Source organism: Streptopelia decaocto (assembly GCF_964273445.1).
Source record: "Streptopelia decaocto genome assembly, chromosome: 4".
Lineage (NCBI taxonomy): Eukaryota > Metazoa > Chordata > Aves > Columbiformes > Columbidae > Streptopelia > Streptopelia decaocto.
The window spans coordinates 58,664,717-58,805,151 of NC_138658.1; the positions used below are offsets into that span (position 1 = coordinate 58,664,717).

The 140,435-nt window shown below is 40.9% G+C and overlaps 3 protein-coding genes across 7 annotated transcripts; 1 reads left to right on the forward strand and 2 right to left on the reverse strand.

Moving 5' to 3' along the window:
• Positions 1-39,512: 39,512 nt before the first annotated feature.
• On the reverse strand, positions 39,513-44,859 carry SMIM20 (small integral membrane protein 20). Of its 2 annotated transcripts, none has more exons than XM_082051741.1 (3): positions 44,157-44,859; positions 41,336-41,419; positions 39,513-40,027 (listed from the first exon to the last, which is right to left on the reverse strand). In XM_082051741.1, exons 1-3 carry the CDS (start codon positions 44,263-44,265, stop codon positions 39,990-39,992), a joined length of 231 nt encoding a protein of 76 aa, XP_081907867.1. In that variant the 5' UTR covers positions 44,266-44,859; the 3' UTR covers positions 39,513-39,989. The 2 variants fall into 2 exon arrangements, with proteins under 2 accessions (XP_081907867.1, XP_081907868.1); XM_082051742.1 differs by having other exon boundaries at positions 41,336-41,392; positions 44,157-44,854.
• A 13-nt stretch (positions 44,860-44,872) lies between these two features.
• SEL1L3 (SEL1L family member 3) lies at positions 44,873-81,601 on the forward strand. Of its 4 annotated transcripts, none has more exons than XM_082051736.1 (24): positions 44,873-45,047; positions 49,531-50,098; positions 51,687-51,813; positions 54,638-54,759; positions 56,111-56,226; positions 58,911-58,966; positions 59,936-60,068; positions 60,664-60,796; positions 61,407-61,553; positions 61,969-62,180; positions 63,746-63,925; positions 65,040-65,159; positions 65,797-65,937; positions 67,025-67,087; positions 68,908-69,084; positions 70,694-70,821; positions 71,448-71,531; positions 73,273-73,363; positions 73,470-73,554; positions 75,632-75,741; positions 76,974-77,101; positions 78,751-78,853; positions 78,949-79,021; positions 80,330-81,601. In XM_082051736.1, the coding sequence occupies exons 1-24, from the start codon at positions 44,979-44,981 to the stop codon at positions 80,494-80,496; spliced, it is 3,333 nt and encodes a 1,110-aa protein (XP_081907862.1). In that variant the 5' UTR covers positions 44,873-44,978; the 3' UTR covers positions 80,497-81,601. The 4 variants fall into 4 exon arrangements, with proteins under 4 accessions (XP_081907862.1, XP_081907865.1, XP_081907863.1 ...); XM_082051737.1 differs by lacking the exon at positions 44,873-45,047 and adding an exon at positions 48,768-48,898; XM_082051738.1 differs by lacking the exon at positions 44,873-45,047 and adding an exon at positions 49,391-49,420.
• Positions 81,602-99,953: 18,352 nt separating this feature from the next.
• SLC34A2 (solute carrier family 34 member 2) lies at positions 99,954-114,329 on the reverse strand (the record flags this gene model as incomplete). The annotated part of the gene is made up of 12 exons (XM_082051388.1): positions 114,215-114,329; positions 113,975-114,112; positions 112,962-113,090; positions 111,909-112,052; positions 111,172-111,283; positions 109,454-109,649; positions 108,665-108,760; positions 106,215-106,335; positions 105,347-105,514; positions 102,923-103,039; positions 102,712-102,836; positions 99,954-100,529 (listed from the first exon to the last, which is right to left on the reverse strand). Exons 1-12 carry the CDS (start codon positions 114,318-114,320, stop codon positions 99,954-99,956), a joined length of 2,028 nt encoding a protein of 675 aa, XP_081907514.1. The 5' UTR covers positions 114,321-114,329.
• Between the last annotated feature and the right edge of the window lie 26,106 nt (positions 114,330-140,435).

Sequence of the window (140,435 nt, forward strand, 5' to 3'; positions counted from 1 at the left end):
CTCTCCTCTCCTCTCCTCTCCTTCTCTTCCCTTTCAAAACCCCCTTTGCCATCTTGCAGATCTGTTTATTCGCCCTACAGATCCCTAGGTTCTGATGGGTTTTCCTGAAATAAGGAAATAAAACCCAACTTACCAGTGGGAGGACTTAGAAGTCCTATTGAGATCCAGGTTCTGTATGAACATACCAGTCTCCAATATGAGCTTACCATTAATTTTGCTTCACAGTGTGCTGTCCCTGAGGACATTTTAGAAGTATTAGATTGCTCTGTGGGAAGAATTTTTACCTTGTGTACATGGAAAACAGAAGTGTTAGGGAAAGAAGTAAGGAAAGAGTTTAATTTTCAGATAAAACTTGGTACTTAAGTGACCCTTATGAAACATAGAGACATCCGTGCAAACTTGAGAGTTGTATATTTCCCTGATAGGGAAACTGCCTCATCTGCAGATGCAGCAGTGTATTTTATGCACACCTGTTTGACTGCATGACAGCTTAGATTCTTGGTCTTGCAATGAACTCTTTGTAAGCAGGTCCCTCTGCAAAGGTGATTATTTTTTGATAACGCAGACTCTAAGTCTCTCTTCAGAATAGTTTTAAGGTTTCCATGAACTTTGCTCAAAAATGTGCCAAAAGACTTCCAAGTAACAAACATGCTTTTGCAATTTACTGAAACTTTCCCCTGGTGTTCCAGAGAAGCAAACTCCCCATTACTCACCAGAGAGACACATGAGCCAAGGAGGAAGGAAAGGGAATCAGCTAGTAAAAACAGGCAATTCCCTTCTTTAGTGTCTACACTTAGTCATTAAATAAAAAATAGAAGTTAAATCCAAACTTTTTTTTTTTTTTCCAAATGGGTCATTGCCCCAGTGAAGATTGAATAGATGAGGACTATTTGCATCTTGGTTTTGTTCAGAACTTTTTGTAATCAGTTCCTTTTTCAAAATAATACTGCTGCGCTTCATACTGTAGCAGGGCTGTTGTGCATTTGAGGTACTCCGCATCCTTCCAAAGGAATGCAGTCTCCCAAGTATATCTTTTTACACTTCTTTGAATGACTAGTGAACTATATTACCCAATAAGCAAGGCGGTTGGGGTATTTTTGCCAGATACTAATTTTACTTGGAAAAAATTGAGTCAAGGCCAAGGCACAAAGTTCAGATCTAAATCAAATTCACTTCCCTCTAAAGTTAAAGCATTTTGCAGCCTGAGGTTTCCAACTGACTGTTTTTAAAAATGGACTTTCATAAACTTGCAGTGCAGCCTTTCCTTGGGTTCTAGGCTTGGTTCAATTGGGAATTGTAAAGTTAGTTTCACGAGCTGTCACATGGAAGGACAAGCATAGGAGATCATCATGTCCCTTCTAGCCTTAAGAATATGGCAATCAAGTAGAAGGTGAATTTTCAAAGGAAAATGTCAGTTGATACATGATGAAATGGTAATACCTGTTCATTTCACTGCCATGTATTCAAGGCCTGAGAGTGATATTCAAACCTTACTTCCTGCAAGACAGTTCTGTACTTAGTAACACACTGTGTAGTATGAGCTGTACACTTGTAACTCATAAATCCCCCCTGCAAATTTTCCAAGAGTGGTCAGTGGTAGGTAGCAAAAAACAAGCACATGACTCCTTGTTCTTGAGTTATTCTTTGAAACCTTTCTCCACTAGGTCACCAAAAAGATTTGGGGGGGCTACCTCCTGTATGCTTGCTACATCGAAGTGTAGAAATCCATAAAATAATCAGTATTACATTGTCAGTGAAGCGTTCTTTCCACACACCCTGGCCAGAGCAAATCCGAAAGGCTTTCTGGTGCCAAAGCAGTTGAATTAAATTTATAAATGGTTATATTTAGCCGTCCCTCCAGATTTCAGTTTCTGAGTATCATTTGGCTGCAGATGAAGTTGCAGAAGGACTCACAATCATGGGTCAAGTTATAGTATATCAGCTGAGCCTCAGGCAATACCTGGCTGTACACTTTTAATTTGGCCAAACACAGGGTGGTATGGCTTAGTTTAGCCATCTTTCCCTGCAGGCAAAGCTACGTCAAATTGCCTTACATTCTCTGTGGGCTAAAAGCATTCACACGGGATTTACCACATCTCAGCTGACAGATGGTAACTTATTAAACATCAGTATGCTGATGAAGATTTTGAGCCCACATGATTTCTGAGGCTTTGAAAAGAAATAATTTCTAAAGAATGCTACACAGCTTCCACCTACACTGCTAGCTATACATTTGCAAATGCTTTGTGGGCATAAGGTGCCATATTTACAAAGCCAAGCAGACATGGCACTTCAGGCCCTCTCTCTCCTCCCTCCCACTCTCACAAATTGTCATCCTATTGAAACAAGCAGGCTATTTGGCATACTGGTAAATGTGGTTACATAACGAAGCCAAAAAAAGCAGCTCCCACAAATTCAAAACACAGATTAAGTCCAGTTTTAGAAGATATAATAATATGTACAGTAGTGACAATGAGAATTATGCCATAAGAAGGAACAACTCTCTGACTCCATTGCTCATGATAATTATGTTTAAAGGCTCATATGCAAATATTCCAAAATACAATAAAAATTGAGTATAATAGTCAGGATGGCATTTTCCCTTCATATCATTTTCCCACACCTACAAGCCCACACTGGAGGTAAGCAAACTAGTTTGTACTGGGCATTCCTTCACTAACATAAGAGCTGTCTCTGGAAGCAGTGCAAACAGCATTCTGTGCTCATATACACAAAAAGGTGACGGAAGAAGGAAAAGGAAGAAAGGATGTAGGCTACAGAACTAGTGTGTCTTGCACTTCTTCTGGAAGAGTCAAAAAAGTGCACCTGCAGAGTCTTAAGAAGTCTTTGCTGGCCCAGAATCCCATTTGACTCCTGCCTGCAGCACACATCTTCTAGAGGCAGACGTGCAGCCACGTTCCGCTGCTTGCGGGTGTTGAGTAACAAGCGCTTGGAGATTTTTGGTAGGTGAAACATTCTTTTTCTCACGTCATTTGGGAATGTTTCTCATTATTACCTTTTCCAGCAGTTTGAAATGAGTCATAAAAGAACCGGTTGATTCTCAGATAAGCTGCCTACGCAGGGCTCCCAAAGTATGTATCCTCCAGTGGAACCTGACAATCAGCTAGAGGCTCTTCACTGTTTATATTTGTTTTGTAACTTTGCATTATCGTCATTAATGAGGCCAAGAATGAAAATGAAAATGAAAATGAAAATGAAAATGAAAATGAAAATGAAAATGAAAATGAAAATGAAAATCTGTGTGCTTGGTTAATGGGAACTAGAATAAGAACAACATGGTTTTGGCTAAACTTGAATAGAACAGTAGTTGAGAACACAACTGGTGAAAAGAAAAAGAACTTTCAGATGCTATAAACTGTGATATTCACAGGCTTAACAAAGTATCACACGTCTTGATGTTCTGGCCCTATTATGTGTATTTTTTTTGTCCCAATGGTTGTTGTAGAAAAAAATGTGCAGCTACCATTTTATAAAATAATTGATAGAACTAGAATTGATTATGAATGACAAGAAACAGAAACGAGTTTCAAACGTTCTAGAAATAGTCACAGCTTTTATAAAAAAAACAACCAAACAAAAACACAACAACAACAAATAAAGCAACCTGCTCCCCCAACCCTAAAGCTAAGCTGTAGCATATGAAGCACAAGAACTAATTCCTTATTATTACACTAACAGTTGTCTTAGATATGTTGGCAGGTTGAGTGTTGGGTAAGGACTAGCCAGCCTTGCTCAGGACACAACTTCTGATGTTTCTTGAGTCTACAGAACTATTTGTCTGTGTGAACAATTCACAGAATGAACAAATAGAAAATAGAGGGTGCCTGCATAGCCATTTCAGACCAGAATCTTCTCCTGGACAGGAGACTAATAGGAAAGTAATACCTGTACAGTTTTCACTGAAAGTGATCAAACAGAGAAAGCACACTGGCAGAACGAAGGTACACACCCTGCAGATCTCATGCATCGGATTGAACAATTAGGAGTGGCTGTCGGAATGAAACCAACATACCACTTTTCTGGTTTGATCAGGACATTATTGAGCCCAAGCTTCTCCTTTCACCACTGCTCTCTCAGTGCTATGAAGCTTTCTCACCAAACAGGTCTGTCTCCAAAAAGAACCTCCTCTCTGGAAAGTTCACTCGCTCTAGGAGAACGGAAATACTCATTCATTGATGCCTTAATCAGCAGCCCACTACCTGATGCTAATTGTCATCAACATGTAAATTCCAAACTGCCCACACTGATAGGAAGTTCATCATGATTCAGAGATGGCTTAAGACCAATGAATCAGACAGAAATAACTCTTTAAAAAGTGTAGCACAATTACAACCAGAATAGTTAGTTCACTGTGTAAAACAGCTCATCGAGCCAGGCAGTTTAATTAAGATGTTAGACTGAAGCCCTGAAATCTGTGAAGAATCATCAATATACAGGACTGGTAAGATCAAGTAAACCCACACTGGAAAAAATGCTCAATCTTTCAACAGATACCATTACCTGTTTCATCAGTTCTCGATGATCTCATCCCATATACATATGGCAAAGCTCAAGAGAAGTGGTAAAAAATTAGAGCCATAAACTAATTCTGTGGCTTTCTGTATTGGTAACACTGCAGAAGTTTGCCTGCCAAAGATGGAAACAGCCAGTGCCCCAGTCGGAGAGATTCACCTATCAAACTCCTTGAAAAGTAAGTAGTTTTTCCACTCCTCGGGAAGAAAACACTATCCCCTGAAGACTTCTGCAATTGCCATCTCATTTCTGGGCAAAACTTTCAAAAACACAGTAACCAGAAAGTGCCAACAGCATACAACTGCCAGTGTTGTGGAGACCTCACAGCCAGGGTTCACATCAGGACACAGAATTGAGACTGTCTTTGCTGCCACTCAGGTTACCACTGACACAGAGAACAGCTTGATGCTCCCCTATAGAGCCATATGCAGGGGTGCAATAAGTCACAAAGTGATGGATACAGGAAGAGGTGGCCCTGCACTGTGGCACCTGCAATATCTTGTTTGAAGCAGAGCTCAGGGTAGTAGGTAATTGTATCTTCTGTGCAGGCCTTCACCTGCAGGGTCACACGTGTTATCCTTTTCCTTTAATAGCTACACAAGATGGCTGGTGGATACTCCAAGGTGGCAGAGGAACAGCTGATAACACTGCAAGGAGACTTACTCTCAACAGCTACAGCTATTGCTGTTATTGAAAAGCCAGAACACGTACAGGAATTCAGCTCTTTGATAAAGCACGGCTGTCTGGCTCAAGCTGAACTTAGGCAAGACTGAATAAGTGTTGGTCACACTGAGAAAAATGCTTTGAGCTGCCTGGAAATAATCCCAAAACCTTCCAAGTTGAGCTTGCACAGTCACGTGGTGAAGCAGGACACTGACTATTGCCCTGCTAGGTGTGGATGGCCAGAGAGCATCTCATCTCTCCTTTGCTTTGCTGGAAAACTTGCCCCTTACTCAAGATCAAACCATGCCTTGGTCAGATCCAAATTTAGGCAACTCCATTCGCTGTAGCTAAACAACTTTTAAGCATTAACAGACTTCCTTTGTCTTCTTTCTTATGGACTCAGACCACTGTGTCAAGATGCCCTTCCAGAAGCTTTGGAAGCTGGTTTGAAAACTTGCTCCTAGTTTCTAAAGCAGTTGATGGGCTAAACCCTAGAAACTAAAATGAATTCTGATCAACAAGCCTCTGCAGCTGCTTTGTCCTCTGGGACAATCCATTCATGCTGCAGCAAAGCCTCCTACCACATCATGGCCCTTGTCTCAAATAAAACCCAAACAACTTTCCTGTCCTGCAAAGAACTCTACCCTAAGCACTTTTTTCTTTTTTTAAATGAGTATGGGCAATGTACCAGAAGGAACATGACATCTACTTGGTGTTTCGTGGTGATAAACAGTGATAGCAATCCCATAAATAGGTAAGTTCAATATTGAGGAAGAATAAAAACAGAAACATAGGTGGTCAGATAAAAGACTGATGGTAACCAGAACAGGAAGATAAACAAGGGAGAAGTTGAAGGAAAATGGCAGCTTTTTTTAATCTTTTGGGAAGAAGAAGGTTTCTCAGCCGAGTACCCTAAATACTGCTCGATTTTGTGGTGGATATAATGAAATTTAACATTTCCTAGTTTTGGATAGTACCCTATCGCTTTTAACATGGATCATCCTAAGAATGAAAATACAATAGTAACAGCCTGTGTATCTGCTCCAGGGTGAATGGGACATTTTTTTGCCATTCTGGTGATACACAACAGGAATGGACCTTAAATGTGTCTCCCTGATTTGACAACCTGGAATCTGAACTGATTTCTCCCCTTTTCCTTCTATTTTATTTTAAACAGACTCCCAGCAGTTTTGAAGAGATATTACTCTTGCATACTTTACACTAATCTCCATTTGTGTGCTGCTCAGAATTAAGTACTGACTTCATTGCACGGAAAGTCTTTAAAAAATGTGGAGGTGTGTGTGGGGGAAGTCATTTCCAAGTGACATTCCAAGCCCCTCCTTCTCCCTGGCTCCGAGGAGTAATTACTCAGCTGGAAAATGAAACAACACTGCTATTTTAGCGTGTCTTAGGACCTTGGGCCTGGTTTCATGTTTCAGATTAATGCTTTCTGTGCCGTTTGGAAATTCAGAAGAGTAGAAAAGCCACCCTTCAGAGCGAGCTGCATCCCTTAGATGCAAGGCATTCTCAAGACACATATGACTTGCTGCCCCTTTCCTATTTTGCTGTGTCCCATTGAGACACATCGCTATTTTCCCTCCCACTTGAATGAACTTCTAACCTGCATCTACAAAGCCACATCTGTTCTCCTGACCCTCTGTCCCTGGTTTCTGGTTGCTCTGCAATGAACACTTAGTATATTAATACTTGTTGCAACACACTAATAAAGCAAAACAGACTAAACCAAACTGTTTAAAAATGAAGTACCAACACAAGCCACTTCAAGTCAACTGAAAAATCTATTCAGTGTCTTATGATCCTACCTGATTCTAGCGCTAGTAGGACATGGCTGGCTAGAATCCCAGATCCTTCAAAAAGGAGCTGAAATGCTTTCTTTAGCATATTCTTTAGTATTTCGAAAAGCAACGTGTAAGTGCTTATGGTTCTGCCAGTTCTTATATTCCAGGGTGGTGGTCACTCCAAGAATATGGACACACCAGGGCAGTGGTGAGATGCCACACAAGGGGCACTTCAGTGTAACCTATCGGTCTGAGGAACAAATCAAAGCAAGGTACCACTTTACAGAAACAAGACGGTCTGAGACCAAAGTTTGGAAACAGAGAACGATTTCCAGATTGTGAGAATAAAGTAAAGAACAAAAGCTTCCAAAAGCAACATGATCAAGGAATTATCAGCAGCTAAGGAAAAAATGATTAGAACACTGACTCAAAAGCTTGCCTTCCCAATATAATAACAAAACAGAATGAAATAAACTGTGAACTCTGTGAATATCTGTTTCCTCATTTCCATGGCCTTAAAGGATTATGGAAAGAAATGGATATAATTTTAATAGCCTTCTATAATCTATCTACTCCTTTATTTGTATATTCTAGAAATGGTTTAACATTTAACATTGCCAGATCCACTCCAACACAAGGTCCATTTTGACCAGAATATTTCCATTTCAGTGTCCAGCAGGAAATGTTTCAGCAAAGGGCACCAGAAGTCTCACAAAACAAAAAGAAGCCAGATGTGGTATATTTTGTAGCCTGACTTTCCATCCAAGCTCTCCATACACTTCCTTCTTCATCACTTACTAAAAGATGAGGATCCCTTTCAACAGTCTGCATGCTCTTCAATGTACCAACAATAATGATCCATACCGCTATAAATTCTTTCAGGAAAAGTAAGACAGTTTATTAATAAAGCATGAGAAGAATTAATTCCCAAAGCTGTGGGTAGGACGTTCACCTATATATCCCACATACATGGTTGCCAGCAGTAACAGTTCATAGCAACCAGACTGTGCCCTCTGCTGAGAATATTATTGAGCAGGTGATTGCCTCTGTTTGTGAAGTCTGGAAATGTTTTCAATAGTGCAAAAGCAGACACACAGACACACCTCAGGTCTACCATATGTGTAGAACAAATTCCTAGTTGTTTCTGTAAAGTTCAGAGCTCTTAAAAATTCTGGCAACATGCACTTCACTTCTGCTTTACTAAGGTAAGCATATATTTTACAAGGAAAGTACAAAAGTGACATCTCACTACTTGAAATAATTCCTTCATACTTCAAATAATTCCTCCATACTTCAAGAATTCTAATAATTTAAAATTATTCATTGATGTCTAACAGGCTGCCTAGAGAAGATCACAGAGACTCCTACAAAGCTTTACATACTGTCACATTCTTCCTCCTAGTGACAAGATACCCAGAGGTGGAAATTGCCACCCCATAGCATTGCACAGAAATCAACCTCCACAAAACAAATTATCACTCATTTTCTTATGAAGAGCCATGAAAACTCACTCTGGCACAGCAATAATAGGCCTAGTTCACCATGCAAGTACATAAACACCTCCCTGTTCTTTTTGATATCTTGCATCCAAGTTACTCTTTCAAATCCTCAAAACAAAACAGCCCTATCTGGTAGCAGTCATAAGAGAAAGTGAGCTTTCATTTTCTCCTCCCACAGGCGCCACAAGGGTCTCCTTGTTCTTTGTACAGCATAGGACACCATTGCCACCAAAGTGGTGCCATCACTCCCTCCTGTTTGTTGCTGAGTCTCCCCAGGTACTACATAAAAACTTCTTTCAATCACAGCTGTCTTGCAAGAACTTCAGCAGAAACTTCTTCCATCAACACTGAACTTGAGGCTTAGCCTTTCTTTAGGGGAAAAAAACCACAGGAGATATTATTACACTCTCTACCTTCAGAACATGATGGGATTTTGAACTTCATTATGTTTCCCGAAGTCTTCTGGGACCTACAATAAATTGCTGCTTCGGAGAGTTGTTCTGAGAACTATGAACTGGGTTTCTAGAGAATAATGCAATATAGTGGCAAAGTGACTGCTGCAGGGACATAAAGTACCGGGACAGCTGAATAAAGATAGCTCTTGTTCACTGTTGTTCCTTGTACTAGTAGGATGAGTTCATTTCTTTAGCCAAAGCCTCAACAGTTAATAGGTTTCTTTTTCAACACAAATATGTTCGCTTGGGGAGAAAATATATAAATATTTTCTATCAGGCATGGAAATTTATTCCAGAAAAAAAAATTACTTCCTTCCTTGAAGCGATGAGAGATTTAATGAGATTTTCCAATCCCATGCCCTTGACTAGCAAGATAAGAAACACACAAATCCGTAGAACAAATAAAAGAAGAGGCATCAAGTTACATAATTATTTAATAAAACAAATAAAGGTTGAGAGTATTGTGGACAATTTCATAATAACTTGGTCAGTTAACTACAGCTTTTGACTCAACACCTCTTTTTTCATCTTTTCTGTTTTCCACATTGTGCCAAAAAAATTATTTTTATTCAAGATTACCATAATTGAAGACAATTTCTGCTGCAGCTTGTGAAAAGGGAGGAAAAAAATAATGATCTTCAGCTTCTGAATGATAGGACAACACTTTAGATGTGTCCTGTTTGGCCCCTGCATGCCCAGCATGTCAGCATTTTGGCTGACACAGGCGAATTAAACAGTCTGAGAAATCGAACCTAACAGCAACCAAACATTACAGCCAGTAGAAAGTCTAGATCCTAAAAAGTCAGCTTCACACAAAACAAGGTTAGAGATTGGTAAAAAAAAAAAAAAGCAAAACAACAAACACAAAACATCTATTGAGTCTTTTCACAGAAAGTTTTAAAACAAAATCCCATAAAAGATTTCAAATTGAATTTTGTTTGGGTTTTTTTGCTCACTTCATCCTGCTATGGAAATGCAACAAGTTTAGTAGAGCTCCGGGGATGTTCCTTCCTTTACTATTTTCATATCTATTGTTTCACTTACTCAACAGACTTCCTTCTAATTGAGAAACTTCAGGAGCAACAAAGCATCGTGACTGTGATGCTCTTAAGAGTCATGAATTTACAGAGCAGGAAATAAGTTATTTTATGTAAAGATAGCTGGACATTATAAAACGTTGTGGTACTCTTTCTTAAAGGATGAAAATATTAAGAATATAAATCCAACTGTTTTTAAATGAAAATTCATTTCATGTCAAGCCCTATAATGGAATTGCAACAGCATTCTAATATTTAGTTTTAATTTGCTTTCTATTTTTTCACCTGCTCTATCAGAGCTGATGTGCATGAGTTTTTCTTGCACAGCACTTGGAAGACCTTGGATATAGTGGCTGAAGACACTTGAGGATCAGAGCAGATTTTACCATTTAAAAGTGAAGTGGTAGAAGTTAGGACAGTGTTATCTACCAGCGCAGGGCCCATTCACATGTGGAACTGACAGATTTCCAGTGAAATGGGGCTATCCCCTGACTGATTTCCTAATAATTGCTTTGTGTGCTTTCTCCCATATTTGTGCCACTTCCTTCTTCTGTCACCTTTATGATCTTCCCCTTTTTGCTGACTTTTCTTTATCTTCACCAACTCTTTGGTCTCAGATGGGTATTCCTCATTCTTTATCAGCACACTTCCTTGAATACAAGGCACTTTGTTGATGCCAGCATTAGTTATTGGTATTTAAAACATCTACAGAAAACAAATATTTAATAGAGTTTCTCCCTTTATGTTGACTGTGAAATGCAAAATGTTCCTCCTGAACAACACAGCCCAAGGTCTCAGTACTACTGTTTTTTCATATCCATCTCGATTCCTTACTGCAGGAATTCTACCTAAAAATTTATTAATCCCTTGCTTGTGTCTTCTTATTTCTCCCCAAAAAAGGAAATAACCTATTTAAAGAGACCAAAGATTCCTCACTGCCCTGAAGTCATGACAAATTCAGCCCTGGGGAGGAGCGGTGGCTCCACATTAGCCAAAGTATACACTGAAATGCTGTTCTGGTGATTATGGTTTCCAAAGAAGTGTCATGTGGCAAAGATGTCACTTGGTACTTGATAGTTTAATCAAACCCTTGGGGGTAGTAGACATTAATTATCCTGTAGTCCAAAAACATTATTCCCTTCCCAAAGTGACATCATTTCAGTATGATAAATGCATGTCCTTTCACTTTTCTGACTGGAAAGCTAACACCAAATAACTCATCAATGGTATCGTTTCTTCTTTAATAGCATCATTGCTCGGGTGGAAAACATTGCACAAATGAAGAATATTGCCACAAGCATGGAGGCAAAAGTCAGGCTTCTGAAGTAGATTGAAGCCTCTACCATTGTGCCATCTTTTCCTTAGTGGTTACTAAGCAACAAATATTCTCAGTTTCTAGTTATGTCTTGGAAACTAACTTTGGCACCAGGATCCTTTTACCTGTTTCTAGATGTTTATTTCTCTGTGAGGTGACTTTTCAGATGCTGAGTGCTTGACGTTCTCCTTGGGTTTCCATTTAAAAGTGCTCTGTTGATGTGCAAACTTACTCCAGTTTGCAGGGAGACTTTAACTCAAATGGGCATCAACAGTTTGATCATAGTCAGAAGGCCAGACTGGTGCTGAGGTTTTGCACTCGCCATTAACAAATGGTTTTGTTTACTGTCTGGCCAGGTGATAATTTTGTCTGGCTACACCCAAGAGACGTCAGCATTTCTAAAGCATCTCTAGCTATCCAGAAAAAAGCCAGACTCCCGATCCCCACAGCCCTGCCCAGCTGTGTCCCCACGCCCTGGCCCGGCTGTCACCCGTCCCCATGAAGGTGCCTGATGCCCAGAGCTGGGGCTGCCCCTGTGCCCCTCCAGCTGCTCCCGGCTGGGGCGGTGGGACAGACCCTGACTGCCAGACCCCAGCAGTGAGCAGCACCACAACCAGCAGTATCCAAAAGGGATGACTCTTGCCAGCAGCCCATCAGGCAACAAAAGCACCCTGGCACCATTTTAGCTGAGGAAAACAGAAAGAGCTCTTGGAGCTGCTGTGAAGCAGTGACAGCTACCAGCATGGCTTTCATTTATTTCTGTGGATGTCCTTACACGTGGGAATTGCTATGCAAATGGTACATTTCATTGCAGACAGCCCAGTTTTTGCTTTTAGCTGGAAATTCGTTGGATAGCAAGAGTGTTTTCAGAGCAGCTGGTGAACTGGGGACTGCTGGAAATGGCCATTTCAGCAGTCATGGTCCGCTGCACCTGGGCCAGCACACCTGGACAAGATCAACAGGTCTCATCCCAGTGGAGATCCTGCAGTAAAGGGTCAATTTTGGAATAGCACCTCTTGGGATGACCGCCCCTCCTATATATAGCAAAACTGGGAGAGAATGTGATTCCCAAAAGCAAGGCAAAGCTGTCACACAGGCTCCTCTGGAAAGCTGGGCCCTCAGCAAGCGCACAGGCATTTAACAGGGGTTAGATGGTACTTACAGATGGTATTTACTGGTGGCTGTGTGTAGAGCAGGCAGGCAAGAGAGACCCAGCACCCGCCCCCAAGGAGTACTGCAGCTTCTGGCAGGGCTGCACAGACTCACACGGTTCCTCAGTGGGAAGATGCTTGGGAAGAAGAAACGAAGCGTCATACAGAGGAAATAGGAGACACAGCAGAGAGAGAGACTCTTAATCATAAAGGTAGCAAGAGGTGAATGAAGGCAGGGTAGTCCTGACATATGAGCACAGGGATTTCCCCCTTTCACGAGAAAGTGAGAGCTTGGCCATGTGTGGCCAGATATTGGCATAGAGTTTCATATCCCCAAGATTCACCCCCTCATAGGAGCATGTTTTGTACCACAGACCTGTATTGGTCTCCAGTGTGTTGGCTTCTCTCCACACAGCTGGCAGATATTGTAATACCATGGGTGCTACTTTCACACTGTTTTAGTCCCCCACTCCCACCTTTTGGGGTGATGGTATAGAGTCATGGAGAGAAGAAAGGGCAAATACCATGAATCAAAGCCTTCTCCAGCAATTCTGCTCTGCCTGTCAGCTTGGAGGGGTCGGGAGAGTATTTCCTCTCCTGCATGGTGCCATTTTCTCCTCATCTGTATCCAAAGGTTTGTCTCAAGTTGCAACCTTATCATCTCACAACCTGCAGTTTTACCTTCACTTGTGCCTTATTGTTCAATATTGTAAACACAATCTTGTTCACTTGACCTGGATACATGACTTCATTTAGCTCTACTGGACTTCCAACTCCAGCCTGTGCCATCTGTGTGCTGCTCTCTAGGAAGCCACTGCACTGACTCACTCAGGGTTTATTTACAAGGTACACTGCAGACAGATGTTTCGGCACCCAGGGCCGACTGGGAGCTGTGTAGCCATGTTAGAGAAGTGCTAAGCCACAGCTGCAAGTTTATGAGTTGGGCTCTGCACCCTGCTAACTACGGTCACAGCTGAGAGCACAAGCAGAGGGAGCTTGTATCTGCTGGTGAGTGACCACATAGCTCTAGATATAGGTATAAGGAAGTGAATAGTAATAATAAAAAAGCCACATACAAAAATTTGCTGCAATGAAGACATCTGATATGTTTTACTTCGTTGAAGAGCATAAAGTTCAAAGACAGCAACTTTATGAAATCCAGTAATGAGGAAGTAAACGTATCACCGTAATAAGGTTATTAATCATAGATGGATCGAAGGTCCTATTTAAAGTTAATAGGATATGGTAATAAAGATTATCTGTGGAAAGAGAAACATCACAAAGAAGCAATCAAATGGGTTGTCAAAATAATTGATTTTTGGATGACAGCTTGATCTGCATTAGTGGGGGGGAAAAGTGGGTTTTGACAGTGGCACTTGTAGGTTACAACAGTCTGAAGTTCATCCTGTGTTTTATGAGGCTGAGTCAAATTATGTGCAACAAGCCTCAGATACGGTGAAAAATCCAGTGTCAGAGGCTACTAAGGCAAGGTATCCTCTGAGCCCTCAGAGTTTTCCTGGTGGCTGCCATGCTCAGTCCCCAAGAGCATCACTGGTGGTTTCTTTCCCCACCCTTCTTCCCCTGATGCTCCCCAGCATTTGGTGCTGTCATTACTGATTACAGTATGTTTAATATTCAGGTGACCTAAGTTGTTCCTTCACAGCTGGAAGCCACCTCCTGCCCACCCTCCGCTAAGATGTAATTCTTAACAACATAGGAAAATGTGCATGTATCACCTGGACTATAAGATACACCACTCCAGAGATGTTTCAAGGTGAGCTACTGTACTTTACCCTGAGGTCAAACAGGAACATGCATTTAGAGACGTCTTACTTCCTTCCATCTTAGGGAAAAGGACAGATAAATAGGGTAACAGAAGACTAATGTGTGCACCATCTTACCTGTGCTTGATCCTGCCGTAATATTTACCTAGTCCTAAAATACTCAGCTCCCTAGCACCTAGAAGAGGAAATGCAATCTGCCTTTCTTCCATGTCCCAATGGCCTTGTAGCTTCAAGGCTGATGCTTTTAAATCTTAAAGAACTTTTCTCCTAATTTTCTCCCCCAGGGTCTGCTTCCCCTTGCAGGCTTACCTGCAATGCACATCAGGAAGTGGTGGTAAGCCCACAAGTCGCAATACTTGAATTACTAGCCAGGCATCAGCGAGTATCGGCCTACACACAACTACACATCTGCAGGAAGGAAGGGGTAAAACCATCTTAGACTGAAATCACCACCTGCCCAGCTGTAGCTCACACAGTGGTATAAGTGAAAAGGCAAAAGGTACAAATAATGTGCCAAAAAAGTCTCTGTCTTACCACTTAGTTGTACATGGAAACTAAGGGAGCCCATACACAGTAAAAATTAGTTTAACATAGGAAGTCTCTTATGTGACAAGGGAGCTATAACATAGCAGACTGTCTTTACATTTTTCTATGTACTCGGAGCATATGCATCTGGAATGGTTCCACATTTTCAGTGTATAAAATCTGATTTTATTTTTACTATTCAACAGAAGCTAAATTAGTTAAGTGTCCTGCACCAACATACTTGGTAATCAAATTATGTATTTAATACTAGCCTGTAGAAAACGAGCTCTGACAGGTCCTGATCCAGCCTCCTCTCCCAGCCCCCAGGGAAGTCCACAGCCTCATTCGGTCTTGGATTAGACTTGAAGAACTGCACATAGCAAAATGGTGCATGCAGAGAGGGCAGGAGAGCTGCAGCCTGCACACTAGACTGCGTTGTGAGAGTAGCTGAGGACTTTACAAGCACAACGTAGAAACACCCTGAGTGCCTTACAAAGCGATACCATGTTAAGTAAGGCCACTAAATAGGTTTCATCCATTTGGCAGCCTCAGCTCTCCACAGCTAGAGGGAAGGAAACAAAGCATCATAGGCATGGAACAGATATCTAAGCACCATCCAATCTATTTGCCCACCTTCTTACTTCTAGTTTTTAACACAGGCTTGAAAATTTACATTATTTATCTGATCTTTACTGTATTTGGAGATTTACCTCCCTCCTCAATTGAGTAATTTGTCAAAGGTATATTTTGGGTACCTAACCTCTTAAAAGTAAAATAAAATGACAAATCACATATCCTAAGCATTGTTCAATCCCTCTTAGGGTCAAGCAGTCTCGCAGAGCAAGCTATTGCAGAGGGAGGACTACGTGATGTGTGGACTCCATGTGCTCCTCAAGTGTGTGTGCAGCACCGGGCCAGCAGCGTGCTGAGCCGCGGCTCTGTTCCACGGACACACTTTCCACGTTTATTGTTCTTGATTAGAAAAACATTCCAAATTTTAGAATTGACATTTAAGACTGAATAAAGTTCCAGTTTGGTTTTATCAGGGCAAACTTTAAAATAGATTGTCTATTAGCCTTTGTTTCTATATTTCTTTTATGAGTGTGAGTGGGAAGAGCATTAAAGAAGGCCATAAATCAGATGCATACTTCTGGTGAGTGTGGAAAATCCTTTAACTTTTATGTTTCATAGAAACAGAAATAAATGCCGATTTATTCATATTGCCTGCATTTTCTGAAACATCACCCGAGGAGGCATTTCTAGAAGGAAAACAATCAGAAGAAAACAAAAACAGCAACAAAAAATTCCCCCAAAACACAGGGGTGCCTAAAGCAGCAATTAAAAGCCATTTCATCCTACTTACATAAGACAGAAGAAGAGACCAAAAAAACTCTGCATTTTTAGTCTTTTGGTTTGGTTTGGGGTTTTTTTTTCTTTTGTGGGGGGGTGAGGGAAGAAGGAAAAAATAAAGAAAAAGAAAAAAACCCCACCATGGTACTGAGACTTGAGACAATTCTCTTAACACTGATAGCGTGCAAGCATGTCCATTGGAAAATAATCTGCCCTTGGTGACTAACTCCCAACAGAAAACCTGGCTACTTGCCAGAATGTAAATATCCCTTCATGTATGCAGGAAATCATTTTCAGCAAACCCAGAGCTGGTCTAGCAGGATGGGAGATCCTGAGCAGTGCACCATCCATACATTCTTATTGGAATGGGTTAAAAGGCACTCAAAGCAGCAAGTTATGGATTACACCAGCGAGAATTTAAGCATGTAGCATAATGGTAAAGCAATTAATAAGAGCAGTTGCTAACAGTTGCACAACGGAGGAGTGTTTTAAAATTCCTGTGCTCTTTAACAATAATGTGGAGAGACGCTGTGAAAGGGGGAAAAAAAAAGCCTGGCATTGAAGGGACATTCCTTCAGTTCCTCTCAAAAGTTTGAAAAACCTCTGGATAGGAAAATAGCATTGAGCAGCCAATTCTTTCCACATTTGGCTAAGCCTAATGCCCAAAATACACAGAACACTACTTCACTTTGAAAGGATTGCAATACTCCTATCTGAGTCATCTGAAAACAAATAAAATGAGACCTAAACAAATAAACCTAATTGTGCATGGAAACAAATCCAGATCTCCAGCTTGGCCGCGGCTTTGTTTTTGTTAGTTTAAAGCCTGCATATGCAGTTTTAGTGGCATCAGGAGTTATACAAATATTGACAACAAATTGCCAAATGTTGTTTTTTTCCCCTCAGTGCACAGTGTGAAGAAGCTGGGGGAATGCTTCTAGGAACCGTCCCCAGTGCACTGAACCAAATCACAGCGTGATGGGATCCGCTCCAGCCTTTTCTCTGAAGGGTAGACACTAAAGAGATTGAGCTTGTTGATTGTTATCGCCAAAGTCTTTTATTTTTCACTCATGAACTTTGCTGAACACAAACCCAGGCTTTCGAAACATAGCTCAAGTGTTTGCACCATGGCCAGGACATTGTCACATGCTCTGTCCTCCACCCCGTGATTTGTTGCTAGTTTGTGTCATCCTTAACCTGCTTCTGGTGGTTCGGCCAGGAGAGAAACAAATAACGATGACAAGTGAGAAAACCAAGCTGCTGCTCTCTGACATCCTTCCTTTAAAATGCTATTGCCCCTTGCTGGTTGCGGAGAGGGGGCAGTCGTCTTGAGACAGAAATCGGTCATGAAATCCTCCTGTCTTCTGCCAAAGGCAGATATCGATCAAGTTGGTCTGAATCCTTAGCAGCTCACAAGGAGAAATGAGAACATGTCAAATCTTGATCTGTCGCAAGCCAAAGTTAGCAAAAATATATTTACATTTGACTTTTAAATGAAGCCCAGACTTTCCTCTCATACAGAGCCAATGAAACAACACATTTTCTTCTTTGCCTCGTTCACAAGACACCTACAACTTTTATTATTCTAGCTGGCTGGATAACAAGGTTTCCATGTTTTTCAAAAACATAAACTTTTAATCCCAGGTTTCAAAAAAAAAAAAAAAAAGGAATAATTTTAGAATTGAACTTTAGAATTGAACATTGAATGAAGATCCTAAGAGTTTTTCAGTTTTCACACAAACCGCAGACATCGGACTCATGCCCCTTCCTTAAAAGCCCAACAGTTGAGGCACTTATCTATAATACCCAAGATAAGAATTCATATTCTTATTGTTTCTAATTCATCCTGAGAACTTAGAACTTGGTCTTCTACATCTCAAAGATCACCCAGCTACCAGGCTATTGAAGAGTCTGCAATGAACTTCTCTGTCTTTCTTTTTTATCAGAAATTGCATGCTACACCTAAGAAACTCCCCCAAGAGTTTCATCACAAGTACTGAATTTCCAGGAAAAGTTTTAAGTTTTTGTTTTAACATCTCCAGCATAAGAGTTCTTGACTAATTGTGCATCTCTTAGCTTTCACCATTATAACATCCACTCTTCGGTTATTATACCATTATACACTCAATATATTAAGACACTAATGCAGAAGCATCTACATAGACATTAATGCAGAAGCATCTACATAGGCTTTCTGTATTGCATTTCTTACTATGGTGCAAGTGCCCCTGAGCACTTGCACAGTAAAGGATGAATTGTTAAATCAGTGGAAGGAAGGCATAGCGGAAAGGCATGTCAACTTGTGGGTTTGTGAGAAAGTGGTGGAAAAAAAAAAAAGATCCTCTCTATTTCACTAACTCTTGGACCTTCATAAAAAAAAAAAAAAAAACAAAACACAAAAACACAATGCTTGGGACTGTTCATACTGTGAACAAACACTGAAATATGACAAGGCATCAAGGCATGGTGCGTTACATGATATGCAGGCAGCTGCTGTGATGGCAGTTTCAATCCACCAATTGGTGCAACGAAACAAATCTGAAATGTAAAAGCTAGATTTCCACCAAAATATTTCATTAATATTACATTCATGTAAGTCAGGGAACTCAGACTACTAATCCCCACAGCTACCCTAAGTCAGCCCTGGAGGACAAAGCAACAACACAGCTGCACAGACAGGGTCTCCAAAGATATTCTAGGTTTCAGTTTGCTGACTGGAGCATGCAAAATTTCTCTAACAATGTTTTGGTACTGTATTTTCTTTGAAAATTGTTGAAGGGGGAAAATACCCTCTGCTTTTCTGTGGAATGCAAGTATGAAATGACTGCACACCAGCACATGAAGATAGCCAGATATAGCCAACTTTGTATGAACACCTACTACTGGAAAGTCCCACCCTGTGCAACAGACCTCAGCAACATGCTTTAAGTCAGAGGAGAAGAGACCTGAACCTTCTTCTGTCCTTGATTGCAATTTGGACACCAACAAACTTCATAATATATGTCTCCCTTGAAACCTGGTCTGTGCTAAATACAGTCCCATCCCTCCCTGAGGCCCCACCAGCCAGTCCGTCAGCACAGGGGTGCGTTGCCATAAGCCGTCACAAGAGGTGCGGACCCGTTGCGCACATCACCAGAGCTTTGTTTGCCCCACCTCAGCTGAAATGACCTGTCACCAAAAACCACCACCAAAGCAGAAGAATGACACACTTCCTAGCAAAATAAGTGAGCAAGCAGGAGGGCAGGTTTTGTCTGATTTAGCAAGGCACCTTCTCTCCGTGGAAAGAACCATTCAAACCACACTGAAATTTCTAGAGATTAAAACAACAAGGAATGAGGACAAGTAAGAAGAAAATCAGCATCTGAAGCTGTCTGTAAGACAGGGCAATATATGTATGGATAACAGATTACCAGACATAAAGGGCACCTCACCAGCCTGCTCTCTCCCCACCCCTTCTGTCTCTTTCTCAGCCACCCACCCCACTCTTCCTTGGGCTGGGCACCTTCTTGAGCACTGAGGCAAGTCAATTAAAACCAAATAAAAACTATAAATATCACACATAGGAAGGAGCCTGCCCTCCCAATGCTGACAGCTGCTGCTGCCAACCTGAACCACCCAGGGGCACCAAGTGTCGTCCCTCCAGACCCTCCCTCACCCAACAGCTCCCCAGATGTGGGGATGTCAGTTTCCCACCACAGCACACAAAGTCTCCCTGAGCACAACACACTGTCATTTTCCACCCTGGCTGCCATTGTGGGTGGTCACGTTGGTCTCTGCTCACATCTCCGTGGTACTGGATGCTGCGGAGCATACAAACTGTTCCATATGGCACGCGGAGGGAAATGTCCCATGCAGAGAGAGCCATGCTAGCAACACGTTACAAAGCTGCATTCAGCAGTCATGTTAACATATAGAGCCCATGGTCCCTATTCGACTTGGCAAGTCTGAATTATTATAAGGATAAATGAGAAAAATTAACTTCCCAGTTCACGAAAATGCAGGAAAGGTGGCTGCTAGCAAATCTGCGTGCTCTGACTCGGGGTTTTACCTGTTGCCCTTCTTCTTGATATTTACCACATATTTAACTGTTTCTTACAATCTTCATCGTTCTGTTTAAATAACTTTTACTGCTTCCTCTTAACTTCCTAGGCCACCTACTTGTTTAATATCTGGTCTTGTCATGCTAATTATTTGACTGCTATTTCTGAGAGACGTTGTCAAGTTATTTACCTTGCTGAAGTGACATAAGTTCTCCACCTCCTGCTCCCCACCCGCCCCCGGTCTGTCTGGTTTCCCCCCTCTAGTCTGGCTGAAGTGACAAACTCTCTCCCCTAGCCAAACATTTGTTTTTACAAGGTATTTTTATACCGTCACCTCTTCCCTGCATCTCCCCCGCCTACTCACCACAAACATGTGCTGTGGTGGGAGGACATTCTGGTTTCACATCATTTGCAATGTTAAGGTGAAAATTTTCCCCTCCTTCAAGTCTTTTTTTTTTTCAAGATTTGGTTTGTAAAATGCAAATGGCAAAAGGCTAGTTTCTCTTTGCCTTTTTTACCCTGTGCACAGAGGTGTCCTTTGCTTAGAAGGAATCAGTGGAGAAAAGGCAAAAACTGCTTAATTTATGTTATTTGAAACCTATTTATGCTACAAAAAGATTCAAAAACATACAGGAAGAATATTGTCTGGGTTGATAGACTATAGGAATGATGAAGTTTTCCAAGAAAATAGGCAAATGTAACCACCCTACTGACTTCCTTAGTCTATCACAGTCTGTTTTTGCCTGTATTAAAATGCACATGCAGTCACATTCACACAGTAAAAACAACCTCAAATACTCTAAGCATCAGGCTTGGAACCATGAAAAACATGACTGTGGCCTTCATCATACTCAATTAGGGGTACGTGTACACAGCAGCGATTCTGGTGTGGTGAAGAAATGCCTAAGCCAGCTTTAAATTAGGCAGAAACAATCTAGTTAAAACAGCACAGAGCCCAAATTGGGCTCAGCCACTCTAAATATTTACCCTGCTCCGAGCTAGAGGTTGCAGGGATATGCATTCTACCACGACTGGAGAACTTCCAGTACCTACATTCACCACTGCACAGCTAGGTCTGATGTGCTAAACATCCTGGTCATTCTAGCAGCATCCACACACAGAATGGGCCAAATTAAGACTGTTTATAGAAAGACTGAGTTTACATGGCAGGATGGCTAAAAAATACTTTTATATGGAGACTGTACCTATTCAGCACACACCATTAGACTTCTTGAAGTGGGTTAAAATCTTATTCCTTGTCCCAGGCCCAAACTGAATATTGTTTCACGATGTCAGCTGCATTTAATTCTCATTTTATGCAGAACTTTTAGGGCAACACACGACAACCAAAAAGTATGCACCAATAATGCATCCTTGTTATTTAATCTTGTGATTTTGTCTCATATAAGAAGGGCAAAGAAAGATAAATTTGAAAAACAAAACAGGGTGGGTCAACTCACTGCCAGCAGCAGGGGGGAACAAAAAGGGAAAGTACTAAACAGTAAGATTTATTTATACTGTGCAGCAGCAGGCTCCAGAGAACAAATTATTAGCAGAAGGAGCCAGTCACAGCACATGCAAAGCTTCCCTCAAATCAAACAGATACAGCTGTCACTGTGGGCAGCCAGAGAACACGAAAGAGAGAGGAAAAAACCCGCTCCACAGATTGAAAATATTTTGTAGTCAAGGGACTCACAGCAGAATGGGGGTAAGGCCTTTTGTTTCAGTTTGGTTCTAGCAAGGTCATTTGGGGGAAATGTCTGTAGAAAACCACCAGGAGTGAGCTGAGCAAAGGAGGGGAAGGGAACAATGCTTGGTTAAAAAGCATGCAGGTTGGAAGGACGTGAGCTGTTTGTCCATCCCGAGAATGTTTGGAGATTGCCCCCTTTTTCATGCTGTGGAACAGTGAGTAGAGGACCACCAGACCATTGCAGAGGAGCCACCCAGCATTGATCTGATCTGGAAACTGTTCAGGGCAGTGCAGTTCTGCTGGCTCCTGACTCATGGTCTGACCCCTGTCACATACCCAGAACCAGGTGATATTAATTTGGCAGCACATTACTAGAAAAACAATATGAAATCCCTGCATTAACACCCTTTTATTGACTAAAGATGAAGTCCTCTTCTCTGTGTCACTGAAGACTAACAAGTGATCTCAAAATAAGCATCCGAAGAGGTGTCTGTTGGTCCATGAGGAAAATATGCACACACATGAAGAGACTACTCTCCCTTCTGGGACAGTGAACATTTCCCTGCCAGACATTACCTGAACATTCACTCGACAGCTAGACATGGCACAACCTAGCCTGAATGTATTTTCACTAATGATAATCTACGCAGTACTTAATTTTTTCCATTTCCCCACCCCTTAGAATCAGCAGTAGAAAAGAGAGATGTATCTTTGCAACTTGTCTTTTGTCTTCAGTCCAGGTCTCAGATTTCTTTTTCCTTCTAAAAAAGTGACAAATGTACCTTTACACTAAAGTGGCGGCACACATGTACCTACCTGAGCTAGCCATGCAGTGGCCAGCTCAGGTCCTGTTACCAATGTAGCTGTGTCCGCATGAGCTCAGCACCAGCTGCAGAAACCATCTATGCAGCTAAGGGAGAACTTGGCCGAGTAGCCACAACAGTACCAAACTCAGTGTAATCTATATGGATGGCAGTAAAAAGCTGGCTCCAATATGTCTGCAAACACTGTCATTACCCTACCTTTGATAAGGCTTTGAAAACGTCCAGAGATTTTGGGTGAAATGTGCTGCATCAGCACAAAAGCATTCCCACAGCAGTAAACACACTTGGCTGGACCACTGCTTTTTCTTGAGCTCTGATTTGCTTCAAGTAAATACAGTCATTTATTGCATGTTTCACCTTCTCATGGAACATCTGCTGCCTGTGAGGAGCCAAATAGCAGACAGACTCTCAATCCTCCTGAGATACCTCTGGCTAGCAGCACACATAGCTTTCCTCAGAGGCCAGCATGTCACTGAGCAGTTGGCTTACTATAAACCACCGCGTGCTGTAGGTGTTTCCAACTGCCTCACGCTGCATTAGTGTCACAACCCGCGTTCCTGAGGAGCTTGTGCAGTCTGAGCCATGCTTTATACCTACCCCGGGAGCAGTACATTTCTTATAAAGCAGTTCTTTCCATCCACAAAGCAGAAAATTAAGAGAAAATTCACCGGCTCTTGAGGGAAGGCCAGGAGTAGAGTGTGAAAGTAGGGTGATTGAGTGCTAGTAACACTGCTCAGCTTATTAGGAGAACATCTCTTCAGGAACAGGGAAGGACATGAAGAAAATAAATAGAGAAAAACCACAAGGACAAGGGTAAAGTCAGAGGATGCTGGATGGTCAAGATGCACACAATGAACAAAATGCAAATGCTGGCTGAAAACACACTGAGGAATTTAAATTTCATGCAAAACGTAGCGAGCCAATGAAAACATTCAAAGGCAAATGTAGATATGACAGAAGCCAAAGGAATTTTTGCTGTAGGGCTGTCAGTAGATTGAATGGAAAGCAAAGCAAGCAGGACTGCAGCAGGCTGTCGCAATTTGTCTGCAAGAAGCCCAATCTGAGTCAGGCTGCTGACCATGGAGGAGGCAGTGCTAGAGATGAGGTCTGAGAGCATCACAAGGTTGTGAAAAAGGGAGAAGCTGGAGCAACCTTTGAGTGACATGAGGAAGATGTAGCACAAATTGCCCTCCAAAATATGGAATAGGTGAAGGCAATGGCCAGATTCTGTACAACATACTTTAGGAAAAGGTGAGCCAGACTCTTACCAATTTAGAGGTCTGTAGAGTCTAGTTACTTTCACTGTTTGCAAAGGAGCTGCTCCCAGTTTACACCAGCTTAAACCCTGTCCCCCTCTGTACTCAGTGTTACTCATCTCAGTTGTAATGGCTTCGACCAAGAGGATAAAGTCATGCTAATACAGCCAAGAATTCCTCAGTGCTCCCTCCACCCTGAGGAAAGATTTGGATATCACAAATGGATAATGACAGATGGTGGCACAGAGACCCATGTTCAACTAGTCAATGCCCAGCAGCTGAGGCTTTCCCTACATATCTGAGAAGGCAGGCTCACGTCTGCTCCCCCTGGTTCAGTTTTTGAAAGTTTGAGGAAAAAGACTTGATTTGGGTTGTTTGGTTGCTTGGTTTTGTGTTTTGTTGTTGTGTTTTGTTTGCTGTTGTTTTAAATCTTTAGCCAAGCAATTTTGTTTTATATTAACATGTTGTGTTTTTCTGGCCTATCCAGTTTAATATAGATACAGATTTCTTCACCCCTCCACCCAACTATGTCAGGAAGCTTGCGCTGCTGTAAAATAGAACAGGGTACACTGTTTGAGGCTGAACAGTGGGAGCTGCTTTCAGAAGGGCAAGATACACCCCACTAGCCAAACAACGATATCTCATCTATGGGACAAGCATAAGCTCCCCACCATCACTGGGCTACACACCTGTGGAGGCTCCTACCTCACATAAGGCCAGCTTCACTGGTGATGTTTGCCCCACATAAGGCAGCAAATGGTTCTTGCACCTGTACCTCATTGCCTGCAAAAACACAACCAGATCCAGAACTTGCACTACCAAGATAAGCTCCAAGCAGAGCACACTTACAGAATCACAGAATGTCAGGGATTGGAAGGAACCTCGAAAGATCATCTAGTCCAATCCCCCTACCGGAGCAGGAACACCCAGATGAGGCTACACGGGAATGTGTCCAGGCAGGTTTTTAATGTCTCCAGAGGAGGAGAATCCACAACCCCCCTGGGCAGCCTGTTCCAGTGTTCTGTCACCCCCATTGAGAAGAAGTTTCTTCTCCTATTTAAGTGAAACCTCTTGTGTTCCAGTTTGCACCCATTGCCCCTTGTCAAACCATTGGTTGTCACTGAGAAGAGCCTGGCTCCATCCTCGTGACACTCACCCTTTATATATCTGTAAACATTAATGAGGTCACCCCTCAGTCTCCTCTTCTCCAAGCTAAAGAGACCCAGCTCCCTCAGCCTTTCCTCATAAGGGAGATGCTCCACTCCCTTAATCATTTCCGCTGCTCTGCACTGGACTCTCTCCAGCAGCTCTCTGTCCTTCTGGAACTGAGGGGCCCAGAACTGGACACAATATTCCAGATGTGGTCTCACCAGGGCAGAGTAGAGGGGAAGAAGAACCTCTCTGGACCTACTAACCACCCTGCTTCTAATACACCCCAGGATGCCGTTGGCCTTCCTGGCCACAAGGGCACAGTGCTGGCTCATGGTCATGCTGCTGTCCACCAGGACCCCAGGTCCCTTTCCCGTACACTGCTCTCTAATAGGTCCTTCCCCAACTTATACTGGAACCTGGGGTTGTTCCTGCCCAGATGCAAGACTCTACACTTGCCCTTGTTATATTTCATTAAACTTTTCCCTGCCCAACTCTCCAACCTGTCCAGGTCTCACTGGATGGCAGCACAGCCTTCTGACATGTCAGCCACTCCTCTCAGCTTGGTGTCATCAGCAAACTTGCTGATAGTACACTCTATTCCCTCGTCCAAATCACTGATGAATATATTGAATAATACCGGCCCCAGTACTGACCCTTGAGGCACTCCACTAGATACAGGCCTCACACTAGACTCTGACCCATTGACCATGACTCTCTGGGTTCTTTCCTTCAGCCAGTTCACAGTCCACCTCACTACCCGATTGTCCAGACCATACTTCCTCAGTTTAGCTGTGAGGATGCTGTGGGAGACTGTCAAATGCTTTACTGAAATCAAGATAGACCACATCCACCGCTCTGCCACCATCCATCCACCTCATTATGTCCTCATAAAAGGCTATGAGGTTGGTCAAGCACGACTTCCCCTTGGTGAAGCCATGTTGACTGCCCCTAATGACCCTCCTATCCTTGATATGCCTTGAGATGACACCAAGGATAAGATGTTCCATCACTTTCCCAGGGATGGAGGTGAGGCTGACCCATCTATAGTTACCCGGGTCCTCCTTCTTGCCCTTTTTGAAGACTAGTGACATTTGCTTTCCTCCAGTCCTCAGGCACCTCTCCCATTTCCCAAGACTTGGCAAAGGTGATGGATAGTGGCCTAGCAATGACCTCAGCCAGCTCCCTCAGCACCCACGGGTGCATCCCATCTGGACCCATGGATTTATGGATGTCCAGATTGCTTAATTGTTCCCTAATGTGTGGAAGGACGTGCAGAAGTGTGATTGTGGTTACAGAGAAACTAAAGACTTTATATTCCCACAGGTTCAAGACAAAGCATTTATTCCTTATAACAAGCAGTATTCAGGGACTGACTTATTTTGAGAGTCACCATCTCTTTGGATAAGCACATCACATGAAGTGTGAACAGGAAGCCAGAAGTGTGGGCAGAAAGCAACTGTGGCCAGCAACTGTGGTCACTCATGTAGTCTGTACATGTCTGGTGCATCGATAAATGTATAAAAGTGACAACAGCTTTTGGAGGAGAGAATTGGAGAAGATGGCCCAAAGGCAGGTAAGGTGATCTTGCCATTGGTACACTCTACAGGCACATGGGAGACTACCAGGGACTAAAACTTGGATCCTTTGCATCCCTGTTAGTGCTGTAAACAGCTAACTATTGGCTAGCTTTGGGGAGGGAACACTCATTCACCTATCTTCGCACAACAAAACCTTCAAAAGGTTTGTTTCCATCCCTGTGTAAAGAAAGGAACATCATTTTAAATCTCAGAATTTCAAGGAACTGAACAATTGTTTACGACACATGTTTGTAAAGAAAATAGTCCAGTTGCGTCAAAGTACATAATTTACCCTTGCAGTACAAAGGTAAAGAGCCTTCAAACTAGACTGTTGACCTAAGGGCCAACGAGGGCTACACTTTAACCTTGCATTCAGAAAAATCTTGACCATAACTATAAGGAGGCCCACTTGCCCCATCTACTGGTCAATAGGAAGACTCGATTTACACTACAATTAAAAGCATCACTACTAAAGGGCCCAACTCAGCTGAATTCTCAAGTTCTCATTTCTAACTTTAAACAGATGTGTAGAAGACATTGACAGTAGCATTTCAGTAAGCACATAAGTGCTTTACAAAACTGGAGCCTAAGGCTGATTGTTTACCATGGCAGGAATAGGGTAATGACTTCTTTCACTCTGAAAGTGCATTCATTTCAAAGAAAATACTAGAACAGCCTGCTCAGTAACATTGGCTTGTTAACCATGAAAAATTAAATAAATATGCCTTCTTTTGTTCTGAAGTGGTTTAAGGTCATTTAATACTATAAAATAGCAGCCTACAGAACCCTTGTCACATATGCATTGCAGTTCGGTAAGGTCATTGCAATGTTACCATGGCTTCTCAGAGCTTTTTTTAGAAGTACTTCTTTACTAAATAGCAAGTCAAATTCCCTAAAGGCCTGTTGACCTTGTATTTTCCATCACTGTATGCAATGCATCCATCTCTCTGAAGCGGCTCTGTTCCTTCAGGGAGCAGGCTTGAATCTGGACTGAAAATGTGAAGTCTGGGTTGACTTGAAGAGGCCTCTCACCCTATCCCACAGAGAAAGACTTGTCGATGTCTCACTTTGAGCACATCCCTCACTCTCATCCACGTTCTTTGAGGGCAGCACCTCTGTTCATACTGTAACATCCCTCTGCTGCATGACTTCCACGCTGGTTGCAGGTCTGATCAGATGTGCCTAGGGAGAAGCTGCAGCCAACAGAAAGGCCACCAAAAAGCCCAGCAGCAAGCTGCCCTCCAGATAACCCAACATATCTGCAAGCTGGTTTACCATGAGATCTTACACACAGCCATGCTCTCCCCACCTGAGTCCAGCCTATGACACTTTGCTTAGGCAAACTGGCATATTCGGTATGCAAGTAACTACACTTAATGCGTGACATCCAAGTCAGTTTGGGGGTTGAACTAGATGACCTTTGAAGATCCCTTCCAACCCAAATTATTCAGTGATTCTAAGTTTCCTGCTCAAAGGACTGATGTGTCTTGAAAAGCCTAAGCGGAGATGGGAATAAACTATCAGCATGTCTATCCAGGCCCAAGCATGAAAGTTCACAGAGGAATTATTGTCACAGCCACATCAGAGAATGATGAACCTTCATACTCAGCAAACAGAGCCCAACTTCAGGCAGTGAGGCACAAGTGTGACCTTCTGTCTTAAGAAGTTACCTGGCAAACTCTGTGAGAATAAACCAGAAGAGTTGGAGGAGGAGGAACAGCAAACCCACTGAGGCTCATTCATCTCAGGTGATAAACCTGAGAAGCAATTATGACTACTTTAAAAATATATCATTTCTATAACAGGCACAGAAAGAAATCATTGGCAGCAGATTTAGAACTCCTGGTATACAAAGTGACGTGTAGTCCATGAGAGTTCATAAAGCACATGCACTACTCCAAAGATCATCTTAAAAGGTTTGCTTATCCTTCTCACAGAAATATATTTTGGGCTGAGTTATTTGTCTTAAGGATATGGTCAAATGTTTCTGAAATTGCTAGAGTCCAAGATTCTATAACAGAAAAAGCAATGGATGATTGTGTCTTGGAGCAAATGCTAGCACAGCCTCACAACTGTGGTGAAAGCTGAGATCCAGCATTTCTAGCTGACGTCCCTAGAGCGATCACAAAAATGGCCAAGAGATTTCTCAGATGAAGCACATAACAGTCAACACCTCAGTTACCCAGGGACCGGGGTAGAAGAAACACTGTCAGTGTCCAGAAGTGTCTGCAAGGAAAGTCCACTGAAGACAGGCTGTGAGGGCTCCCTCTCCGAGTCCTCTGAGCATCACAAGCCTGCCAGGACATCCTCTGCAGGCACACAACCTGCTCCAATACTTGCACTAGGCAGCGGGGGAAGCCAACAGGTGCCACCCAGGACGGTGCAGAGAGGTGAACCACAGGCAGTGTGAGCTGTTTCCTCACAGGCCGGTGCTTTGGGAGCCCTGTACCTCAGCACGTCTGGCTCCCTCAGTAATTCCTCAGCTGTGTGGGACCAGTAGCACAACTTAAGAGAGTTCCAAGTTAGGGAAAAGGGGCCAGAATTTACACCTGAGGAAACATGTGCCAACTGTGCCTGGGCTCGTGAATTCACGCACAATTCCTGCACATGAAGACCCACCCAGAGAAACGTATGTGCCAGCAGATCAGGCTTCCTCCCTCCTGTGAGGAAGCACAGCACTGAGCTCCCCAAGCAGCCACCCCTGAGCAAAAGCTTCAACCCTGTTGCACTTTGGGGACCCACTGAGCCCAGCCAGTTGGGTGGAAGCTGCTGGAAGAGGAGCCATAACAGGTAGTTGTGAAGGAGGCAACCCTGCTGAAGAAAGACACTGAAAGGATGCCGGCATAGTTTTACTAGCTACAGAATAGTATCGGTCTCAAAAGCAGCCTCCACAGAAAAGGGTCAGACTTCATCAATTCTCTAGTCCCTCACAGCAGACACCTTTAACAGGCCAAGTTAGGCTGGGAAAACCCATTCTGTTCCCTATATGAGGCCAGATTTAGACATCTGACTTATATCATGGGCCCAAAGCTTACTATGTCAATCTGAACTGATAAATAATCCAGAAACTGGCAAAAGCAAATGTTTGGAGAAAGCTTTGAATATAAACCAGACTTGAACTGAAAGCTACAACCACGACTGCAGATAAATCATTCAGTCTTTCTGTTGCCATCAATGTACATGAGACAATCCTCACTGCATAAGTCCCCAACCTCTGCCCTGTTACCCATGTTCAGAAACAATCTTCAAATGCAATTTGCATGGCACTCAACAGATTGAGGACTTTTTTTTTAAACAAGGTGAATCAAACATTCTTGTTCCTAGTTATGAATAATTCTATAATTAATTATTATAGTCACAATACCTTTGAGGGGCAAAATCTAGCACTATTCTTCTCTGAAATAATTTATTTTCTTGGTTACATAACAGAATTGAATGCAATTTTTCTTCTCTTTTACCTTTTTCCTGGGAAAAAAAAGTTTGCATTCTTCATCTGTGATTACTCAGGCTACTGGTTAGTGGGGTTTTTTTAAATAATAATGCACAAGAAGAATAGAAACACAGGGTTCCCTAGAGGCTGAACCATGGATTTTATATCAAATGGCAATGTGCTTTCACTGGAAAATAAACAGTACAGAAAATACTAAACCAGAAGTTTCATTTTGCATTCGGACACTTAGGAGTAGGCAATTATCCAGCTGATTAGTCTATGTTTTGGGGGTTCTTCTGGGATCCAGGAATAACAATATTTTTAGTCACAGATATTGTAAAATTCAGAACAAAAGAACAGGCAAAGCAACTGGAATATCACTTCTTGCTAGCACCACAAGCATTAAGAATATTCTTAAACATGCCACTCACCAAGAAACAAACATCAGAAGGAGCTGGAAATCACAGCTTTGCCACCACTCGGCTTTGATACTGTCGCTTTCCACCTCCTTGCAGAAGTCCGGCAGCACCTTTCCGAGCACCACCTGTGTCAGGGCACACTGTAACGTCCCACGGGATCAGCCAGCTCGCTCTGACATAAAACTAGGCTCAGGTGCTGGAATCAGCCCAGGGGCAGAGGCCCAGCTGGCAAATCTAAAATGACTTCCAGCCCAAGGGAAATGTGAGAGGAGTGTTCGGAAAGAGCTTGTGTAGAGGGCTTCCAAATGGTAGTACCCCTCCTCCAGAGAAACAGAAGTACCGCCCAGGCTGAAGATCAATAGACAGTTTGGACTGTTTGAGGTGTGCTGCAGGGATGGTTCTCTTCTTGTCCTGGACTGGGCTGAGCAGCCACCATCCGTTTGCTTATGAGTAAAAGGAGTTTGCACAAGTGTGACTACAGCTCTTGCTTTGCTGCATGGAGAGAGATGTGATTACCACTTGTGCCCCACTGCACGGCTGCCTTCCAGCCGCCAAAGACGTCCTGCCAGCAAGGCTTCAAAAGGGAGCACAGCTGGCCATTTTTCCCAGAAGTAGCTCCCTCACCCGTCCTGGCAGTGCAAAGCCCGTTCCAGCCATACTCACACCAAGCAGTAACTGCTGGGTACCATCCCCTCACCTGGCGTGGGAAAAGCAAATACAGAGCTCTAGCTCTTCTGTGCACTATGGACACATAATGAGTGTCTTCACTGGCCAGGCCTCTACTCAGATAAAGACTGAGACTTCACCATGACCCTCCACATCCCTAAAAACACTTGCAGGCTGAATGGAGCCTCCTGGCAAGACAGGCTAAATCCAGTCAACAGCAAATGTTCCTGCCCAAGGAATGTCTTGGGTCCTTTCCTACACATAATTTCTCTCCAGAAACTCCTGTCACTTCCTGCAACAGCCAACATATGGAGCAACAGTAATTCCCCAGATACCCAGCCTCTGCAAATTTAAGTGGATGTGGCCCTTCCTTGGATACATTATATGAAGTATCACTGTGATGTTTTCTGTGATGATACAAGATGGCAAATCCATTAGAATTATGAGGAAGCCTTTCAACATAACAGCAGGCATTCAACTCAGACATACTCATATGAAGCTGACCATAAAAAAAATAGACACAGATAGTTTTAATATACAGATAGTTTCAAGGGTTCTCTTCTGCCATGTTTCTGAGAAAGAAGTTTAATGGTAACAGGATATTCAACACATTAATTAACACAAGAGAACAGAGGGTACAACTTCTGTTCCCACCCAGGTAATATGAGCCAAGCAGACACAAATATTACCATAGTGCTTGTATGCAGTAGAGGTAATATTTCATAAGCTGTTTCATACACAAAGAAGGCTATACACCCAGAACATGGTCTTGAAAATACCAGAAGATATTTCACATAGTTGGAATCTGAGAATCCCACTAGGGATCTGTTTCAGGACAGACAGACCATAGGTGAAGAAGGTACCTATACCATAAGTAGGAACTACAATATTTCCCTTGATTTATCTCCAAACCTGGAAGAGACACAAAATTACTGAATCCTGAAATAATTAAATTGTAAGGATCCTCATACCTGTTATAGATGTTTGCCCCAAGAGCCAGGTTCCTGGCTACCAGAACACCTAGCATGGACACTTCAACTATTGGAGCTGTCTGCAAACGTATATAGGAAAAATAATCTAGAGGATGAGGAATATTCCACGGATTTAGGGCTAGAATTAGAACCTGGGCTTGAAGATTCATAATAGTCTCAACAGGGAGTAGCATGCAAACTTATTTTATCTTGGAACACAGAAAATAACAGGAACAAAGTGCCTTTCACTCTTCTGTGACTTAGAGATGATCAGAACTACGCCTAGAACATGCCACCATGGGAAGATTCCTCAAAAAGGGTGGGATGAAGTGACTGACTGTAAATAGCGCTGGAAATTAGATAAAGCCATCTTTAGAACTTCTAGGATCCAACAGAGCATATAGATCATATTCCAGATAGCTCCCAAAAAGATGTGACAGTTCACAAATGAATCACGAGGAGCCATCAGTATCATTCCACTAAAACCATTAGCAAAATTGAAATATTACATTTTTACCTTTATCTGTGTCTCTTTCGTGATTCCAAAGAACTGAAGCAAAGGGAAAATCCTTATCTTCTTGGAAGCAGTCATTATCTGGATGTCATGCCTGCCTTGTCTGGAGCCTCAGTGTTATGCACCCAATGACCTGTAGAAACAAGAACCAGGTATAAATTCCTTTGCACCCCCTGAATAATTTTGTTAATGAATGTAGATATGACAATTCACTTAATAACATTTTGTAAATAAGCTTGCTAACTGTCCTTACTCTTCTGCAAGTTTGATGAGTAATGGTTTTCCTGACTAAATAAAGCCAGCCTTGTGTTCCTGCAGTATGTTTACAGCAATTTCCTATTAGCCAGGGCTGGTTCTTAGGAGCCAATTATCGGTGACACAGAAACAGGATGAATATAAACTTCTGAGCTTTTGAAAAGAACCAACAGCAGCAAACACCTCTCCTTTCTGTCTGGGCTGGAGATGCATGTTGCTCTCATGATGTTTAGGTACAGACCTGGTTTAGACCCAGTTGTTCATTTTATATGCATTATGATGCATCTAGACAGAAAGAGTACGAGGATGTCTGGGTACTTCTGGGACTTCTTTTGGAAAACATCAATCTAGCTGTTATTCTTTCCAGAAGAGCACACAAAAATCATGGCAAACTCTGAAGTAATGAAAAGTGGGGACACAAATGGAAATCCCCAAAGTAGAACATCAGAGTATTCATCTTCCTACTTAAGCAGGTAACCAGCTTGTCAACATGACAAAAACTCAGAGATAGGTTCCATCTGGATGTTAGCAAAGCATTTGGAATGATATCACGTGGGAAACAATTAGTAGCTGCAAGATTTGTAAAGCAAGTATGGAAGTCACTACAGAGGAAATGACCAACAGGAAATCATTGGCCTGAAGAGATTTTACTGGTGGTGTTGCTCAAAGAACTGTCCTGGGACACATTTAACGTAATTGCCTGGCACAAAATAGCAGTATACTGAATAAATGTTTTGTTTAAACAAATTGGGAGGCAATGTAAGTGCACAAGACTAGCTGGAATGGGAGCTACGGGACAACATTTAACTGCGCTAAGTGCAATAGGGAAAAATAACAAGAGTTTTTGCTACAAACAAAAAGCTTGTCTGCTGAAAAACAGGTAGGAGAAATTCTGACACCTATTATTAGGATTGCTAGAGTTCATGTATGGGAATGCCTCCCTTGGATCCTCACATCTCCTTCCAGGGTCCTTCGGTGAGTGCTGCCTCTGACATCACTGCTTTGATCCAGAAGCAGAGAGACGTAGGCAGGGAGCAGGCAGCAGTGGCCACAAAATCACATAACCCATATTAAAAACACACAGAAAATGCAGGGAGAAGTAATACCCCATAACTTCTTAATGTGGGACATGGGATTTTGGACTGAACTATGAGAAATTCTTTGTTAGGTGGGACAACCAGCAAGCCTGTGTTAGCCACACACAGGATGACTGTAAGAAGGACCAGGGGAATGGAGCTCATTTCAGAAGAAGCTACAAGCAGGCAATGAAGATTCTGTTACTAAGATCACCTGCATTCCAGGCTTCAGAGGGCTCCTAATGGTGCTGTTCAGCCAGTAATGGCACGAGTTGGAGTTCTTGTTCTTATCTGTAGATGGGAGGAGATCTGGATCTACAGCTGGCCTGCTACAATCACTGGCACCCCAAAAGTCACAGATCATAGACCGGGAAGCAAATGCTTCTGCTTAATATCCACAGTGGTTTCTCTTCAACCAGTGTACAAGAATAAATACATTCCTATACTGTGCCTGAGCCATCCATTTTAGGAGTGAATGGGTGGCTGAGGAGAAGGACTACTCCTACGGGAATTTGTCCTGAAGTAATTAATCTCTGCCCTGATTAGTATTGCTGAAAGTCACTGCACTGGATTACAGAAAGAAGCTGTTAGCAAAGGAGGCACCTTTTCATGTTATCTGAAAGGTACTTTTCAACATGAGGCCCCTTCCAACCCAAGTTATTCTATTATTTCTGACCTCTCAAGGTAGGCTAGAGCAAAGGATAGTTGTATCATTTCTCCTTAGATATCTCTTCTCATTGTAACCTCCTTGACTACGAACTTTCTTTAGAAAAGTTTACCTCCGGTCTGCTGGGGAGGAAAGAGGTATCCCAGTTTGTTCTGTGAGCAGCAGAGCCCATGCAGGCTGTATTCCAACAGATTTGCATCCTGTGTCCCTCATGCTCCTGCCCATTCGACTGACCAGTATGCCTTGTCTCCTCTTCATATCCAAGGTGTTTCTCCACTCTTTTCCCTGCAGCACCTCCAGTTCTTCCTCACCTCCTTCAACTGCCACCTGCCTTCCCCTGCTCAGTGCTTGTGCCTCTGTTGGAAGACTTTTAGCTACTTTTTTTTCACATGCAAAGGTCAGAAGGGGGAACTCATTGTTACAGAAGACAAGGGAAGTGGCAAGTCAAAATACTGAAAATTGCTGAGTCTTGTAAAATTCCACCTGAGCCACTAGCAAAAGCTGACCAATTTTCTGCCTTTTTCTGTGTAACTGTAGTAACATTCACATTGGGTTGCATTTCAGCTTACATGCAGAAGTTTATACTCAGATTTGGTGATCTTCTAAAAAAATATTCGTATTGTGAAAACCAGGTGAATTTTGACTCCCCAAATATAAAATTTCCATACCCAGAGCATAATACTTCAGCAGTATAAAGTTCTGGGAAATTTTAGAAGTTGTTTCCTTTTGGAAAAGATTCTTAAAAACATTTAAAGTTCTTGGAACTAAAATATCTGAATCCTACACAAATCAAGACCTAGTTTTCCTGACCATGAAGAAAACTTCTCAGACAAGAATCAAAAATGTTTTCTACAGCATCAAAAAAACCCCCAGCCCTTATTCACCTTCATCATGCCTTGCAAGGAAGGGGAGTACTATTATTGCTATTTTACATATGGAACTGAAACTCAACTGCTAAATTACTTACCTGCTGCCAGACAAAAGCATGGTGGAACAGGGAACTGTCTACAACAGTCCTAATTGCCAAGACAGCATCTTAAACACTGCACCATTTTTCCTTGCAAGGCCCACCCAGTCTGCACTATGCACAAATAACACCTCAGATCATAGGTTAATATGTGAAAAAGAAAGCTTTATTATGCTTTGACCTGCACTTTGTTTTTTGCTCTCTCCTGTTATACATTGTCCGCATGGAAACAGTGTATATTCTGCAGCACTTTCTCAGAAGCTGGAAAATCATTTCCTTCCACTAGCAAACACACTATTTAGGCCGTGTGGCACCACAAAAAAAGCCAGTGTAGCTTTTCATTTACTGCTGTGTCTGCATGTTAACGTGAAGAAGGTCAGTAAGAGTGTACACAATACTGAGAAAATGAGTAGTTAATTATTGCTAGACTACAAGAAGGGAAAATACATTATTTATTTTGGTTTAGAAAACTGCAAATCACGAGAACTCCTCCTTTTTCTGGACTGTTTTTTGTGGGAAGGGCGTATGTACAGTAACATTTGTGACAATCAGTTGAGGCTATTCAGTGTGCTTTGAGCATTAGAGAAAAAAATCCCCTTATCAGTGGGAATCACATTTTTCATGCTCACATGTATAATCTGGCAACTTGCCAATACCTTTTGCCATACTTACTCCTCCTAAAGTGTTTGTGCTTGAGGGTTTCACTGCATCACCAACAGACTATTATGTTTCAAAACTAAGCTGCATTTAGACCAAAATGCCAGATTTGCTCTTCATAGTACAAGTTTTAATAATTTCAAAACTTACCAGCATACAACAGCAGGCCTAAACTTAGTACAACCAGATCCTTCTGTTGTGATGACAAAGCACCATTGAAAACATTTCTCCAGTCCTCCAAAGGCTGAAGTTATATTTGCTGTTCATACTCCAGCTAGAATAAATACGTAAAATGCACTCATATTACAGAATAGATATGATAACTGTTCTGAAAACATTTTAAGAAGGCATTTTTAGCAAATGTTTTGTCACAACCTTTCTATTGGAACCATCAAAACAGGTGGACCAAAACTAGCAAATTGGTTCCTCTGCAAAGGCAGACCAGTCCCTCCCAACTACTAATAATTATATAAAATCACGCATAATTATAAACACGTGTAACATTTTTGTGTGATTATGTTGAAAAATAATAGTTGCTGCAGGCTACAGAAGTAGCAAAAGCTCTTATTTCCAGAGCGAGATAGGGAAAGAGTCCTGGGGAGCACAATTCGCTATAGGAGAGGTTTATGTTCAGTGTCCATAAGCAGAACAAAGCATTGTCACAAGGCCCAGAAAGGCAGCTGCAGGAGCAGGACTTCCCACGTGAGTCTTGGGCAAGTCTCCAGGTAACTGGAAAATGCCAAAGCAATCCCAGAAAATTTCAGTGTAAATTCTGCACAATTATTGCAGCATGTTCCTCGTTGACTTAACAGTTTTATGCAGACAGAATACCAAAGATTTGAAAAAGACATTCAGTATCCTAACACTTGAAAGACACGGTCAATCAAACCACTTTATTAGGTGGAACTCAGGAAGCGAGAAGCAACGTTCATTACAATCAATACACGCCATTTGCAGAGTTTAGATTCACTTCAGTAGTATTCAGCAGGTACATACTGCTGCGCATTCTGTATAGGCAATTACAAAACTTACTCAGCTTTTTTGCAGTGGAACGAACATGAGATCACAACCAACAGATGTGCAGTATCATTGAGTTCATGTACTGAAACGTTTTGCAGCGTTTAAGTATGAAGGCAAAAGGCTCAGCACCTGCCGGCAACAAGCACTGTACTGAAACCATCTAACATTTTTCTAGACAAGACTCAGACTCACCAAATTGTTCAGCTTCACAAAGTAAATAAGTAGCAGAGATCACCTTAGCTATTAGCTCCAAACTGAGTAATTTAATCTCCTGTATCATGTAATTTATCTTGAAAGAGTAGTTGAGTTATTTCACACTACCATGATGTATGGTTTTTAAGCATTTGTGTCACCAAGTGACAGAAGCAGCACTATTGAACAATTCCTAGTTTCTCCTAAAACTCTTTTTTTTTGCAGCTAGTCAGTTATAGATGGAGTATCTGCATTTAAGCAATGCTACGTTTCCACTGGAAAGGTATTTTAGATGAAACAACTTGGTTGAAACTATTCGATGTACCAGTATAATGTTTTGTTTGAGAAAACAAAATCCAGGGCTCCCTCATTTCTGCAGTCTCACTGAAGAAAGCTTTAAGTGGTAAAAACTTCTTTGTTATTCAGATTGATTCTTCTTTTCCTAGCAAACACTGTATTAGCTTTGTGACAGTGTTGCTCTGTGCTATGCAGTGAAACTTCTCTCAACATCCCTACCGTGAATATGTAAACTCACTTTGACTTCAGCCATCATGTGAAACGACCTGACAACTCAAGGGAATCAAATATGGTGACATTTTCCCAGCAAGCAAACTGAAAAAAAAAATGTAATGCTTATAGTGATAATAGGAAACTAAAACAAACCCCTAAACTCAGAAGAGGAAACATGTCTGAGTGGGAGAGGAATGACAACAAGTAGGAAAGAAACAGCAAGTATTAATAACAGAATGGCAGTTTGGAAAAAACACTCTGAACTTTGAGTCTTTCATCTGTCTTTTTAATAAAACTGTATGTCTGAAAAAAAGAGCAAACATCCACTAACTTTATGAATAACACTCACTGCACATACATTCTTCATAACATATATGATCCTGCAATGGTCTTTAAAATGTTGTGTACCATAATGAAGTGCTAAAAATAAATCAAGAAAAGAAGAGAGTATATTACAGTTAAATGTACATGCTGCACCTGTCCTCAAGAGTAATATTAGTTAGGTTATAGACTGTAACTATAGCTTATAAACTGTTTTTTTCTTTTGAAAACACATAGTTTATTCAGAACCTATTATGACGACAGACATCCAATTTGGGTAAAGTTTTCCAGTAGGGGCAATCCTTTACTCATCTGTTCTAATGATCATTATACTTACCATGAAAAAATGCTTTTTAAAAAAGATTCTTTATCTGCTTTTCTACCCCAACATTTGGTGTTAACCTCCTGTATCAGGTGTACCAGTCAACGTGTTGGCAGCGAGCAAGATGGGCTACAGCAGCTACCCCATGATGGCCCCAGACAGCTCCAGCTGGGTTCACAAAGGACCCACTGCAAGACACAGCTCAGCCCAGCAGCCAACTGGGTGGCACCTTTGTGAAAACACTGGACAAGCAGGGGAATGAAGGGGGGGAAAGTGAGGAACAGCAGTATGAACACCAAAGTCAGAAAATAAGGAAGGGGAGGAAGGGCTCCAGGCACCACCAGAGCAGATATTCCCCTGCAGCCCATGGAAAAAACCAAGTTGGAGCAAATATCCACACCGTGGCCCACACCGGAGCAGTTGGGTATGTCCTGAAGGAACTGCAGCTCATGAAGAACCCGTACAGGAGCAGGGGAAAAGTGTGAGAAGGAAGGAGCAGAAGAAAAACTGTTACAAAGTGACTGTGATCCCCATCCACCCCTCATGGGACCAAGCAGAGAGGAAATACAGGACTCAGGAGTGAATTTGATCCTGGAAAACAAGAGACAATGGGAAGGTGTTACTTTAATTTTTGGTTCTCATTATCCAAAACTACTTTAACTGGCAATAAACTACATTAATTTTCCTCAAGTTAAGTTTGTTTTGCCTCCAACAGTAACTGGTAAGCAATCTTCCTGCGTTTATCCAGATCCACATGCTTTGCCATGCTACTTTCTACCCCTGCTGAGCAGCAGGAGTGAGAGAGTGGCTGGGTGGGCACCTGGCCAAGGTTCATCAGTCACAACTACTTACAAAACAAAGAAAAAAAATACACATTGGTTTAAAAGGAAGCAATTTTAATGTACATATTTACACTCTGCACTGATTTTGCTCAGTATATACTTCTATCACGTTTTCATAATAAAACCACAAAAAGTAATTCTCAAACTACAGAGGAAACTGCAGCGGTCTGCATGACTTATTCTGTTCATAATTTATTCTATAATTGTTTACAGATTGACCACAAAAATAATTCCTCTTCCCTTTTCTCAAGGAAATAAATATTTTATTTCACAACTCAAGAATCATTGATCTCTCTAAGTTTGTGCACTATGCCCCAGCATCCTCTGTCAAAACTAGCATGTTTTTATCTCTTGGGATTCCAACCAGTAGTGTTTGTTGCTCCTCATGTGCCCACACAGCATATTCAGAATTCTTCTCCAGCGACCCCCAAAGACACTTCAATGAAAGAAGAAACAGCTGAAGAAGTCCATCTTCAGTTTTGCCTTGCAACACACTCAGCGCCGCCAACATTACTTTCTTCCAAATGGATCAGACCACACTTTTAACCCTACAAATCAGAGAATACCAATAGTTCATAACTAGACTGTTTAATAATAATAATAATAATAATAATAGGTCTGCAACCCCAGCCTGTGTACAAAACAATGAAAGAACCTAATAATTTCTGTACTGAACTCACAACTTCACTTGAGCTTGCAAAAAATATTTAGAAAAACAACCTCATCTTGAACTTAAGCTTCAGATAATGGAAAAATCTATCACACCCATAAGTAAGGTGTTCTAATATTGTTAGAACAACCATCTAGAACTGCACCTGGCACTTGAATTTCTCTAGATTTCACTTTCAACTAGTAGATCTCATAACTTTTCATCAGCAGCTAAATTTAGATGAAAAAGTTACACTGAGGAGAACTAGCCATCAAGGATCTGCATCTTGGATAAATGAGCCAGTCCAGTCCTCTTTAATGTTTAATAAAAGGGCAGGTTTACCAGACTTCTATTTCACAATACCCTTTCTACTCCTCTTCAGCATTTCACCACTTTCCTGGAAAGTAAGGCCTGCAGTGACGATGTAACTGATATGTGTAGTACGGACAGGGCATTAATCCTATTTGGTTTTGCCCTGCTGCTGATGTTAGGCTTTTCTAAAAACAGGAATACTTTACCCTTTAACATACTCAGATATGAACTGTTTCATCAAGATAAGGACTGTCATGTATTTAGACAAGAAGTGTCAATCCTGCATCATGAATAGCCAGTTCCATTATCTCTGAAACAACAGACTGTCAAGGATATTCTGTGATACTTTAATTTTATTCCCCTTGTATGCTTTTCTATGCCTTCTACCGGCAACAGCAGAGATCAAAAAGCTATTGGCACTGCATTCCAAATTTTCCTTTATGTGTAGTGGATTTCTGCCTTACCCCTCCACCCGTGAGGATTGAAGGTACTCACAAAGAGCTCATAAATCGTGTTTCAGCTGAACTGTAAAGCAGTATTCCACAAAACAGGGTGAAATAGTGTATTTTTTACAGCTAGAACCCAGCCCACACATGGCTCTTGTTTGCTCTGAGCTAGTTCAAAAGTTAATTTCCGGTGTGGAAACCAGCAGCTGTTTGAGAAACTGTGAATATAACAACTTATTTGGCCAGTTAAGTCAAATAAAAACAAGTTTTATTAAATTCATAATTTTCAAATGAAGAATTCACCCAAAAAATATTTTCATAGTAAGTTTACTATTTATGTATTATTTGAGTATATTATTCACTGTATTATTTAAATCCATATACATATTCAGGTCTAACTTCAAAAATATCTTTAAAACAATCAAGGCAAACACACGAATCAGGTATACCTGCAGGCTGAATATCCTCTTGAACAATACCAGCTCGGTTTATTGACTGTTCTTTCTCTGGAAAGCAGAACAGAAAGGTCATTTCTTAAAAAAAAAAAAACAAAAAAAACAAACAAACAACCAAACATCTTGACTGCACCCAATAAAATAACATTGAAAATCTTATTCATTCTGGATGCTACACAGTCTGGGTTTTGTATTTTTTTCCTTTGAAATTAGACACTACCCTGAGATTTTGCCTGGTACAGTCAATAGTGAGACTGGGGTGAGGCTTGGAAACAACCTGGAAAACAGGTAAGCCAAAAAAGGGACAATGAGGAGGAGCCAGTCTTCATGAGAGGACAGACCCTCACAGGATAGGGAAAGAGCTGATTCTCACAGTTCAGCAAAATCACAAAATCCACTGTGAAAATGCCCCAATATCAATCCAAATAGCAGCTGTCAACCCACTATTTTAATTAATCCAAGGGGAAGAGGTCTGTGCTGAAGATATCAAGGTTTCAACACTGCCAATAAACTATGCATTTCATATGAGGAAAAAACTTTTAAGGCTGCAGACAGGAAAATACAAGAAACATGAAGTCCACAAGCTGAGGTACTAAAAACCTATCAAATGATAACACTTCTGTGTGAAATAAGTCAAACCCCTGTGTGCACGATTTAAAGTACATATTAACAATTTGCTTACAAACAGTTTTTCCAAGTATCTTCCATTTTGTTTGTTAAACTGCTAGGAATTCCACTGAAGATGTGAGACAATCGTGCAGAAAAGTCTTCTTCCTGAATGTATTGTGCCTAATTCGTGTAGAATTTGGAAAATACACATGAAAAACAAGACTGAAGAAGAAAAATATAGCATTTCATGTTTACATAGTTGAATGTCACCCTAGTGAACTAAAATCCATTCTTGCCTTTTGCCAGATTGCTGTGTGATGCTAATCTAAATGTCCAACTTCAGACCCAGCATCCCAAAATGCAGAAATACTGAGTATTTGCTGCAGCTGAAGCCAACGGGGGGTGTGACCTTCCAGAGAAATTCTGTTGTCATACAACTTAATAGACCGTACTCCAAAAAAATCAATCCTTTGTACCTCAAAGGTTAAAATGTTTCCAGTCAACTACCACAACTGTGAAATTCCATGTCCTTGCCTAAAGTATTATGACAAGGAATGCTTGTGCTTTGTCCATATCACAGTGATGAACATCACGAAAATCACATAGGAAATTAATAAAGGTGAGATCAAAGGAGAGTTTGAGCAGTATACAATCAGTAAAGTTTAGAATCAGGTACTAAATAACAAGTGTAACCACTTGCTAATTGCACATCACCCATTTTATGTGCTAAATGGAGTTTAAAAAACCTCTGACCTGCCAAGGAACATTTCCTTGTGTGATTCACAAGTACAAAAGAAGTCACTGTCTGCTAGTTCTGTTCCTTCCTTAATGTTGAGTGACATTTCTAATATTATATTTTTGGAAAGTGCACCATAAGCAAAAATTAGTTAAGAATAAGGCTTTTAAATGAGAACACAGAGTAAGAAACCTATCATTATGGACAGTTTCCAACTTCACAAACATAGCTTCCTTCAATAAAAACTTGCTTGCAAGTTAAATTTTACTTCAGCTTTGATGCAAGGCTGGAGTTCCTCCAATAAGATCAATAATTTTTTTACTCTTTTCCTTTTTTTCTTCCTCAAAATCTCTTCAGTTGTCTCAGTAAATTAACCACATGCTTCTTCAGGTTACCACCAACAGCTTACTTAGCTTTATAAAAGTTGAAGTGAGGGGATGAGACTGGCGACACCAGAACTTTTCCTCACTTCCTCAGGCAGTAATTAACAGAAGTTTACGAGTAACGGGTGCTTCTCCTACCACTCCCACAGCAGGAAGCACCCACCTGGAGCCTCCAAGGCTTCACATCTGAAGCTTCAGGTGCCTTCAAGTGCTCAAGAACTCCCTGATTACAGAGACAGTCACAGCTTTTCTGTGTTTCTGGCAGGAAAGGTGGGTTTTCCTCAGCAGTCAGTTTCAGAGAAAGCTCTGCAGACTGAGACCACATTTAGAAAATCATCGCTATCAGTAAAGAATCTGTTACCATGTTTTAAGTTAAACTTTTCAATTGTGGCTGGAAAATGCCTCCAACAACTTAGAGAATCATAGAATGGTTTGGGTTGGAGGGGATCTTTAAAACTGATCTAGTCCAACCCCTGCAATGAGCAGGGATGTCTGCAACCAGATCAAGTTGCTCAGAGCCCCGTCCAACTTGGCCTTGAACACTTCCAGGGATGGGGCATCTACCACCTCTCTGGGAAACCTGTACCACTGTTTCACCACCCTCATTGTAAAAAAATTCTTCCTTATATCTAATCTAAATCTACCCTCTTTCAGTTTAAAGCCATTACCCCTTGTCCTATCACTACATGCCCTTATAAAAATCCCTCTCTGGCTTTCTTGGAGGCCCCTTTGGGTATCAGCAGGTCTCCATGGAGCATTCTTCAGGCTGAACATCCCCAACACTCTCATCCTGTCCCCACAGCACGGGTGCTGCAGCCTTCTTGTCACAACTTCTTGCACCACATCTAAATCCTCTCCATCACTTCAGAGAACAGCTAGAGGTAGTTTTAACCACCTGCCAGCCAATAACTTGACACAAGAATACCACGGCTTCTATTATTATTTTTAAAGTATTTCCTGGGCGAGCAGAAAGTTCTCCGGGAGCTCCTCGCCCGGCGGCAGCCCCAGCACAGCCCCGGCCCGGGAACGCCCGCCGGCGCTCCGGCCGCAGCCCCGCCCCGCCCCGCCCCGCCCCGCCAGGACTCACTGTACTCCTCGGGCAGCAGCAGCGGCCGGAAGTAGATGGGGTAAAACGCCGCTGCCACCACGGCCACGAAACCGCTGAAGATCCCGAGCGTGCGAGACAGTGCGGCCATCCCTGCCACTGGCCACAACCCGGAAGCTATGTGACTCCCGCTTCCGGGGCGCTCCGGAAGCGCAGCCCTGAGGCACCGGCCGATTCCGGCTTATCCCGGCAGGAGCGGCGCGCAGCGCCCCCGCGCGGGCCGGCGGGGCAGAGCCTGGTGCCGTTACCCGCCCGCCGCGCTCCCGTGTCCCGCCTGGCCAGGAGACCGGCGGTACCTCCCGGGCAGCCCCGGCGCCCGCAGCGCCGCACCTGGCGTCTGTGAGAAGGCTCTGCCGCGCCCTACCGCCTTGAACCCGCCCCGCGGCCGCGCCGCGCTCGCCAGCGGAGCCGAGGAGCTGCCCCGGGCGGCGCCGCGCTGGCAGCGCAGGGCCGAGGCGTGAGGGTGGGGACGGGCACGGCCGAGCCCCGGGGCCGCGCTGCCGCCGGGACGGAGCACACTGCCCTGTGCCGGGGTCCCGCCTGGGGCGCCCCGCTCCCGGCGCTTCCTTTATTGGGGTGTGCGGGGCTTTGAAACGCCTCTCGGCGCGGCCGGGGGCTCAGCATCCCCGCGGGGCTTGGGTCCCGGCTGCTGCCCGGCCCGGCCCCGCCGCGCACTCAGCTTCCCCCCCGCACCTGTGGCGGTGCGGGGCCCGGCCCGGCCCGGGAGGCGGCCCCTCCTCCAGGAAGCCGGATCCGCCGCATCCTTGTCCCGACAGCGCTGGTCAGCGCCGCCGCCGCGGCAACATGTGGACCCCGGCCGAGCGCCCCGCAGTGCCCCGCCGGCTCCCTCTGCTCCTGCTTCTCCTCCTCACGGTGAGTGCCGGCCGGCCCCGCACCTGACCCGGCTCTGCCCGCCGCGGCGACGGCCCGGGCCGTCCCCCGGTGAGCGCCGAGCTCCGCGGCGCTGCCCGCGGCTTGGCGGTGCAGCTCCGCGTTCGGCTGGGCCGGGCGGGCTGCAGGTTGCGGGCGCGGGGCGGACGGAGAGGCGCAGCCCCGGGTGGTGCCGCAGTGGGTGTCCGGCGGAGCGCGGGGGGCCGGCCGTCCTGCGCTCGGGCCCGGGGCCACCTTATCAGGCCTGGCCCGGCTTCCCTCTCTCCAGCCGCAGAGTTACGCTGCCTTATCGAGCGGGAACGTCAAGTCGTTAAATCAAAGAAGGTTTCGATCCAAGGTGACAAATGTCTGGATTTGAAGGAAGGGGGGTGCCTCTGACATGGTCCTACAGGTGCAGGTGTGAGTGTGGTGCTGCATTGGCTTACAGAAACAGATGCGTTTTGAGGGCGTCTATTCAACTACTTTTTCCTCTTTTACACTCCTAAATACAAACTCTGGACAAGGTCTTTGTATGCCTGTACAATATTGATGCTGGTTGGGACCAGATCAACACCCTTTTTGACATGTCCCCTTCTCACACATCTTAAAATCTAGCATGACGTGGCGGGCGTTCACAGGTAAAGGGCTACAGTTATTTTCAGGCTTTGTGCAAACAGGTGCAGCTTCATAGGGTTATGTGGAATTTCTGCAGCATTGAATTCAGGGAGGGTCCTGCTGAGATTTTATTCCAGTGAGTGAAAGAATGGTTTCTCATCATTTCTGTAATATTAGACTACTGAACATTTTCAGCTCTCTAACAGTTGTTGTGATTGCCTCCCCCAGTGATTTTTTTTATCCCACCATCTGATGGATGACTTGGGATAACTCCTTCAGATTCAGCAGGTTTTAAGAAAAAGATCAAGAAAAAGCTTTTGTGGCTAAGTTACCACACACAATGAAACCTCTATGTCTTTCTTGTTGAACTCTGCCTAGTTTATGGCAGCATTTTGAATCTAGTATAGCTGGCCTCTTTACTGTGCTGGAAAAACTTTTATATTTAAATCTCGTAATCACATTCATTGTGTAATCCTTTCATCCTAACTCTCTGTAGTCAGAGATTATGCACAATTAGCACTGCCTTGTCTGAGATAATACGGAGGGAAGAACTAGAGTACCTCACTGAGTAGGATCACTTAGATAACAAACACGCTGTGCAGCACGCTGTGTAGAGGCAACCCAGCAGTGACAGAGACCCAGCCATGGTCCAGAAGAGTTTACAGTCCATGATCTCTGCCATGGCCGGATAGGTGTGGAGTCGCTCAGGGGTCTTTGCACTATTCTACTTACAGGATGAGCCTCCCAAAGAATTTGTTAGCTGTGTTGGAACAGCAGACCCAAACATGCTTTGCATAATTTTGTAGCTTGTGTCTCAACTAACACCCAGGCACCAAAGAATACAAAGAAAAGTTTATTGGCTAACTCTGTGGGATCCATTTAGCAGAACAGGCACTAAGGGAAGGGCAATAAGACCTTATTTGACAGTAGCAATACTGCATGCTGAAGTGCTCTAGGAACATCATGGAGTTTAAGGCTGTGCTGCCATCCAGCAAGACATGGACGGGCTGGAGAGTTGGGCAGGGAAAAATGTAATGAAATATAACAAGGGAAAGTGTAGAGTCTTGCATCTGGGTAGGAACAACCCCAGGTTCCAGTATAAGTTGGGGAAGGACCTATTAGAGAGCAGTGTACGGGAAAGGGACCTGGGGGTCCTGGTGGACAACAGGGTGACCATGAGCCAGCACTGTGCCCTTGTGGCCAGGAAGGCCAATGGCATCCTGGGGTGTATTAGAAGGGGGGTGGTTAGTAGATCGAGAGAGGTTCTCCTTCCCCTCTACTCTGCCCTGGTGAGACCACATCTGGAATATTGTGTCCAGTTCTCGGCCCCTCAGTTCAAGAAGGACAGGGAACTGCTGGAGAGAGTCCAGCGCAGAGCCACAAAGATGATTAAGGGAGTGGAGCATCTCCCTTATGAGGAAAGGCTGAGGGAGCCGGGTCTCTTTAGCTTGGAGGAGGTTGAGGGGTGACCTCATTAATGTTTACAAATATATAAAGGGTGAGTGTCACGAGGATGGAGCCAGGCTCTTCTCAGTGACAACCAATGATAGGACAAGGGGTAATGGGATCAAGCTGGAACACAAGAGGTTCCACTTAAATTTGAGAAGAAACTTCTTCTCAGTGAGGGTGACAGAGCACTGGAACAGGCTGCCCAGGGAGGTTGTGGAGTCTCCTACTGTGGAGGCATTCAAGACCTGCCTGGACGCCTTCCTATGTAACCTCATCTAGGTGTTCCTGCTCTGGCAAGGGGATTAGACTAGATGATCTTTCGAGGTCCCTTCCAATCCCTGACATTCTGTGATTCTGTGAGTTTGTTCTACAAGGAGCTGGCTTTGGTTTGCAGAACTTAGTACCTTGGGATCACCACCACAAAAAGCAGCAGAATTTCTGCCATTTACTGAAAGTCAAATAGCCACATTCAGAAATCAGTATTAAAATTAAGATGCTCATGTCAACTTTGATATCAGTATTTGTGCTTGTGTGTTATTGTGTGATGTGGTGGTAACTTTTCCAACAGACACCACCCTCCTATTGCTATTCCTTTTTTAGGACCTTTGCTACACATCATTTTTACAATATCCATTTTATAGAATGGAAACGAGGCAGAGAGGAAGGCTGTTACTCTGAAGAAACTACCCATTGTAGAAAGCTTAGATACTGACATTGTGGAGTGTTTTGCTTTTTTATAGCATTTTATTTGTTCAAAGTGAATACTTTGGTGCTTACGCACACATTTATGAGTGCTCAGCATCACCATATGTCTGGCTTCCTGTGTATCTTGTCAGACACAAGAAGATAAAGAGTACTCGGTTGTTCTTGTGGAAAGTGGTTTAAGTGACAAGTTCAGGAACACCTAGAAACACTAAATAAATCTAATTATCTAGAGTTACCAAGCTGCTAAGCAAAGATATCCAGCTTTCTAATCTAATAGTTCCTTCATTCAATTATGTTTTCCAGCTTCTAGTTCAAATAAAGTTTTGGGGTAAATAGTCTCCTCTGTGCACAGCTTTCTTCCACGTGCAACTCTAGAGCTCCTTTGTGCCTTTAAGGAGGCAGGGGTTTGGGGTAGAAACAGCATTTGGTCACATAGTTAAATCCAAAATCTTTATAGAAACAAGGAAGTAGGATAGGTAAGCTTAGTTCTGACTTTTCCTAATGCTTACACCTTCACAGGTTTTGCTGGCTCGTTTTTTTTTGGTGTAGCTTTCAAGGAGTGTCAGGATGTTCTTAAGAAATAAAATGCAATTTAGTTCACCATTAGGAAGTTTCACTGATCCCTGTATTGGACCAAGGGCAAAGTCTTGTCCTTGGTACACAGCACATAATTCCAATAACTCAAAACGTACTAAAGACTTGGCCAAAGCTTTTAAATATTTTGAGAATAGCTGTGAAAAAGCTGTCAATCCAAGATAAATTTGAGTTTGATTTGTTTAAGCAAAGTTAAAAGTCACCCAAGACAGATCTTCTTATTTTAAGCAGTCTTAACGACCAGCTTCCCTGGTAATCATATGTGACAATTCTGAATATTTTAGACGGATCCAGGGACTTGGCAGAAGTGCTGTGCTGGTGGCTGCCCTCTGAACTGAGTAATCCTCAGTATCCTTGGCAGTGCATCAAGCTGGACACTGACTGCAGAGCAGAAAGAAAAGAAGCTGTTTGAAGCCTTAGGGACAAGAACTTCAGCACAGAGAATAATCCTGGTGTGTGTCTAAGCACTCACTCCTAAAGTATCTTATAAGGTATGTAGCTATAGAGAGCAAAAACTAAGCAAATACTGCTTGCTGGTCTTTCTGCTCAGATTTGTATGTCTGTCTTCAGGACAGGAACATTTCTGGAATAAGCTCCTAAACTTTTTACAAACATGAATTAATTCTCAGGAAACTGTTGTGAGCTGACTTAGTAGTTATTCTGCTCTACCCGCATGAGACGAAACAAAAGTGGCTAACTTTTTTAAAAGGTATGGAAACAGGCTGTGGCAGCACAAGTGAATGATACGATGACTAAATGCCAGTACGTTTTAGTATATACTCTTTAGGCCTGATCCTAGGAGTGTCTGTAAACAGCATGACGTGTAAGTCAGTATCTTAGGCGGTATTCCACTTGCGAAAGGGCTGAAGGATACACCCTGTAAATATGATTTGTTTATAGAAGCATGTGTAACTTTGGTGTAGGGGAGTTGTTACCATTAAAACCTCGATCAAGCTCTCCAGTAACCCACCTGTACTTGCTGTGTGAAAGAATCCCAGTATTCTGGAGTTTGAGTATGGTGTATAAACCTTCTGCTTGTGCAGTGTTCTGTTATTGCTGGGAGTATATTATTAATCACATAAACTTAGACTCTCTGGTTAACATGTTTTGTGTTTTTTTCCAGAATTTTCTATCATCCTCTGGAAAGGAAACATTACGGACGACGCCAGTTACTCCACAGTTTGAAAAAAACATGAATTATGTGGACTTTATTCATTTAAACGTTTTAGAAAAGAAAGTTCTTAACAATTCTGAGGTTTCAGTTCAGTATTTATGTTCTAAGCCTTGTATCATTAATTTGGAAGCAGTAGCTTCCTCTGAGTTCAGGACTGGTGTACCAGTGTACAGAAGGAGGTGGAAGGATGAGAACAGCCTTTATATTAGTAGAACTCGACAAGTGCATTTGAAATTTCCAAGCATCATGGTTTACAGAGATGATTATATCATCAGAAACTCAATAATCGTGCACAGCGTGATATTATACGCATGGATTAGTCACAAATCAGTTAGCAGCTACGATGTTGAGCAGAATGAAGACTACCAGGATGCAGTTGCCAAGAATTACACTGTTTTAGAAGCAGTTCCACCATTTGAACGCCCATATAAGGACCACAAAGTTTGTCTTCAGTGGGGTGTTGACTACTTGTGGATGCTCCAGGCAAACAAGATACCTCAGTGTCCTCATGAAAGTGGTAGGTGTAATGTCACTTTTTTTCCCCAAGGAAACTAATGGGACCCAAATAACATCTTTGGTAAGCTGTTAGAAAGTGCATAACTGTAGTAAATAGTAAAGGTTATGTAGAATTATTTACTTGGCCAACATTGTTGAATATGTTGAATATGTAAGCTTCATAACTGTGGGGCTGGAGCTGGAAGTGACTGAAGTCATCATGTCTTTCAGAGCTGGTTTGTTTTATCCCAGCCAGCCTGGAGATTTGTAGCAGCATGGCCATCTATTTTCTGAGTGTATTCAAACAGCTTTATTTAAAACCCACTGATGTCAGTGGACATGATTCCTGTGTCTTCAGAGAGAGTTGTTCAGTTCTTTATTGCATTATTTCAAGGTCAGTCCTGCGGTTCTTACATAGATAATTCTCACACGGGTAGTCTGCCTGATGGCCACACACTCAGAAACGTGTGAATTCTTCATAGTGCAAAAAATTTTCTAGTACTTTTCTTTTTTTCTCTCAAAGCTATTATGGACAAGCACTTTTGCTTTAAAAATTAGTAGTTTTAAATAACGAAATTTGTCTTGCCCAACTTTAGAAATTGTGCTTTCTACAATTCTGCTTTCTAGATTTTCTCAGAGTTCTTCTGATTCTTTGTGTTTCTGCCTATCACTAGCTTTGTGTCTGCTGACAATTTTTTTTGTCCTCAATATATATTCAAAGCAGAACCTAAAAGCAAAAAGGTTATTTTCTTCTAAAGGTTTCTCTTCTAGAAAATCCCATAATGGTATTTGTGTCATTTATTTTCACTACATTGACATGTAAATGCACTGAAGCTGAGCAGGAAAGCACTCCTGTTGCTGCCTTCAGGGGCTTTCTAAAATACTTGTTGGAGGGCATGTTATCTCTGACAACAATATGAAACATCTTATGCATTATCTAATTGTATTATAGATGAAATAGGAGGAAATAACATTCAGATTATTTTTTAAAAATCAGCTTGTAACAAATGGCTTGGGGTATTTGGGGCGTGGGGTTGGGGTTTCTTTTGGTTTTGTGTGGTTTCTTGTTTGATTTTCTAGGAAACCTGATTATATGTAATGGCCTTGAAGATCTTTTTCCTGTTTCTTAGCAGAGGCAGCATTATTAGATTTGTTACAGGATTATGCATATCAGTTAAGAACAGAATTGATATCTATCCATACATACAGTATAAGCTGGAGAGTTGAAAATGGAGAGCAAGTCCAAGAGTTGTGGAGTAATGTCACGTAGGCATAACCAAAGACAGGATGAGATTTTAAACAAAGAACATAAGTGAAGGTGTCTTTCTTACTAACTGCCCCCTTAAGTATCTTAGATTTAAATGAGTCTGTTCTTTCCCTGCTTCTAGTACCAGCTGGAAATTGAATTAATTTAACTTTTCGTGGGTTATTCAGTCCAAAACTGTAATGTATTTAATAACAATGAGTGATCTTGTGTTTAGGGATTTATTGATGGTTTGCCTTAATTTTTAATCTGTTATGATTCAAATGTTTGACTGAACAAGTGTGAGCTAATTAATTAGTTATCAATGCTTGTTTTCTGACAGATTAAGAAAGATTGTATTTTGCAGATGGCGTCCAGATTCTCAACTTCATATACGCTTCCAGTGGGGAGAAAACAGGAATCGTGAAGAAATTTGAGCAATTTGAAAACAGAGAACTTGAGACAGTCAGACAACATCAGATTGATTATCCCATGTAAGTGTAGGTAAATAATTGAAGCAGGTTATAATTGATTATCGAATACTATTGAATGTACTTAAACTCTTAAGCTACACCACAAATTAAAGAAACTCTGCCTACTAGTTTCAGAAGAGGCTTAAAAGGAAACTAGTTAGCTATTCCTTCTGGTTTTTCATTTCAGTTTTGGAGGGGATTAAGCTGAACTTCAGAAAGATGCTTATGATATGTGTCAGTGCAGTGCTTTGTAAGGGGTACCAGTAGTAGGTATAACTGAGCTGGTTAGGCACGGGTAGGAGGGTAAGTTAGCTGATACGTGCTGTCATCATCAGACTGCTGTCTCATGACTAGCTACCTTAAATACAGATCACATTTTAGCATTTGCAGACCAAGTTCAGAGTAGGGTTACTAGCAAGGGCAAGTAGTGTGGAGCAGCTTTTTCCCTATAAATTCATGTTCTAGTTTATTTTGCAGCTGACAAGCCCTTAGTGATAGTCCCCTGCCTTGATAAGTCTTCCAGCTTGAGCTTGTACTATTTTCTTCCACCCTCCCTATGTAAACTCTCCTAGTTGGAGAGGAGTAAAACCCCTTAGCCCCTGCTCGCCATTCAGTTACAGAGGAATCAGTCTGGGAAGATCATCTTTCTCTACTCTTCTCCCCATTCCCCAAACTGTCACAACTCTTCAGTCATATTTTGCAACTTTAGGGGAAAAAGGATATATAGGGATATCAAAATATATCTCCCTTACAACAGATGCTGTTACCCCAGCAACATTATTACAAAAATAGGAAATGATCGCAGGAACTGGAACTTGTCAGCTGGTTTGTGTTTGGCCTGTGACCACAAGAAGAGTGCCAAAGAAGACTTTCCAGATAGCGCAGGTTGCATACAGACTACTGGCCCTCAAGCTGTAGATCTGAAGTCATAAGTACTGAGCAATTTTTAGTTCCTGGCCGCTTCAGGCTGGGTGACAGCCTGGTTTGTACAGCCTGCTGCCCTTTGCTCACCAGCATGGTTGCGTTCTGCTTCTGGCACTGAGGCACTGGTCGAGAATACATGGCATGAATTTATGCAGCTCCTTACTTGCTCCACACAGTTCCACCCTCTCCTGTCTTTGGGTGATGCCTCCAGTGTTAATATAAAGCATTGCCTGTGTCTGGTGGTTGCATGATGGCCTGGAGTAGCTCTATTAAGAAGAGGAAACAAGTTTTCCTTCAGCTCTCTGTATGTGATGGTGTTTCCCTACTGCACGAAGAGGCCAACAGAAACAGATGGATCTACCTGAAGTTACTCATTTGATTGCAGTCAGGGATTTGTAAAGAAAGATGACTGGGGGTGGACAACAGCGATACGAGGTAGTTACCAGTGGACAATTGCAGCAAGGACAGGCTGGGACTGTAAGGGACTGCTTATGCTGTACAGCATTCTGCAGCAATGGGGGGATGTGAAATGAATCAGCATTGTCCCAGACTGTCCCAAGAAATTTGTCCAGAACAGTTATGTGCTCAAACTAGTGATCAAGAATTAAATGGAGACTGCAGCATTTGATACATTGCCAGAGATGAAATATGAAAAGAAAAATATATAGGCAGTATTTTTGGAAGCACAGTGTTTGCCTGTAGGTGTTAACAATCAATATACAAGTGACCGTGATTACAACCGTTCTGTCTCACCCACGTACCGTCTCTGGAGGATATGGTGTTATTAGCTATTTAAAGTGTAGACTCCATTGGGGAAAACTTCACTACCCTCGCATCTTTTTTTAAGCAGGAGGGCAGGTGTCAGGCTTCCAGACCTATATCGGTTTAGTTTAGGAAAAGATACAAGATACTTTATGTTCAGTGCCTTCTTGAGATAGAAGTAAGGCAAGCTGACCCCATTATAAAGTATTAAATATTGTCATTTTTTTCTTAATTATAGAAATATAAACCCCAGATAATATCTCCTTCTAAAAGTCACTAAGAAAAGAGGACTTCTTTATCAGAGATTATAGTAATCGTAATGCTTTGCTGGGTTGTACATTAGAGGTACGGTTTTCAAAAGCATTCAGCATTGGCCTAATGGCTGTGGAAATGTTATGAAAATAAGTGCTCAAGTTTCTGTTAAGAGCACTGAAGTAGATTTAGTCTGGCACAGAGGAACTCCTTAGAATTAAATACTGTGGTATAAATTCTGCTTTTAGTGCCTCAGCCAGCTTTGTGCAGAAATTTCTAAGTAGATAGCGTTATCAGGTCGTCTTTTTTTTTTTTTTAAATTATTATTATTTTCAACCACTCCATAGTTTGCACAGGCTCCACCTTTATTTATCCTATGATAGCCCAGTGACAGCTGTTCAGACCTATCTGTACTACCTGGAGGCTGGATTAATTTTTAATTGTTTCTCCCAAGCACATTTTCACAGTTGGCATTTGGTACAGAAGAGACAGCTTAGTTTTTACTGGCTTCCACAATCAAGATTACAAGACCGTGCATTTGAGGGTTTTGTACTGCAGCCTGCATGCAGGAGGTTGGCTCCAGGTTGTCTCGGTCTTGTTTTCAGTTCCCTATTGATGTAGGATCTGGCAGTTGCTCTGACCCACCGTTCTGGAATTAATTCAGATAACATTCCCTTCGTCTCCTCTCATGTTGTTACCACAAAAGTGCACAGTTAGAAGGAGATCACGAATCCAAGAGTCTTAAGTGCTGTTGCTCTGAAGGTTTGCACTGCACAGAATGTGCTCTGTTCTGAATATTACATGTGTGAAACAGGTTTGCTAAATAAAAGTGAAATGCATGCTTTTCAAATTATTTAGGGAGATTTCTCATCAGGACTGTATTTTTTGTTTATCTTTGCTCATGCAGGTTCACCGTTTCGATCTGGCTGTATTTACTCCATTACTGTGAAAAGGATCTGTGTGGAATACTCTATTTTATTGATCCGAAAGAAATGTACAGTACTCCTGCTGTATTTCTAAATGAGGAAGGTAAGGGATATTATCAACCCCCCTTCAGAAGGGGTGTATTATAGTCTTTATAGATCTGTACTTACTAATAACATTTGTATTATCAGACCTATTTTGTGAAACTGATCCCTTGCAAAATGCTGCTTTTTGACTATACTGTCTCAATAGGAAAGTAGCTACTAAATTAATAGGGTAAAACTGAGAAATAGTTGCGTACCATCTAGTCCTGGGTAACTTCAGAAAATGTCGTCTTTGTCAGGAGAATACACTGAATCTTACAGGTCAGGAACATACACTGGGATTAAACAGTCTTATCTCAAGGAAGAGCCTTTGTTATTATTATTTAAGTATTATTTTAATATTGTTCTCAATTCTTTTATGCACACTACATCAAAATTTTTGTAAATTTGAAATAGCCTCAGAAAAAGTCCAAACGATTCGAGGTCTTGCCTATATTGCAGTGTTGAAGAAGCATTGTCTATTTCCCTGATCCAAAAAAAAAGTTAAGAGGTAGCACTTAGTCTGGCAACGCTTGCAGTGGAAGGACATTCCTGCTAGAAGACGGCTCTTCAGCCTCAGATAGAGAATGAAATTCAGCAGCTGGAGGCTGGCTGGCAGGCTCACAGAGGAAATAAGTGCAGACCTGGCTTTCTCACAAGACATGACGTCTTTTCCCCTTCTTTGCAAGTTTCACAACTAAGCTTTTCCTCTCTGTTATTTTTACTATTTCTATTTTCTGTGTTTTATAACCAGTCTAAGATAATTAATCTGTCCATTATGAACTGGATGGTTTTCTTTGAAGAACAAACAAAAATGGCAGCTCAACTCTTAAGTTATTGGCTTGATTGAGAGTTGCTTGAAAAGGTTATAGGGCCAGTTTTATTCTCAGTGTTAGACTAGATTCTCAGAATAGCCTCTTCAGGTCTTAAGAGCTCAGACTGTGAGTCTAGTGTGTGCAGGTCCAAGTAGCAGAGAGCAGAGTCATGTTGTACTTGATCAGTGCAGTCTCACGTGTTGAGTAGATACTGTTGTCTGTTGTTCCCTCCTGCTGTTTGCCGCAAGTCCTGTCTGCTTTCTGGTGTTTGAGATCAGCTGTGACACCCTCCCTGTTTGCCTTATGTTTAGTGTGTTTATCCCTCAGGTTTTGAGTCTGTGGTTTCATGTTGGAACCCGGGCATTTGCATCCAAGACGCGTAACTGAAATGTGGAGTATGTTTCCCTGGGATCCTGTGAGACCTGATGTATGGCTTGGCAGGTGCCCAGATCTCTGTTGGTGGTGAAGAAGACAGAAGTGCTGTGAATAATAAAGCCCATTCTTGATGTTGATATTTCTGTGGTGTTTATTTCCTTTTTCTTCCTTTGTTGTTGTCAGGTTATGTGCATATTCAGATGCACCTCATGAGAGGAGATGACCTTGCCGTGAAAACTAGCTTCAGCCTTCCTCTGAAGCAGTGGTTTCGACTGGATCTCTCTTTTAAGGGCGGACAGGTATATTTGCTACTGAATTACAGGATCAAGGCTGAGATTTGTCTACTTTGATTATGTCTCTGACAACCCCCTTAACAGATGAGCCTGAAAGACTGTAATTTGTACATACATAGCAAAAGAACGAAAAATTTAACACTAGAAATTGTCTGGGGATGTTCAGACCATCTGACTTTGGGAAATCAACTTAGATGCTCAAGATAAGAGCCAGGAATGAATGTGTATTCAGTTGCTATCTTGGCACACGGTTGTTCTCCGGAGACTTTACTGACTGGAAACCAGGACTCCTGGTTTAGATGCCTTATCTAGATACTCTAAGTTATTAGACGTGGTGTGAATAGCTCTGAGGGACTTGGCACTTGGTGGCTTAGACATTTTTACCGTTTTGATATGAAAATGTAAGTGTCTGGGCTTCTGTGCAGTAGCATATCTCTTGCCTAGATGTGTTAGCTAACAGGAGGCATGTGCAGTTTCCATGTTTTATGTATTTGACAAAGTGGCCTAGGATTGACTAATTAAAAGATAAAAAATATTGCAGTATGCCTCTATAGTAGATAAAATACCTTATTTTCATTTTAACAAATCACAGTTGTTTTTTTCACAAAAGCAGCTCTGAAAATGCAGGCTCCCTGCCCAAGTTCTTGTCTGAACCTCCAGCTATTAAGATATTAGGGTGTGAAAATAATAAAAACCCTTAGTCTTCTGTTTTCTAAGCTTCTTTCTCTTTCAAAGTGTTTGAATAGATTGCATTCTGAGCTGTAAAAATTATTGTTAATTAGTGGCAAGAACAACTAAGAAAATTTGAAGTATGAGGTAAATGATCGATAAAGCTGAAACAATGCCATACTGAGCAATGAACAGGCTAAACTAGTGCTGTTCCTTTTGCACCCCATGTTTTTTTTTAAGTATGTAAGTGGTGAGCAGATTGATTGTCTTGCAAGAAAATCAGGTAGAAACATGTATTTACTTTTAATATAATATGCTTTTAAATATGTTGTTCAAAAATTTAAAAAAAATGTTTTATAGAATCAGAACTGTCTTTTCCTGCTTGTGTAAATTGTAGTTCTAGTTTAAGTACATGAGAAAGGGAAGGGCCTACGGATTTTGAAGCTCAGTTTCAGGTGCAAATGTGAAAGTTACTGCCAATATCAATACAAGAATATTAGTCTTGACTTGTTGGAAATTTGAGGATTGCTTGTACAATTGGATTAAGAAAACATATTTTTCCATCAGAGAGCAGAGGAAACTTATTCAGGTGTGAGATAAAACCTGTGGTCAATAAATTTCCACTTCTAGAAAAAATAAGAGAGCCATGAAGAGTTTAATGAGCACTCTTGTGGAAAAAAGAGAAAGTAGGACCCAACTTAAAAACATTTCACTACTTAGAGCCATTCGCTAGGACAGATAAAGCTGTGGTTCAGTTCCATCTGGTTGATGTATCTTCCTGTAGTAAGTTTTCAAATGCTACAATCCTCAAAAGGCACTTTGTGTCCAAAGAAGAGCAATGAAGCTGGTGAGGGGTCTGGAGCACAAGTCTGATGAGGAGCAGCTGAGGGAACTGGGCCTGTTTGGCCTAGACAAAAGGAGGCTGAGAGGAGACCTTATTGCTCTCCAGAGCTCCCTGAAAGGAGGTTGTAGCATGGAGGGTGTTTGTCTCTTCTCCCAAGTAGCAAGTGATAGGACAAGAGGAAATGGCCTCAAGTTGCACTAGGGGAGGTTTAGATTGGATATTAGGAAAAAATACTTCACAGAAAGGGTTGTCAGGTATTGGAACAGGCTGCCCAGGGAAGTGGTAGAGTCACCATCCCTGGAGGTGTTTAAAAGTCCTGTAGATGTGGTGCCTGGGGATGTGGTTTAGTGGTTGACTTGGTAGTGTTAACAGTTGGACTTTATGATCTTAAAGGACTTTCCTAACCAAAATGATTCTATGATTATTTCACTTCCATTGATTTAGATACTTTTAGTCCAGCATGATCCGAGACAATTAGGTAAGGTTGGGAATTGAGGCATCAAGAAATTAGGAGCCAGATTTTAAGAGCATTTAAAGATGCAGCTGAGTCCTTAAAAAACACTTGAGAAAATTTTCCAGTTTTTTTATGAGTCCTTAGACAACTTTTTGCAATACCAACATGTATGAAAATCTTACCTTGTCTTCCTTCCTAGGCATTTGAACTCCTTTAAGCATTCAGGCACTGAAAGTCTACTGAAAGAACATCTCCTGTAGAAGCAGGAGTGGAACCCAGACTTTTTTTAAAGTCATGGCCTGTTACATTGGCTTTATGGTTATTCTTCACCCATAAGCTACAATTTCTTGAGAAGATTAATATTCTCTTCATTTAGCATCTTTGTTATATATAAGCAAAACAGCCTTTCACACTTTGGAAAAATGAAAGCTTCAGCAAAGTACAGATCTCTTGTAACTGAACACAGGAATGAAATAGGTAAAGTAGGAAACGTGTGCTATTTTTGCTACTTTTCATCGCATATGGGTTGGCCAGGACAGACCAGTGCCAGTGCTTTCCATGACGCTCTTCTGACATACATCAGATATGTGACACCATCCTCTTTAGGGCAGAGGCGATACAACAAGCTGCAGCTATAATCTTCTGAATTATTGGTTCGAATGGCTTAATAAATGTACCTTGTAAAATTTCTTTAATTATAATTAATATTTTGTGTTCTTTTAGATAGAAGTGAGCAGCGTTGGGAAGAATTTGAAAATACATCATCACCAGTCTTTTAAGTAAGCAGCATTTTACCCTTTGTTGAGTAATATGTGTCTATTTGTTCAGATATGGAAAATAGGAGGAGAGCACAAGTTTGTAACTGAGATTCCAATGATTTTCAAAATGTCAGTGGTCTTTTTCCACTCTATGCTTCCAAAACCAGTCTACACTACTATACTTGCACTGAGCATGAGCTGAATAATTTTTTAATTGCCATGAGCTAGTTGAGTTAACGTGCTGCCTGATCTAGTACTAGGGTCTGATAACCCTCACTAAAAACTGATTGGAACATCAGTGGCATTAGGATCAGTCTTCAAATTAAGTCTTGGTCTTACTGAAGTCAAGGGAAGTTTTGCTGTAAGAAAGCTAGGATGCTACCAGTGAAATTGTTATCTGCTTTGCTTAGGTAGAGGGTACAATTTCTATCAAAAATGTTCATGCTCTATCATTTATTTTAAGTAATGGAATACTTTTTTTAAATGGATCTTAAATTGTTCTATTTCACTGTAATTTAATATTGATTCTTTCTTGTACAAATAATTGGAAAAAACTTTTAATACGCAAACTATGCAACAGTAAATTGCATGGCAGACTTCAGTGTTGTTCCTTCTCTGCTATGGTTTACAAACCAGAAATTGTAAATTTGTAGGTAGTAACTCTAGGATACAGATAACTTAAATTTTCGTATAGAGCAAGGGATAGGTTGAACTTGAAATCTTTAACATTGTATAATGATCTATAAAGCACCAGGTTAGAAAAATAAAACACCCTGCTGGTTTAATAGGTTTGTAGTCAAGGGAGCTGTTAAATTTCCTCCAGAATTTATCACACTAAATTGCAGAGTAGATAGTGAGAGGTGAGAAAAGAAAAATATATTGGCAATGAGTTTAAGGCGGTCAGTTACAGAAATTCCGAGGTACACATTTTTTTTTTTTCTTTCATAGTAGCTCTTGATAGCCAGCTTACTTCTCTTTCATGTTCTCAAGTTTTAGGGAAGATTTATATTATGATGACACTGCAGGATACTTTGTTCTTGGAGGCAGTGGATATGTGAAAGGAATTGAAGCATTCTTTGGACCTGTGAAATACTACCGTCTCAATGTGTTGGAAACACAACAGGTAAACAAAAGAAGTATTTGGAAATATTTAAATATTAGCAGGCAGCTATGGCTATATTTTATTTTTTTTAAACTGAAGCTGTTACTGAGTGATAAACTTGCTACAAAGCATAATACTACTTGGGAAGATGTAACGAAAATACGATAATTTTCTGTTGAAATTTAGGAATGTTAGCTACCACTTCAAATGCTGAAAGATAAGACTTTTAGAAGTGAGTATGTAAAGCAATATTCCTAAATCTGTATTTAAGTAAGAACTTATTTTCAGAATCGCTTTGTTTCCCAAAGGTTTTGATGATATAGCATTGAGCACATTTGATTGGTTTATGGTTTTGTTGAAATTCGTGGTAAAAATCACATAGACTTGGTCAATTTTGGAAGCTTACCCATGCTTTCTTGGATTATGCTGTTCATAGAAATGGTCTGTTGTGGCCATTATCAGGTTGCTTGGCACATTGACATGATGCGCCAGAGAAGCTAATTGTCATAAACAGTCTGTTTCCTTTTGTTATTTGCCTGCAACCCTTCTTTCTAGTCAAGCATAGACAACAACAGACACTGTAGATGCCATTTATCTATCATTTGCCTTTTTATAGATTTCTAACCCTCTTCATGACAAAGAAACAGTGGAACAAATCGAACTCTACTATGAGAGATGTATGGACATTCAAGAAATAGTTTATGAGTACAGATACCTCGTAAGGCAAGGCGAAAAAGCACCAAGAAATTGTAAGTGTTGACCTATGAGATATGACTTTTAAACTGTCATCTTTGGAGACTTTTTCCTCTCCTTTTACCAGGATTTGGATAATGATCATGAAAAGTAAACTTTGATTCAGTGATAACAAGTAAAAAACAATAATTTGAGGAGTTTAGCCTTGTTACAGGTAGCTACAACTGTGGTTTTGTCCCAGCAAAGACTTTTGTGCTACGGAATACAAACTTAAATCATGTTCTTGGTATTTCTTCTCTAGTAAGACAGGTGCATAAAGGGACAAAGAAACACTTTCAAGTTTACGTGTGAGCTGTTCAGTTGCCTGCCTTCCATTTCATTCTCAAATGACCCTAAAGGCACATGTATTTTAAGCCCTTTCCCAAAATTCGATCACGTGCATTGTGACCAGAATTTGGATGAGAGTAGAAGGAATATTAGGTATTTATAAGTGGCCTGTGCTATCTGTATCTGTATGAGTTTTTAGCACTGCTTTGTGTTAAGGATGTCCTGATCTTGTCCATGAATTTTTAGTTTACCCTAGAAAAGTTTTTTTTTTCTACCAGAAGTTTGTTTTAAAGACCAGACAAGTCGGCTTTCATGTCTTAAATATGTTGTTTTCTCTAGGTTACTATGAGAACTATTATTTGGAGCTGATTCACAAATATGGAGAAAAATCCAAATGCAAAGCCTTTGTGTGGGGAAAGGAGCTCAGGGAAAAGTACCACACTTTGTTCAAACTGTTACAAGAGATGGATTTCACTGCTCCAGATGGTAGTCATATTTTATTTTATTGTTCTTAAATAATCCACAATATATGTGTAGTGAGTTAGTATACTTTGACTTCAGTTCACGTTTTATGCTTTTTATATCAGCAAACTTAGTAAAGCAGTGTCGTGTGGCTTTTGTGTTGTGCTGCAAATGAAGGATGGCTTATTGGGTAGAAGGAAATAGGGATAGTCTTACATTTTTAGTGGTTAGTTACTTTGAGATGGTCTTTTGGATTTTTTTTTCACCCTTACTATTCTACAGTACCTTGTATCTCTAGGATTTTTGATTGTCTGCATTGAGAAGTACATTCAGCTTGAGAAATAACAAAATCTATCTCAGTTCCATTAAATTGAGGAGGGGAGATCAATTCCTGATTTTAACTCTTGCAATAACTGTGTGTCTTATGTTTTAATTTTAGTGTCAAAAGATGGAAGAGATACAGTTCTAGAAGTTGGCCGGAGGATATTTGAGAAGGTTACAAAGGATCTGTCCAGTGCCAATGGCCTCAGCAATGTGGGCTCCTCTGTTCCTCTCTTGGTGGATTCCAGTTGTTGCGGATACCATAAAGCTTCCTATTTTCTTGCAGTTATATTTGAAACAGGGCTCGGTGTGTCTGTGGATCGTACAAAGGTAGTGTATTAAATATGTTCGGTTACGTCTGTGAAATCAATTATCTTTAAAGGCAATTTAGAAATGGGATGACTTTATGATCAATTAAATTAAGAAATGTGAAATGGCCTCCAGATCCAGGCTGTGATTGAAGGGATTCCCCAATACAGCTACTCCCAAATAGCCTGGTGGCAGCGAAGCCTTTATGAAGTCATGGTGGTGGGAATCCTCATCCTGCTCATCCAGAACAAGGAAATTAGTTACTTACTAAGACCTAAAAATGATGGTAAAGTGAACAGCATGGAACATACTGCTTTTCCCAGTCACTGAGGAGGTAGGATGAAGTAATAACCCTTGAGTCACCCACAGTCATTTTTAGATGGGTATGAAAAAGGTCTCACGTCAGGCAGATCTCCTAAAGCAGAAAGGTTGCATTGCATAGTCAGGAAAGAAGTCCCATTTTGCAGTGTGCAGAATGTGTCACTGAGTGTGTTACGGTCAAATGATAAATACAAAATATAAAAAACGTTTTCTTTAGGAAAAAACCTGACCATGCTTCAGCTGAGCAACTGCAGAGCACATGAACTCCTGACCTTTTAGGCAGATTGCAAATAGCTGAAATGTCTCCCTGTGATTCTGTTACAAGGTCAAATAAAGGGAAGGTGTTTATATATCACTGGAAGAGGGTTATGCTGAAATTGCCAACAGATATTTAGTTGGGTTATAATAGTGTAATACAAAATGCTCATAAAGAACAGCAGATTTGCCTCATGTGGTTACAGGATACTAAATCAGAAGAACCCCTGAGAGGCCAATCTGAGATTAAGCTCACTCCAGTTTCTCAAACAAAATAAACCTTAGACAGGAGCCTTTTTTATACCCTAATTATGGAGTATACCTAGTGCTAATTATGGAGGCTAAGTAATTTAATTGTTGGATCCCCTTCAGATAGTGTAGGAAGTAATTTAATATTCAGTGCAGATGGGACACCGCTGTTTTTATTACTGTGCAGGTGAAAAATAATAGTAATGCTGAAAGTAGTTTTGGCAAATGTGTTATACCTAGACTATTTCTAGCACCAATTAATATGTTTCTCAAGGGAGCTTTGTGCTGAAACCTTGTCAGCCACAAGTCCCATCCTTTTATTCTTGTCAGATCCTTAGGGTAAGATTTTCAGGTGCTGTGTGTTAGCTTTCATGTTTTTCCACTGAATTCGGTGCCAAAACTCCACTTGACATCAGCGAGACTATTTAAGTCACTGCTGAGTATAAAATGTGTCAGAGTATAATTAACACTATTAATAAAGTGGCATTAAAAATTGCTGCACACTTAGTGGTGGCAGAATAAGTGCAATTCTTGAAAAGTATTCAGACAGTCTAGCTTTTCTTTCAAATCCTTCTATATATATAGAAGATACTTTAACTACTTTAGGGCTGTGCATAACTATATAGCTATATTTACATGGTATAGCTGGTATATCAGCTGCCAGTATGAACACTCTGTTCCTTGTAAATCTCCAACAAAGTGCTAACCTTATGAGATGTGCAGTGAATTCACTATTGTTTATGTCTTTTGATTTTTGCCAGGGACTGGTGTATAGTTTGGTTGGCGCTCAGGGGGATGAGAGACTTGCTGTGATGAATCTTGGCTATAAACATTACCAAGGCATTAATAACTATCCACTTGATTTGGAGCTGTCGTATGCCTATTACAGTAATATTGCAATAAAGACATCGTTGGATCAACACACTATAAAAGGGGAACAGGTGAAAGAGTTCTAAGTGTTTCTGAATTTGTTTTCTGTTCAAATGACTTTTCATGTACTAATTATGTGGCCAGAACATTTTTTGTCATGATTTACAAATATTAGCTCATCTGATTGATGTCCCTGCCCATGGCAGGGCTGTTGGACTAAATGATCTTTAAAGGTCCCTTCCAACCCAAACCATTCTATGATTGTTACAGTAGGTATCATTACTCTGTCTGTTAGCAAGGGGGAGACCATATCAGTGTTAGGCTCAAATCCTCAAAATTGTCCACATGCCTATTTTTCAGTAAAGTCTTATTCTTGGGCCCTAATTCCTCACTCAATATTTTTTTAGTTATTAATATAATTGGATGTGTTTATTAAGCAACTGATCTTCTGTTTCCATAGCCAAACACCATGAAGTTCCTGCAAAAGATTAATTGTCCTCTCCATATTTACACCTTTTATACAACCAAATGTAAAGATTTGACTATGAAATAGCAATCTGATAAGAAAAAGTTACAGTAAAACAATTTTAGAATGAGCTCCTAAACAGGAGGTAACACAATTTTATCTGTAAGGTACTTTATCAAGGTAGGCCAGTACTAGAGTCCTAGATTATCAGAAAGAATTATTATTGTACAAAAAATAGAGAGATTTTGATTGCTGACAAACTAAAAATCAGCAGCCAGCCACCTTGATGAGAGTACTGTAGGGCAGGTCTTTATCAAGCTTTCTGCCAGACTTTTTTATCTTTTAAGAGAGATCTCTATGGAAACTAAAAAGCCTTAAAATGCTTAAAAGTGTTTATTTACCATTATTAAGTGCCTTTAAAAACTACAAAGGAGAGGTGGTGTTTTGTTTTGTTTTGTTGTATTTCAGTTGTTGACATCTTTGCATATCTTGCCAGTGCAGAATGCACTTACAGTTTTGTTCTGTATCAAAGCAGTAAACGTTTTTTTACACTGGGTGTAAGGATGTTTCTTAAGCAGAGGGGTGGTGAGAATTTAAAACCCAGAACTGATCCTGAATTTTTAGGGATAAACAGGCAATGGGCAACATTTTTGTTTTGGCAGCAGGTGTATAAATTCATTGTGTAATTTATTTTTTGTTGTTGTTGAACTACTCTTCAGGCATTTGTTGAAACTATAAGGCTGATGGATGATGAACTGCTAAAAGCTCAAACAAAAGAAGATGGTGATGTCTTTATGTGGTTAAAACATGAAGCAACAAGAGGAAATGCAGCTGCACAGGTATAAAGTAATGCATTTCCCTTTTCTTGGTTTTATACACATCACGTATGTACATCTGTAGACCATGCAGGAAAGACGTGGAGGAGAATGAAGCAGACAGATGTTTTCTCTTTCTATCCAGAATTTCTTCTCTTTTTTTTTACTGAACTTGAACTATTTTATTTCGCGTGTTTCTGTCCGATAATATCCAGTGACCGTGCAAAAAGTTGTAACAATGACGCTAGGCAAAAGGGAAGAGTTATCAAGACTTAGCAACCTCCTTCTCAGATCATTTTCCCTGGGTTTGTGTTTGACATGGTGCAGTTGCTTCTGCAGATATGAGACCAGCAGCAGTATTTTGTAATACTGAGCCACTTGCATGCATCAGATCTGCCTTTATCACTTACCTCTGCACTTAAATCAAGCCAGACTATCATGGTACTGACAGCTGTGAAAAATAACCCTGCTGTAGATTTATTATCAGTACATTTCACCACTGAGAATATTCCTTATAGCCAATTGTTCTCAAACTATTGAGGACGTGAAACCAGTTTATTCACATATTTAAAATCCATTTAAGCCTGCAAAAGTCTGCTCCTGCAATTCCAGTTTCAATACTAGCATTTGTAACAGTAGTGCTTCTGTTTTTTTCTTTTAGCAACGATTGGCTCAGATGCTGTTTTGGGGCCAGCAAGGAGTGGCAAAAAATCCTGAAGCTGCAATAGAATGGTATGCAAAGGGTGCAACAGAAACAGAAGATCCAGTGTTAATATATGATTATGCCATTGTGTTATTTAAGGTAAGTCATGTTTCGTACTTTCACTTCAAAAAAAAAATCATTCCTATGATATGGATGTTTGTAAGTTACCTGCAGTGAACCACTGTGAGAGTGGGTGCAAGTGCTTTTAGATTTACTCTGAAAGTCAATCAATAGTTATGAAGCTAATGTTGATTTTTACCAGATATGCACATAAATTTTAAGAAGAGCAAATTAAAAGCAGTTTAGTCACTTTGTTCCTAGCCAGGTTTAGGATCAGAATACCACCTAAATTGTAATCCTAATTTTTCCTAATGGCTTCTCATCCCAAAAATCTAGCCAGCTAGTAGGCATAAGCCTTGGTGTAGAGATGTAGGTCAAAGTTCGAGCCTTTCTTAGAATGCCCTTTATTAGATTTCTGGGAAATTGCTTTTGAATAGGAATTGATAGTCTCTGCATGCAGTTAGATTTTTTTCCTGCTAGAGCAGTAGACCGCAGAAGCTAAACTCAGGCTTAACCCCACCTGAGTCAAACAAGTTGTATCAGCTAAGTGGTGTCACCCGTAAGACATTCAGCAGTACTATAGGTTAGAGATAGTAGTGAAGAACTGTTAGGTCTTCATTCCTTTAACAGTGGCTATTCTCTACAAAATGCTTTCTCAAGTTTTGCTTGTGTTAATTTTGAGCACCCGTAGTCTGTTTGACCCATGTCTGGAATTAATTTATATGGACAATATCAGCATAGCGCCTGTGCATCTATAGCATCTTTTTCACAAAAGCTGAGAGCTCATACTCATTGCCAATGAACAACCTATGCACCTTTGAATGTCATTCATTCTTCCTTAGTTGCTGAAAATTAAAAAAGATGAAAATTATAATATTTTTTATCCATAAAAATCACTTGGATCAAATAGTGAAATATTTTTTCCTAGACTGAATCACTGAGGTATTGTAAAGCTGTAAATGAAGGATAAGCACAAAGCTGGGTTTTTTTTGTTCTAGCCATTTAAAGCTGAATAACACCTAGTAGATAATAGTATCAATGTTAAAATGCATTTTGAGTATGTATATTTGCATTTTCATCAGTCTGTATTTCTAAACAATGATTGTTTCACATATCTATTTCCTAGGGCCAAGGTGTGAAAAAGAATACAAAACTTGCTTTGGAATTGATGAAGAAAGCAGCAGCCAAGGTAAAATGTAATAAATATTTTATCGTATAAGTCCTATACTGGGTGCTAATAATTATGAACTCTATATAAAATGCATATTATCGTAATTATGTGTAAGTACTAGTTGCTTTTCCTGGTGTCTTCACCATGAATGGTGAAAACCCTGTTTTCCTGTATTGGGAGACTAGACCACTCAAAATCAGCCAAAATTTCTATGGAAGAAAAGGAATTTTCTGTACTTACATCTTTTGGAACCTGATGATAGGTGACTTACAGAGTAAAGACTGAGGTCTGGATTGTACTTCTGCAGTCTGCATGGAGTGGTGGTGCATTCCTGCAGCACAAGAGCTGAATGCAGAAGAGTGGTGGCTTCCCTGGGCAGTGATGGTTTGTGGCCAGTTCTCTCTGCTTACAGTTGGGACTCCTCCAGGGATGCTGGTGACTGGAAAAACACTGTATGCTCTCTGTCTGGCGAGCTCTTCGCTACTTCAGGGAGAAGACCTGGTTGTCCCAAAGCCTTCTGTTTTTTTATAGCAGGGGGAAACATTGACCAGCACCACAGAGAAGAGGAGCTTCACTCCATTTAATGATCTAGTACAGTCAGATTACCCAGGCCATGATCTGGTCCTTAGTATAAAAATAAAAGAGTACCTAGACCTTGAGTATCTTCCTAGCTCTAGGACCAGAACTAGTTAAATTACTGACAATGACAGTAGGACTTTGCTGCTGACCACCATCAGAAAAGAATCGTGCTGGTTCTATCATTCCTTTGAAACAGGAGAGACTACCTGTTCTACTGCCTGTTTGGGAAAGGCATGAATAAACTGAGTGGTTTTCAGTGTGATCAAAATTCCCTGGATTCAGGATCTGAGGAACAGATTCCAGGAAACATCCTAAAGACAGCAATTTCCTTACTCTCCTTGAACCCAGATACTTATGTTTTCATGCTCCAGTTCACATTTTCTTTTCAGAAATAACACCATAATTATTGAAAAGTTTAACTGCTTTTGCATTTTAATGGTTAAGCTAGTAACATTGTTCAAATCTGAAAGGAAAAGGAATCCTTACAGGCCAGAGGGCGTTTGTAAGCACCAGTAGTATGCAGTTCTCTCTACAGAGATTACAGGAGGAGACTATGCAGTGTAGAAGCCATCAGTAGCGTATTTGTGCACGGAGATTTTTTTAGGTAGCTTTTACCTTATGTCACTGTTCTGCCATGGCTGCTATTAAACATACATTATAAAATAAGAGTAAATGTCATGTTCACGTTTGTTTGAGTAAATTGAACTGCTGCCATACTTGCAGCCACCATATGATCTACCAGTTTATGCAAGGAAACAGTGAGTCATTGCAACCAAAATAAAAACTGTTCCAGGAAGATCTCTTGATCCATAATTATTGATGCAAAGATGCAACTTAGCAATAGCACATAGCACTGTCTTAAGCAGATCTATATGTTGTTGGTCAAATATATTTGGAAAACAGCATCATAAAATTCTGTGTTCGTTGCTTTTTATTTATTCTTAGATAAATAGTCACAGTTTCTTCTTGTCAACAAGTATAAATCTGAATGCAGATACGGCTGAGACTGTATAATAAGATGACACTGGAGTCATTCCTTGCTCTCAATATGAGGCCACAAATCAAAATAGCATGAAAAAAGACAGTGAACCTTTTTATCCCTTAGTCCCAGGTCAGTAATAATCCTGGCTGGATTCTTGTGCCAGGTCACGATAGGCAAGGTCATGGGAGAACCCAAAGTTGAGCAGCAGGTTGGAATTGCAAAGTGACCCAAAGCAGAATCAAACTTGTGACCTGGCTCTGCCCTTCTCCTTCCTCAGGGCTTGCCCCAGGCAGTGAATGGATTGGGATGGTATTACCACAATTTTAAGAGAGACTACAGAAAAGCAGCCGAACACTGGTTAATTGCTGAAGAACTGGGAAATCCAGATGCATCGTACAATCTTGGTGTCCTTTATTTAGATGGGATTTACCCTGGAGTACCTGGTAGAAATCAAGTGAGTAAATATTAAATAGCATTTTTTCTTACATGTGGGCCCAGTTTAGAAGTTTTTGCTTCATTCTGGACACTGTTGTGTTCACTCTGTGTTGGTTTTGGTACCTTTTATGACAAAGAAGGGTGTTACTGGGGAATTCAGTTAGATTGCTTACAGAGACATGTTACTCACGTATCTCTGTCATAATTGTGTGCATATGTTTGTGTTCCTTTAATTTAGAAACAAAGCAGGTGCAGGTTTAGCTTCAGGGACTTCCTTTGCTTTCCTCCTTCCAGTGACACCAGCCAGGACATGGTGTACTCTCACGTTGTGTGATTGTTTTGGCTTCTCTCAGTTTTGGATTGGAAAGGATACAGGGAAAGGATGCTTTCCACACCAGACAAAAGCAGCAGAACCTTGTTCCTGAACTTGTAATCAGCTATGCTACATTCACATAGCTTCTGTGAACCTCAGAACTGCAGTAAAACACCTTCAAGCCAGAACTCCATATGTAACTGTTTAACATAGTCCAGATAAACTGCACTATTTTGATTTGTCTTTCTGTGACACAGTCCATTTATTTAATTTTGCATCTGTCAGTAAGAAAAATTATTTTCACTAAATATAAAGGGTCCACTTTGGTTATATTTCTTTTAATTAACTTGGCAAAAAAAATGTTCTGTGTAAGGAGTTCATGGCCGACAGCACCAATAGTGAGGTTGGATGTAATAAATGCAAGCAGACCTTGTGCTTAGAGCTAGAAGATATTTCTGATGTGGCCTTTGAGTTCTGGAATCTGGACATACTCCAGCCAGTGAGCATTTCTGCTGCTGGCAGCAGCAGTGCTGACCAACATGGCCATTTGACAAACATGTTTTCCTTCCCTGTGGACCAAAATACACATTTTGGAGTGGACTGATTATAAGAGTACACCAGGTTTCCATATTCAGCAAAGCTGTGGGAAAGAAGCACTTTGTTATGCCTGTGTTGGATGCTCCAAAGTCCGTGCTCACTTCCAGAAGACATAGATCGACAGTTAAAAATTTTGCAACATAAAAAATTTCAGGCTGTATGCTGCTTTGATTGCCATTACAGATTATTGTTTCTGAGTCACATTGCCGTCCTGCTTCTGCAGCCCTGGCCCTGCCTGCTCAGCCTCTGTTTTGTGGGCAGGTTTCAGAGGCTCGAGCGCTGTGGTTGTGCGAGGCTGGACAGACACGCTGAGTGTCACCGCTGCTCCCAGCCTTCACTTGGGCATCACCAGTGTAGAAGCTCTGTTCTCTGGGGTCCCTTATTAATCTTCCTACTAACAAATAATTAATTTTACTTTTGTCAGTGCACACAAGATTTGTATGCTACCAGGTGTTAGTTCCACAATTAGACACTTTTCTATTTGACATTCAGTGTATTACTAGAATTCAGGTTTTTTAAAACCTCTTTCCAGCCCAAACTATTGAAAAGTGAGAAGAAAGCAATTCAGTTCACCCGAGTACATTAAAAGTAGTTAAACTGGCTTGCCCTCATTAGCCAATTGCCTCTTTTAATTCATCCAATGATGTGAGTGGCAGGAAACAAAACTCAATAAACATTAGTAATGCAGAGTTGCTAATTGTGTCTTGTTTTTTCATAGACAGTTGCTGCTCGCTATTTCTATAAAGCTGCCCAAGGAGGACATGTAGAAGGCACTTTGAGATGTTCTTTGTACTACATCACAGGAAATATGGAAGACTTCCCTAGAGATCCGGAAAAAGCTGTAATGTAAGGAATTAAACCATTTGTTAAAGGAGAATATATTTCCGGTGGGATCATTTCAATTATTGGTGATTTTTTTTAAGTCCATAGTCTAAATGTCTTGTATTTCCTGGTGCTTACCTCTACCGCAGAAGAACCTTTTGTTGAAAAGTTTGATCCATGTGTGAATCTCTGCATTACTTAAATGACATGTAGATTTTGAGAGGTGTTGAGTGCTTTTAGTACTTTTTTTCTGGAACAACGTGGGAGAGTTTGTTTCTAACAAAGCCATGCTTATTTGATTTTCAAGAAATATCAGGCTCCTGATATGGTATAACTGGTATCTTGCATCAGTAAAAAGACAGATAATTAGTTACAGGACTTTTTAACTTATGTTTGTGTTATTAAAAAAAAAGCCAAGGAAAAAACATAGGATGTCTCTGAAATGCTTGTGGAGATGAATGGACAAAATGTTCTCATTCAGTCAACAGTTACAATACTGATGCAGCAATTACTGTGAAATCCCATAGTTTGCCTTATGGATGAAGTCAGAAGGGGATCCTTATCCTTTTGTGTCCTTAGAGTCGATGTGAGTTGGGATAACATTACTGGAACACAACTGTTCATTTTTTATTGTTTGTTTTTTCCTACAGCTGGGCAAAACACATTGCAGAGAGGAACGGCTACTTAGGTCATGTCATCAGAAAAGCTCTCAATGCTTATCTGGAACTTTCATGGTATGTTTGTTTTGTTCTTTTCAAGTTCACTTTCTGTTTCTCATTTAATTAATAGCATGATAAAATAATTAACATTGGGCCATCGCCTGAAAAAAAAACACAAATAGCAGCACCACTGAAATCAGTAGCAAAATGCCCATTGGCATAAAGGGAAGGAAGAGTTGACCCAAATCATAATTCAACAGTTCTGACAGAATCAAGTGAAAAAGAGGGAATCAAGTGAAATAGGGTTGTGTTTGCTGTCTGTGATTTTCATCCTGTAGTACTGTAGTGCGTAATGTGCACTGAATTAATCAGAGGAATGCTTTCACTTTTAATATTCCCTCTATACAAAAACCCTTTGTTTTCTCCTGTATAATTCTACATCATAAAAACTCAGGCTGTTGGATTAGATTTGTTCTTTTTTTTTTTCTATAATTAATATTATCTTTTCTGTAAAGTATAATAGGAGGACACAATATCCAGTGAGCCAACCAGGGGATTTCAAAATAGCCTGCAGGTTAATGCTCCATTTTTCAGTGGCCTGTAGGCATGAGCATCAGATACTGTGCGTGCAAGAGTCAGACTGTCATACGTGATTAAGAAAATGGCTCATTTAGTGCTGCACCCTCCCCCTGCTAGTACTTAATTAGGCTTCGGAGGTCTACAATGAACTGTCAGTGGACTGTTCTGGAGTAACCCGTTCCTAGTAGTAGTTGAATTGCCCTTTGAGACTGAAGGATCAGAAGAACTAACTTCCCAGCTTAGATATCCTGAATTCCCTCTGTGGTGCCAGGTCTCCATTGTCCCAGTTGTTTTTGCAGGACAAGTGCAAGGAAGACTTTGTAATCTTGCAGAAGCAGCTGGGAAACAGGAGGTTACACCTGCTATTTCTGTAAGGGCAACTGTTTCCACAATTTCATTTAAAGTTTCTTTGCTTAAGCACCTGCTTTTGAAGCCAAATGTGTATTTAACCATATTTTCTTTCTGTTGAACCATTGAACCCTCAAACTTGTCATGGTTTTAGCTTTGTGTTGTGGAGAAAAATCACTGGAAGCATGACCCTTTAATAGGAAGCTTTAATAGGAATAAAGTGCACCAAGTGTTTTATCTTGTAATTTTAAAACCAAACGCAAGATTTTCGAGACTTTGAATGCTTAGTCTTCACGATATTGAGTAGGTGAGTGCCAGAGAACATGGAAGAGATGCTCTCCCCTGGAACCACGAGCAGCGCTGTACCACTGTACTGCAATACCAAATCCTATACTTCAAATGCAAAATTAGCTTTTATTATTTGCTTTACAGTCAGCGAGCTGCATGGAGTCCATACAGGGACTGAGACTGTTACTTTATTTGCACATTCAAATATAATAAGAGACAATACCTGTTCCAGAGAGCCCATAGTCTAAAAAGAAAAGGCAAGCAAGTCATAGAAATAAATGGGTAAAGCATACCAAAGAAGTACGCAGATGAATGCTTGACACATACATGCACAGCTAAGTTAATTACGGATTTTTTTGAAGAAGGTAAGAGTCTTTTTAGAGTGTTTTATCTGAAACATTTAAAGACATAATTGGGCTTAATATCAATTCAACTTTATCATCAGTCTTGTGGTTAGAGTAAATGCACACTGGAACTGATCTAGCTTCAATACAAGAGAGAAAAACTCCCTGCAAATTCTTGAGATGCAGCATGGTTGGTTCAACCAAACATTACCGGTAGGTGTAGCTGTTTCTCACTAATTTATTTTATCTAACGTTAGGGATGAAGCTCTGCTGCATTACGTTTTAGCAGCTGAAACTGGGATTGAAGTATCACAGTCAAATTTAGCACACATCTGTGAAGAAAGACCAGTAAGTAAATGTATTCACTGCTCACTATCCTAAAAAGAACACTTCTTAATAATAATGTGATCCTAATCTCTTATTTGTGATAAGAATGGATTTATTTTCTTTCCAGGACCTAGCAAGGAAATACCTAGCAACTGATTGTGTTTGGAGATACTACAATTTCTCTGTTTCTCAAGTCAATGCACCCTCATTTGGTATGCATAAGGAATTCTTTCTGAATTTTAATTTCACTTTTTTTTAAATTTCAAGAACTATGTTTTTTACAAGTTCTGTGTGAGTGAGCAAGGTGAAGGAAGAGTAATCCCTGCTTATCATACATTTCCCTTTTAGAGTTTTGATTGGAATATCAGGGGTAAAAAAGGTATTTTGAGTGTTGTGTTTCAGCACAGCCTTTCTGAGAATTTCCTTTTTATGGCATAAAATAGATAAAATTTGAATAAAATAAAACAATCTAAGGCCTGAGTAGGGGCTAGATTATTTCAGAGCCTGAGCGATTGACTCAAGGTTTAAGAAAAATAGCAGTAAACTTTAGGGGCTCATGCTGTTTAGTTTATCAAAGAGAAAATCCAAAAGCAAATTTACTTCATGTCATAATTGAGTCATGCGAAGCAAATGAGGCTAAAGGATTCCTTATCTAATTTATTATGAGTTCTTCTGTTAGGGTACAGAGTTTTTCAACATTGGCAAAGCTTACTTTGGGGTACTAAAGGATTCTCTGTTTAAAAAAAAAAAGTCTTTCTGGAAGAGAAGGTTTATCTACATATGAGTTACATTCCTCTGGCCTTATATTTTACTACATCTTTGGCTTTAGTTACTAAGTCACTTTGGTGATTTGAAAGAGTTATTCAGTATTTGAAAACATTGATCCAATTGTCTCACAGGAAGGTTTAAGTGCTTTGTAATAGGCACGTGGAAGAGTGGAGTGTAAAAATAATTCAAGCTATTAATTTAAATACACAGCAGTGTAGCAGCTGAATACCACATGGACACAGCCTGAAGCCGCGGGAGCTGGCAAAGCCATCAGCTTTCCTGAGGAGTCTGTAGGTGCCTTAGCAAGGTGCAGTTTCTATGTCGCACATACAAATGTTAGGTTAGAGAAGCTTCTGAAGGTCACACTCATGGCATGAGACTGTGATTCCATTCAAGTAAAGGAGGGAAGACTTGCTGGCTTCAACAGGGAAAGGATTTTATTACTCTTCCTCACATGAGTAGCATAAGGGGAGTTTTGTCTCAGACCCCTCTCTGCTGTAGTGAAGGATCAAATCCCCAGCATAGGGCCAGGAATGGAGTCCAGCCCTGGCAGCAGATGTTCCCAGGGCTACATTACCAGTGCAAGGCAGGGTGAGCTTGAGGCCGCTGCCTGTTGCGGGACTGTTCTCCAGGCCAGGCTGGAATGACACAGCTGGCCTGGTTGAGGGGAAGTCTCTTCTTGGTGATCCCCTGCATCCTTCATGCTCTTCCCCACTGCATCTGTGCCAGCCGCTCCACGTAGTCTTTCTGTCTTTGCTGTTGGGTCAGTGACTGACTTGTTTCCTGGAAGAGCTCAGCTATAGCCCACTGTAAAAACAGGTGGGATATCTAGATAGGTGTCTTAGACACACAAGGTGAGACATAGAAGTGTTTGAAACCGCTTGGGGGAAGGTTAGATAAGTATGGACATCGTGCAGGCATATTCTTGTCTGGATCAGTGCCCACTCTGTTGACACGCTTCATTACTGTGCAATATCAGAGAAAGATGTTTGTAAAATATCTGCTGGGCTTTGCTTCCTTCTAGACCAGGAAAATTGTTTACTTATCATTGTCCCGGGTTGGATTTGAAACTAACTAAATGATCATCAGCAAAGTTCTGTAACTTTTGGAATGGGTTCAGCCAACATAGTGAGAGGTACAGAACAAGCACTTAACTTGATGAGACTTAAAAACAAGCTAAGTAGGCTTGAATAATAAGGCTTCAGGTTGCCCAAAGACAGGTTCAGCAAGTGAAGAAGGAAAACAGTATTAACGTCTCTAAGTCATAGTTTTTGTAAAAGTAGCAACATCATTCACTAAAGTCATTAAAGAGAAACCATAAGAAATTTCATCCAGGATATTTTCAGTAGTCAATCTGATGTAAAGGATCCACAGAGACAACCAGAGAGAGAATACCTTTTTTTTTTTTTTTTTAATATGCTGCTTTAAATAGAGTTACCCTGAACTTCTCCATCACATAATAGTTGGTTAATTCTACCTCTACAAATACTCTAAATGATCTGCTACTGGTTTCTTCCACAGCGTATTTGAAGATGGGTGATTTCTACTACTATGGTTACCAGAACCAGTCTAAAGACCTGGAGCTCTCAATGCGGATGTACGCACAAGCTGCATTAGAGGGAGATTCACAGGTGGGTCTGCAGTTTTAATGTGTTTACAAAAAAACATCAGTGTAGAACAATCTGAAGATTCACATGAGAGTGGTTATTGTGTGTAGCTATATCTGTGCACTGAAGAGACCTGATAGAATAAGTTGTAATTATTTCAAAATACCATGTTTCTGTTTCATTATAACAAAGGTCAACCTACCATAGATGGACAGTTCTAAAATTAGACTTTCACTTTTGAAAGCTAAAGGTGAATGACCTGATTGAGTGCTACCCTACCTTGACACAACTGATTCTGTTGTCACCTCGGTATTTTTGCTCCTGCAAGGGGAAGAAATCCTGCTGAGTTTTATTCCAGTCCTCTCCTCTGCTATTTTAGGAAATAAACAAGAAGACTGATCCATTTCCCTCAGTATATTGAGTGAATCCTAGGGTGAATTTTGTTCACCAACTAAAGCTTCATCTTAAAATGTTTTATAATGTCACATTACCAAAGACGTGCAGTGTTTCAACAATGAGCATCCTGCCCTCAAACCCTCCTGAAGCTTCCTAGGTGCAACGTTTGGTTCTTCTTGTCCTTATGATAACATCCCCAGACAGTATCTTGTATGTGAATTTATTAGAGGTAGCATAGTTGGCTTCTATTTTGAGAATATTGGGACAAAACATTACTGCTAAACTAGCAAAGAAGGGAGTCATGGACAATTACTTACAAGTATGAAAGCCAAACTGATGTGGAATCCTGTAATAAGTCTCCTGTGTATTCATCTTTGTGCCTCTGAAAAGACATAGGAATGCCTAAGACTTTTCAAAACTGTAAGATTAAGGTTTTAAATTGTGTGGAGCAAATTCCTGCTCTCAGTTTCACAATTCACATTGCTATTAATCTAAACAGCAATAGAACAAGAATTCATTTCCTTTTGGTCTATGTTTCCCTAAGAGATAAAAGATTACAGCATGATATGGTGGCTGTGTTTAAAGAGCAACTAAAAAGAAGGCGGCTCACATCTCTTTCCAGGTGGTTTCTGAGAAAGTGGTGTCAGAACAAATAAATATTAATTCCTCTGCATTTTCAGTATTTACCTGGATATATCATTAAGAGAGAAGGTTCTTGTAATTATTCAGTGATCACATTGTACTAAATTAATTTATAGAAGACAGTTATCATTACTTAGATACTTGATGCTTACCTCAGACTGTAAATATGTACATGAAAATTGATTGGTTAAAAAGCATGTACAATTTTTTATTGTTAGGGTTTCTTTAATTTGGCCCTTGTCATAGAGGAAGGCAACTCCATACCTTCCTACATTCTGGATCACTTGGAAATTGATCAGGCATTGCATTCGAGTAATACTTCGCTTCTTCAGGAACTTTATTACAGGTGAGTCTTTTTTCCCCTTAATCAGCATCTTCTGTTTTTCCATGTGAGTAGTGTTTACTCTGGAAAATAGCAACTCCTGTAATTATTAACTTTGTTCGCTTGTAGGATTTAAGGCAGGTTAAGGTCGACATGCTTGAAATGCTTAAACTGCCTAAATATATTTCAGTTTATGCCTGTTTTGAGATACCCCATTATGTGTAGTTACCTGAAATAGCAGGGATCCAGGAGATCTTTTCCAATTCCATTTATTTAAGTTTCTAAGTTAGGCACTGACAATTTGTAAAGTGTCCAAAACAACCTTTTAATGATAAATACAGCATAATTTTAATGTGCAATTTGAAAGTATGTAATTGGGATAATAGCAGTCCCTCCTCTTTATTCTGCAAAGATGTTCCAGCATGTTACTGTCCCCACTGTGCCCCCCATCCTGGCACAGATGTTGTGACACAGAATATTAGATATGGGAGAAGGTCACAGGTCTGCTGTCTGCACTGTTCATGCACACACCACCAGGAGACCTCTGGTTCTGGTGCAGAATTTAGGTTTCCTTCACCTGGGTCAAGCAGCATGTGTTGAAAACACAGTGGGAATGTGAAGCTTACACAATATTTGATGGATTTGTGGAATTTCCTTTTGGGTATTTAAAGAAGGAGGAGTTGATAGGTAATACATGAGGCTGTGAACCAAGAATGTTTGTTTGCTACTGAGTGTTGTATGACCCAAAAAAAATGAAGATGATACCAACATTAAAACCTCATTTGTCAATTCACCAACAAGTGACTGAAATTGTTCTTCACTGCAGTTAGCCTGAATCTGTACCCTAAATTATGTCCACTCCACATGAAATTACCAGTTAGATATATAGGGCTTCTGAACCAGCTGGTCCATCTGGGACTGTGAGCTTAAGTCTGAAGTCTGCCTTCACTTGGACTGAATCTGTCTGTTTTGCAGTGAGAATAACTCCAGACCTGACAGCGCTGCAGGCATTTCCCGTCATCATGTGTTCTTGTCTAGAGGGGCACATACTTACAACTCCCCACCCACCTCCCTGCTCAGCTTGGCAGAAAAGAGTCAGTTGTAGCTTCAACTAGGTACCTGTGACACCCCTGTCTGAACTCCCCTAGTTGGAGAAGTCCTAACCGATGGAACAGCGCAGCAGCTTAGCTCACCCCACAGCAGATACCTCATAGCTAGGCAGCTAAAGCACCCTTTAGGCTCTGACTGCATAATGTAGTACCCCGCTGTCTCTAAAGGCAGTTCAGGCACCAGTCTCCTGCATAGACAACTAGATGTTGCATGTCTAGTCTTGAATCAAGGCCTGCTGCTGTTGACTCACATGAGTTAAAAGAAGTTATCTTGGTTATGACCTTGTACTATGAGTGTTTGACAAGGGCAGCCTGGATACCTAGGCCCATTATTGACTAATAAGAAAATAAAAATATACTCCTAGGGTAAGGTATTCTCTGCCTAAAGGTGTTAATCTGGTATTTCTCTGAATTTTTACTTCACCGTCTGTGACATAGTGATGATAATATCTGCTTGTTTTTCTGGGTTACTGAGGTTTGCTGCAAACCCACTGGAGCTTGCCAGCTGACAGATACCACAAAATTATAGAGGACTAATTAGTTGTTTTAATCTTCTTCTTGTAGGTGCTGGAATAGTAGTAACCAAGAATCAATTAGTCCATGCTCATTAGCATTGCTTTATTTTTACATGAGGGTTTTCTGGAACAATATTTTACAATCTACTCTGGTATGTATCGTTCTTTTGGTGTATGCACAGTTCATTTGGAGCACTACCTTGGCTTTGCACTGCTCTAATACCTGTTTTTAAACTTACTGTCACAGATCTACTTCATGGGAACCTTTCTTTTATCGATTCTGGTTGCATTTGCAGTGCAGTATTTTCAGACTTTTTCTGGTAAGTATTTGTCATAGTAAAACTGAAGAACAGAGTGATCTTTTAATTTGGTAAAAACTTGAGCAGGAATTCTAGATTGGGTAGAGCTACCTCTGAACAGCAATCTGACACACAATTCATTTTTTGATCATTGAAAAGGTGTGGGTGGTATGAGACAGAGGTTTAAACCTGTTCATTTCCAGAGAATTTCTCTCAATAAAGGAGATTCTTAATAAAAACATTAGTTGCAAGAGATTGTGACTGGAAATAAGAGACTATTTTCCATGTCTCAACACGCAGCATTGTTAGACTAATTACACGATTTTGATTTCGTATGTTGTCTCCACAATATGTGATGAGACTTGCATTCTCTGTTTCATAGCACTAGATCTGTCCAGATACAAAGTGGGAGAAAAAGTGAGGTTCAAAGAGCTGGGACATTGGAGTAACTTAGGAGAAGACAGTTCAGCCTCTTCAGACCAGTAACAGAATCAGTAAATATATTTAATCAGCACTTGCAGACTCCTCCTGTCCTAAACTAGAAGGGTTTGCTGTATATTCTGTGCTCTGATAGGACAAAGAGTCTTAAGCGACAGAAAACCAAATGCCAGACTTCAGTGTCTTAAAACCCCCATTATTTTCTCACCATATTTAAGGAGATACCAAACACACAACTAGATTGCTCAGGAAAGGGGAAAATAGACCCTGCAGTCACCTGCAAAAGTAATGAGTCATCATTTAAAAACCATTGCCAGCTTCAGCCGAGTGTTTGACTTTAGATTCTGAGTCAGGATCTTGATCAGGAAGTTGTGAAATTAATATCACCAGTTACAAAAATAATTTATTCCACTAAATAAATTTTCTTATGTTGTAGTTTAACCCCAGTAGGCAGCTTCAGCCTGTGTCAGAAGATACTGTTTTCTGACATATTTCTGTAATAAAATACAGAAAAAATTAATTTCCATGTTGACAACCCAGGAATAGTATTTTAAAAAACCCACATTAAATATAAAAAGACTATTTGAATTTTGTAACTCCAAGATAGCATTTAAGACATGTTGCTGTGAACAATATGCTGACTATGGAAATAATTCTGAAGCTCTGCTTTCCTTTCTTACTAGTTATAATTGATGTAACTTGGGATTGATACTACATATGTACAAAGTATATAGTTAAAGTCACAGGTATTCTTTCAATATTTCATAATTTTTGAGTATTATCTTAATATTGTAATTTTTTATATTGACATAATATTTAAGTATTGATGAATAGACTTCCTAGACACAGTAGGGTCTTTTTCTAATAATTTTTTTCCACATTTTTCCAAAGCCCATAATTCTCCTGGCACAAGATCAGAACCTTCGTTGGATGAGCCTTCTTCCTTGGGGAACAGCAGTGAGGATGCTGCTGGACTCGTACAGCAAGATGAATCTACTTTTTCGAACGATTTAGCACAGCAGGATTCAAACCCACAGAATCCTCATGTTACAAGCTGAAGTCTTTTTCTTAAGGTTGTCATTCCATCAGGAATATGGCGTGTGAACAACTGCAACTGTAGGAAGTGGCAGCCAACCCAATTAGTGGCACTAATAATGCAGTCCAACAGCCAAAATCGTAGGGGAATTCACTGATATAATTTCTCCACCGCAGAGGAAAACCACCTCTACAATATATTTAGCAGTCCAAACAGATAATGCAGATTATCTCACTATACCCAACCCGTGGTCACACTGTGTTTCATTTAAGGACTGGAAGAATACTTGCAAAGTCTTTGTCTAATTGAAGAATGAGCAAACCTCCCACTGGTTTTGATGAAGAGGAAATTTTTCTTAGATATCTAATATCTTACTAAATTATCTTTACTGCATTTCCACTTATTTTACTGATGAAGTTACCAGAGTTTTCCAAGTTAGAAGCATGGAACTGATACGAAAGTGAAACCCAGTCGCCAGCACTTTCCAGGTTCCATGACACACCCACCAGGACTTCAGTATGTGCAGTGATAACAATACTTTTTTTGGCATTTTAAATTCCATCATAACTCCTTGATGTGAAAATAGTTTTGTTTTGAAAGAAAAACACCAGAAAGATTTGTACTATGATTATAACACAGTAGTTCTGATAGCAAACCCTTCAAAAATGTCAAATTCCCAGGGGGACACAACAGTTAATGTTTCCCTTTCTGCCAAAGAAAGTAGCTTCCCTAATGAATAAGTTAAAAAAAATAAGTGTGAACAGGCTATACAAAGTGAATGGACAATTTATTTTTGGATTCTTATATAGATAACATTGGAAAGGATCTATTTTATTTTCTACAGTAACTCCTAAAGACACCTATTTAAATGACAGTTTATTTGGTAAATGTTAGGTGGGATATAGAGATAACATGTCTGGATTGCAGATGCCTTCTGTCTGATTTAAAGGTGTCCATTAAGTGGCTCTAGGCAAGGTCTGACCTTTAGAGCAGGTGTGCATGCACCTCAGCGAAGTGATTAGATGACAGACTACAAATTGGATCAATCTATGCATTAATGATGGTTAAATCCACTCTCCTTGCACTACATTATTTACTCTTGTAAATAAAAATATTTTTCTAATTCAGCCCGTACATGAAGTATTTTTTTAAAATCATGTCAGATGAAATTCTCTTATCAAAATATAATGCTGTTACAAGTTCTCAATAATATTAAAGTGTCTATTTTCTTAGCTTCAGATCAGACAAAAACCTTTGCTTTCTTTGAGGAGTACAGCATTCTCACAGCAGATCTGAAAGAAGTTGTTTTTCAATCAAGACATGGGATTTTTCGGTATGAAACAAATTAATTAAAAGGAGAAAAAAGCCTTCAAGAGAGATTGTATACAAACATTGCTATGTATATATAACATACCACCGGGGTATGTTTCTCTTAGAGAAAACAGAAGATGCAAAAGTGTTTAGAGAAGAGTTGATACTTTGAAACAGCAGTTCCACTTAGGAAGGGGGGGAAAAAAATCCAGATGTTGAATCCTTTTCTTTTCTCTCCTCACTGCACGTGTAACAGAAAGTGAATTAAATGTGCCACATTACTTTTTTTCATTTATTTGAGCAAGAACAATGCAAATGGAGCACTTTTTGTTCTTAGTACAGTTGTATATAGAGGCCATGTAACGCAGTTTGTTGTGCTTTTTATACATAGCTTGGTATTCCTTTCTACTAAGTATTTTGAAGTGTTCACTTTTACCTCCTAAACAGCTGCCAACTTGCAGCGTTTATATGCTTTGCTTTTGGTATCCATTGCAAACGGACCACCAGCATTTTTTGAGTCTGTGTTGAGTTGCAAAACCTTTTGTGGCTCAATTTGATTATATCAAATTCCTTAACACAAATGTATGGATATTTTAAGAATCCTCTCAGCATTACCATTATCACTTAATAAAAGAAAACAGTGCAACGAAACACAGGCACAATGTTAGGCACAAAATTACACGTTCAGTTAGAATGCTCACAAAAACCCTAACACATGGCAAATCTTGCTTGTAGTGAGCTACACACCAGATGGATTTTACTACATATGTCATGTGTACATAAGTGACAGTTTCTACACAGAGTGCTGCTTTTTTTGAGCCCCTAGCAAAATATGAATCCCAGGGAAGGCTGGTGGTGGTGACACGATTACAACCCATGTGTTAACATTCTGGGGTTCTCAGGGCAGCAGTGGTTTAGGTTGTGTACAGATGGGTCCGAGTCAGGTGTTTGCAGTCAGCATGACTGCATTTTCCTCTCCAAAAGTAAGCCCATGTTCTCAACTTCAGTAATTAACTAATTTGAGGAGGTTTGCCAGAAACGTCATTTTACATCTGTATTTCAGGAGGCAATTGCTGAAGCTGCAATGTATTTCCTGACACCAGCAGTTAATAGTTAGGTCTTTGTTTATTGTTCTCTATTACATCAGAAGTTCAACCAAAGAATAGTTTAAGTGTGTTAAGATAAGCAACTCTTCACAATAAACTGGCAATAGTTAAGGCTGAAATAATAATAGTTACATTATTACCCTTTACTTATTGTGAGTTCTAGGAGGCTATTGTTTGACAACCTAGAGAATCAAACAATTCCTGGAGAGAAAGAGAGGATGGTTAGTTAAATAAAGCAGCTACATAGTTCTACTACATCTGGAGGAAGACAGGAGAGAGAAAAAAAAAAAAATGCAACAACAAACAAAAAACACGACCCCCTACACCATAGAAAAACTAAGTGGGCATCCTTGGGTGGGTGATTTTGTGACCACGGCACGATGCTGCTTCCTGGTCCATACAGTGAGAAACAAACATGACATCCCAATATACAGGTGTGAGTGCATGCTTAAAGTTCAATATTAATACATGTTGCAATATTATACCTTACAATCAAAAGTTATTCAGTGATAATAAAGGGGGAAATTCATGGAAATTAGTCCTGGTACATTGATGCTTATCTATCTAGTATGCTATCTATCTAGTATAAGTCCATCCCCTATTGGGACTTTTGTACTCCTGTTTGAGCTACAGGGGAAGCATAGACAGAATTTCAAAGCACATAAGAAACATGGATTATCGGTGGAGATATTTGTTTTATAGCAGATGTGTTGCCTGTGTGAGCTGTCCTCATTGACTGATGGACTATGACATTTAACACTGGCTGTTGGCCCTTATCTTGAATGAAACACAGCACAAAGGTACAACACAGATCAAATGAGCTTCAGCTGAGGAGTTTTACCCACACACCCTCTCCTCCCTCCCATAAATGCATACACTAAGAGACTGGGATGTAGCAAGAGAACAGAAGGAAAAGAAACAGCTGGAATTTTTGAAGAACGAGCCCAAGTGTAAGGAAGCTAAAGAACAACAAGGGAAGTCCAAGCACACAGTAGTTTCCCATGCTGTTTTCTAAGACAGGTGACAGGAGCAAGTCCTGAATAATCAACAGAGCCTTGTAAATGGAGAAACATCAGACACTGGGATATAGGAGTCCTGGAAATGCACTGCACCTTTAATGTTATGAAAAGACCTAATTCCTGTGCTAGAAGGCCCAATTATTATTTACGTTAAAAAGTAGTAGCAGCAAGTCTCTGCCTAAATACAAGGCAGGTTCATGTAAGTGAGCTTCAGAACCAGAAAAGATTTGGCATGATGAGTAACCAAAAGGAAGAGGAAAAGATCACTTACATAATGGCAGTATGTGCTCACATTACTGCAGGCAAATGTTTGGAAAAACAAAACCAAAACCTGAAAATCACTTGCTCTTAATTAAATATGCTGAAGCATTGAGGTTCCAGACTTAAGTTGTACCAGTGCTATGTGCCCATTAATTTCAGACACCTGGGTTGTTTGGTAAGTGCTATGAGACACCTACCACCTTTGGACATACTGATAACCCCTTAGAAAATTGGCTGCCACAGATGCATTTATAACTTTGTATTCAGTGAACTTTCATATCTGCCAATGTATTCCCTGACCTTGCTTCAGTTCCCCGTCTGCATTTGCAGATTCTTGTTCTTCCTCATTTGTCCACACTGACCTCTCCTTAATCACTCATCAACCTTCTAGATGCTATAGCTCCTAATACTCAGCATTGCTATTTGCTCTTATCAGTTCTGCCAGGTGAACAGGAGAAATCACAAGCCCATTAGCAGACCCAAGCACTGTTTTACGATAGTTTGCTGAAGTAGGAACCAAGATACCTGCAGGGCATTTCTATCTGTTCATTATGGTGTGGAGTCATTTACACAGCAAGTATCTGTGCAAGTCAGAAACAAGCTCCCTGGCTAGATTATATTAAGGCTCTGCTATCTGGCTGTGAGTAGTTAAACTCTTCCTGAGAATGTTTGCCTCATGTGTTGCTTGTTGGGACCAGTCCTAGTTCGTAAAACCCTGAATGGCGAAAGGCCGTTGTCTAGGAAGGTACTATCTGAATGGGCTCAAGTTAGGCCAGGAAGCGCACTGCAAATAGTGGAGATGATCATGAGCCAGCGCCCAAGCATATCCTTTAGGCCTCGTTTAGATTAACTGTGCAAATGAATTGAGATTGCTGACCTCTCTGATTTAGGCTGTGACACTCCATTCCACACCCAAGTGCTCCAAGATCAGTCTTTCTGATGTCAGCTTGTCAGTGGGTCCCTTCCAGCAGCCAGAACACATCTGAGGGCTTGCTCTACTGGGATCATTGTACTCAGCAGATGTTTGTAGACCACAGGACAGCCTTTCCAAAACACACCAGTACTGACCGAAATAAGTCAAAGTCTCCACTCATGCTCTATCTCATTCCAGAAAGACCAAAGCATAGTTTCCCCTGTGCTCTAGAGAGTTGGTTAATGGCAATATCACTGTCCATGCCTCCTCATCCCCCACCAGCTCTGTCTGCTGCCCTACCCAGCAGCCAGGATTTACAGGCTCACATCTGCTCATCGGTGTTACATTGCCCTTCCAAGCCAGCTCCAGTTGCACAGGGACAGCTCTTGCGATTTCATTTTCTAGGCAACCCCAGCATGCTAGTCCCAGGAAACAAGTTAACCAATAAAATCCAGTTAGTTACAATACCAGTAGTAGACACCCAGGTGCACCTACTATAATGAAAACAGCTGGAGTTGTCTACCTTAAACAAATATGAGAAATTGTGAAGAATCAGAAATCTTTCCTCAAGGTATTTTTCAAACTTGCTCAGCTGTGTCTGGTCCCAAGCAATAATAAGTTATATATCAAAATCCCCATCAGCCTTCAGGAGCATCAATAGGCCAATATTTAGGAGTTCATTCACTGACCTGGAAAGCTGCAATAAAATAGAGACACAAATGCAAATATCCATAGCCTAGAGTAACTAGAGCCTAGAGTAATACAGAGCCTAGAGTAACTGGCCATGTTCTTCAGATAGCCAGCTTGGACTAACAGTACTAAAAGTCATCTCCTGCACTTATTAAAAGCATGTGACTGCTATTAGAGAGTCTGAAATCCACACCAGAAATGACAGCTGTGCAGAGGGAACTGGGGCAAGTGCAGGCGAGACCTTGGAGGCTCCTGGGGCCGCACATCGGGCAGCACAGGCTGCTCCTGGGGCAAACTCTTTATCCCGCATGACACCGCAGTGTTGTGCTCTGCAAACATACCCTCTGTGCCTTTCCAGCACTAAAGGGGATAAAAAGCTTTTCTTCCCTATCTTGCGCATCCAGGGAGAATACACAGGAGAACCTTGGTGCTCAGATACTATCAGCGCCACGTGGGTTTGCAGAGAAACAGCATATGACAGGGTTGGTTACACTGATGGTGATACCAGAAATAGGAAACACTTTGTTCAGCATTTTGAGTAACAAGATAACTATACACCTTTCCAAGAAAGCTTTACTACCCCATATGCCAACTCAGTTAGCAAGTGGAAAAAATAATAATCAGGCTACCCTCCAAACCCCTATCTGGTGCCTATTTATATGTTGCACCCCAACACCATTACCCTGTGTATGTTTACATTTTCTTGTGATGCCTTAGATGCTTGTTAAGTGTACGTGCATAAAATAAAATCCCTCTTTCAGCTGGAGTAATTTTTATGGCCATAAGTCTGCCTAAAAAAAACATAATGGGTAAATTTTCCAGGCACCCACCCACATCACTACTAATAGATGAAAGCAGGAATTTAGATAATGACCCACCACTTTGTGTACCTGCTTTGTATAATTCCAGAGCTATCTGAAATGCTGAAGATGGGAGGCTGGGTATAATAAAGGCCCTTGCTGCAAACACATGACAATACATACAATAGTTTCTCTCACTGAATCTAGTAAAAGAATTTTCTTTCAGACATTCAAGAGATTGTGCTAATGTTAAGAACTACACTCTTTGGACACAAAGAAGGTCATCTTACAAGATGCAGCTCCTGAAGATACACAGTATCAATGCTACTTAAAAGAAGAATGATTCATCTAAACACTTAGGTTCTTGTCTCACCCTTGATCTCCTCCACACACAAAAACATCATTGAGGCTTGCTAAAGAAGAAAGACATTTTTATTTGTCTGTGAATCAATTGAAGCAAGGGGAAAAGAAGGGAGAAACACACACACACCCCAAGCCCCACAGTCACTGGAGTCCTTGAGAGTCTTCCAAAGCCTTTTACAGTCTCCATCACCCTTCTATCCCGAGGGGAAACAAAAAAAAAGCCATTCTCTGAGTCTTTACTGCAGTTCTCTGATAAAAACACTGACTTTGTTTACAACAGCACAGAGTGGCTTAGAATGTTCTCCTGAAAGTCCATGTGTAGCACCAGTCTAGACAGAGTAGCTCGAGGACGATTCTTTGAGGTAGTTCCTTGCACGGGCTGTCCCAGGTGCTATCAGCAAGTTAAACCTCTACATGCTCTTCAGTACAGAGTTAACTGTCCCTTTTCAGCCTAAGGGACTGGGCAGAGGTCAAGACAGCAATAGCACTTGAACCCTGCTTGTTGGATTACTATGTCAAGCCATAGTGCCACAGGGAGCAGCACCGTGTTTGAACACCCATAATTGCTCTAGGGCATGGCTGGACTGTGATCTGGGGCTTGTACCCTGTAAATTGTCCATACTGTTGGCCTTGACATAGTTACACCAGTCCCAACATATATCTCAACCACACAAGGCTAGTCCACACCCACATACATTTATTAGCACAGGTGAAGTAAATTCACAAGGTGTATGAAATAAATTTGCCTTGCAGTACAGATTATCTCCATCAGATTAAGAACATTGGGTCACTCTCACAGTGTGCTCCTTCAAGGCTTTTGCTTCCTAGAAGCAAATGTGGCTTCAGGGTTTGGGTCTTGCCAATAATAAAGTAATGAATTAGATTGGTGTCTTAGACATTTGAGTTCCAGATGAAGTATCGTACACAGTCAGCAGGAGAGTTTCTGATAGAAATGGGTTATTGTTGCAGAAAGACAGAACTTTATACCACCACACAAATAAAACAGAACTCCAGAGCAGCTCCTCACCATAGAAAGAACTATCACAACTGTCCTTGTGTTTTATCACAGAAAACCAAATGACTCTGGTAGACCTGACTGTAAGTATGAGCCTTTACAGGAATCTTTTTCCTATTCAAAGGCCATGGAAGAAAGGCCCGCAGGCCTTGACAAGTGTGAGTATTCAGGAGCTAAATGGCTAATTTGGGAGCTGAGCATCCAACTTCACTGAAAATTAGTATTTCTAACATTTTCTTCCACACAAAGGTAACACTCAGCTAGTCAATTTTTTATGAATTCAGAATGGTTAAATTTTCAGCCCAAGCCTTTTCCTGCCTTACAAGCTGGAATTTAGACACCTGATTTTTGCTGACATCTGCAATGATAAGCCCCCAAACCCATTTGAAATACCTGTCCTTATTTTTCCTAATTTACTCTAGCACTCTTAAAGACTCCGAGAAATAGCAGTAAGGAACTCGAAACTCAGAAATATTTGTGGTACATCTTCCTCACTAGCTTTGATTACAGCTTCTAGTTACTGTGAATGTCAAAAATTGTCATTTGAAGGTGCCCCAGTGCTGAGTGCATCCAAGAACCTGCTACTCTACTGCTGCTTTATACATATATATATATATATATAAAAAGATGTATACCTAATATACCAATAGGGCTGTGTGATGGTGCTACTGTCTTTGTATGAAAAGGCAGATTTTTATTATTAAAAACAGCTCTGTGACTGGAGAAAACCAGCCAGGATGAAGCAGCACTCAGCAGCCTCTTAGTCCAAGGAGGTTCCTGTCTACATCTGTCACTCCACAGAAAACTGACCTGCCCCTACGAATTATTGATACAGCAGACAGAAATGTGAAGATCCCATCAACATCACCTGTATTTGTGCCACAGGAGATGTGAATGGGAGCTTGGCTTCATAATGTGCCTCCATAAATGTTCTCAGGAGTTGTTCCGTGCTCCAGTGCTGTTCTAACCCAGAGGCAGCATTTTGGGCACTGCTGGTATTCATGAGCGTTTTCTCAGTTGCTACTAGTCCAGTGGAAACCACTAGAAAGCTAAGATTTCTACAGGTGGCCACATGCAGAACCATCAGCTGGCTGAAGGTGTTGAGGGGCTGTGCAAAGCTGTCCAGCCTGGCAGCCACTTCACACATGTCCTGAGCAGGATGACTCCCCTTCCTTTGGGGGCTTAGTTTGTTTTGGGTTTTTTTTTTTGTTTGGGGGGGTGGGGGGGGGGCTTTCTTTACTGGTGCTGCCTGCTCTGGAACACATGCACCTCATGCATTTCCCAAAAGACTAACAGGAAAAAAGCAGACACCACCTGCCTGTTACGCCAGCAGCTCCTAAATTCAGCAATTTAAATTTGTATCTCTTTGCTGCTCAGAGCTCTTGGGCCAGCCCTGGGCTGCAGACACCCAAGCTGGCTCACAGTAAGACCAAGTGTCTGAAGCAATCTTGCCATTTCACATCACCATGGAGCTGACAGCTCGTGTACACAGTATTGCCATGCAGTATACAGCCTACGCCACTTGCAGCTCTGGTATGACATACCTGTCACCAGGCTGGAGCATCTCAGCATCACATTGCGCTAACCCTCAGCTCGTTACTCTCTCAAATGGCTTCCCATGCCACACGGAGGTTCCTCTGTCAGCTTCCTGATTTTCCCTCCTTTCCACAGAAGTGTTCACATGAAGGTGTGTAATGCCAGAAACTGAGGTGCTTCAGCTTTCCTTCTAGGACAGGAATTCTGCCACTCAAGGCAAAGCAAAACAGGTGGGATTTTTGCTTTATTAAATGCTGTATTACCTCACAAACTTGAGTTAACCATAGCATAGCGTTCGTCTACTCCATTTTTTTTTTCATGTAATCCAGTACACCACACACGTTTTTAGTGAAAAGACTTCCAGTTAATAAATAACAGGTTATGACTTACCTGCACGTCAAGACCTTCGCCACAGTAATTTTCTGCACATTTATCTTGCTGTGTGTAACATGTTTGGAACATTATCGCCAGTAAATGACTACTTGATTCTCAAATGGTTCAGCCAGAACATGGCCTGACCTCCTGTCAACAAAGCACTTCTGGCCATTTACTCATATCACTGTCACCCAGAGGTTTTCCCTGTCTGCTTGTGGGCTGTCCCGCCAGCTATCAGCCCCATGTGGCGCAACCCCAACCCAATCCACCCAAGCAGAGAGTGTCTAAACTGGATTTTAAAGACCGCTTTGCAACCTCAGTTAAGTGCTCAGATCCATTGCAATCCTTCTGAGAACCCATCACTGCTTCTTAACCACTTTGTGGCTCAGAAAGCCACATTCTTTTTAAGCATTTTATCACATAATAAAACTGCTAGGCTGGTTCAACTTTGGTTGCTTATTATGGACTTACAGGGCCCTGGGTGAGACTGGTTGGTTCAGGTCCCCTCTTCTGGTGAAGCCTTAGCTAGGTCTGTTGGGACTGGCTGGGCCTGTGCCAGTTTTAGTTGATGGTCCTGAGCAAGGACAACATGCAGCTGTAATAGGCACTGGCCTGCGTCAGGGCAGTTTGGGCTTTCCTCATTCAGGTCCGTCCCTCCCTCCCTCCCACGTTTCCCTGTTCTACAGGGGCAAGTGCTGTTGTGGGGTGGATGCTGAAGGAACAAGTATACACACGGAAGGCCAGACAGAATTCCCACTTTGAACTTCTGCTGGCTTCTCTGCAGGTTTGCCAGCTAGATGGAGTTGTGTCCCCAGCCACATCAGCACCCTTGTTTCACAGGAAAGTTTCCTATCTCAGGAGCTGCCCTGATGAGTTACATCCTTCACATGCAGATGCCCCTAGCCTCAAGTACAGGCAGGCATACATCCAGGAAGCAAGATCATCCTCAAAGTTATTTATTTAAAAGACAAGCCACCACACCTATACAACAGCCTTGGGTAATCCGCTTTAATTTGCTTTACTTAGATGCACTTGCAGAGGCAGAATTTGTGACATCAATCTTGACCTTGCTGTAGAAGGAAGCCCTAATAAATCCCTGCAACTGCTACATTTTTTTGTTCCCTGTTTCCTGGATCTCTGTCATATCTAACTTCTCACACTTAGATCCAAACAAGTGGATAAATCCAGAGAGAAAATAAATTATAATAATAACAAGCAAAAACCCCAAAAGCACATCTCACCAGAGCCTCTCTTACTGAGTGCAGTAGGACATTCAAATCCTAGTCTGCCTCTCTCCAGACTGTTTCCCAGATACAAATCAGAAGCTCCTGCTGCTAAAGTCCCTCCTGGCCAGGACTCCAAAGAAGGTTTCTACCCAGCCTTTACTGCCATGTACTTCCAACATAAGCAATAGTACTTTACTTAGGCTTCCCTTCTTTTGCTCCATCAGCAATAGCTTGCCCCTTGCTCCTCACCCGCTGTAGTGGTTTAACCCCAGCTGGCAACTAAGCACCACGCAGCCACTCACTCATTCCCGCCAGTGGGATGAGGGAGAGAATCAGAAGGGTAAAAGTGAGAAAACTCATGGGTTGAGATGAAGACAGTTTAATAGGTAAAGCAAAAGCCACACATGCAAGCAAACAAAATAAGGAATTAATTCACTATTTCCTATGGGCAGGCAGGTGTTCAGCCATCTCCAGGACAGCAGGGCTCCACCATGGTAATGGTTACTCGGGAAGACAATCACTATCACTCCAAATGTCCCCCCTTCCTTCTTCCCCCAACTTTATATATTGAGCATGGCATCATATGGTGTGAATATCCCTTTGGTCAGTTGGGGTCAGCTGTGCCTCCTCCAGTGTTTTGTGCATTCCCAGTCTTCTTGTTGGCAGTCCAGCATGAGAAGCTGAAAAGTCCTTGACTGCTTAGCAATAACTAAAACATTGGTGTGTTGTCAACTTAATTCTCATCCTAAATCCAAACCACAGCACTATACAAGCTACTAGGAAGAAAAGTTAACTCTACCCCAGCTGAAATGAGGGCACCCTCCCTTCCTCAGCTTTTTCTGATTTCAGAGAGAGAACCTAACAAGGGGCTGTGCTTGTCCCGACTTGCCGCCTCTTCTCCACTGTCCTTCACCATATCTTGAAACAAAAATAAGAAAACCTACTTAGCAAACACAAATTGAGCTAGTCTCTCCGGGCACGGCTCAGCTGCAGAGCTATTTCCTCCTGTCCCAGCAACATCCCTGCAGGTTACACCTCCTTGTGTAAGGCCAGCAATGAGCCTTTTATTCCCAGGCAGCCCTTGCCAATGCCTCTCCTCACCACTGTATCCTCCCTCCATCACCACCCAGACACTGTGTGGAGCTCGCTTCTCTGTCTGCAGACCCTTCATGTGCCATATTTCTAGAACAAAGTTTCTCTAACTATTCCAAACTAAAGCCCTCAGCACTTCAGTTCCCACAACATTCTTTGAGGCAAGTTTGCCACATTATGTAGTGATGGTAACTTGTGATAGTTAGCTACATTTTATGCCTCTTTTTTCCCTACAACTAAAAGTGGAAGCTTTCTTCAGAAAGACAAGCATTCTGCTGTGTATGTAGAAGTACCTGAAAGACAAAAATCCAATCTATCCTCCCTAAAGCATTATAGAAATAAGGAGCCATAAAAACACATAGATATCTATCGCCTTACTTGTTTTTCCTCCCCTAAGGACAGCATAAAATCTTAACTAATGTTTATATATCATATCCAACTAGCAGACAGAGTTAAAAATTTTGTTTATACATAAAACCTTCACAGAAATTAGGTCATGATCAGGGAAGTAGAAAAAATTAATAACATTCCTGCAATAAAAATTCAGGAAGAGAACCTTAATGAGTACATCTTTTAGAACACCACAGATATGCCCAAGCAAAAGCATCCTCCTCTTCCCCCCAAAATCTCCTTTTCTTCAAGAAAACACTCACCCTGAATAGAAACTTCCTTCTCTTCTGCTATAGTACAATGGATTCAGACAAACTATTTGGTGCTAAATGATAAAAAAATTAAACACATACCTCTTTATTAAACAGCCACAGTCTTAGACTATGCAGCTCCAAGACAATCATTGTCTGCTATGAGGTAAACTTCATAAGGTTAAATACGTAACAGTTTCTGGCACATGCCTTTAAGGCAAAAGCTGATTGCTCATAGCAAGGCTTTTCTACTTCAGTAACTTTTCAGCTGTTTTCAATCACTTCCTTTTGTTTTGAAGCATCACCAGCTGTTTCCCAGGAGCCCTGATTTAGCTGTTTGAGATACTTCATCTCTCTTGGGCAGGTTTTTTTCATCCTTTCTAGGCTGAATTGCTCCTTGAAGTTTCAGAGTGGAGGGGAGAAATCCCCAGCCCATCTTGAATGGTGTTAATTTGTAAACCAATAGCTATTCAGAAAAAAATTATTTATTTGTTATTAATTTCTACTTCATTTACTTGTTTACATGTATACATGTGGATATTTAATTAAAAAAACTAACACACAACAACAACAACAAAGAAAAACACACCAACAAACACAATTGCAGCTGCCTGTGATATTTTGCACAGCACCAATTATCCTACTAGTCATTTGCGGGCCTAAGACTAAGAAACACCTATTGTACAAGTTGCACATTCAGGCACAGGCACACTTGGAAAGTTGTGCCCTAGAGAGGCCGAGGTCAATGCCTGCTCCTGAGGTGAGAGACCTGGCCCAGGTGAAGCAAGTTTAAATTCCTCTGGGATTTGCATCTGGGACAGTTGCCAGGACATTTCGATAGATGGTGCTGAAATGGCCCTTTCTACTGGTCAGATGGGAAGTTTGTTCTCAGCACCGTGATACTTTCAATTAACCACGGTCTGTTTTGTTGAAGATGCTGTACATACGCTGAAGGAATTCTGCTGACCAGTATCCCTTGTCATCTTTTAAAAGGTTGTTAAACCTTTTAAATGGTGGATTTGATGTGAAAGCACTAAGTGTTGACTCTCTAGAAAGGAGAAAGACATTTCACAAAACTGATCTACCTGACATTTTGGCTTAAATCTGCTCCTGAGCAAAAGAGGGGGGAGTCCCCTCTACGTGCTGCCCCAAGCCCTGAGTCCTGGTCCTCATCCAGCCCCCAGAAGTCCTGTCCTATTTTGTAGCTCTGCTCCTCCGGCTTTGTCTGTGACTCCTCAACCCACCAGCATCCCAGGCTCCCGATGTGGCGGAGGGAGGGGACAAAACAAAATATCATTCCCTGCCCCTATTTCTCCCAAGCTGGGTGAACATCAGCTTGGAGGTTCCTTGGTTGAGCAGCATTGGCATGTTTGAGGGGAGGGGAGAAGAGCTCTCACAAGCACACAGGACTGAAGGCAAAGATGGGATCCCACCTGAGCCACAACGAGCTGCTTGGGATTTTTCCTCCTTCTTTTTTCTTTCCCCTTTCCGTGAGAGAGGTGTCAGCTCTGACAGCAGTGAGGGCATGCCCAGCCTGGCCAAAGGTGGCAACCAAGCTAAGCAGATTTCCCCAGAACACACTTAGCCCTCCTAAGTTTCTTTCACCTTCCAGCATACAAGCCCAGGACTTGAGCCACTGTGCTCTCATTTTCATCAGAAATGCTCCTTGTGTCACACTTGTCCTCTAGCACAGGCCAAAGGATGCTCTGCACCTAGCACAGAGGAGAAGCTATATGCTTCCAACTCTGCTGGGGAGTATTTGAGACTGTGTTCTAGCATAGTCTTTGAGGAAGACTGAGAAATTACATAGATAGGTACCTTTAAACATATATTTTCAGGCAATATAAGAGCTGAAAGCAAGAAGTAAGATTCAATACGGTATGTTTGTATTATACAGCAACACCGGAGCTAGTCTTCTGCTGGAAACCATTTGAGATCCAGGGCCTGAGGCCACTGCACTAGTCAGTTAAAATAGGGCTTAATGTTACCCTGGTTCACACGTGCACCAATTTTCCTAATGTTAATTATGGTTGCATGTTGCCTAACCAAGGGCGGCATTTGGTCCACAAATTGTTTGCATGCCCTGTAATTTATGCTTTTTGCATTGTGTAAAAAACCCAGTCTATCTACTGCGGTGTTGGTTGCAAAATATCTTCTCCTGTAACTACCCTGATTGTTTATGCCGTGGTAACGTGTCCTCAGAGGTTGAGCAGTGTAAAAAGATTGATACACCCCAAAAGTGTAAATGGCAATTAGAGAATTTCATCAGGTGCTGAGTAAGATGGGATGTTTGTGACACCTTAATGCTGGCCTTTGCCCTGTTTCTGTGTCTTGCTGAAACACTCAAGATCTCAGTTGTTAGAGCGAACCTGCTAGGGGACAGCTCAGTGAAGATCAGTATAATTACTATCCAATATGCAAAGTAAACACTCAGCTCTCTCGTATGAATCACATTTCCTTTGTAGTAGAATTGTAACAAAGGGAATAAGATCTACTGAGTATTCACTGTGAAAATATCATGAATAGGTTTACGCATACAGTGTCAAGGCTTTGGCATGTGGCAACACCAGGACTGGCCATTAGCTGGAGAAATAAACATCCAAAAGCAGTTAAAGTGCTTGCGTGGAAGCACAGCCTATTGAAATTGTGCAACTGAAGTGTGGCCTGGCATTCCCTGGTATCTGTACAGAGTATACCCTCCCTTACACTGCTTTTGAAATAGTGAACTTTTGCTCATTACTATTCACTATTTAACTGACCAGATCAGCCCCTTTGCTGTTGGGTGTTGGTTAAGCTACCGCTAATGGTGCCACACCAGTCTACACCCCCAAATAATTTGCTGTAAATCTCAACAACGGGGCCCATGGCTGTCTTGGTGACCTGTGTGGGTGCCCACCATTATGTGGTAAGCTGAAGAAAGAGACGATGAAGCATTTAACCTGCATTTTGGACTACTGGGAACCCTTCCTAGTGATAGGCCTGGTGCAGTTGAATGCAGTGTCATCAAGAATTCGAAACTGGGGGAAGTGAATGTGAAGCTTCAGCAGAGGTTTAAAAAAGCACAGGAGCACCAGAAGAATCTGTGGACAACATGGGTAAGTCAGAAGCAGAGAGGAAGAGGACAGAGGCCAGTTGCAGGAGCAACTAGGCAATTAGCTGAAGCAGAATTTTGAATGTTTTGGAGGCGTCTGATTAGTGCAGCACATCACAACATACCTGCTGTTAAATACCTATCGACATTGCAGAACTTTGCCATAGGTAGCTCTACAAAGAGTCTGGAAATGATGAGTTGGATGGCACAACCTGTGCGTGTTTCCTGGATGTGCCTCAATTCCTGATGGGCAGTGAGTCATGGAAGGTGATGGCACGCAGAATTACAGTATTTCTGCATGAGTGTGAGAAGCTGCAAGTTTTAAAGCATGGGCTTAGGGTGCTTACTGCATTCCTAGAAGAAGACAGTTTACATTGTAGTGCATAAATACTTGTGTTATAAGAAATACTTGTGCTATCTTAATTTCACTAAAATACAGTGCAGTTGGGAATGACAGACACTGGTTCCTCAGCTACTGTTGAAATTGTAGTTAGGAAGTCCAATGACCTTTCTCAATAATCTTATGGCATTTAAGAAATAGTTTTTATTTCTCTGTTTAATTTTAAGCTACATAGGTCATGTGTGATTAAAAAAGTGGAAGGTGGATATTTTTGCCCAGTTATAAGCCAGACATCGCTCAGGTCATGGGGCTTAAGGAGCATTTTGGAAACCCTCTGTTTACCATCTGTCATGTAGAGAGGAGAATCTGATCCTAGCACAGTGATACAGATAATTTGCCATAACTCATCAAACATCCTGTTGTCATGACAGCCCTGGCTTTGCTTCATTGAGGACAGGCTGCAGAACCCTGATGGAAAAGATCTTGACCCACACAACTGCATTGAGCAATTGTTTTTATTTTTCTCCACATGAAAATCTCTCACTCATATGAAAACATCAGACACACAGGCCTCTCTCTGCTGGTTTTCTTTAGCACTTGATGCTAACCTCATTTCTTGTACGTTGCATCTGCCCAGACTAGAACTTGTTTGCCTACTTATTTTTCTACAAGTTTCCATGATATGTATATAAACAGACATTATTAAGATCTTGTTTTTTTCAAAACTTCTCTTTATTTTTACGTTCAATGCACGAGGACAGACAAGATGAATATTCATGACAAAGTATAACGCCATATACTGTCCTCAAAACAGGTAAAAGATATAGTGTTCAAGAATTTTAAAAACTGTTTTGGAAACCTTGTATTTCCAGAATTCCTCATTACAGCAAATTCAAATCTGTTAGAAGAGTTCAGTATCCTTGTGCGTTAAAAGCCATATTATGAAAGTATGTAGATGTTTTTCATCTTTAAGAAATCTGTCTCTGCATTGCTAATAATCTTTACGTAACCTGTTGATGGAGCTAAACAGCCTCCATAATATGCAGTATACACAGTTACAAACAATTTGAAATGTTATATTACAAAATATACAGTTGTTCCTTTTTACATTTTTATAGATAAACATTGCATAGTTTTTAAATATGCAATATATAACACAATCATGAGCTTTTTTCTATATAACTTACGAAAAATTCTGTACACTCAAATAATTATAAATAAAGTGTAAATATAATTTGGTAAGAGTAGGGGGAGAAATATGCCAGGGCATGTTGTACTGTCAAGTGTTAAACAGAAATCTTTGTCAGAATCTGCTTAAAACAATGGCACAATATGGCCTGGAGCAAAGAGAGAGGACAGTAAGATCTGAACATATAATAGGGGAAAGGTTGCAATGAGGAACCATAAAGTACTGATACGTCTGACTATTAATAATTGCCCTGATTCTTTTGTAAGAACTGCTTTCTTACAGTTATTATCACTGTGCTTGATGGCTTTACTTCAATATGTAAAATAAGGTGCATGTTGTTTAAGAAATGAGTAAAAGTAAATTAAAATTTTTCCTATTTCAATGCGTGGTCAATGGAAACATGAGATAACTTGAAAGAAAATTCTGGATATTTTTCTCATATTTTTCCCAAAGAAACAGAGCATGGGAAATGCATTCCCAGATTTAAAGAAACAGATTCTGAAAGCATCCAGAATTGTGAGACTAAAATAAAGAAGAAATATTGAAGATATCAAAATTCCACTTTAAAAATAGGATGCTGACAAAATTCTTGTTCAACTACATGAAGGACAAGAAAAATAATTTTTAAAAGGATAGTTTGACATAACTCTGCTACTAAACCCCAAAAGAGCAGAACTATACCAAAACTAGATGCTTCTGGAAATTCACTCTGATCCTAAGCATTTTGTCACTGGCTCACAATTACAGAAACAGTTTGAATCTCAGTATGAATGCAATTTGCAAACACATTTTCAGCAACATAGTTTGCCAACTTAGGTGTCAGTTAAAAAAAGTAAATTAAAACAATTTTCACTTCTAAAATATACATATTTACCTGATAGCCTACTGAATTCCAGAGCTCTGCAGAAAAGTAAATGTGTTCTAGCAGCACTGAGTGGCTATGTTACACTAAGGGCCTTTTCAGCACTTCCATTGCAAATTTAATCTACAACTCAGCCATGTAAACTGGTTTTAAATGACACCCTATACTCTCAGTCACCTGATCTGTTTTTAAGGTCAGTGGTTGGACTTCAGATTTTATCCCATGCTCACTGATATCGAAGCTACTGAAGACCAGCAGAACTGGCCTTCTGTGCATCTCTGAAATGCTCTTTTTCTGGCATTGAAATTATGCCTTTTGTCAGCCCATGGTTCACAGCAGCCTCAAAAGCATTTATTAAAATATCAGTAACAGTAAGATTTGAGCACAAGCAGCTACCTCCCAAGTGCTATACTACCTGTGCGTTGACTACATAAGATAGTGACTACACTACTTACAGATTTTGGGGGGGCGGGATTTGGATTGCTACATACAATTACCATTGAAATTCACATTATTTCCAAGGAGAGTGGTTCAGAGCAGAAAATGGTGGTGCAGAGTGAACACTCCTTTTTCTACAGTAAACGTTACCCTGTGTCCTGCACTAGCCACAAGCTTCTCTCCAGGTTCCTTCTTTTGTAGCTCTAGAGCCAGTCTCCACCACTACTCTGAAAGGTCATTTTGTGGCTCAGCCAAATGGAGCCACGGTTGCACACAGATCTCTTGGTACCAGCCCAGGCTTGGGTGGCCATCTCCTCCCCTACACTGGCCACTCGTCCTCCCTCCTGCACCATACCTCTGACTGTGGGGCCACAAGGTGAAAAGGACTGGGTAGGACAATCTAGAAGGAGGAATGGTTGCACAACCACATCCTGAGTCCATCAAGGCCTTTGGTAGCCACCCAGTGTCTCCAAACCCAGTGCTTAACCTTCATCAGGCAGCAGGATCAGCAACTACTTTTTTTAGCCTTTAGCTTGAGATAATAAAAGATCATAATTCCTGTCCCCGGTATTAAAGGAGACAGAGGTTGATCAAAAGGGGTTTGTACATATTCTTATGCCAGAGTAGGATTCCCAGAGCTTCTGAAGGGTGTCCCAACATTTCATTTTCCTCCATTTACATAATAGATTTGGTCCGTAGTGGGAAAACTACAGTTTTCCATTTTGACCACTGCAAACAGGACAATGAAAACATTAGGAGTCTCTTTTTTATTCTTTCTTTTTTCCATTTCCAGATCTTTTTAGGTATTGTAAACTAACTTCTGCTTAATAAGCCAGTAGGTCAGAAAGGCTGTTCTACAAGTGCATTGGTTGGTTGTTTATTTTTTAACCAAGTTTGAATTGATCATCACTCCTTTCATCCCTCTCTTCATGGGACTACATCAGGATTTCTTTTGTTTGCTACTGATAGCATCGGATGAAGGTACCACATAGTAGATCCTCTGTAAGCAAGGCTTTTCAACAGACCATAGATTTTCTAGGGGCTGTGTCAAGCTTGTTTGACTCCACTTCTTGATAAGTGAATAAGTGACATATCACTGGCTGCAGGAACCTGACAAAGTATTCATTCTCTTCTCAGTGCATTGTCCAAGGTGGTTTTCAAGAGCCTGACGGTCCTATGCTGTATCTCTGCTAATATGGGTCGATCCACTACTATAAGGCTGTGTTGTTTGTGCCTGTTTTGTCAACACAAGCCGCAGCTGGTGCTCTTCTTCCACCTCTTTCTTCATCAGCCATTGCAATGGTGTTTTCGTAAACCTCCATAGTTTTTAGCTGGTTGTCTTTGGCACCCTCCTGCTCTGCATTGACTTTGCAGCACTTGCAGAAGCCACAGCAGTGTTTCCCACAAAAGGCGAGCATAGACATCATTATATTGTCCCAGGGCTCTAGGGAGTGCATCCAGATGGGTAGGAAATCCCAGTTTTGGAGCTTCTCCGGCAGTGAATGTGGTTTCCTTGACTGCATAACATTAATTACAACCACAGCAATAAAAAGAGCAAGAAGGGGAAGGCAAACACCTAAAAGGACTGGCCAGCCTGCCAGTGACAGACCAAATACAAACAAAGGCAAAAGAAAGAAGCAGATGAGAAGATAAAATATAGCAAACCATCTGTACTTGGCTGTTGTGTTTCCCAAAGTCTTGGCCATGCGGATTGGCAGCCGGGTATAAGGTAGTGGGTAAAACAGAATAATCCCAGAGACATTGAAGAAAAAGTGGCACAAGGCAATCTGAAAGCAAAAACATTTGAGAAGTTCATTGAGTAAAATGACGTTAAATGCTCCTGCTTGCATGATCATTTCCGATGGCACTAAGACTCCATCATTTCCCTTCCCTTGATTTCCACTGTCTTTTCTTGTCTTTCATGCTATTTCACTGCAGGGCCTCTCCTAGCACCAAGCAAGGACTTGGTAATACCACAAACATAAAGATCACAGCCTACAAACAGGGGACAGCACCTGGAAACAAGACAAGCCTAGAGGGGACCATGTGTCTCCCCACAGATGGGCAAGTCTTAAAACTCAGCCTAAAAAATTGCAAGAAATGAAGTACATAAGAAATAAAGCTGACAAAGCAAACAGCTATCACGAAAGAGTCCTGTTGTTAGTAAGTCATGAGAACTCCACAAAAACTATTCATTATTGGGTTCTGCATCCATCAGTTTCCAATGTAAATATGGGAAGTGTAAATTATTTATTGCATACAGGCTACTGAGAAATTGCTAATGGTACAAACCCAGATTTTCCAAAAATTAAAGTTTATAGGACACTGAGGAGATTCTTGAAATGGGACTTTGTCTGGGTCTTTGATAATCATTTGACTCACATGCTTCAAAACTGTTTTGTTTGCTTTTTATTCCAAAAATAAGCATCAAGAGACATCTACTTGATAAAGCACAGGGGTTTATTTTTAAAACATGTTATAAAAACAGCAACTTATCATGAAATCTGAGCTTGGTCAAGATAGTATCTTCTCGTGATTACATCTATTCTATCATGCCTCAGGACAATAAAATAACTTCTGTAATTTTATTGATTTATTGTGGCAAGTAAAAAACATTCATCCTATGCACAAAGGAAACTTTATTATCTTTTCACTCTTTGATGTAGAGGGTTCATTCAAATGTTTTCTGCTGCCTGGAATGTTCTTTACCAGGTGTTAAATGGGAGCCCAAAGCCAGTGTCCTGGTTTTGTTAAAAACAAGTTTCTCTTTTAGTGAATTTGCCTGTCAGCTAAAGCTTCATATTAGCTGCATTTTCCTGGAGAACCAGACACATGTTTTGGTAAACCTAGCAATGGAATGCAAATTTTTTGATAAGCATGGATGGACATCTCGCGAGAGGGGCGACGAGAAACAGGTGACCAAGAAACTGACCAACTGTGTATAACATTCCATTCACGTGAATACTTCATATAAAAGTGGGAGATCACGAGGATCTCGGCCCTTTTTCCCTCTTTTCCTCATGGCTGACATTAGGAGAGGACCTTGCTGGTCGTCCCTGTGAACTGAGGCCTAGTGAGAGACTGAATCCAGCTCCGGTTGGCTGCAGAGTCTAATCCAGGACTTTGGTGGCCGGCTCTGCAGCTGCTGAGACTTTCAAGATTGGTTTTGTATATTTTGTATTATTTTCTCTATTCTTATTAGTAGCATTAGTAAAACATCTTTAATTTTTCCAACTCTCTTCTCTCTGTCCTTCTTTCCCTCCCGATCGCCTGTCCTTAGTGGGAAGGGGGAGAGGGAGGGGCAAAAGGGGGAAGTGTGGGGAGGGGGAGGCGGTTAACAATACATCTGCCAGGGTTTTATTGTCACCCCGCAATCTAAACCCTCGACAGCCAGGCTTCCTACTTTTCAAATAGTCAGAGGTAACAAAGAATTAAATAAAACCCACTCAGATTAGATTTACAATGACAAAATGGGTGCCACGATGCTCACTGCAACCCCAAGTAAGAAGACAGCTTGCCGTCCTATGGGTTGTACAGCCTCCACTTAGGTTACAGAAGTCGCTACGTCCATATGCATGAACAGAGTTAGGGTCCTGAGAAGGGAACTTACAGAAATTAGTAACCCTCATAGGGAACTACCTCAGAGGGCTGTCAGAAATGACTGCACTGAATTCCAAGCTCAAGGGGACAAGTGGCCAACCCTGTCTCAACTCTGAATTAATTCAATCAGATCAAACCTAATTTATGAAAGCAAGATTTTACTATATAACTATATAATTAATTTTACTATATAACTATATAATTAATATATTTTACTATATAACTATATAATTAATGACCTGCCATTAATAGACCAAAATCAAGCATGACATCCATGGCATATTTGCATCACAGCAAATTTTGTCAGTTTTTTCTTCAAAAAAGTTGCAACTTCTAAATGAAGTCAAGGAAGCATTGGTTTATACTGACCTGCAGTGAATACTTTAATGTACTCCCTGGACTTGCTAAAGCTGCAAGTATAGCTGTTGTGGTTGTGCCAATGTTAGCTCCCAAGGTAAGGGGATAACAACGCTCAATGCTTATAACGCCAATGCCTAGGAGAAAGTAAATAATATTGAGTGGTTTCAGAATGGTGGACAAGATAAAACATGGGATAAAGAACACAGTATTGACAACTCACCAACAAGGGGTGTAATTGCAGATGTGAAAACAGAACTGCTTTGGACAACGAAGGTCATGCCAGCCCCTGCAAGCATAGCCAGGTATCCAGCTAGCCAAGTGAAAGGAAATGGGAAATCTAAAAAATAAGAGGGAGAACATTGTCTTTAGGATCACATAGTACCATAACGGTGAAAAGACTATTAAGTATTTCAGATGTAAATATACTGCCTACTTATCGTCTCTTTATAGATGCATAGAATGGTCTGGACTGGAAAGGGCCTTAAAGATCCCAAGATTCCAAGCCCCCTGCTATGGGCAGGGACACCTTCCGCTAGACCAGGTTGCCCAAAGCCCCAACCAACCTGGCCTTGAACACTTCCAGGGATGGAGCATCCACAACGTATCTGGGCAGCCGGTTCCAGTCTTTCATCACCCTCATGGTGAAGAATTTCTTCTATCTAATCTAAATCTTTTTTCAGTTTAAAGCCATTACCCCTTGTCCTATCACTACATGCCCTTGTAAAAAGTCTTCACTTCCCTCAACCTGCTGGTCACACTTCTTTTGATGCAGCCCAGGATACAGCTGGCTTTCTGGGTTGCAAGTGCACATTGTCAGGTCATGTTGAGCTTCTCGTCAACCGACACCTCCAAGTCCTTCTCCTCCGGGCTGCTCTCAATCCCTTCATACCCCAGCCTGTATTGATACTGGACATTGCCCCAACCATGTGCAGGAACTTGCACGTGGCCTTGCGGAACTTTATGAGGTTCACATGGGCCCACCTGTCAAGCTTGTCAAGGTCCCTCTGGATGGCATGAAGACCAGGGCTTGTGAACATGAGGCTGTCCCTATCTGTCTACAGAGGGCCTCATCCACTTGGTCTTCCTGGTCAGGTGCCTGTAGTAGATCCCCACTATAATGTCATCTGTCCCTACTTTCCCTTTAATCCTGACCCATGAACTCTCAGCCAGCTTCTCATCCATCCCCAGGTGGAGCTCCATGCACTCCAGCTGGTCATTGACATAGAGGGTGACACCTCCTCCTCATCTCCCCTCCCTGTCCCTCCTGAAGAGCCTCCTGTTTCAATACTCTTACATGACGATTTTGTCTCAGAGTCAGTTCTGCTACTCTACTTTACCAGTACTCCATCTCTAGCTTTCAAACACCAAACACACTTTGAGGTGGATACTAGGCTAGGGAGACATTTGTGCTGACCCAAGGTGGCATTTATGTTGTAATACAATCAAGTACCAGAAATGTTTCCACAGAGCTCAACACAACACCTTCTAAGTGTCCAGAGTGTCTTGGTTTTGGCAACCAAGCACCTACTACATGGATGATCTTCAGAAGACCATCCTGAGAAAGTAAAGTTGTTTTAACTATTTCCAAGCTGATCACCTCCTAACAATCCACTTGTTAACTTTTACAAAGAAAAGCTAATCACACTGATTAGATAAGCTAGGCACAATAGTCCCCTGTATTCTGCACATTTATGAGTGAGCTGATAAGTCAGGAATTACTCAGTTGGGAAGACACAGAGGAAGACAGACTAGGTCCCAAATGAACAGTAACTGGCAGCTGATTACTTTCTAACCCTTGTTTTTGATTCAGGCAGTCTACTTTGCCCAGGAAAAGAGAAGACAGTATGGGGACCACTTTGTTGCCTTCTCCATTTCTGTGAACCCTCTCTGCAACCATAACCAGAGATGTACCAGGACTCCCCTCCCTCCATTCAAAGGAGGATGAAGAAAAATCAGTCAAGTGAAGAAAAACAAACAAAAACCCACAAACAAAACACCAAACAAACAAACAAAACCAAACAAAAACTACCCCAAAAAACAAAAAAAAACCCAAAACAAACAAAAACCCCAACCAACAACGACAAAAAAACCACCACCACAACAATATTTGCACTCAGTGGATCCAGGATGAAAAAGCAGATAGAGAACACAGGGAAAGACAGCAAGTACCGCTATTCAGGGCTGTCTTATCCTACTGAAGAGAGGGTTAAGGAGTGGAATAGGGCAAACAAAAGGTATTAGATTATTAATCACTACAAACTTCTTTCAACTTACTTTAGAAAAAACACGCAGACTCTGTGCCAGAGCAGGCAATCAGGATCTCACCACTTTGGTGCTAACTTTGAGGCTCGGAATGTTACATTTCTAACAGCTAATGATTATACATCAAGAAACAGAGCCTGGACTTTGGTCTCTGTTGCTGTTAATCTGCTGCAGTTCACAAGCAAGTTGTTCACTAATAGATTTTTTTAAATAAAGAAAATAACATGCTGAGGAGAAAAAATGTTGGGGCAGGTGTGATTTTAGTTTAATACTGTTTTCCTTAAACCATTCTATAATATCTGCCAGAACAGGAGATATCAATAAATGTGCTCAATGTCCTTGTCATTCCTGAAAACAATCTTCAGGAAAAGCAGATAATTACCAGTGTTTATTGTCTTCTTGATAACGCTCGCCACTTGTCCTTTAAGCACAGAGTTTAATAGCTTAACGATCATCACCAAACAGGAGCACAGAACAAGCAGAGACAAAGCCAGAAGGATGAGACCGATGGCAAGATCAGGCAGGTCTGAGTCTGTAAACAGATGCTTGCCTGAAAAAAGAAAAGGAAAATTAATTGGGCCAGCTACATTTTTGCTTCTGATCCCAAGCCCAGCTCTGGTTTTCATACATGTCTCTAAGAAAATGGGACCAAAGCACTCACAGCTTGAGCAGCTGATGCAAAGACCAAAAACGCCACCTCCTTCGCTCCACAAAAGCCGTATCTGAGGGGGACAAGAGGGGCTCTTGTATGGACACACTTATAAAATACACATTAGTCACCCCTGCAGGGCTGGCAGGAGCTGGGTGACCATGTGCAAGAGAGGGCAATACAACGGTGTGAGAAAATTTTGCTGTGCTGAGCCAGATGGTGGGTCAGCTCTTCCCAGAGGTGGCTGTGTGCCTGAGAAGGGCTGCTCCAAGTCCTATAGGGCATGCACAAGGATGGAAATATCCAAGCAACCATGACAGCAAAGTAACTGTACCTCCAAGTCACCTGAACAGTGAGGGTGACATGATACTGAAGACCTCAATTACTGGCATCAGGGAGCATGGAAAGAGACCCATCTGCAGCCAGATATCACAGTGATGCTGGTAACTCCAGCTGTGAAGCTGTAACAGAGCAGGGGCTGCTCTGGTTGCCCCTTGTGTTCATATACAGGTGAGTGCCTCTTGATGTACCTCTGAAATGGTCTGTTATCACCATACATTTGTAAAGATATTACTGAAGGAGAAATAGTTCTGCTACTTACATTTACTGATATTTTCTGTTTCAGTTACATTCTTCATGGTCCATGTTGAATTTCCTTCAGACCAGCAAAGGTCAGGAGATGTGCAGTTTTCTGAAGGTGGAATTGTGACATTCTGCAGTGTCTAAAGATTACCAAAGCAGATACTTCAGTCACTTACAACAGTTCAATAAGAGCTCATGCAAAGTTCTAGGTTTTTACTGAAACCAAGCATTCATCAGCTAAAGGTGGATTTGTAAGCTGGCACTACAAAGATGACACGACAATTTTTTTTACATTCTTAAAATAAATGGTTGTGCTGTTACTTAAGTCAATCAATACAGCATTTAAAAATTAAAATGCCCCTGAAACCTTTTTCATTGTAATAACCATAGCACCAAGTCATCAGTAGCTAAGAACCTTAACTAATGATGTCAGAGTCTGTAGAAAGAGGCCGATGCCCAGCAGCAGCAGTGGCATTCCTTCTCCAGCCAGTGACACAGCTTCCTCGGGTCAAAGAAAGACCCCTTTACTGTCATCTTAGCTGCAGCTAATGGTCTGGTAAGTACTACATGGGACTGTGATTCAGAATGCTACAATACTACTGTAGACTCTGTTGCTGGATGAGCACAAACTGCTCACACTGCCCTTTTGTGCCTCATTTCCTATCTGTAGAATCTGAAGTGCTGCTACTACTTCCCTTTCTACAGGTCAAATGCTACCTAAGAAATAATTACTATCACTGGTATCATTGAATTTCTGTTTATACTGCAATAAAACTTTGCTTCTAAGAGCTCCTAGCCCAGATATATTGCATTCTGATGCCAGGTCCAAAAGTTGTTATGCAGATTGAGGAACAGTTTGCTGACAGAACTGTACTTCCCTACAAGAGCAGCTAATGGCCAAATGGACTCTGAACCACACTGCTGAACAGGAGGTATCTTAAGGACATGTTCAAGTGATAGTCTTTTGCTGAAATGGAGATGGAGAAATCATATTTTCTTGCTGGGCACTGCCTGCAGACACCCACATTTGCACTCTTGCTCCAGCTGAGGTTGGATCCAATGCCCCAACATCTCCAGGGAGTGCCTGGTCTCCAGCCTGCCTCGACACATCTGCCTTTACAAATACAATGTAATGTTTTTTTCTTGCCTTGCTGAAATTTTTGAGCCATCTGAGCTTCAAAGCAGCTGCATCAGAATGTTTACCCTTATGTCTTGCTTTAAACATATGGGGTCTGCATGTATTTATCCCTGCCATCAGTCTGTTTAATCATTTTTTGCCAGGAATTACTTTAACCCACTAGGAATGTAAATCATTTAAACAATCTTCCCCTTCCCCCTGCCAAGTTCAAGTCAAGCTTGTAGGGGTTTCATGTGTTTTTGTAATTTGACTATATGCTTGGGTAGTAGTTACACAGCCAAAATATAGACAAGCACAGAAAGAATTGTGTATATGGAAATGTAACACTCAGCCTACACTTTCCAGGTAGGTGCTTGTCTTCTAAGAGTGGGAGGACTGTAGGACTCAGGGGTCTGACCTTGCTGCCCAGGCAGGGAAGGGGTAGCCAAGTGTTGGCTGGGGTCTGGGAGCATCACGTCTCCCCTGAGATGAAATACCCAGCTCCTTCACAACATAACCTGAGCATTTTCACATTAGCACAGCTCTGCTCCCAGCACTGTCTACCTAGCTAGTGTTTCACTAGCCATCCAGACCACCATTCAACAGGAGCTGGGCTCCTTTAAAAACCCAAGCTCTTAATTTTAACCTCCGCTATATGTCCTTAAGTATCTTCTGCCTGAGGACTTCGGGAATTACCTTATATACATACTAACAAGTAGAATAGTCTCATTAGAGATCCAAGGGATATTTAATGCTCTAATTGTTAGTTAGCTGAACAACACAAACCAAACACTCAGCTCCACACTCCACCAGAACAGTCATTGGTGTCAATCTGGTCAGCAGATTCCTTCCAGCTGCAGTGTTGCTGGGGTGAAGAACAGGATTTGGCCCCCACAGAGGCTTTCTCTGAGGGCAGTTTTCCAGGAAAGCTGGAAGTAACCAGCTGCCACCACATGATACTAACACACAGAAGATTAAACTGGCTAGATCAATAGATAAATGGTAGCCAAAAATATATATTCTTTGGCCTATACTGCAGATTTTTTCCACTTTCAGGGAGTCAGTAGGAGTATCAAAATTTAAAGGCATTTGGATGTGAAAGGCATGGCTCCAAACCACCATTTCTGATAAGCAAGAGCCTGCATGGTACCAAAAGCAACCAGGTCAAGCCCACCACTGGTATGACATCCTCACTTCAAGTAGAGAAAAACAACATTAAATTGTTTTCATTCTTTTTCTGCTGAAAATTTATTTTAAAATCTAATTTCACAGTTCTATGATAAGGATTATCAGCTACAGATCAGTAATATAATTCCTGAGAAACCTGACAATGAATTTTTCATAATACTCACCACATTGGTTTCAGTTACACACCAAATCTTTACCAGGCTTTTGTTTTTTGCTGATTCATCATTTGTAGCAATTGCATTTATGACTGATTTATCAAGCTATTAAAAGAAAAAAAAAAAATTATTCCAACTTGCATCACACTGTTCAGCTCTTCTCAAATAAGTCTCTTTGGAAGCTCAACCACATAAAGCATACATGATCATCTCTCAAACTGGAGCTGTTGCCTGACAAGTAGGAGTGGGTTTACTCCCAGAAAAAGGCACAACTCTAAGTGCACAAACACCATGTCTCATTTTCCCCAAATTACCCACCACCTCATCTCACCCTCTCTGTTTAAATAACTACAATGACACAACGACCTAAACGCATTTACTGTCACTTTAGGAGATGTGTGCATCCCCTTTGGCCTCCAGCTGTCCCTCTAGATGTGCTTGAGTTTCCCATAATTTCAGTGTAGTGTCTTCAAGTATTATGCAGATCTTCTAGATGTGCTAGGTTCTCTCAGCTAGTACTATCTGCCAACAGCAACAGGCTGCCATCCCATCCATCCCGTGTGACTGTAGTTATCCTCACCTGCCTTCCCAGTCCTCCTAGCTAGGAGGAGCTGAAATGTGGGGGAAACAGAAAACATGGAGCTGAGGTGTTATGAAATGTCAATAAAAAGAAGAATCCTTCTGCTAATGAGCTTTACCCCTAGGACAGAGGGAAGTGAGTGGAAGCCCCTCCCTCATACTCTGATGAGCTGTGTATAAACCAAGTAACCACCTTCCCTGAAGAGAGAAAGAACTTACCTCAATTATGAGCTTTGTAAAGGGGTCTGTGATAACTTTTAGTAGCTCAGGGGCATCCTCACCACTTTCAAGATGAAAGGACTCAACTATAACATTGGTGAGATGGTAAAGATAGCCAGAAATTACTTCAATGGGCAACAGCACAAACACAGCGAGCCAGTTAAAGAAATCATGGATTGTTGCCCCAGCAAAGGCCCTGCAGGAATAAATTAAACAACAGAGCTGCTTTTAATTAAACAACATGTGCACAACATCAATTAAATATGAAATCATACAGGTGGGGATGAAGCCCATTTCAAGATGGGAGTCATTTCATTTCTGGGGTCACAGGAGATGGTTGCTTTGCTATAAAGCACTAAGTCATCTCCACACCATTGACCCAGCGAGAGAGCCAGCCAAGTGAGTGAAATTAGACAAACTAGAAAAGGCAAAAGTGATCCTTAACAGAAGGCTGCTAAGAGTACTTGTCTGAAGAAAGAAGTGGCTGTACAGCCTACCTTTGCTTTTGCTTCTCACGCATTTCTGGTAGATTTTTAATCCTCAGCCAGGAGTTGCCTCTGGCACCTGTTCTCCCTGACTCATGGCGGAAGATGGCTCTTTGCAGCCCTCTCACATGTTCCTGCAAATTGTTGGTGTACAGTTCCCTTCTAGCTTCTCCTCCAGAGCCTGAGGAACCACAGCTCTTCCCCCAGAGGCACTTTTTCCCACCTTCCTAGAGCTGTTTGTGGTCCTCTTAATTCTCTGCAATCTGCCTGTATTTGTTTTAAAATATAGCTCTTAAATTGTTATGAAGGAAGAAAATGTGGAGGAAAAACTCCTAGAAATGCTAATCCTGTAATTTAAGTTCTCACTGAAAAACTGCTTGAGGGTAAATCACGGGGAACATTCAAAGCAGGCCAACAAAATGGATAGTGCTACCACCTTCAATTTACAGATTGCAGTGGTTGTTAATGGTGTTAATGAATGTTAAAAATCAGCTTCTTTCTTGTTATTATTTAAATTCTTTTCCTGAACAGATACTAATATGCTACTTTGGCACTGGAATTTAAGTGACAGAGAATAGCACAACCAAAGATTCAGGACAGGAAATCTTGGAGAAAAATACTTGGGCTAGGTGTATTTCATATGTCTGGTATGCCACAAATGACAAGGTACCAAAGTCTCTTATCCCTCACAAGTTTACTGCCCATCTCCAGTAAGCCATGAGTTCTCCCAGCAACTATGTCAAGTAGCAGTCTAAAAGTTGTCACTGTATATATTTGAGAGCCAGGACACTTCATTTCTCTACAGTTACCAGCTCTTTCTTTCTCTAGACTTAAACAACCTTCAATGTCTCTTTTAAGGAGAATAGACCAAGATACTGTAATATTTACTTCTTGTACATCCCGTCATAATAAAGAGATCATCAAATGTGAGTGGTATAGAGAGAGCAGTTGAAAATTTATCCTTGTGCAAGATCCAGTTAAAAATGGTGGGTTCTTACAAGAAACGCAAAACTTTCAAAGGAACTCAATATGGTTTTCCTAAAGTATACAAAGCCATATATCTAGACAGCATTATACCTTGGCCATGGCCATGCTTGTGACTTTCCTAACTAGACATTGAAATTTTAGTCAAGAGAAAGGTTGAATGGCTGTAGTAGTGATAGGGAATATAGAAGAAAACCTACAACGAAGGAAGAAAAGCAACTTTTCAGATCTAGTGTTTAAGTACAATACCTTCTAAATTCATTCCTGTCCCCAGCTTGCATGAGTGCCACAATCGTGTTTGTAACTGAGGTGCCAATGTTTGCCCCCATTATGATAGGAATAGCTGATTGAACAGTCAGCACTAAAAAGCAGAAAAGGAAGCACTGAATGAAAAAATCTGATCATCAGCAAGCTCTTTGCTCCAATGAAAATTAACATCGGTTAATGCCACTAGAACCCTGACTTCCCTTGATGTCACTGGGATTTGGTGCTCCAATCCAGATACGTTTGCTTTAATCAAGCCCCTTGGGAACCTGGTGCTCCCATAGTCCTGTGATCCCCACTGAAACTACAGTCTATGGCTCTTCCTTTTCACCGCATGTTAGAGGGCCGGAGTAATATAAAGTCTCTTCCTTCCCAGGTGTTTTCCTACTTACTGCAGAATTTTGAACTGATGCCACAGAAACAAATGAAGTTCAGCAACTGGCTAACATGAGAAAACTGTGAAGATACTTCCAAAATTAATGTATTCAATGCCAAGGCTTTCAATGATTTTCATTGCAGTTACAGACTTACTACTACTATTATTATTGTTGTTGTTACTTTTAAATTTTATTTTTATATCATGGCAACAGCTGTGAAAATCTTTATCTGCAGTCTCTACTCTTACACTCAAAGCTTTTACAACTCCAACACAGGTGGGCATGTTTGCGCCCCAGACCAAGACTTATGAGTGATCTCTGGGAAGATACTGTAAGCAGACTTACATGTGGAAGACACCATGCTGACCACAATGGACGAAGAAGTGCTAGAGCTTTGGACCATAACAGTCACCAGAACTCCAATCACCAATCCCGCAACAGGATTAGACAGCACTGAATCATCCTGAAAAATGTCCCCTGCAGCTTTACCTACAAAAAACACATTCTCAGTGTGATGGAAGTGCAAGGTAAAGTCCATAGAAATTATCAGAGCATTAAAGATCATTCAACCATTTAATTGATATGTATATAGCCATGCTTGACAGACAAAAAACATACAGGATGATGTAACCCCGGGATCCAAATTCAGATCCTGAACTCTCAGCTTCTCAGTTATCAAAGAATACTTTATATTCTCTAACTTCAGTGATTAAACAAGCTCTACTGAACTCTACAGAGAACTATATAAAACCACAGCCGAGGAAAGACTTGTAGGACAAAAATCCCACACATACATAGATCTAAATGTTATTACTGCCTGTTATAGCATCAAGGAAAAATGTTTTAATAATCCTCAGTAATTCTGTTCTTCTAGCTTTCTTTTATTTGTTGTTGCCAAAAATCCAAAATACTTCCACAGAAGCACACATATTTCTCAGATAACCATTTCTGAATCCATCAGCAGAATTCAACCCTTGGAGACAGGTAAATGTAAAAAATGCACATCAACAGTTTTAATCTTTGAAGAATTTTGGGGACATTTCAGTGCTTTGATCAAGAGCATAATTTTCATATTTCACCTTGTTGAAATGTCTTTCACATGGGACAGATTTACACACAGATGTATTCATGTAAATGGTCACTAAAGTAACAGGAACCTACTAAGACATTGGGGCAAATAATCCCTACATCACCAGCTCTTTGGAATTTGAGAAATAAAGGCCTTTTAAAACAGATGAGGGTCAGTCTTCAGTCAGGGCTACTTCCCTCTGAATCTATATTTCAAGACATAAATCTATGGATAATGTTCTTGAAGAGTGATACTGGTAATTTAGTCGCTCAGATGAAATTTATTGCCTCATTCATAGTTTATCCTTCATCTTTTAGACAATTTCATACCTCCTACTAGTTGAAAAGCAGAGCTCAGTACATCCAGAGAACACACGAACAAGTAGAGTAATCCAAGTAGCATAATAAACTTCCCTATCCCGTAGAGTACACGGATTATTTTTCCTTTTCTATCCAGTTCTGCAAAACAAATACATTATGCATAAAAGACTTGCTTGATGTATCTGATGTTCTCTCTGGAACAGTCTATTGCACAAGCAGAGACTACAAAGTCAAAGACAACATTGTGACCCCCCTGTGTGATTAAACCCGAAAGAATGTTCTTCTTAATAAAATTTTAACTGCAGAAGCAGGTAGTTCATTTACTGGAGAGGGACTTTTTACAAGGGCATGTAGTGACAGGAGAAGGAGTAATGGCTTTAAACTGAAAGAGGGAAGACTTAAATTAGATATAAGGAAGGAATTCTTTACCATGAGGGAGGTGAGGCCCTAGAACAGGCTGCTCAGAGAAGCTGCGGATGCCCCATCCCTGGAAATGTTCAAGGCCAGGCTGGATGGAGCTTTGAGCAACCTGGTCTAGTGGAAGGTGTCCCTGCCCATGGCAGAGGGATTGAAATCAGATGATGTTTGAAGTCCCTTCCGACCAAAACTATTCTCTGATTCTATGCCCAGTTTTACCATGTAAAAGCTTTTGATATATGACAAAAGCCTTATGAAGCCTGAGATTTACCCTCAATTTTACAAAGTCATACTATTGAGTAAAGAAAGGCCAATAGGAGCCTGGACATAAAATCATATTATTTTTTGACTGTTTTCCATATATCTCCCTGTGTTTTAAGGAGGGTAAGCAGCATAATTTCCAGATTCTTCTTAATTGAATAAATATAATTTCCCCATTCTCTGTTGGGGAAGGTGAGACAGAGTGTAAGCCTACATCTGAAAACTCCTCAAATCTTAAATACAATTTTTTGGCAAATATTATTTCAGAAAAACAACCAAGACAAAGAGAACACGAATGATGGAAAAAATAAATGCAGGTAACTTATTTACTGAGAAATGGCTACCTGACCACTTGACCCCAGTGTCCTGCAGTTCCGGCAGAGCCCATGGGTCATCTTCTTCTGGCCTTGTCTCATCTATCAAGGCTATTGTGGAAAATGCAGGTTGAATTTCCCCTTTATTTCCAAGTGAAGCCACATTGCCTGATGAAATAGAACATTTAAAAAATTGTTTAATTACCTTCCCTGTTCTCCAAGGAGCCCCAAAACATATATCTCTTTAAGTCACAGCTGAGCACACATTACCTTTGTGATTTTCTCCTTCTTTCCCAGCCATGTTCTGGTTTTGTTTCGAAGAGTCCCCAATATAGTTATTGGTTTCAGGCTTTTCCACCTCAGGCCAGGGAGCCATGATCTGTGACTAACAATGTAGTGCTGATTAAAATGCGCGTACAGTCAAAATATTCAGCTTACAACAGAGTATGTGAGAAATATGATTAAGAGCAAAAGAGATGGAAACAGAGTGGAAGCAATTTGTCCTTGAACATAGCTTTTGACTAATCTTTATGAATTATTCCTTCATTTGCAATATTGTTTTCTCAATTATTTTTTTAAATCACACAGTTGATTCATTTGTGCAGTTTAGCCAATTAAAAAAAGAAAGTCCATCTTATGCCTGTATTTTTGTTCACTTTTAACTGTCATGAAAGCAAAGATTACTCTGCTTCCCAAATCTTAGGCACTTCTTTTCTTTAATTCCTTTTATTTCCTTTCAGCAAAACATCAGAACACTGTTTTACTTTTTTCTACCTTCTGGATTTAACTAATTGCCTTTATCAAGTTGGTAATTCAATATACAGACCTCAGCACAGAAAGTTGTTCCCTAAAGCACAGTCTAGCTTTGGACGCTTATGCCAGACACAATCTTGTTGCTTTTACTGGTTCATTCCCATGGAAGCATGGAGGTGAATGTGACCCTGGACAAGGTGGAGGAAGAACCCTGAGTTTCAAGCCCCAGATTGGTGCTTGCTGAACGACTCTTATTTGCCTGCAACTCACAGCTGATGCTTCAAGTGAAGCTGAGTTAGTGGCAGCAAGGTCAGGCTCGCCCATCTCACGTAGGCTCTCTGTCTGAACCTCTTCCTTCCTGACTCCTTTGAGCACATTTGATATACATTGTAATATTAATAAATAATAACTTTAAAAGTAAGACATCACATGGCCAAATCCTGCCAGCACAGATACAAGCACATGTGACAGACCAGGCACAAGAGGAAGAGACAGCTGTTCCTTGAACCAAAACCTGGAAGGGTCCTATTTATTTACTTCACCAATATCGGAAGCCAGAGGGAGGAAGAGGAAAGAGGGGGAAGGCGACCATGGGGAGCCACAGCAATATAAGACAATACTTCTATACTTCCAGGCTTGTAAGGCTGTTGGTTAGTTCAGCCAGTGTGACCAAAAACTCAGTGGAAAGGATGGGACAAGTGAACCCCACCCAGAAAAGCCTCACCCTTGGTCTGTCTCTTCCACCCTCTCTGCCACGCGAGTCGGTCAGTGCCATGGGCAAATCTGCCCTGTGGCCACCACGTCTGACACCCATGCGGCTGAAACACGCATGAGCTAATTTGCTTGCAATGCTCCTTGTATAAAGGGCACCTGCACCCAGCGTCCAAAATCAGTGTCAGAGTTGGTATCATGCTCCTGCAAACAAAGTTCACTTGCATTTAGCAGCCACCCTAAGACAATATAATTAATAGTTCATTTAATCATAATCCTTTATGTAGCTGATGGTGAAAATGTTTTGCCCCTGTCCACATCAATAAGTCACACATCCTCCTCCTTTAGCTGGGAAGGAAAGGTCACAAAATCACTCATGTCTTACTGTAAGTGAGGACGGTATTGTTTTCTGGCATTCCGCAAAGAAAAGAGCATCTTCCCTTGCACATTAGCAGGAAAAATTATTCTACAATCCCATTAGCAAAATATATGCTTTTACACATTCTCTATCTGTGGTCAAAGATCCAAATCAGCTCCCAAGATACACAGTGAAAGATCTCAGAACAGACAGAAAAAAATAATTCTTGCTTGTTTCAACAAGGGTTTCCATTTGCTTGGAGCAAATTCTCATATTTTCACCCATGCCAGATCAACCTCCAAGCCCCACCCATGCCAGAACACCTCCGTCTTGTTAAACAAGTTTCATTTATACGCGTTCAGCACTGAAAGAGCTCTAAGAAAAATAACTACTCAGCACAAGTGCTGTTTAAGTGAAATGCATTCATGAGAATGCGTTGAAAATTCAGATGTGAAGTTGCATTGACAACATGTCCCCTCCATGGAGAGACACAGAATACACTGGACACTACCAGCTTTAGAGATGCCATCAGTACTTTCACAGATCTTCTGTTACGCTCATTATGGAAAGGAAGGACTCAGCCTGGATGATTACTTTATGGAAACTGAGCTGTTGCATCCACTGGAGAAACTGGAGCTTGAAAATTTCAGCAGACATTCAGCCTCTGTCTCCTAAATAAACTCTCCCCATTCAAGCAGAGCGTTTCTTCCTAACATCTCCCATGTTCCTGAGGTGCTTGGGATCCCACAGGTATGTCATGTGTTCTTATTGGTTTTGCTTTACGTGATTAAATACCATAAAATGAGAGTGGACCGCCTCTGTGGAGGAAGCTTTTTTATACATACGTATAAACAATTATTCATATGAGTCCTATCTAACCTCTGATTTGGGAAGGTAAAGTTGAATACTGGAGGTCCTTACAGTATTTGCCTCCTGCATTTGGGTTTGCAGAGGTATTACTAGAACAGCCCATTCCGTGTGATTAGTATCAAGGACTGATGAAAGCAGAACCATTTAGACCCTTTCAGTGCTATCAGAGCTGTCAGCTTTCTCCAGATCCCAATTCTTGTTAAGAGGAACAGCTGAGAAGATAGTTTACAGCCACTTGATACTCTGTTTACTGGAGTCCTGGCCACAGCTACTTACTGTTAATTAATCGCTGTGCTACAGGATGATCTACATTCTACAGTTTTCCTTTCAAATAATTCTTCCTTGGCCCAAATACAGACATTAACATCTTGAGAAAATGCTCAGAAGAAAATCTGGATGCTGTGGCGGGCTGGAGCAGTGGGGTAACTGCATCATTCCCTGGCAGCCCATATTAGCTCTGCCTTTGGAAAGGCTGACGTGGAGTGTGGCATAAAAGACCAACATCATTTGATGCAAGATATAAATGACAATGAGAACCCTAAGTGCGGCTTAATTTTGAACAACAAAGACATAACTATACCGCAATGGAACACGTTAAGAGTACAGGCAAAGGATGGGCCAATGACCAATGCACACCACAACAAGGAGCTGGGTTCAGCTGGACGCACCAGTCCAGGTCCAAAGGCAGGAGAGCCACAATTGCTGGATGAGGTGCCCGGAGTGATGAGCTCTGCCAATCCCCATGCCAGCCCAGGTGTCTCAGCGCTACACGTATCATTCCTGCCTCAGCTGGCAGGACCTCAGCCAGAATGCCTGCACCTGGGATGCCTGCACCTGGGATGCCTGCACCCGGGATGCCTGCACCCAGGGCGGATTTGTGGAGCTTGCGTCCGGATAAGCACGGTTGCTCTGGATATCCACCTGTTAGGAGCTGTGCTGAAATGGGAGCTCATTTCCTCCTGAAAGTGGCAGGTCAAAATATGCTATGCATATTGCAAAGGTCTGAAAACTAATGCCTAGGCAAACTGTAATCCAGTCCGTTTCAGTGAACCTCGCAGCAAATCCTCTCACACCACCGTGTGTGCTCCTTTCGGTGTCAGTATAGTCTTTCCTTGCCTTCGGAAAATGCTAACTACATGTGACATCCTTTCTAACTCCAAAAGAAACTGAAACCTCCGGCTCCTAAGAAGGAGATACATGGAAATGATGGCATTCAAATTATGAAATAAAATGTGACAGAAAGTCGAAACCAAAGTGGGCTCCTGTGGTATCTACAACCATATTCACTCACTCTCTGCAGCATTTCAAAGAGCTAAAGTCTCTGGGGAACTACCTGAGCAACACCAGGTGTCACGAAGGTGCCCTACATTGCATTCCTGGGTGACTCATTGGACTGCAACAGCATTGCCCCGGCTGCAGGGCTAGACTCTCAGTGCTTTTCAGTTTCGGTGCTTTTCAGTTTTAAATTAGAAACAGTTGTACATCTGTTTTTTGCTGCACTTAACATGGAGAGTATGAACTACCAGTGCACATGCCTGGATGTGGTATTGTTTGTACCTCTCCACCCGTGACAGCTCACTGAAAGGCCACATTGTGCCTGAAATAAAAACTACAAAGCAGTAACCCTTAAAGAAATCTAACCTCTAGGTGAGCAGACCCAGCCAGAACAAGATGAAATAAAAGCTCTGGAGAAAACAACAGCATTTTCAAAAACAACTACAGATGCCAATGTGACTATACGTGTGCCTACAGGTTGTTGCTTAAGCAGCTCCAAATCAGGTTTGGGTTCAGCCAGACTTTGCTCTCTCTCCCTCTCTCCTTCTCTCTCAGCTTTTCTACAAACACACATCACTTTCTTGCCATTCACCACTGTGCTATGCTTTTTGTGTTAAAAAGGGATTTATCAGCTAAACCGATATATGACTTAGTAAATACAAATATTTACCACACATACTTCATAGGAGTAAATACCAAACTACATTGCAATCCTTCTTATACACAGTTTGAAGAAATATTGGGTTTTTCCCTCCCTCAAAATGTATCATTTTGGATACAGAAGCACATTATGTATCCTCAGCCAGCACAAATTAATTCAGTAGCTTTTCATCAGTAGATAATTTTGCCACAGAACCTGTTCCGTGGCATCCAGAAAGCCCCAGGTGCAAGAGAACAGGCAAAGACTTCAATAAACACCAGCAATGATTCAGCCTTGCTAGAAGCAAGTCTCGTATTTGCTCTGGCACCAGCCGCTTCCTTGGGATTTTTCCTCTGAATAACTTATCAGGCTTAGCCAGGATGTAACCTTTCAACTAATGTGGTGGTAAAGGAAAAAACTAGATATGTGAAAGCTAAGAAAAAATTAGCATTGTGCTCACTGTTTATTCCTATGTATGCCTGAGACTTACTGCTCCCAAGTTTGAATCTAACACACAGCAAAACTTAATTAAAAAAGAAAAAATATATATATATGTATGTATACATATATATATAAAACAAACTAGTAAAGAGAACTAATTTCTAAGCCAGTGCAGAGAGAAAACAAATACCAAACATCAGTTTTTGCATTCACATCCAAGCAAAGCACTGGACACTGAGAAGCCAGAGCAGAGAAACTTCGCTGAACTGCTTGAAATACCTGCTAGGTATTTTAATAAAACAATTACTTTTTTAGAATAAAACAACAACAACGAAACAATTCCATCAGTAACGAAATACAACAGATCTACCCCATCCCAAACACAAAATACATAGTAAAGAATCAAGAGAGGAAAAAGTAATGAAATTTAAAAGACTTACTGATCTAATGGAAGAGCTGCTAATAAAAGTTACTGAGAAACCAGCTGATTTCTGCCTACTGGTACATTAGTTGAGCTAACTGCATTAGACTAATGTATTCCTTTTACCTCCATGTATCAAACCAAATTAGCATACGAAAATGTTTCCATCAAGAATAGCCCGACACAGCCATAGCACAGCACACAGACTTTACACACTATCTATGCTAACACATAGACAGTATTTCCTTCCAATGTTTCATTAATCATATCCTAGACATTTTCCAGTATCCAATACCACTGATAACTATGGCTTAAAATCTCGATTCTTTTCAATCCAAATAGTAGTTGAAACAATACTTTCTTATTGTATAGGCAGTTTGTTTTATTTCTGACAGCTACTAATACAATGCTTTTTTCATTTATTTTATTCCATAAAAATAAATGTAGTTACTTGCAGACAAAAAGTAGCCCAGTTTGTGCCTAGAACTATAATTTTTTATCACTTCCTTAAAATATAAATGCAGTTGAAAGAACACAAGGTGAAAATGCTAACAAGCAGGTGACATTTCACATGTCCACTCCAGTTCCCCACATTAGTTCTGTCGCTATTCCTTGAGCTGTGAAAGCAGAGCTTTGGAATTATAATCTAAGCAAGTACAAAAAAAAAGAAGAAAAGAAAACTTTGCCTTGGTTATTCCTACTTACCGCTTCTTTCTTCCCAGACAACAGAGCGAACAGATCAACTGGGCAGCCACTGAAACCTGCAATATATATAGACAGGTGTTGAGCAAAGTTTGCTTTCATCACTGCACACTAACATTCCTATTTTACAGTCCAGAGGCACTGCCTACCTGCAACTTAATGATCACAATCAACCTTTTTTTAGCAGGAGTGGGCAGTAACCAAGACTGATAAAACTACCGGCTATTTCACACTTATCACATTCTAAAAAACGTCCCATCAGCATTTAAGCATGAGTTACTAATGTGTTCATGTGAATGCCGGGGAACGGTTTGTTCCAGCCTGAAAAACTGCCATCCACCTGATCATTCAGTAATCTTTTTTCCAATAATAATTTTCCAAAAATATTTTGCAATCTCAAAAGTCTGTCAAAAGGGTGTGAAAGCCATGTAGTACTGGTATTTGTCTGTTCAGGTGCCTATTAATCTGCCTAAGAACAGAAGTGAAGGAGAATCAGATAAAAAGCAGTGTAAGTAGGAAACACTTAAGAACTTCTCTGAGAACAGAGGATGGAGTTTCATTCTTATCAGTGCCCAGTGTTTACAATTAAGGTGAGCTCATTAGCATTTTGGCTGTGGCTCTTGTTCTAAATAAGATTTAAAGATGTAAGGACACCTTTGCTAATTGCATTCAGAGTGCTAGCAAGGAAGAAGACTATATGATACATAGATATGTTATTCAATAAATGGAGTAAGGTATTACAGGTGAGACAAAGCAGTCACCAACATTGCTGTACGTTCTACTGCTAAGTTCAGTGGGGAGCTGGGGGGGTCTCTGCATTGGGCACTGTAGCTTTAGTATATTTGGATTTTTTTTACTGTTTCAACAGGAAACTTATACTGAGAAAATAAGCTGTAAGCCAGCAGCCTAATCAGCCAATCTGCTTTGTCTGCGTGTACACAGTCATATCTGCCAGCAGCTTAGTGACTTAGTAACTTAGAAAAATAAAACTCTTGCTTTTTGCACCTTTTAGTCCCGCAGAGACACGGAGCCCTTGGAGCTGTGAGTCAGAACTTAGTCTCCTCCTGTGACAGCATCAGAAATGTTTAATAAGTGGGGATCGTAAAAGCCTCTGCACCCCATACGCAGCATCACATCATGGCAGCCAAACCGCCGAGCACCTCCCCTGGCCACGGTGGCTCTGCCGGTCCCCACTGCCCGTTTCCCTGGGCACAGCTGATGTTGGAGCCCAAGGATGAAAGCACCAGCCCAGCCTCACCATCCCAGTGGTAGTTTGCACAGAGCAGGCTGCTGAAAGGAAACCGATTTTTCTTCCTTGCAAAGCAGAGAACAGTTCGAAGTGGAAAGAGGTGACAGGAAACAGACTCAAGGTCCACCTTGGTGGTTCACAGGCTCATTTTTCTTAACAGAAGTGTACTTTAATGTTGCATCTAGAATTCACTGATGTCCTACACATAGGCAATCAGAAAAAGCTCTTAACTGGGAATCCTTGTGTTTCTCTGAGCTGTGGCTCCTTCTCTTCTGAGTCACTGTTCCTGAAACCCAGCTCTGACAGTGAGCAGGTATGAGATGGGCATGTTCCAGGTACCCAGTGTGGACTCAACCACAGCGTGGTGATGTCTTCTACAACATTTTTATTCTGATGCTGCTCATTCCATTTACTAAGCACAATCCTATGTGCTGACCACATTAATGTTTTAGGAAGGGAACAATCCCAAAAATATCCCAGGAAAGAAAAAAACAGTTGCTCATGCAAAGGCAGATCTGCAGGCTGTCCTTGGAAGTCCACGGTGGATCTTCTGCAGAGCCAGTCCAGAGGAGACTCCCTAAGGAGTCTGAAACTCTTTTCCCAGCCACAAGGGATGAAGGTGGGTGTTATTTGTCCCAGAAGCCTTTCCCTCATACAGGATCAGAGCAGAAGAGGCTGAAATTCTTCCCAGGACAGCACATCAGAGCAGTTTTCATACATCTGGCACAGATTCCAAAGATGCTGCTGCTAAGGAAGAATAACCCAATGCTCTTCCACCCCTTTTTAGAGCTTACTTTGAAGCAACTGACCTGATTGCAAAAAATATTATTGGATAGGGAATATCTAATAAATCAAAGTAAGCAAGCAAATTTCAAGGGTCCTTATTTCCTACACCAAAAGTGCTGCATTACTCTGCAGTTACTTGAAATAGTACCTGTGATAGTCTAGAACTCAGCAGGAGGTGAAACCACAGAAAATGTCTCAAACACAGAATGAGAAAAAATCCCTGGCATGTGCAAATTCTGTGAGCGGTGAACTCTGTCCAGTCACTCTTGTATGTTGCAAGAAGTTATAACACAGGCAAAAAATGTGTCTCCATAGCAGTGATCTGTGCTACAAGCTCCCTCACAGTTCTCCCACACACATGAGAGACTCACTGTGCAAGTGTCAACCCCACTCAGCTCTAAGACCCAGGCCCTAGTACAGTAAACCACGTGTACCTAAGTCAGAACTAAAATCAAAATCATTAAAGGGAAGTAAAAGAAATTGCCATCCATCACTGACAATACTATTCACATTATGAGATTTGCTTTTTCAGCAGACACAGCTTCAAAAGACAGCCAGCATGAGCAAGACTCTCAGCTAACATCAGGAGAAATAATCTCTCTCTTACAGTTTAACTTAATTTTCCACAAATCCAAAGAATGCACAGCTAAACACTTCCAGTGCATTCAAGATGCTTGGACTCTAGAAAACAGCTACATGGTTCTTTACTGAAGATAATTGATATTGTTCCCATAATTTGGAAACAACGTTGTCCATTTTATCTTGCTCAGATAGTTGTCTACATTTGGAAAATGCATTATTGTAAATAAGCCTTTCCTCTTCTGGATATACGAAACACAAAGCATTGATCACTAAAGAGAGAGACAAGTGCTGATTTCAATATGAATTACAGCCAGAACAGTTACTTGTTTGAGGACTTACCCCTACTCAGCTGAAGAACACCTTCCCTCTTTTTGCAATTACCTGGAAGAATTTAAGCCCTGGCTTTTCCTATTGTTTGAAAAATATTCTACATGTAAACATTTTAACAATGCAATTTATTATGAAAACACCCTGTCAGATGTGTTTGTGCATATTAAATTCCACATTGATATACAGCTCGTTATTTACTAGGAATCAATATTTGTAGCAGACTCTGATCCTGACATTACATAGAATGCTTTGATTTTGGAACAGAATGCAAATGCTACAACTTTGTAGTTGATTAATCCATTTATTTTCCATTAAGAAGTGTAAATTTGTCTTTGAACATTTGAGGCCTATCAGGAAATTGTCTGCTTTTAGCTATCTTGTACTCTGCTGCAGGTGGGTATGGTTGTAATGCATCCTCAGAGCATTTTTTTTCCCCCAATATTTCTACAATAGTTGGAAATAGTAAAGAACTCCTACTAAGACTACTTTCACAGATATAAGAAAATACCTAATCTAATGTGTAAAGAACCAGGAGCTTATGACAAGGTTTTTTATTACAGCACTGTGCATTTCATCTCACATAAGTGAGATGGAAAAAATCAATGAAGATATGGTAGTTAGCATATCCCTGGAGCTGAGTGATGCATAAAGTCATTAAGAGGCAGCATTCAACAGCGCAAATGCCAGGAATGAGGGGGAAGTAAAACATGAAGTGAGACAGTCACGAAGAGAAAAACTACGGGAACAGATGAAAAAGGAAAATAAATATTTCAATAGAGGAAAGACAGTTTTTATGAAGGACTAATATGGCCAACAATTTTAGGCAGACAGTTGTGTCTGAAAGGAAAAAGGGACTCTGTTTTGGTCTTATAATAACTGAGCAGCCCCTTCACCACAGAACCAGTTTATTCTCATTGCAATTGTGACTAATGTTTTTGTCAGTACAAATGCATCCTTGGGCTACAAGGTAGGGGGGGTATTTTGTTCACATCCTCTGTAATGGCTATGTTTTCCATTAAAGTTATACATTATGATTGTTTTTATTCTTTCTGGAGTATTTTAACTTCCCATTTAGTGGATGTTTTGCTACTAACATATATCAGTACCCATTCTCAACACCTACCAAGATGTCAGGGGCTGCTCATCCAGAGCCCACAGTACAGGCATGGGGGGATGGTGGGTTTGGAGCAGTGGGAGCTCTGCCCAGCCCTGCAGAGACCCAAGAGCTTCCTCCCCTGTCCTGGGGGGGGCACGACACAGGCAAAAAAGCAGAGACTAAAACACCGCATGTGTGGAAAGGACGGACCAGCACTAGCCTGAGTTTGATCAGCTAGAATACTAAAACCATAAATCATATCACATGCTTTGACAACTAAAGTCAAGATAATTTTTAAAAGTTTTCTTATCATAGCTGCTCTAAACTTTTATTGTTTGTCATTAATGTTTAACTAAAAGGTTTAAGAAGTGTCCACTGAAATAAAGCAACCCCAAAACATAGATGTTCTGATGCTTTAGGGTAAGACATTTTTAATCACAAAAGAAACCCAATATTATTCCCCTCCTGCTAACCTTTCCTTACTCCTTTTACGGTCTCTCCCCTTACCTCGCCCCCATCCCACACCCCCTCTCCTCCCTGCTCCTGTTCACTCTCACAATCAATCCTATATTCCACATCCTCCTGGTCTCCCACTTTGGACACATATTCATGAATGCAAACAACATCTTCCCAACAAAGAAGTAATGAGGAAGAGGAAGAAGAGAAGAAGTGAAGGGAAACGTGAGAGCCTTTAAATAAATAATAATATTTACGCTCTTATGTAAACCTTAATTTACAGATCTCAAAGTGGTTCGGGAAAGTAGGCATTGTTGACTTCTTTTATTATTCACAGACAGTTCAAAGATTTGTATTTTTTTTTAAGAAATCCATTGTTTTTTCCCTACACAATTTGTTAACACTTGGCTAACACTGGACGTGGTGTAGTCCACAGCAGGATGAGCAAGTATAATTACCAGCAGCCAGCTGAGTGTGTTTGCAGTGAAGATTCATCTCACATTTCCAACCCGTCTACTTCTTCTGCCACTGGCCTCCACACGCTGCCTGCAGAGCTGCCACTCCAGTACAGAAGCCACTCTTATTGGTCTGCTACCCAAATGATTTCTGCCTAAAAAACAGATTTGAGAGTGATTTAAAATAGGATTTTTTGCCAAAATAAACAGTCTCACACAAAACCACTACTCTTTCAAAAGCCATATATGCACTAATTCTGTATAGAATTGTACATTCCAAATAAAGCATTAAACACCTCAAACTCTAGTTTAAAAATTACAAATTATCTCATCAAGGACATGCTTTGTTACTTATTGTTGTGAAATGCTTGGCAGTATCTCCTTTCTGAGCTTTCACCCCTGAAACAGATTTTGGACAACTCCAGGTAAGATACCTAAAGGCAATCTGTTGCCATAAGGTGAGAGAATAAACCTCTTTTCTTTGAACTTACTTTCCATACAACTAATTTTCAAACACACTAATCCTCTACAGACCTTTAAACTAGATCTGTAAAATTAACAGCAAAATCAAACCATCCATTATTTAGTAAATCTCAAATACAGTAACTTTTCTTAATATATAGTTCATGAGCAATTACCCATGATTATCACCTAAGATGAAGGTCCTTGAATGTGCCCAGAGGAGGGCAACAAAGCTGGTGAAGGGCTGGAAGGTATGTCTTGTGAGAAGCAGCTGAAGACTGGTTTGGAGAAAAGGAGTCTGAAGGGTGACCTCATTGCCTTGTACAGCTTCCTAAGGAGGGGATATGGAGAGGGAGGTACTGAGCTCTTCTCCCTGGGATCCAGGGATAGGACACTTGGGAATGGTTCAAAGCTGCACCACGTGAGGTTCAGACTGGACATTAGGAAGCATTTCTTTGCCAAGAAGTTGGTCAAACGCTGGAACATGCTTCCTAGAGAGGTGGTCAATGCCCCCAGCCTGTCAGTGTTTAAGAGGCATTTGGATAATGTTCTTAACAACGTGTTTTAACTTTCAGTCAAGCCTGAGTTGGTGATCATTGTAGGTCACTTCCATCTGAAATAGTCTTTTCTAGTTTAGTCTATTCTGTCAGAAAAATCACTAAAGGATCTGAAGTCAAGTTGGGTGCGAGGACAGGCCTCTTCAGAGTGAGCACTACAGTAATTTTCTTACTGCATTAGGGAAACTAGTTTTGTTGCATATTTGTGAGATCTTGCAATTAGGAAACCTCTCTGTGCCACACATCAGAAACATTTTCTCCTCTGTCATAGAGGCTTCCCCCAGTGACGCCTGTGTCACTTAAACTGTTTTGATCCAACTCTACCGTCACCTATAAAAATTGTGGATGGTTTTGGAGGACTTCATTCTTGGAAATATGTCACTGTACATGGTACAGAAACCATCCCCACTCTGCTGCAGCATAAATTGGATGTTGGTCCTCAGCCTTAAGTTACACATGAAGAAATTGAATGCTTTTTTTCTTTAACATAATTCTATTCCCATGGACTTTCTATAGACTTCATGTGTCTGTCTTTAAGATGCACCTAATGCATGACTTCACTAGATTAAGACAACAGTCTCCACCTGTTAACAGCATATCTTCTTGTAAACTATTGAAAATTAAAATCTACCGCAGACACATAATTACAGATCTTATTGACTTAGAAGAACTTACGTGTATGTATGTAAGACATCGTATGGACCAAGGCATGCAGGTAGTAGCTGCTTTTTGTTTACGGTTCGTCCTTTTACACAAATATTTTTGGCTTTATAAGGGCTAATTAAGGGAGTAATGAGACCAATATTTGTTTTTCCAAAGGAAGACTGTAATAGACACAACATAAACCTAAAGAGGAATCCAAGACAGGAAGCATTTTCCTCACAGCCCTCAGCCTTAGCCCATCTGCAGGGGTTTCCCTGCTTGATTCTATTAAAAAACAGAAAAAGAGTCAAGTGTTTTTACTGCAGTTGAGTCTCTTTGTGAGGAAAATCTATAACAGCTTCTCATATGGGGCACAAAAAGCAGAACACAAAGGTACTGAATAAATCTCTGAACCTTCGGGCTCAGTGCTGGCAGAAAGATGCTTCAAGCAGCAGGGTAAGCAAAAGTAACCCAGGGATTTAAAAATCAAATCACAACAAAATATTCTGTCCTGGTCTTAAACTGAATTCATGGAACAGTAATCTGAACATTTCTTAGAAATACAGTGAGATGCTTCAAGGATACCTGACTCTAACTTTTTATTGTTTGGTTTTTTGTTTGTTTGTTTGTTTGTTTTTTGGGTTTTTTGTGGTTTTTTTTTTGTTTTTTTTTGTTTGTTTTCCCAAAGCAAACAGATCCAAACTTTGGCTGATCACAAGTCCAAAGAGGCAAAACTACAGCAGAGACCATCTTCTTGCTCTAAAAGGTGGATGTTGTTAACTATTAAAATGATTATGAACAATTCCTCTGCATAGGAAAGTATAATTTTACCTCTCTAAAGAAAGATTGATAGAACTCTGGGTATATAGTTTGGCTGCTTTCTAAACCCTCTTCAAATTTAAGCCCAAATATTATGTGTAGTGATAAACATAAATTTCCTGGCATAATATGACCTAATTAAGTTGTTGCTTTTGAGTCTTGCTGAGCATCTTTATCACTCTGTGGGAACATAATCTTAATAATCAGTTTATGTACTTTCATTAAAACTGTTACAGTATCAATGAACATTACAATACCACCAACCTAAGACTTCCATCACTTTAAAATTGTTTCTTTGTTTAAATTACAAGCATAAATTAGCACGGCAAGAAGACAAGAATTGCTTCTTAATTGTACTGGAAGGACTCTTTTTTTAAAAAAACTGAAGGTAACAAGTGTCATTTTGCATATATTAAGATTTAAAGAGGTGTCTCTGTTACAGCTGATGTGTAACTCAAGACTTGTAGACTTGTAAAACTGTAACTTTATGCTAATTTCAATGAATTATGTATAGCCCATTTACAAATATATTATGTGCTGTCCTTGATCCCACACAATGCTCGGATTGGTCTGCTATTTATTTATCAGCTTGGTCTCCACAGGCCACACAAACTGTTACTGGTTACAGGAAATAAGAACTGATGTATTAGCCTTCTCCCCGTTAGTCACAGCAAGGGTTTTCACATGCCGTACACCACAGATCACTTTGTTCCATTATTATGCGAGTTTGAAAAATCTGTAGAGCTTCTTTATTTGGAAAATATTATTCAATAAAATAAAAGAGGATTAAATATAGAGTTTGTGATATTCAGATATATCCAAAACAGACATTTCAGAATAATTATTATATATGACTTTTACACAGACTGAAGCCCTTAATCAGATTTAATTGTCCCATGCTTGTGGTTATTCTTTCCACTGAAACTTAGCATCAGGAGTAACGACCAGGATCTTTTTCAGCGCAAGCGCATTAAGGGCAGCAGGGCACACTGTGCCTGGGATGAAAGCCTGTCTGCGGCACCGGCTGGGAACCACAGCCAGCAGGGACCAACGGTTTGCCTGGGGACAATCAAGCATCACTTTCTAGATGTGATGCCTTGGGAGACACAGAGTTATTCCTCATGAATGAATAAGTAGTGTGAGGAAGTACAGCTGTGGAAAATGGAAAAAAGGAAACACAGTGAACTGTCAAGGCTTCCAATGGAGTTTATAGTGTGATTGCACACATCACACAAGTGCATGAGACTCAGTCCAACTCGCTCACCCTTTGCTCACAGAAGTAGTCCACATAAATGTTATTACCAGTTGCAGTTTGTCTTTCATGACTGTCATATGTCATGCACTTGCCTGCAAAGATGAGCCACTCTTACGTAGCAGGATATTACAAAGATGAAGACAGCAAACCATCACAGCAAAAGGTAGCATGAGGAAGGAGAAACAGCTCATACAACCCATTTGATTTTTTAATATCAACCATGTTATTGCGTCTCTTTTACTGGCTTACCGATATCACCTCTGAAAAGTCACTTCTTGTTCTTAGTCCCTCCACTTTATGAAAGGTGTAGTATTACTATGCAGCAGATTCAGCTACTGGTCTTTCATGCTGAAGATTCAAGCAAATAATAATAATGCAAAGCCAACACAATCTGTTCAGGAGACATATAGAACAGTTTCCAAGACCTTTGGTGTATTCTGTAAACAAAATACATAAGGCTAACTATGTCCGATAACAGTACAATAATAACATCTCATGTTTATATAGCACATTTCACATAAAAGGGAATTAATCTGTTACAGCGTGTTGAAGATGTAAGATTAAGAGAGATATAAATGGTTAAGAGCAATTCCTGGTGAAGGATGAGTTAATGTTGCGTGGGATAGATACCATACCATACATGAAATACCAACATGTCTCTGTTCTGCAATCTTTGTTTTAAACTTTCCAGATTTTGGGTGGTCCTGAGCTTAAAATTGTTCTTTGAAGGGAAAGACAGGGAGGTGCCCATTTTGAAAAACCATTTCTGAGAACATTCTCTACTTGAACGAATATCACACTTCTCACACTAATATTTCTCTTCCAGATCTACATATTACTTCCTTTCTAAGAATATACTAACAGTTTCACAGAAACACAGATAAGGAATTCAGCAGGCCTAGAAAATAAATGCTTTTATTAAAAAATGTATGCGTTAGCACAACCTTCCTGTACTTGATTTTCTGTTTTATGAACCTGCATACGTTAATAATTCTTGCCTTGAACACGGTTTTGAAATCTTGTATGCTACAACAAACCTGGATTGATTTGGTCACCATTTTTTTCCCTTCTCACATGGCTAATGTGCTACATTTGCTATTTCCAGTCCTGTTGTCTCCCTCTTGGACCAGCGGACATTCAAGCCATCTGACCCACAATTCCCTCTGCCCATTACTTCAGAATTTCCTCTCACAAGTAACCAGCCTCCCCAGCACACTCAGCTCCTGCTGCCATTTCAGACGTGGTCCATATATTCCCACAGCTCTGACCCTAATAGCTGCCCTGTGTTTTCCCCCAGGAAGAGCAGGGCTTTTATGTTTTCCCTTCTGAGATGCACTGTTGACTTGGTGATTAACATGAGACACAGCCACATCATAGCTACATTTTGGAGGATTTGTTTTACACACATGAACCTTTAGAGGCTCTAGGATTTTGAATGCAATATCACTTTTTAAAATCCTCTTTTTTTAGCTAGATCTAGGAGGTGAGAACTGCCTTATAGAGTGTATCATCACCTCAGCTGCTCTTCACTGTGTCTAGGAGTGCACGTGTAGCATGAGAACTCACTGGAAACCCTTATTCACCAAATGCAGTTGCATACAAACATTTTGTGTCAAAAATGCCTGAGAAAAAAAATGGGGGACGCTTACAGTCATTACAGTAAATACTTTCATAAATGACAGCAGAGAAATTTTATGTAATATGTCATGCGGAGCAGCTGGCACGACCTTCACCTGGTGCAGCCTTCATCTGGTGCCAAGTGACGCAGCTGGTGCCTCTGAAAGGTAACCACTCCATAGCCCTTGAGTGCTGTTGTGGTTTAACTTGAGCTAGCAATACAACCACAATAGCCGCTCACTCAACCCTTCCCCAACCCCCCACCCCCCAAATCGGGGAGAGAATCTAAAGGGAAGGGAGAAACTTGGATTGAGATAAACACAGTTTAATAAAATAACAAAAAACGAATACACTACCAGTAAATTCATATATATAAAAAATAGAAATATAATAGATTATAAAATAAGATACTCAAGGCAATTCCTCACGAACTCCACCCAGAGCGAGCAGCCAGTCCCAGGAAGCAGCACCTGATCCCGAACAGCAGATCCCGAAGAGAGAAAAGAGGAAAAAAAGACAGAAAGGACCAAAGGCCTCTGCAAAATGGCAAAAGGCCGAACTTAACATCCTGAACAGAACTCCCCTGGCTCTGACTAAAAGAGCAAAGAGAACGTGAGAGAGAAAACGAAATATTTAGACTTTCCTTAAATTAGAAGCATGACGCTAATGGGACGGAATACTCTCATTGATCAGTCTGGATGTCAGTCAAGCTCTGCCCCATCTCTGCCCCCTACTTCCTTGATGCCTCACACCTGTGGGCAGAGATCAGAACATCCTTGTCTCTCAGACCAGAGCAATTAAAAACATTAACTCTGTTCCAGGGTGTTCTCTCTTGTTCTCAAACTAAGTTCAAATAATGACTGTGCTAGCTATGAAAAACAAAAGTTTCTAACTGCATGAAGAAAATTAACTCATTTTCAGCCAAACCAACACAAGTACAAAACCAGAAGTGGGAAAAGCTCCCAGGAAAGTGCCCCCACCTTTCCTGAGAACTTGGTCAGGCTGTCTGGTGCAATGTGATCTTGTCCCAGCACAGAAACCACTGGGTCGGGGAAGGAGCCTGACAGCTCTCAGGGACCCTGGAGAAGGAGGCCACTCTACCACTCCCCACCTTTAAGCCTTTTCAATTAATTTTTGTTTTCTTACATTTGATCCAGAACAGTTTGTATAATTTATTACTTATGTTTTGTAAAAGGCCAGCACAGTAAACATGGCCTTCATTCAACCATAGTTTACATAAGGATGATCAGAAACTTGGAACTGAAATTAGATAAGTCTAACCACCCACTACAGCTTCATGGAACAACAGAATACTTGTGTGTCTCACTGTCCATATATTCAGGGTTTTGTCATTTGAGTACCTCAAGAGACATGGAGCAGATCACTCAAGCTGCCTTTCTGAAGCATTGCCTAAAACCTCAAGAAGTCATGAAAGGCGATCAGACTTAGAGGTGGTTGGGACCTTCCACTTCTTGCCAATTCTGATTTGTCAAAACTATTTGTGATTCATAAATTTTTTAACTATGAAACTGCTGAAAGAATGGTTTCTTGGACTGGGAACTGGACTGTTGTTCAAACAGGAGTTGGTGGGATGTGAGCCCAGAAAGCTTAGTTCATGAGTAATTCCCAGTAAAGCTTGACTGTACATTGTCTTCCAACCACAACTACCCAAACACCTGTGAACAGGGTCATTTCAATAGCAATTGCTGGGGTCAAGAGCTACTTGAGCTCATTTTCACTTGAAAAGATTAGGAGTTGATAACCTGAGCAACTCAGCAGCAGAGCTAGCTTTGGAGCCGCCTGAAGATGCACCTCACTTAGCTAATGAAGCTGCCCTTCATACAAAGAGAACCCACCAAGATTTTCAATGTCAATCAGCATATCAAATTTTGTACCTTTAACACCAATTATCTAGTGAGTAAGACTACAAAGCAAACATGATAAGATTACAAATGTACCTCTTACATTCACCTAGTGGTCAGAAAAGAGAGAAAACAGTAAGCTTTTTGTTGTTGCCCATGTCAGATACATATCACTCCTGAATGCAAAAAGAATTCAGAGCCCATGTCTGAAAGTAATTTGCACCCTACCAATGGCAAATCACAGCAAAGCACAGGAAATTTAAAAATAATCATTTATAAGCAAACAAAACATAAACTTCATAATAAATTAAAGTTTAAAAGTCAGAAATGCAAAGAAGGGAAGGGGGAGAGAAAAAAGATAATGGGTATAGACAAAAATTACAGTACTGTGTGAAGAATGTAGTTAAATACAAAGCTGCACCAAAATTGTAATATAACATGAGTAAAAAATGCAAAACAAACAAACAAAAAAACCCCACAGATGTACAAAACAGAGTTTCCATTTCCCAAAACGTGCCTCTTCTGCTGACTCATAGGAGTAATTTGAGGACAACACCTTTAAGGACATGCTCCCATGGAAATAACCCCCTCATGCCATATATTCCAGATACATGGGCAAACTATAATTTCACCTTTATTTGAGCTTAAATCCACATTAAAATTCCCTTTTGTCAACACTACTCTTTTTGTGTTCATTTGATTCAGATGTTTAAATCTGATTAGATCTATCAGTGACTATTCATAAGAACACCAAGCAATTGCCAAGAATACGTAAAAAGGACTTCTGGATGTGATGAGTATCATCAAAGAATGCAGAGATCTGTGAAGTTTAATGACATTATTACAAGCTTGCATTTCTAGTGATATAGACTAACAAGAAAGTACATGACCTTTCTAGTGCTGATGTTAACTTCCTCTGTTCAGAAAAATGCAGCATCTCTGCAAATCCCCTGTAGCAGAAGAAAAATATCTTTCTAAAGCCAGTACTCACCCAATGCTAGGCAATGAGACAAAGTAAAGTCAGTTCTTGAAAATTTGAAACATGTTGAGCTGAAGGCAGAAGGAGGGCAAGCTTTCAGTCAGTCCTTTCAACATGGGAAAATGCCCTCTAGTAGCTTTCACTCCATAGAACAGAAATAAAGGACACTGCTGATTTTACATGGAAACACATGTTGCATATCCACTTTAACACTAGGATTTTAACTGTAAGATATAGCTACTGGTAACTACTTTCCATTATTTCACAGCCTGCAGTCCTTATGTGAAGAGGTCCTAACTACAGAGGTGCTAAGTTACATCCTTGGACTTCTCCTGGGTTACTTCCTCGTTCTCATCCTTCCCCTCATCCTCCCAAGTGTGAAGATCATCTGGCAACTGGTGACAGAAACACTGAGGTTCCTTTCCAGTCACTGGAAAAACATGGATACTTCCAAAAGATGTTTCATTCCCCTACATAAAAACTTAAAATAGATCGATGTGCTTTCTGTTAACTGTAGGCAGCCTGGACCACCACTAGTCTCTTCAAGGGCTAAGCTCAGTGAAATGAATACTAGCATAATAGTCACTGTCTTGTCATAGCCAAAAAAAACCAAACCAAACCAAAAACAAACAAACAAACCACACCACCAAAAAAGACCACCAAACCCTTACAAATTCCTGACATCTGTATTTCATTTACCTCCACACGAGGACTCACCTTTTCAACCTAAGGATAAGAAAGCTATAGAAATACTAAGCAATACGCAAAGGTGCTGGAAGCAGTCCATCTGCACCAGTCTGGCATCAAACTGGGCCAGTCTGCCTTCAGGTACTGGTATTATGCCAGTTCTTTATATAGCTTTATGTTGAATGTGCTCAGGCGAAAACAATCAGGGCTTTCTTGTCACATAGGGTTTGTTCTGACAACACATCCCTTCACTGCAGAAGGTCTTGGGGGTAACCTGGAAGATGCAGCAGATAGGCACTGTAAGCACATTTGTCATCTAGTCAGCTTGTGTTAAAATTATTATTAGACAAATGATGTAAAAAACCTGAGAACAGGTAACAGAGAGAGGCGATGAGATATCTTTAGCTTTCACAAACTTACTCTTGCTAGTTGCTACTCAGTCACTATCAATGGAGAGAGACCTTCTCTTCAAGAAGGTGTTCAGAAGGTAGCAACAAACCACAGTACCCCTGCAAAACGAGCTTTTTTTCCTCTGCTAGTTGAAGAGGCAGCCTACAGACATTTACTCCTTTGCATTCTTTCCCTAAACTCATTTTCTGAACTAAATCAGTACACTGTGACCCCTGCTGACTGATGGGTTATGTCAGGGAATAATCTTGATAACTTGAGCTCCCAGAGGCTCAAGTGTCCTGCCCACTGGAGTAGGCTGAAGGACTTGATGACTTTAGACACAGCAGTGGTGAGTCTTCTGCTTGGAATGAAGGGGCATCCTGAGCGAAGGCAGTGGAGTAAGGCCAAAACACAGGAGAAGCAAAACACTATGAATACTCAAGAAGAAGAAAAAGGGGGAAAAACAACCCCACCATGTTTCCAGTTATGATGTAGGCTGGACCACAGTCTGATCTTGTTCTTTACCAATGACCTTTACAAAGGTCTGAGATATATTTACATGTCAAATTGAGTCAGTATTTAGGTTTGTTGACCTACTGCCAAACCAGCTCCAGAACTGAAATAGTGTAACAGCATCACCTAAGAAGCACTGCAGAGAGGACACCATAATCAGTCTGGAGATGGTGCCATGCTCCAGCTGCAAGACTTGTCAGATGCCCTCGTGCTGCAGCCACATCGGTGCTTTGCAAACACCAGCAGCTATCACAGGGGTGAAGAAAGACTGGGTGTTGACATTTGAACACGGTTCAGGAAAGAAATGTCAAGGGATATTTAAACATACTAAATCCTCAGAAATTAATTTATATTCAACTTACAAAGAAGCAAGTAACAGTTCCCCAAACCTAGTGTCACGCAAAGCATGAAAAAAGAAAAATTGCTGGTTGCTCAGCTGTTGATTGTACATGCTACAGAAACCTCAGCTGGCGTCAAACACCATGCAAAGTATGAGGAGACTGCAAGCCAAAGCTCTATGATTGCAAGCCAAAAAAGAGAAAGAATATCTAAATTATATGTTTCCTATAAATGAAGAGACATCATTCTCAGAAAAATGGCTAACTGCATAAAACATGTGGTGCAGCAGAAGTACTTAGGAAATTCTTATTTCCCTTTTAAGTAGTCAGGGGATTACACCTCTGTACATTTAAGATCCCAAACCAAGCCAAACCTAAGCAACGTTGCTTAGCTTCCAGTGAGTGAGAGGACAACTGTGTTCAAAACAAAGGGACCCTTGTGTCTTGTCTAACTCTACTGTTTTCATCTTTCTGCAGTAGTGGAACTTTTAGGTTAAAAAAAACCCCAAACCTAACAGCCTAATAGCGTAACAGCCTCCTGTTCAATATAAAGAGTAGTCCAGCTCCACCATTCCCATCAGATCAAGTTTGTAGTTTGGATTTTCTGTAGTGTAATTCTGGTTTTCCTAAAAGAACTTGAAGGAAGTTGCATCGGCTTTGTGCTCTAAGTAGCTTTGCCTATTGCTCTGGATCCATATGTATGCTGCAACCTTCTGTAACATTTATTTTAACTACTGTTAATATTCAACATGTATTCTAAAGCAGTTTCAGTTATTCAATAAGTAACATTAATACTTTAAATAGCTGCTTTTACGACTTTGTACGCTGTAGTGCTGATTAAGAAATACTAATCTATTTAGGTCTAAATACAAGAATTTGTGGCTCCACCTATAAGCCTATGAAAATGTACGGTCATGCAATATATGACAGCTAACCCCAAATATGTGTCTTCAGCATATTTATTCACATTCAAAAATCTGATTCTTGATTTCAGTTAGACTTGCGCTACATTCATATCTACACCGAATTTATACTGTACCCAACTGCCAAAATCAGAAACAGACTGTTCAACTCTTTCTATTGGCATCGATGGGATGGGGTGTTAACAACTTCTGGATGAGCAAGTGCTGGCTAATATTTGATGGAAACTTCAGAAAATTCAGTACAAACATTAGACTCGTTTTCATCCACAAAAGCAGGAAGGAAATGGGCAAGGGTTATATATTTGTGTTTTCCCGTGTTAATAATATTTAATGCCAGACCTCTTTTTTTATTTTTTTCATCCGAGTTTACTCACTAAAAGCTTCATCCTGCTCAGACTTTTCTAACGGACTCCCTGAATTCCATAGAACTGGTCTTATATCTAAAGCAAGCAAGACTGTAAGAAAAATTGCTGTGTGAGATTGCAACCAACGAAAGTGCTATGGAGCACGTATTTTTGAACAACGGTGTGTGTCTCAGGCTCCTTGCTTGCTCGCTCACGTCAATCTCCATGAACTGCTGAAACAGAGCACAGGTGCCTCTGAGGGAGCAGAACTCAAAGGGTTTAAGTGGTGCCACCACGTCGGTGCTAAGCAGTGTCTGAACTAGCGGGTGGTACGTGACAGGGTGCAGCATCTCTCCAGTGCACCTACCTTGACTCTGGATCCAAGCACGCAGTTCTGTGCAAAGGCAGTGATTAGGAGCAGAGGAGCTTGTGTTGGCACTACTTCAAGTATTTCTTGTGCCATCTTCCAGTGGCTGGTGCTGACCTGTCCTCTGGGAATTAGAAGCCCAAATTCCACAGACATCTTAATGAGGCTGAGGTAATGTTTTTGACATTATCAAGGGCTTCATTTTACTGTGACAAACACCCCTCTTCTGGCCAAAACAGTCAAGTTACAGGCATACATGAGGAACCACAGCATTCCATGTTTCAGGGTATTTCTTCAGTGTCTCTTATTCTCATAGCTTTCATGTGGTTGATCACCAACAGTCTTCATGTCTCTGAGTATAATTAAAAATATATAATAAAACAGTATCATCATAAAAATATACATATAGCATAATAAAAATAGTTCAATTTCTTTAAAAATAATAAAAATAGTGGCTAGCCTTGTGAGAGGAGAGGCCTGGATGGGACGTCAGGCTGAGAGGTACAGCATCTCCACACCTCTGGAGGACTCCAGCCTCGCACCTTGCAGCTCTGCAGCTCCCAGAGCAACACAGAGCGTGTTCACAATTAGCTGACAAGAGGCTTAACCTTTGAGGCACTGGTGGTGTTAAATACTAAAACCTAGGCTACGTGCATTTGCTTGCACTTCGGCACAAAAACTCTGTAGAAACATCCTTCTTTTCTGTGGCCATATAGCACTGCCATTTACTTGTTAGGTTTTTCACCAAATGTGGGTAATAAATTTTCTCCATTATTTATAACACTGATGTTCAGAGGGTTTTGCTAAGAGCTGTTCGTTGTGCTCTTGTAACCTCCGTTCTGGTAGCCTTGTAGCCAACAAAGCAGATGGAGCTGAAATACAGATGCAAATAAATCAGTAGAAAAGTGATGTTAACGGATTCCTCATTTCACAGAATGGGAGAAGGACTGCAAGAATGTATTTTTTTTACATCCGTTCTACTTTTCTTCTATTTTGCAGTACCTGAATGACCAAATGTGTCCAGCTGGGGTGGCAATGAACCTCAGATAAAGATAGAAAAAGAATCTGAGAAGCCTAGATTTTTTCTGGCCTCTGAAAATGTCAAATTCTGCAAGCTAATCATCCCCTGAACATTTAACGTTGCTTCATTGCTGTGCAGTATCACAGAAGACAGCTTTATGATTCAATTTTGAAAAAAAATGTTTTGTTTGAAAAGCTTGTTAGCCTTTCAGATAAAGTCAGCTTAGCTGCAAACCCATCTATCAAAGTTTCATTTGATTACGAATAAAAAATCCAAATAAAAAGGCCTAACCAACACCAGCCAAACCTGAAGACCTACATACTCAGGGTTCCCAGATTCTCTCCTCGTTTTCTTTGGCTTTGTAGTCACGATTACTATTTTTAGCCCCAGCTAACAAGCAGAGTCACATTCCTAAAATGAAAGGGAAGTCAAACAGACAATAGAGCACCCCAGCCTCGTTCTAGGAGACTGTACACTATGGAAAGAGTAAATCCAAGTCAATCAATAACAGCCCCTGTGAAGTTTGTAAGGACTGCGCCTTGGCCAGACAAGCACAGGCACAAGCTGGCGCTGGATAGGACCCAACTACCTCGATTCCTGTGCCAGTGACCAGAAGGTGAGTGTCTCCCTCAGCAGTGCAGCCTCACCACCCCTTGTGTCCTCAGGGAAGAGCTGGAGCTTCAGCCTTTGCAACCAAGAAGACAATATCCAGTCTTTGGATAAAACACCCTTTGCTAGAAATTATTTAGGGAAAAATAACAAATGAACGCCGAGTTTAAAGCTGCGTAACACAGAGAACTGCAGGTATCTGCAGTGCTGACCAATTTAGCGTTCATGCTCGGGATGTCTAAAGAATAGGGCTTATTTTTGAAAATTGAGAAAGCTGAGAGAGTACAAACCAGTGAGCACTGGTTTGCCTAACACACATTGCAGGTAAGAAGGGCAAGTAAAGGGCTGCGTTGTTGTGTCCTCACCCACAGTCAGCAACACCTTTCTCACTATAGGAATCCTATTTAAATCACCTGGCCTACAGAAAAGCTTTCTCAACATAAATATCAGGATCTAATGGGTCTCTTTTCCATTTACAGACCTAGACCTGCTCCAGAAAGACAAGAGGAAGAACAAGCAAAGCATATTTAGGTGATTTGTCCCTTGTAAAAAAATAAGCAATGGTGCTGGCATTAGTTCATTAACAGATTGGAGTCTCCTCCAAAACAGAGACTGCAGCTGCCATGCCTTGCTGCTAAATTGTGATGATAATTGTAGTTGTTTCGGTATCTAAGAACATGTGCTATTTCATTGAAATACACTGGAGAAAGTGTAGAGTTCGGTAACAACTGCAATAACTGAGGAAAAATTTTGCATAGGTATTAGAGGAAAATATTATTTATTATCCTCTCTGATTTGCGCAACTGCACTTTCTGAATTTGACACAATGATTGTGCATAAAACCCACCATCTTAGATTAAGTTGAAGCATTTTGCTTACAGAAAATACTTAGCTGTGGTTTAAAAAGTCCAGATGATAAGAAAGCCAACATGTCCCTGAATTAACCATTTCCAGGGTAAATGATCCTCACAGTTAAAAACGTGAACTGCATTCCTAGATTCTCTACATCCTTAAGATCTTGAATATTGTTCTTGATGCAATTAAATTAAATATCTGGTACTATTCAAGTTCTACCTTGAGCATACTTAAAATTGTATCTGCTGACCTGTCAAACTGAAAAATTCACATAGGAGTTCAGAAAAAACTACTTCATGGGCAGAGCAAGTAGTTTTTCCAAGACATTTTTTACTTGAGAACTGAACAGTGTAGTAAAATCCATGCACGAGTCCATTTTTCATTTTCTGTATTCATCCTAGCGTGTTTATAATTAGAAGATAAATTTGAACCGACTTGAAATTGCAAATAGACATTCACAGATAAGAAATATAAATTTTGCTATCATGCGGAAGAAAAAAAATCATCGCAAAAATTAAAGAATAATTTCTATGTCTATTTGTTTTGTTCTATGGTTTCTTCTCCATTATTTACCTTGTACATTTCTACTACCAGACCTTTTCCACATCAAGTACAATTTTAATTAATCTTGGTCATGTATTTACATTGAAAACTATGACAGCAGTGGCTGAAAATTGGTATGTGTACTGACATATTTCTTCCATAGCTGGTAAAATTTTAATTAATCTCAACCATGTATTTACATTTGAAACTCCATCACCTGGGACCGACTGACACCATCGGGGCTGCCTGTTGGTCAGACTCATTTCCCAAAGAAGAAACACCCGAATCACACAAACCTTGTTCACATTCAACTTTGCTCATCATCCCTGGGTTATAATGTCACCAGAGATGCACTGAAAGACCACTAGATCCCTAACCTACAATAGTGGTTACTTGCAGGGACAATACATGGGTATCATGGCCATGGAGATAGTGCAGTCCCTTTGCCTAAGAACAGGTCTCTGTAAATCCACGAATGACAGCCAAGTGGCTTTTTTATTACTATTTTTAGTTTTTTAAATTATCTTTGTTCTTTACATAAAGTATTTACAGATATAAAAACAAAGAAGAGATTAGTAATGAG

What these genes read in the sequence shown, in the direction of transcription:
- SMIM20 (XM_082051741.1), bottom strand. Translation starts at nt 44,265, where the DNA reads ATGGCCGCACTGTCTCGCACGCTCGGGATCTTCAGCGGTTTCGTGGCC. An exon ending in GCTGCTGCCCGAGGAGTACA is followed by an intron (nt 41,420 to 44,156) that starts GTGAGTCCTGGC and finishes TTTTTTTTTAAG; the next exon opens with AAATGACCTTTCTGTTCTGC. An exon ending in AGAGGATATTCAGCCTGCAG is followed by an intron (nt 40,028 to 41,335) that starts GTATACCTGATT and finishes TCTGATTTGTAG; the next exon opens with GGTTAAAAGTGTGGTCTGAT.
- SEL1L3 (XM_082051736.1), top strand. Translation starts at nt 44,979, where the DNA reads ATGTGGACCCCGGCCGAGCGCCCCGCAGTGCCCCGCCGGCTCCCTCTG. An exon ending in TCCTGCTTCTCCTCCTCACG is followed by an intron (nt 45,048 to 49,530) that starts GTGAGTGCCGGC and finishes GTTTTTTTCCAG; the next exon opens with AATTTTCTATCATCCTCTGG. An exon ending in TGTATTTCTAAATGAGGAAG is followed by an intron (nt 54,760 to 56,110) that starts GTAAGGGATATT and finishes TGTTGTTGTCAG; the next exon opens with GTTATGTGCATATTCAGATG.